We start from the raw sequence: 121896 nt of genomic DNA, 5'->3' as shown, positions 1-121896 counted from the left end.
TCAGGGCAATAAATAAAAAAAAGATTGTTTCATAAATGATGTTAAGATTGGCGTCCCCTCCTATGAACCCTGTACCATCTGTTGTATCACAAGCTTTATATTCAATGCCATACCCATTACACTGTGTCTGTATCTCAAGTACAAATCCCAAAATCGTTGACTCATTGGTCACTTTTGATATATGAGAGCATCATTTGCTAGTCAAAGAACGTTTGCATATCCAATCGGCGCAGATGTTTCTTCTTCTCAGTATTCAGTAAAGCGTATAAGAGTGCCTTGCGAACTTCGTACCGCTGATTTGATTACATGATGAGCGCAATAAGCTGTGGCAGTTAACGCGGGCGGCTTCACGCGCCACAGAGACGGTGGACTGAGGCCTACGAGGAAGACAGGCCGTGGCACTTACGTCACATCACGTGACATCGGAGGTCTTACGAGTGACAGCAGCCGTCTGCGGTAGGAAGCGAGTAACTGTTTCAGATAAGCTCTATAATTCTTGATTGCTCGTTCAAATGCATGCAAGCTGTCTATAGCGCACGACAAAGTTAAGACCTTTATTAGGCACCACTTCAGTTACATATTGGTTTCCCTTGGGCCATACCAGAGCCCAGTGTTCTCGTGGGCCTCGGTGAAGTGTGTGACTTAATACAGTATTTTTACGAGCGAACTTGGCAGCTACAATGACGGGTTACAGTTTGTGGTGAAGGAATCACGAATGCTGCTGGAAGCTGGGTGTGGTGCTTAAGAATGAGCGAAAAATTACGTTGAAATATAATAAATTATTCTCCAAAATTTCTAGTACATGCGGAGTTACACCTCCGTCGGAAGACTTGTATGCTTTCCGGGTGATGAGAATCTGCAGAATGGTGTCGTCGACGGATTGAGCAAAGAGGTAGCCGTTGGTTGCGAAGAGGGATTACCCATATTGGTGTGAGTAAACGATAAATGCATCAGCGTGCAGAGCGGATGTGCGGAAACGAGACTTTGTGGTAAGTGACGTGTGTTATGTTTCGAAAGCAAGGCAAACTGTCATCAGCCCGAAGGTTATTATGGGATCCACAGTTCTTGTTATGCACGGTTCTGTAGGAGGTCGTATGCCTCTATCTTTCTCTCGCCTTGCAGCTGAGTAATCCAACCAGTCGTCCATTAAAATTGAATCCGAAACACTGTGCCTCTAGCGTTTTTCGCATACACGAGTCAAAGCAACAGGGGTAAGAAGCGGTAAGCCACAAAGAAAAAACATACGATTCACTGAATACCGAACTTCTGAATTTCTAGTCATACCAACTGAGCAGGCGAGCCACACGTTTCTGTAGTATTGACAACAAGTACTTTTCTGTCGCAAACGATCCTCGTATTATCCCCTAGTGAGAGCCGACAGTAGTACTTTACAGCTATGCCTGTCCTCTTGACAGTAACTGAAAAGTGAATTAGCTTCTTTTGCTAAAGTTTTGCGGGTATAGGCTCGAAATTGAGTTAGGGATACAGCCCGACAAAGAAAAGAAAGGTTATGTTGCAGCTGCTATAATATGATCCCTGAATATTAGTAGTTGATATCGAAACGTTTTGCACGGAGCAAATTACGGATTTCTGTCGACATTATTGAAAGTAAAGCAATGAACCTATACTGTCTACTAAAGACTCATAAGTAGAAATGGGATAAATACATAGAGAAGAGCTCTTAGAAAGCAGCAAAGTGCTACTCCGAGTTTAGAAATTGAAATTTGTGGTAAGGTCTTACGGGACCAAACTGCTGAGGTCATCGGTCCCTAAGCTCACATACTATTTAATCTAAGTCCGCAGCTCGTGGTCTCGCGGTAGCGTTCTCGCTTCCCGAGCACGGGGTCCCGGGTTCGATTCCCGGCGGGGTCAGGGATTTTCTCTGCCTCGTGATGACTGGGTGTTGTGTGATGTCCTTCGGTTAGTTAGGTTTAAGTAGTTCTAAGTTCTAGGGGACTGATGACCATAGATGTTAAGTCCCATAGTGCTCAGAGCCATTTGAACCATATGTAATCTAATTTAAACTAACTTACGCTAAGGACGACACACACGCCCATGCTCGAGGGAGAACTCGAACCTCCCTCGAGGGAAGCCACGCGGACCGTTACAAGACGCCATAGATCGCGCGGCTAGAAGCGATAAAAATGCAAAGAAATGTAAATATTGTATGGAATTGTTTGCTGCGATATTCTACGCAGTGGATCCACCCACCTGTCGGAAAATCGGGAAAGGTGTTCTTCCTGCGTGCACAGTGGCCCCTCTCCTTGCGTAACTGTATGAATTGCCGTGTATGGGTATTTGTAGGAGTAGGTTTAATGACATCGGCGCATGTACGTATAGCGTAGTGTTATGTCCGTGTTGTTTGATGATGATGCGAGAAGGGAGAGAACCAAACCCGATGCCGGAACGTAGCCTACTCGCCTCAAATAGCTCCAAGGGTGCCGCCGAGCCTAATGTCCCCATCCAATGTAGGATCACCATCAACAGTGTAATCTACTCTCACTCCGTAAGACACTGCCGAGAAGTTTGGAATTTAATCCAGTACAATGGCGCAACTGAACGGAATGGACAGTGTCCTGAAAGGAGGATATAAGATGAACATCAACAAAAGCAAAACGAGGATAATGGAATGTAGTCGAATTAAATCGGGTGATGCTGAGGGAATTAGATTAGGAAATGAGACGCTTAAAGTAGCAAATGAGTTTTGCTATTTGGGGAGCGAAACAACTCATGATGGTCGAAGTAGAGACGACATAAAATGTAGACTGGCAATGGCAAAGAAAGCATTTCTGAAGAAGAGAAATTCGTTAACATCGAGTATAGATTTAAGTGTCAGGAAGTCGTTTCTGAAAGTATTTGTGTGGAGTGTAGCCATGTACGGAAGTGAAGCGTGTACGATAAATAGTTTAGACAAGAAGAGAATAGAAGCTTTCGAAATGTGGTGTTACAGAAGAATGCTGAAGATTAAATGTGTAGATCACATGACTAATGAGGAGGTATTGAACAGAATTGGGGAGAAGAGAAATTTGTGGCACACCTTGACTAGAAGAAGCGATCGCTTGGTAGGACATATTCTGAGGCATCAAGGGATCACCAATTTAGTACTGGAGGGCAGCGTGGAGGGTAAAAATCGTAGAGGGAGAAAAAAAAGTGGCTCTGAGCACTACGGGACTTAATTTCTGAGGCCATCAGTCCCCCAGAACTTAGAACTACTTAAACCTAATTAAGCTAAGGACATCACACACATCCATGCCCGAGGCAGGATTCGAACCTGCGACCGTAGCGGTCGCGTGGTTCCAAACTGTAGCGCCTAGAACCGCTCGGCCACCCCGGCCGGCGTAGAGGGAGACCAAGAGATGAATACACTAATCAGATTCAGAAGGATGTAGGTTGCAGCAGTTACTGGGAGATGAAGAAGCTTTTACAGGATAGAGTAGCATGGAGAGCTGCATCAAACCAGTCTCGGGGCTGAAGACTACAACGACAACAACAATGGCGCAAAGATTGATGATTAGGAGCCTTATCTCACCAACTGTACTTCTTATCTCGGCCGAAAAGTAGCAGTTAAAATTTCATTTACCACCAGAATTCGAACCGGCTTACCTCCGAGACGAGCGCAACAACATGGGCGTGCGTTAACGACTTTTTTCCGAATGCGGTATTTTTTTTAATTCCCCAAAAACATTATAAATTAAGAACTAGTTTACAATGAAATGACAAAAATAAGGCGACAGCTGATTGTAGTCATCAATTATAGCATTCACAGAATGAGGAATGATATTAAGTCTTTAAAAGTAGCACAGATTTAGCAACGTCCCCCATTCGAGAGACATATTCACTGTCACCTTTGCTAAGGTAGCTTCGTTCGACATAAAACTCCCAAATGTGTTTTAATTTACAACTTATTTTTTGTATGGTGATTATTGGGTGTACACTTTCCGGCCTGACAAGCTCGTATAGTTTTGCTGTAACGTATTCTTAATTGTTAAATATCATGCTCAAAAATCGTTTGACATACGACGCCATCGCTTTAGACTTGATGTCGGTTAGCACCATCCCTCCAATGCTTGCATGAAATACTGCTGTCTTCACAGGCACTCGACACAATTCCCCTTTGCTTAGGTGGACATGATTGTCTTCGCCACCAATGATGGGACGGGGCGAACCGGTGCTGTTTAGTAGGCCTTGGATAAAATATACGTGTTGATAAACTGCATTCTCTGGAACTGATCAATGCTACGTTGACAATTTTCAGCCAAATCTCCCTTAATTTTCCTCGCCACTTCTCGCCAATTTACTGCTATCATTTTTGAAAGGGAAGTTGTCAATGCTATTCCAAGAGCCTTGTATTTACTAACATGACTGGCCCATTCATTGCGAAAATTAGCAAGTCATTTTACATTCAGAAATTTACTTTTGTTTTCATTGACGCTCGCACCTGATGATGCGAAACAATATTTTGCAAATGCCACCTCCAGCTGTATCACATCTGCTTCGTCTCTGATGATTACGCGTACATCGGCTGCGTAGGCACCTACCACGGTCTTTGTTCCTTTAACGGTAATGCCTGTTAGTCTATGTTGTAGCTGTCTCAAGAAAAGTTCCAGTGATGTAACGAACAGAAGCATTGATAAGGGGCTTCCTTGAGTAACGCTACTTTTTATTTCAATTTGTTTTGTCAGTTGACAATTAACGGAGATTCGTGCAGTAATACCCATTGCATTGTTCTTGATGATGTCGATGGTTTTTGGCAGGAAGCTCATTCGGCGCATTGTCTCTATCAGGTATTTGTGATCGATTTGATCAAATGCCTTGTGGAAGTCTATGAAAAGCAGATTGTTTTTAAAAATGTAGGTTCGTAGGCTTTAGCGACTGGAGTCAATTTCCATAAAATAGATTCGAATATTTTAGGCCAGGCGTTAGCGTGACTGGCACTAATAACCCCGATGGAACAACAATTTTACTGCTACCTGCCACACTTTGCTTTCTTTCCACTACGTATTTCAGAGGTTTAAATCTCCGTCACAGATGGATTTGTGAATTTAGTACATCATGTACACTCCTGGAAATTGAAATAAGAACACCGTGAATTCATTGTCCCAGGAAGGGGAAACTTTATTGACACATTCCTGGGGTCAGATACATCACATGATCACACTGACAGAACCACAGGCACATAGACACAGGCAACAGAGCATGCACAATGTCGGCACTAGTACAGTGTATATCCACCTTTCGCAGCAATGCAGGCTGCTATTCTCCCATGGAGACGATCGTAGAGATGCTGGATGTAGTCCTGTGGAACGGCTTGCCATGCCATTTCCACCTGGCGCCTCAGTTGGACCAGCGTTCGTGCTGGACGTGCAGACCGCATGAGACGACGCTTCATCCAGTCCCAAACATGCTCAATGGGGGACAGATCCGGAGACCTTGCTGGCCAGGGTAGTTGACTTACACCTTCTAGAGCACGTTGGGTGGCACGGGATACATGCGGACGTGCATTGTCCTGTTGGAACAGCAAGTTCCCTTGCCGGTCTAGGAATGGTAGAACGATGGGTTCGATGACGGTTTGGATGTACCGTGCACTATTCAGTGTCCCCTCGACGATCACCAGTGGTGTACGGCCAGTGTAGGAGATCGCTCCCCACACCATGATGCCGGGTGTTGGCCCTGTGTGCCTCGGTCGTATGCAGTCCTGATTGTGGCGCTCACCTGCACGGCGCCAAACACGCATACGACCATCATTGGCACCAAGACAGAAGCGACTCTTATCGCTGAAGACGACACGTCTCCATTCGTCCCTCCATTCACGCCTGTCGCGACACCACTGGAGGCGGGCTGCACGATGTTGGGGCGTGAGTGGAAGACGGCCTAACGGTGTGCGGGACCGTAGCCCAGCTTCATGGAGACGGTTGCGAATGGTCCTCGCCGATACCCCAGGAGCAACAGTGTCCCTAATTTGCTGGGAAGCGGCGGTGCGGTCCCCTACGGTACTGCGTAGGATCCTACGGTCTTGGCGTGCATCCGTGCGTCGCTGCGGTCCGGTCCCAGGTCGACGGGCACGTGCACCTTCCGCCGACCACTGGCGACAACATCGATGTACTGTGGAGACCTCACGCCCCACGTGTTGAGCAATTCGGCGGTACGCCCACCCGGCCTCCCGCATGCCCACTATACGCCCTCGCTCAAAGTCCGTCAACTGCACATACGGTTCACGTCCACGCTGTCGCGGCATGCTACCAGTGTTAAAGACTGCGATGGAGCTCCGTATGCCACGGCAAACTGGCTGGCACCGACGGCGGCGGTGCACAAATGCTGCGCAGCTAGCGCCATTCGACGGCCAACACCGCGGTTCCTGGTGTGTCCGCTGTGCCGTGCGTGTGATCATTGCTTGTACAGCCCTCTCGCAGTGTCCGGAGCATGTATGGTGGGTCTGACACACCGGTGTCAATGTGTTCTTTTTTCCATTTCCCGGAGTGTACATGTTGCATTAACTCGCCAGGTTAACCGAGAGCGCTAATTCGATGCCTCCTGGACTCGGGAGGCGCGTCGACCCGGATCGAATCCACCCGGCGGATTACCGACGAGGGCCGGTATGCCGGCCAGCCTGGATGTGGTTTTCAGGCGGTTTTCCACATCCCACTAGGTGAATACCGGGCTGGTCTACACGTCCCGCCTCAGTTATACGACTCGATGACATTTGAAGAACTTCGCACTATTTGATGGCTTACACTAGAAGCAGACAGTTGGGGTACACTGATTCCATCACGGGGGGGGGGGGGGGGGGGGGGGTACGGGGTGGCGACAGGAAGGGCATCCGGCCACCCTCCAACACTAACGTCACCAAATTCCATTGTAACAAGGCCGACACCGCGTTGCAGTGGGACAAAGGCTCCAGAAAACGATGACGATGTACATGTCGTATTAATTCACATAAATCCACCTCATGCCGGAGGTTTATACCTCAGACGGTAAGTGGAAATAAAGTAAATTGTGACTGTAAGCAGTAAAGTTTTTCCAATTCACTAGGTGAAATTCTTATGGGTTGTAGGCAGTGTCGTGTTATAAAACGTGCCAACGTTTCGGCCCCTATTGGAAGTGATCTTCATCGGTATATATATTACACATTTCACAATGTCATAAAATTCTTCCGACTTCTAGGGCTTGCGTTCTTGTGAAACTTGTATTACACATCGTGATGAAAGTCATTTGCAATAGTGGTCGAAACGTTTGGCACGTTTTACAACATGTCACGGTTTACAGAACTGTTGAAGCTTTCGTGGCCACTTGCTCATAAACTGCCAGTTGACTTCAGTCTAAGGTTCTTCGGCAGACGTTTGTTTGATGATTTTTCTGACGTTTCGCGAGCACGAGAGGGTGGCATTGTCAAAGCTTCACTCTCTATTGCTGGTGGTGGACTGGAGCCGAGCTCGCAGCTGCAGATTGACAAACATGAGAACAGCTTCAACAAGAAAGAAGAAAACCTCAAGGTGAACGGATCGTGTATTCTCGTGCTGCAGCGAACGACCGTCGCAGGTAGCAAGGAGAGAACCGCAGCGGAAATAACCATGGGAAGCCACAGGCGCCGAATTTTGAATATCTTGGGGTATACTCATCATGTTACACTGTAAAATTCATAATTACCCTCTATACATCTACAGAAAATGCAAATGATACTAGTAACTTAGAATACATGTGCGCTCACCTAAACAGGGAGAGTCTGGAACGTGCTCCTTCTAACAGTTGCTTTGCTGATAAATTCGTTGATTAGAGGTTCCAGGTTCAGTTCCCTTGCAAGATCGGAATGCATTTCCAACAATGCTACATGATTTAATCGGTCTTGCTTCATGTTGGCACTAGTGTAAGTTTTCAGTCTTCGAAATGCAGAAAACGAACGTCCTGCAGTACTCGTGGATACAGGTATCATTAAAAGAAGTCGCAATAATTTTGGTTCAAATGGCTCTGAGCACTATGGGGCTTAACTCCTGAGGTCATCAGTCCCCCAGAACTTAGAACTACTTAAACATAGCTAAGCTAAGGTAGCACGGTTCCAGACTGAAGCGCCCAGAACCGCTCGGCCACCCCGGCCGGCCGCAATAATTTTACGTACTCTGGTATCATGTTCTTCAGAACTACACATTAGTCATTCTCTGTCCTACCTAAGTATTGCACTACACTTTCAAAGCTATCTAGTGTAACACTATGCTGTTTTACCACATCCAACGAAAAATCTCTCTGGAGAGTGTCTTACACAGTCGAAATCGTCACCGTAAAAAGTAGTAACGTAACTACTATTTTCTTTGCCTAATAAAAGCTTTTCTGTTATGACAAGGTGTGACATTGTTTAGGGCGGAAATCTGCTTTTAAAACTGCTTGCTGTTTGATCCACTACCTCAAAAAATAAAATTTGCAACTTTTCTTGAATATCTGATGAATTATGCTTGTCATCACCTCCTAGCTTTAATGGTAATTTTCTAGGGCGTGAAGCGGCGGCGGGGACACTTAAATTCAATGTATCACACTTTCATTTAGCATGTTCCCAAAGTGATAGCCGGCCGGGGTGGCCGAGCGGTTCTAGATGCTACAGTCTGGAACCGCGCGACCGCTGCGGTCGCAGGTTCGAATCCTGCCTCGGGCATGGATGTGTGTGTTGTCCCTAGGTTAGTTAGGTTTAAGTAGTTCTAAGTTCTAGGGGACTGATGACCTCAGGAGCTAAGTCCCATAGTGCTCAGAGCCATTTGAATTTGAACCCAAAGTGATAAAAATATACTTCTATTTCTGGCTCCTCCTACTGAAGACAAAACAGCATCTATCGAATTTTTTTTACAAGCAAGGCGGAAATTCAATTAAATTTTTTGAAGTACAGCATTAAGGTTTTTCTATTCTTTGGAATACAATAATTAGCATCTTAATATGAAACAGAGTTTCAAATCTTTCCAGACAATTTAGAATCCTTTATATTTTGCACCAGCATCATTTCGTTCATCTTGCGTATCATTAAGAAACTTCAAAAGAACTTCATAATTATTACCTGTGCACAACAGAGACACAACACACATGCACCATCGCGTTGGATAGAACGGTCTTAAACCTTGACCTGCTTCAGTGTCGTGTGACTCTGGAAGCAACTGCTTAAGATTTCCGAATTTTCCTAGCCTCTTGGAAGAGCCACGAATAAATAAATCAAATCTTTGAGAATTAACAGAATATCTGTTAATACTGGAATGCTATTAAATGAGCCAAGCAGTGAATGTAAACAGCTCTGGATTCAATTTCTTTTCTCCCAGACTGTAATCCTTGCAGACAACGCTAATATTTTATTGCGCCGTCATAGCATTGTCCACAAAAATTGACAACTGCTCACAGAAATAGAATATCTCAATAAAATATCATTCACAGACTTAAACAGTGTGTCTGAATCAGTTAATGGGAGTTCATAAAGACTATAAAACAATACATGAACAGCAAAATTTTGGTCAGCAGTATGAAAACAGACGTCTGCTCTCTAATTGATATATCGAATGTCTCGTCCAACATTAATGCATATAAATCATATTCTTTTATTTATTGAATCAAAATTCTCTGAAGAGACATGCTTATCAATGTTACAATTTCATTAATTATGTCATGAGACATCCATCTGTAACTAGTCTGATTAAGCCAAAGTTTCAGTCCGGGTACATCCTCGGGACGAAATTTCAGAAGATTGACAAAAGTAGAAGGTACATCAACATGACCACGCAAGGCCAATCCCTGGCAAAGCAAGAACAATATTCCAGTAAAAATTTAACTTAAACGAACAGTAGAGGCCTGCATTTCTTTTGATTTAGAATGACTAACTGATGATAGAATATCTACTCCTTTTTTCCGTAGAATTATTTGTACGAACTGAACACATGTGCAAATTACTATTTTACCGAGATTTGAATCGTTTTAGAGCAGCGGGCCAGTTCTTGAAGCCGTATTTAACGAAGGCATTATAGGAATCCTTCTTCGCAGTAACAGTTTTTGGAGGTAATCTTTTGTTCACACACACAGACCTACAAAAAACAATAAACTCTGTCATCCTTTTCGTCAAACTGAATCCATATGCATCTTTTTAACCAACGTTTTTGGAAAGTCCTGCCCGTGCGGCTGCCTCTTTCAGCACTGGTATCATTTTCGTGGGATTACCAGAAATAGCAACAGGGATTTCATTGTCACAAGCTACCGAAGATAGATCACTTTTACTGCTACACGCTGTCAATTGGATAACATCATCACTATCACGATTATCAGACGAAGCCCTTTTGTATGTAACCGTATACTTATCCACTTTAACGATTTTGACACACAAGACATGAAGATATAATTCCAAGTGCAGGTGACATAAGTCAAGCAGAATACAAACTAGAGGTTTATACATTTGACTTCTGACTACTTCGTCCAGTTCAGTGGTAACGTATTTGGTTGTGTCAAAAGGTTATCTTAAAAGAAACCACTAATTAAATTCATATTTCCTAGTATAAACTTTTTCACTGTATCGTACCCAGCCGGCTTCACTTCTAGTTATTTAATACAATAATAATAATTAAAGGTTACCGCCTTCGGTTTACGTTATTGACTTAACAAATGGCACTCCCTTAATATTCAGAGATTTTAGAAAACGGTACCTTTCCTTACACGCCAACGCGGATTTTAAATCCCCGAATTCAATTAGTCGTTTGTTTTAAGATAATCTTTTTACGGTGGTGTATTACAAAAGCAGCTGTCCATAAATGTAATGAGTGAGTCGATTTTAATTACGGTTAAGACGCAAACCTTTGCAGCGCCGGTTGGGTACGATGAAAACGTGTGTAACGTACTGTTGTTGTTGTTGTTGTTGTGGTCTTCAGTCCTGAGACTGATTTGATGTCGCTCTCCATGCTACTTTATCCTGTGCAAGCTTCTTCATCTCCCAGTACTTACTGCATCCTACATCCTTCTGAATCTGCTTAGTGTATTCATCTCTTGGTCTCCCTCCACGATTTTTACCCTCCACGCTGCCCTCCAATGCTACATTTGTGATCCCTTGATGCCTAAGAACATGTCCTACCAACCGGTCCCTTCTTCTTGTCAAGTTGTGCCACAAACTCCTCTTCTCCTCAATTCTGTTCAATACCTCCTCATTAGTTATGTGATCTACACATCTAATCTTCAGCATTCTTCTGTAGCACCACATTTCGTAAGCTTCTATTCTCTTCTTGCCCAAACTATTTATCGTCCATGATTCACTTCCATACATGGCTACACTCCATACAAATATTTTCAGAAACGACTTCCTGACACTTAAATCTATACTCGATGTTAACAAATTTCTCTTCTTCAGAAACGCTTTCCTTGCCATTGCCAGTCTACGTTTTATATCCTCTCTACTTAGACCATCATCAGGTATTTTGCTCCCCAAATAGCAAAAGTCCTTTACTACTTTAAGAGTCTCATTTCCTAATCTAATTTCCTCAGCATCACCCGACTTGATTCGACTACATTCCATTATCCTCGTTTTACTTTTGTTGATGTTCATCTTATATCCTCCTTTCAAGACACTGTTCATTCCGTTCAACTGCTCTTCCAAGTCCTTTGCTGTCTCTGACAGAATTACAATGTCATCGGGTAACCTCAAAATTTTTATTTCTTCTCCATGGATTTTAATACCTACTCCGCATTTTTCTTTTGTTTCCTTTACTGCTTGCTCAATATACAGGTTGAATAACTTCGGGGAGAGGCTACAACCTTGTCTCACTCTCTTCCCAACCACTGCTTCCCTTTCATATCCCTCGACTCTTATAACTGCCATCTGCTTTCTGTACGAATTGTAAATAGCCTTTCGCTCCCTGTATTTTACCCGTGCCACCTTTAGATTTTGAAAGACAGTATTCCAGTCAACATTGTCAAAAGCTTTCTCTAAGTCTACAAATGCTAGAAACGTAGGATTGCCTTTCCTTAATCTTTCTTCTAAGATAAGTCGTAAGTTCAATATTGCCTCACGTGTTCCAATATTTTTACGGAATCCAAACTGGTCTTCCCCGAGGTCGGTTTCTACCAGTTTTTCCATTCGTCTGTAAATAATTCGCGTTAGTATTTTGCAGCTGTGAGTTATTAAACTGATAGTTCGGTAATTTTCACATCTGTCAACACCTGCTTTGGGATTGGAATTATTATATTCTTCTTGAAGTCTGAGCGTATTTCGCCTGTCTCATACGTCTTGCTCACCAGATGGTAGAGTTTGTCAGGACTGGCTCTCCCAAGGCCGTCAGTAGTTCTAATGGAATGTTGTCTACTCCCGGGGCCTTGTTTCGACTCCGGTCTTTCAGTGCTCTGTCAAAGACGAAAACCTTTGCAGTGCCGGTTGGGTACTATGAAAACGTATGTAACGTACAGAAAAAAATAATACTATAATTTTTAATGAGGTATGCTGTGCATACCCACTGAAATTCTGGGGTCTGCTTGAGCGACCGAGCATAACCGTAGTCGGCGCCTATGTGGAAGGTCCTTGGATGTTGGCACGCCAGGCACATGTAACCTGGGATCGCGAGCTTGACTCCAGTCCACCGACAGCAAGGGGGGGGGGGGGGGGGACGAAACTTTGATAGTCTGAAAAATCATCAGGCAAAAGTCGGACGAAGTATCCGAGACAGAAGACGACTGGCAATTTGATAACGCGGCCTAAAATCCAGAAGTATTTTATAGATATTTATAATGGAAATCTATTTTGTTACGAACTGTTTTTAAACTTAATTAAAAAGAGCACATGAAAAACTATTTCACTTTAAAACAAGTCAGTCGGCTTACTGAAATGTAACCAGATAATGAGTAAACTGGTGGTTGCAGTAGTGCTGATAAATTGCTCGATAACCATAGTTGGAGTCACGAACGATGGCGGTCGACTTCAGGCTTGTTCTGTGCACCTACGCCACGTATTCTCCGACAGCCAATGAGCGTTCAGTAGAGAGCTCTCTGCTGTAAATGCTGTAGCTAATGCGAGCATTAAACGTGACCGTTGCGAGTTCTTTAGGGAATTTCGATTCAGTTTGTTTCGAGTTCCGATCGCTGATTGTGGTAGTAATTGATAAATTCTGCATAAGCAGGCGAGAGACAATTTTAAGGATATAAGCGTTCTTGGGGCAAAAAGCACGCGCATGCGCGTTCCGCAACTGCCGCTTGAAATCGTCGACAATGCAGTCCGTGCCTCGACGTGCGAGTACCGCCACCGTTTGTGATAATTTACTACACCAAATTACAACTGATCGTTGAGAACTTTTATTCCTGCTTGTAATTTGAGGTAATCGCCTCTCAATTGTCGTATATTTATGTTTCCCATTCAATGCAGAACATTTACACAGCAATCATCAACTTATGACTTCATAGAGTAAAACACAGCTCCAGAAATCAACTGTGCAATTTCTCTGCTCGTCCCATGCACAAGTTCTGCATCTACATCCACATTTATACTGCGCAAGCCACCCAACGGTCTGTGGCGGAGGGCACTTTACGTGCCACTGTCATTACCTCCCTTTCCTGTTCCAGCCGCGTATGGTTCGCGGGAAGAACGACTGCCGGTAAGCCTGCGTGCGCGCTCGAATCTCTCTAATTTTATATTCGTGATCTCCTCGGGAGGTATAAGTAGGGGGAAGCAATATATTCGATACCTCATCCAGAGACGCACCCCCTCGAAACCTGGACAGCAAGCTACACCGCGATGCAGAGCGCCTCTCTTGCAGAGTCTGCCACATGAGTTTGCTAAACATCTCCGTAACGCTATCACGCTTACCAAATAACCCTGTGACGAAACGTGCCGCTCTTCCTCGGATCTTCTCTATCTCCTCTGTCAACCAGACCTGGTACGGATCCCACACTGATGAGAAATACTCAAGTATAGGTCGAAAGAGTGTTTTGTAAGCCACATCCTTTGTTGATGGACTACATTTTCTAAGGACTCTCCCAATGAATCTCAACCTGGCACCCGCCTTACCAACAATTAATTTTATACGATCATTCCACTTCAAATCGTTCCGTACGCATACTCCCAGATATTTTACAGAAGTAACTGCTACTAGCGTTTGTTCCGCTATCATATAATCATACAATAAAGGATCCTTCTTTCTATGTATTCGCAATACACTACATTTGTCTATGTTAAGAGTCAGTTGCCACTCCCTGCACCAACTGCCTATCCGCTGCAGATCTTCCTGCATTTCGCTGCAATTTTCTAATGCTGCAACTTCACTGTATACTACAGCATCATCCGCGAAAAGCCGCATGGATATCCCGACACTATCTACTAGATCATTTATATATATTGTGAAAAGCAATGGTCCCATAACACTCCCCTGTGGCACGTCAGAGGTTACTTTAACGTCTGAATACGTCTCTCCATTGAGAACAACATGCTGTGTTCTGTTTACTAAAAACTCTTCAATCCAGCCACACAGCCGTCCATGAACCTGTGGCCAAAAGGAGCAAAAAGCATGATATGGGCGTGTAGCCGGAAATATCTACCAAAGGAGGTACACCCACTTGAAGACAGAGATAGGAGATCTTTGACGATCACCCCGGTAACAGCACAAGACATGTGGGCCGCCAGCATGGGGTCAACCAGACGACCGTATGGAACATTCTCTACGACAGCTGCAGCTAGCTATTGGTATCACTTACAACGCGTGAAGGCCTTATTACCTACGGACTTGCCTCTGCGGCGAAGGTTTTGTTACTGGTTCGTTGCACAAGCCACCACAGTGCTAGGACATCTGTTATCCATTCTATTTACAGATGAAGCTACCTTTACGAATTGCGTAATCGTCAACATTCACAATAATCAACTGCGAGCTGTAGTATGACGGCAGCGAACCTTCAAGATCAGTTCAGCCCCAATTATTGGCGACACCTGGAAGATGCGTCTTTCGTGGTGCGAGGGTACATGATGGTACTCCACCTCACTGCTGTCTTGAGTATGGAGTTAAAACACTAGCACAAACTGAACATTCCCACTTGCTAGTGTGTTCTGATATGAGTTTTCAATTCAGAAATATCGTTTATATCAACCTGCATGTTGATGTACCTCCCTTGGACACGTTTCCGGCAGTATGTCCATATGACAATTTTCGATCTCATTTAGTAAAACCACCATTTATATTTGTGGACATGTTAGACATGATGCGACTTCTGTCACTTATGATGTGTTGTTCATAGAGTGTACAAAAAGTTTCAGATGTATTTTCATTCATGCCAACTTGTCGTTTGGACACGGAAATAGTAGACACGGAACAGTGTCTTGTGTTTTATTACCTGTTAACGTTTCCAATCATAGAGATAATTGAGATGTACTTTGAAAGAACGTTACGTGTTTATGATTTTTAATTTGTTGTAGAGTATTTGAAGAATTGACATCAAAAAATTTTCTGAGCTCCTCAACAGTGTCATGGCTGCTTCAAAATCGAAGCGCAATTGGCGTGATGAAAGACAGGATATTCCACAAGAGTGGCCGAACGGTTCTAGGCTCTTCAGTACGGAACCGCGCTGCTGCTACGGTCGCAGGTTCGAATCCTGCCTCGGGCGTGGATGTGTGTGATGTCCTTAGGTTAGTTAGGTTTAAGTAGTTCTAAGTCTAGGGGACTGATGACCTCAGATTTTAAGTCCCATAGTGCTCAGAGCCATTTGAATATTCCACAAGATATGAAAAATCAAGACAGCTTCTGAGTGTGTTGAAGATAACACTGCAAATCAACAACACATAAAGGAAGAGGAGGCACATCGACTGAGGGAAGTACCGCCGACAGTGTCATCGCGATTTTCAGCACCAAAATATAAGCGGCGCATTTTTCAGTGCACTGCGAGATTCAGTTCGTCAGTGCTCGGAATAGTTTAACAAAAATGGCTCAGAATTAAAACTGTTGCAAGACTCTCATTTCACTAAGTCTCTATTTAGCGATGCTTCCTTATTTCGGTCTGCTTGTTTTACTTAATTTATTTGACGATAAAACCGACACAGGGATCCCACATACGTTAACTGACGCAAATAGAGTAGACGTAACTATCAGCAGATGGCAATATTACTACAACGGAAAAAAAAACGTCGTTGATGAGGAAGGTAATGACTGCATGCATTGTATTTTAATAACAAGTTTTGTATGAGAGAATATGAGGCTGTTAGTCTGCAGATAAGTGTATCAGCATCTGAAAAAGTATATAGAAGATAAGAGATGGTTATTTACGGACGGTTACCGAAATAACGGGAGCTTCTGAAAGAATGTGACTGATGCCACGTTGAAGCACCTCTAAACCTTCATACAACTGCGATTCATGGAGGATTATACAAACTCGTTAATTGCATCCGGGAGCACGCTGCAGCATTCGCTGTGCTAGTGCAGCACTTTCTAGCATGTGCATTGTTGCGACAGGAAACCGGCGGCAAAAAGGCGCTGGAAAGTCGCTCACATACACCCAAAGTCGTATAATTAAGCAAGACCGGAGAGACGTTTTAATTCATCTACATGTTTATTAACCTAAGTCTCAAGGTTTTACATGCAGTGTCTTTTTTGTGTAATGATACCTGTAACACACAGAAGTTTAAAGCATACACATAATCCGATATCACAATTCACCCTAGGAGATTAACAGCAGAAGTGACCCAGTACCATGAAACTGAATGAGTTCAACTTGTTGAAAGCAAATACGGTTTTCAAAAATCGCAACAAACGATCTGCCACTAGAATATAAAGGACACCAACATTAAGCTGTGATCAGTATATACCAACGAGAAAGACTGGACAAATCAAAAGAATACTGAGGAAGATAGAGCACATGTCAAAGTAAATGCTGGCAAATTACGAAATATTTGAATATTTAGAGATCGTAAGAAGCTTCTGGACTAAAATACTATAGATTGTCGATCAGAAGTAGATGAAAAATGGGAAATAAGATTATAAATCTCTAAAGGTTCATGGAACATGCAGTTAAAAGTGTCGAAGCAATAAAAATGATTATGGATAATGGAAGGAAACACAAGAATGGAACAAATCACCACCACCTAGGGAGAAGGACGCGGCGCGGTGTGTGTGACGTCACCCGCAGTGGGTCAGGCTTGCCGAGGCGCTGCGCTGACAGAATCGAGGAGCACGCCCTGCGGTATTTCTCAAAACCTTTTACCGAATGTATTATGTAAAAAAAAATTGATTTCTACGTTGCCTGTAGCTTTACACGTCGGCATCATGTTGAAATGCCCATCATTTCGTTACTGGTCATAATTGTAGTGGTATTTCTCATATAAATAACAAGTTGGAAAACACTGCAGTGATAAATAGGGGTCGCTATGATTTTGGGTTTGGTGTGTATTACATCATACGTTGCTGCAAATGAAATTTAGCTAAGATATTGAATTTCTCTTTAGACTTGGGTAAAGGTCTGTCTCCCATCTCCAGAAAATTGATCTTAGTTTGCATGTTCTTTTGCAATCGCATGATCGCGAGAACGATGTATTCATAACATCCCTCATATCTCGTAAACCGTTCGATATATCGAAACGAGATTTTGGCCAATGATAGCAAGCAAAGAGCAGAGTGTTTTGCCTTATGGTTACCATACGGTACTTACGTCGAAATGGCAAAAGCTGCAGTTTTTATTTTATTTTGTTCAAACCAGTACTTCAGTTTTTTAAGAGTCGTGGACAGCTAGTGGAAAGAGAATTTACTAGTATGAAAAACATTAAATTTCTTCTCTTACGCTACTGCAAACGGACACAAAGAGATTTTCTATAAGCTATTGACCACTCTGGTCACTAATTGTTTGTTTAATGAGACATCGTGTTTCAGGATTATGTCGCAACTGCTACTGCAGGGTTGTTTTGAGCAAATTATACTGGGTTTTGGAGAAAGAAGCAAAATTAAACATTTCAACAAAAGAAATGTAGCTGTTACTCGTAACACATGATGTTTTTTCAAATAAGAAAGATTAACATTTCAGACAAAAATAAAACGCCAATTCTGTTGCAGTTTTGTCAGAATCGTGTAACCCGTAGTATTCTGATTAGTGAACAGCTGTGACTAAAACTTTCGAAAATATTTTCTTCCTGTTCATCATCTGACAACTATGAACATAATTCACAGCAAATAGTGTACCATCTTTACGTTACTATACCCATTCAAAGTGAAGTTGCGAACATATTCACCTTAATTATCTCTTGATGTGTTAAAGATAAATTATATATATTTATAATCCATTTTGCCGGCCGGTGTGGCCGAGAGGTTCTACGCGCTTCAGTCTGGAACCGCGCGACTGCTACGGTCGCAGGTTCGAATCCTGCCTCGGGCATGGATGTGTGTGATGTCCTTAGGTTAGTTAGGTTTAAGTAGTTCTAAGTTCTAGGGGACTGATGACCTCAGATACCTCAGATGTTAAGTCCCATAGTGCTCAGAGCCATTTGAACCATTTATAATCCATTTTAATGTTACGAATTGTCCCAAGCGCTTCATAAAATAATGAACATTTTGTCTTTGTAACCTTATTAATCAAAAATAAACAGGTATCAAATATGTTAAAAAGATACTTTCGCTGATGGATTAGGAGATATTTGTAATAAGAAGATTCAGTCCCTCACTCTGTACAGAGATAGGAATGGAAAATGGTACACAATTTGCGGTAATTGTTCATATGTCAAAGATAACTGAAGTGTAGAAAGAAAGTCCCTTGGCAAGTTTCATTGTGTCTATTTAGAACAAAATAAGAGAAGAAATTTCACGTTTTTCATACGAGCAAATTCTCTTTTTAGTAGCTGTTCATGACTTAAAAATTACAGTACTGGTTTGAAAAAAACATGAAATAAAAACTGTAGCTTCTGTCACATCGCAGTAAATAAAGTTCTGCATGTTAACCATACGCCTACGGTGTTGCCGCAGTGGTAACACCGGTTCCCGTCAGATCACCGATGATATGCGCTGTTAGGCTGGGCTAGCACTTGGATGAGTGGCCATCCGGTCGGCCGAGCGCTGTTGGCAAGCCGGGTGGACTCGGCCCTTGTGAGGCAAACTGAGGAGCTACTTGATTAAGAAGTAGCGGCTCCGGTCTCGGGAACTGACATTCGGTCGGGAGAGCGGTGTTGCTGACCACATGCCCCTCCATACCCGCATCCAGTAATGATGCCTGTGATCTGAGAAGGACACGGTGGCCGGTCAGTACCCTTGGGCCTTCATGGCCTATTCAGAGTGGAGTTTAGTTTTAGAGCATGTTAACCATATGGAAAAACACTCTCCTCTTTGCGTGCTATCATTGGCCAAAATCTCGTTTCCATATACACTACTGGCCATTAAAATTGCTACACCACGAAGGTGACGTGCTACAGACGCGAAATTTAACCGAGAGGAAGACGATGCTGTGATATGCAAATGATTAGCTTTTCAGTGGATTCACACAAGGTTGGCGCCGATGGCGACACCTACAACGTGCTGGCATGAGGAAAGTATCTAACCGAATTCTCATACACAAACAGCAGTTGACCGGCATTGCTTGGTGAAACGTTGTTGTGATGCCTCGTGTAAAGAGGAAAAATGCGTACCATCACGTTTCCGACTTTGTTAAAGGTCGGATTGTAGCCTATCACGATTGCGGTTTACCGTATCGCGACATTGCTGTTGGCGTTGGTAGAGACCCATTGACTGTTAGCAGAATATGGAATCGGTGGGTTCAGGAGGGTAATACGGAACGCCGTGCTGGATCCCAATGACCTCGTATCACTAGCAGTCGAGATGACAGGCATCTTATCCGCATGGCTGTAACGGATCGTGCAGCCACGTCTCGATCCCTGAGTCAACAGGTGGGGACGTTTGCAAAACAACAACCATCTGCACGAACAAAAAAAAAAAAAAAATGGCTCTGAGCACTATGGGACTTAACATCTGTGGACATCAGTCCCCTAGAACTTAGAACTACTTAAACCTAACTAACCTAAGGACATCACACACGTCCATGCCCGAGGCAGGATTCGAACCTGCGACCGTAGCAGTCGCGCGGTTCCGGACTGCGCGCCTAGAACCGCTAGACCACCGCGGCCGGCTCTGCACGAACAGTTGGACGACGTTTGCAGCAGAATGGACTACCAGCTCGGAGACCGTAGCTGCGGTTACCCTTGATGCTGCATCACAGACAGGAGCGCCTGCGATGCTGTACTCAACGACGAACCTGGGTGCACGAATGGCAAAACGTCATTTTTTCGGATGAATTCAGGTTCTGTTTACAGCCTCATGATGGCCGCATCTGTGTTTGGCGACATTGCGGTGAACGCACATTGGAAGCGTGTATTCGTCATCGCCTGGCGTGATGGTATGGGATGCCATTGGTTACACGTCTCGCTCGCCTCTTGTTCGCATTGACGGTACTTTGAACAGTGGATGTTACATTTCAGATGTGTTACGACCCGTGGTTCTAACCTTCATTCGATCCCAGCGAAACCCTACATTTCAGCAGGATAATACACGACCGCATGTTGCAGGTCCTGTACGGGCCTTTCTGGATACAGAAAATGTTCGACTACCGCCCTGGCCAGCACGTTCTCCAGATGTCTCACCAATTGAAAACGTCTGGTCAATGGTGGCCGAGCAACTGGCTCGTCACAATACACCAGTCACTACTCTTGATGAACTGTGGTATCGTGTTGAAGCTGCATGGGCAGCTGTACCTGTACACGGCATCCAAGCTCTGTTTGACTCAATGCCCAGGCGTATGAAGGCCGTTATTACGGCCAGAGGTGGTTGTTCTGGGTACTGATTTCTCAGGATCTATGCACCCAATTAGCGTGAAAATGTAATCACATATCTGTTCTAGTATAAGATCTTTGTCCTATGAATGCCCGTTTATCATCTGCATATCTTCTTGGTGTAGCAATGTTAATGGCCAGTAGTGTATCTAACGGTCTGCGAGATGTGACGGATGTTATGAATATTTCATTCCCGTGCTCGTGCGATCGGCAGTGAAAATACTACTTAAAATCCATTTTTTCGGGGCTGGAGACAGATAGAGAGACCATCTCCCAAGTCTAAAGAAAAAAATCAATATCTTAGCTAAATTTCATTTGCACTAACGCAAATGATGTAACGTGCACCAAATGCAAAATTACAGCGAGCTCTATTTTTTCGCTGCAGAGTTTTCCAACTTGTTATTTATACAGCACATATCACAAAAAAATATGACAATTAACGAAATGATGGGCATTTTACCATGAAGCTGACTTGTAAAACTACAAGTCACGTAGAAATACAGTTTTTTTTTAACGAATAAATTCTGTGAAATGTTTTGAGAAATACAGCAGGGCGTGCTCCTCGATTCTGTCAGTGCAGCGCCTCGACAAGTATGGCCCGTTCTGGGTGACGTCACATCGACCGCACCGCAGCCTTCTCTCTTGGGGGTGGTGAAAAAATGTGAGGGGAGATCCATTCTACGTGTCCCATAGGAAGACGAACTAATGCTCAAAGTGCTGCATGGAAGGATAGCTGTTTATAAATGTTACTGTTATACTTTAAAGGATGTCGAAAACGCAATGAGGAAAAGTTGTCACAGAGATATGTACGCCATAAATGACTGAGCACCAGTCAGTCATTTACGCCATGCAATTGCGACTGTGAAAATAAACTTTTCTTAAAATACATAGTTTCGACACCTGTCGCACGAAACGCCATCCATTCGCACTCAAGCCAAACAGAGGGGCATGAGATGTGAATAACACGGTTTCTGCAAAGGGTACCAAATACAGAAAACCTAAAAAATGCATTCGGAATTAAGCTCGGTATAGATTTCGTAGTTAATGTCAGGCGCTGTTTATTGATTAGAAATATATGTTGTATCATGATCTGTATTTCAAATCAATAGATTTTTATCGTATTAACGACAACTTTTATTACGATTTGTAGTTCGTCGTCGAAATATACTTACTATAAATATGGCCATCTGACGAATTGCTTGCATAAGTTTGAATGGAATGTCATGGGCAAATAAAAATTTCAGAATAATGCATCACGACTGGAAGCCGTTTTTGCTCATATCTTTGTGCACCGGTAAGAAATCCAAGATTATGCAGTATGGTAGAGGAACGAACACGTAATTAGAAAAGGAAGGAAGAATAAGCTATAGGGTCCCACCGAGAAGCCAGGTCATTATAGGCGGAGCACAAGCTCGCATTGTTTAAGGAAAGCGACCGCGTCCTTTCCAAAGGAACAATGATTGTTGTGTTAAGTGACTACGGGAAACTTAAATCTTGTTGGGCAGACCGTTATTTGAACCCAGCTCCTTCCGAAGGCGTGTCCACCACAAGCAGTTTCTCCATTAGTAGAAACAGAGCAACGCAGCTGCGAATGTGGACGGTTTGGGAGTTTTATCCTTCGATGTATTGCAACATAAAGCAGCTATATATGCTTAGACAACGTTTATGTTAAGAATATCAAATAAATCTCAATTTCTAACATCGTAAATGGGTTGGAATGGGCGAAGGAAGAATTTTGAATAAAAATAACCACTGGCGTTGAACATTGTCCTAGATATGGGTAACATTTTGCTTAAACTAAAGCATGTCACAGTATTCTAATGAGAACTGAAAAGATGTGAACAATGAAACTGAGAAACCTTTTTAAAGATTGTATAGGAAGATTAAAACTGAACAGTAAGATATTATGCGGACGACCCGACGAAAAAAGTCTGTGTAGAACTGTTACCAAATACTCTTCTGAGAGTCACCATTCTAACAAATCTCGTAATGCGTGTAATGGATACGAAACATCCGATTTCTATGGTTCTGTAACTTGATTTTTGCCCTGCTCTTGTCAGGACTAAAACATCGAATTTCTGTTTCAGAGAAGAGATCTGAAGTGTTAACTCACTTAGCGTCTACCCGGAGATGAGCCAGGATAATCCAGCCTTTTCGGATCAGTCACCGCACGAGAATGGCGGCGGCGGCAGTGTGCCGGTGAGTATAAGAGTTGATGTGGACTGTACGGCTAATTTAAAGAGTGCAAATTGCATCCATATACACGAGTACTGTATGTTAAATGCTTTTTAAAATGACTCCAGGGCTGGATATCAGACGTTAAGGAAAAGTGAGGAGGCGGCTCACAGGTTAGGTAAACTAAAGGATTTTTTGTTTTCCTCTTTGGATTGAAGGAGTGGTCTTTTTCTGCTTCTGTACATTTCTTTTTCTTTACTCTCTCTGTCTTTTCGTCTTCCTCCTACGAGTCTTCTTCAGAGCTACTTCTTCAGCGCTCTCCACACTCCCCGGACTTAAGCCGTCTTCTCTACAACTTGACTCCTAAATAGAAGGAATCACTTCATGGTATTCGCCTCAGTATTGTTACAGATATCCACAAGGACTGTCAACCCAACTGCCAGTGCTAAGGATATCCCACGACTCGCACATCGCTGGCAACAATTATACACAATCCTGTTGACTACTTTGAAGGACAGTAAAGCTTTGAAACATGTATGTGTTTTTTGTAAGTTGTAAATAAATAGTTGCCACTGTTCAAGTTTCAACACTCGTACTTTGTTACTTTTTTTCATTTCTCAAATAGTCGTCGTTCTGCCATGTAAATAAAAAAATAAATGAATCAAACCGACTCTTTTCACTTTTCTGCCACTATCCAGTCATCAAAAAACCAAATACAGGTAACCGATTATCTGGTTGCATGTTGCATAGAACATTTAAAAGTCTTTTTTTTTCAAATTTTTTTTGGATAAAGTTGGTTTTCGAATATATTTGCATGATCAGTTTTAACATTAATGAACATATTGTTGGTCATTGCTACTCAAGAAACTACGCATAAAAATTAGCTTTTTTCCAGGCCACAAGCTTTTAATTAGAAAATTCTCTGGGATAAAAGATTTGTCCAGAACTAATGATTGTACAGGTAGGATAGAATATGTACGGGGTGATTCCGTAATAATGCTACAAACTTTCAGGGAAGATGGAGAAAGGTAAATGTATCAGTTTGAGGTAAGTTACCCTGGTCCGGAAACGGTCGAGTCGAAAGTTATAAGCGAAAGTCGTTCTGATACCCCTGATTGTGGGATACACGTACCGATAGTGTTGTTGCTGAGATTACAGGGTAGGAAATCCGACGAGCACTTAGGTATAGAGATTGGGACAATAAATCAAATAATTCAATGCAGATGGCGTACTGTGTACTGACATGAGCAGTCCTGGTGTACAGTATCTGTACTGTAGTAGACTGCGGTCTGTATTTACAAGCTTAAGTCTAAAATCGATCAGCCCGAACCAAATGAAGCGACACCCGGTGACGGAACTTGCAGGCATGATTTTCGTGTGTGAGCAAGGAAGCAAAAGGAAGCAGCACAGGGTGCGGGGAACTGTAGAGAACCTAACATTCGCAGAAGATATCCGGCTCACGTCATGGTTCGAAGATTAAGTGACGACGAACTACACCGACCGCAGACGTACAAAATGCAGTGCTTGCTCAAGTGGCAGAGGCGCCTGCAACCAGCTCTCGCTCAGATGCACGTGAAATGAATGTTTTTCAGAGTACTGTGTGGCAAGTATTACAGGAAATGCAGCTACACCCCTACCAACCAAAGTAAGTGCGTGCTTTGACTTCTGCTGACTTCGGATCACGTTTCGTGTTCAGCCAGTAGTTCTTGCAGCGCCTTAAAGTCGATCCTCACTTTCCTGCATATGTACTTTTCACAGGTGAAGCCTGTTTCACGAAAGAGGGAGCGCAAAATAGCCACAATAGTCATATTTGGGTCGATGAGAATCTCCACGCCACAGTTGTGAAAAGTCATCAATACAGATTATCTGCCAACGTGTGGGCAGGCATAGTCAACGATTATGTACTAGGCCCGTATGTTCTTCCTCCGGGTTTAAGTGTACCAGTGTGCACACGTTTATCAGAGCCATACTACCCAGGTTCCTGGAACATATCACACTTGTAAATCGTCAACGTATGTGGTTCCAACATGATGGAGCCCCACCTCACTTTGGACTGAGGTCTCGTGAACCCTTGGATCAAACATTCCTTGAAAACTGGATAAGCGGAAAAGGTTCTGTTTCGTGGAAAGCACTTTCACCTGACCTCACACGACTCAACTTCTTCTTGTGCGGTCATGTGAGAATTCTTGTGTAAGAGACGTCTGTCGATACTGAAAAGAATCTCATGGCGAGATTTATCATTGCCTGCGACACTGTTTAAACGACAGAGGGGATTTTAGAGCGGGTCTGACAGAACTTTGTGCGACGATGCCATGCCTACACTGACGACATTTTGAACAACTGTTGCAAATGCAGCAACTTACGAAACTTGTGCAGGTAAATTGAATTCATCATTATTGTACCGTGGACTTAAGATTTTCTGTCTCTCTGATATCAAGTTACTTGCGCCATTGCTAGTCCATCAACACGGGAAATTATCTGAGGGTATTAGAAGTTCTAATCTAATGGCTCTGAGCACTATGCGACTTAACTTCTGAGGTCATCAGTCGCCTAGAACTTAGAACTAATTAAACCTACCTAACCTAAGGACATCACACACATCCATGCCCGAGGCAGGATTCGAACCTGCGACCGAGGTATTAGAAGTGTTCAGCGGGAATTCTGTACGCCGTTATCAGCATACGAAAGTTGTGGCCTTAGTTCCAGCGCTGCGCTAGTCTAAGGTGGAGCCCTATATTCAGGGTGGTTCAAAAACAAATGTACACATTTCGCGAGTAAAATTTATGGATAAACAGAAGAGTAAATGTTAAACAAAGTTTTGTCTGAAACTGTTTGATTTCCAAGTTATGGTGCATAATGTCATTTGTGATATGCATTACATCAGGGGCCAGTACAACCTTTTCGCGCGTCGTGTTCGGCTGCATATCGACTGATGTTGCTTTGCCGACGGTGCCCCTGCACATTCAAGTCGGAAGGAAAAATAGTATCTCAAAGCTCCTTAACACGAAAAGTGGCCAGATAGTGCAGGACCAGTCGCTTGGCCCGCCAGATCTCAACCGCTCGACTTTGTCTTTGGGGCTGTCTCATGAAACACGCATGTGCGCAATTGAGAATGTAGCGCAACTACAGCAGGGGACTGAAAATAGCTGTGCAACTCTGCAGAGTGAGATGAACGGAGCCTGAAAATTTCCGAGAGCGGTAAGAAGTCGAGAACGTTATTGTCTTCGTCTACATGGACATCATTTTGAAAATGACCTGGAGTAAACGGACAGTACAAAGATGAGTTGAATTTCGTGTCGTTGCTTTCTGAGAAGAATTAATTTTATGTTATTGTGTTGGACTTGTGATGCATACTTTGCTGTATAACTCCGAAATAAAGCAATTTCAGACAAAACCTTAACTTTTTACTCTCACGTTGGTATATACATTACACTCACGAAGTGTGTACAGTTAATTTCGAATTAGCCTGGCTGGCTCTGAGCACTATGCGACTTAACTTCTGAGGTCATCAGTCGCCTAGAACTTAGAACTAATTAAACCTAACTAACATAAGGACATCACACACATCCATGCCCGAGGCAGGATTCGAACCTGCGACCGTAGCGGTCGCTCGGCTCCAGACTGTAGCGCCTAGAACCGCACGGCCACTCCGGCTGGCTCTAATCAGCCTGTATAATACTGTAGAGGTGCAGTTTAAAGGCTACGATGTCTCTGGGTAACCACCACATACGGTATAATTCTTACTGCTCGCTGTTATGCAATCAGTATATTGTGTCTGAGTGAAGAGCTACCCCAGAAAATTATTAAGCAATTATTATATGCAAAACATTTTACGAGGGCGTTCTACTTGTTTCCAAGAATAGCAGTTATTCTACGAGTAAAACTCAACTAAAATTAATTGATTGACCAGCCGAGTGGTATATATGTTCTAATTCAAGTTCTCATCAGTATGAACACCGAAAGATTTTTATAGTTGTGCCCTGTTCATGTGGTACATCAGTTGTTGGTATGCATCTATCGCTAAATTTTCTCAAAATTTAGGTAGAGTTCGTCTTCAAAGAATCACTTAATAATTTCTTCTGTTGCTCTTTCCGTAACGAGACTCATTGCAACACTAATATCGTTTGCAAAAAGTTGTGATTGTGCGGCAAATTCACGATATATGTTTGAGCTCCAGAATCCGCCATTAACTGTTATACTTATGTGTATATGGTGTCTGTTGTTTCAGACATGTGCAAGTAAGTATATACACTACTGGCCGTTAAAACTGCTACACCAAGAAGAACTGCATATGATAAACGGGTATTCATTGGACAAATAAATTATACTAGAACTGACATGTGATTACATTTTCACGCAATTTGGGTGCATAGATCATGAGAAATCAGTACGAGAACAACCACCTCTGGCCGTAATAACGGCCTTAATACGCCTGGGCATTGAGTCAAACAGAGCTTGGATGGCGTGTACAGGTACAGCTGCCCATGCAGCTTCAACACGATACCACAGTTCATCATGAGTAGTGACTGGCTTATTGTGACGAGCCAGTTGCTCGGTCACCATTGACCAGACGTTTTCAGTTGGTGAGAGATCTGGAGAATGTGCTGGCCAGGGCAGCAGTCGAACATTTTCTGTATCCAGAAAGGCCCGTACAGGACCTGCAACATGCGGTCGTGCATTATCCTGCTGAAATGTAGGGTTTCACAGGGATCGAATGAAGAGTAGTCACGGGTCGTAACACATCTGAAATATAACGTCCACTGTTCAAAGTACCGTCAGTGCTAACAAGAGGCGACCGAGAGGTGTAACCAATGGCACTCCAGACCATCACGCCAGGTGATACGCCAGTATGGCTATGACGAAGACGAATACACGCTTCCAATGTGCATACACCGCGATATCGCTAAACACATATGCGACCATCATGATGCTGTAAACAGAACCTGGATTTATCCGAAAAAATGAAGTTATGCCATTCGTGCACCCAGGTTCGTCGTTGAGTTCACCATCGCAGGCGCTCCTGTCTGTGATGCAGCGTCATAGGTAACCGCAGCCATGGTCTCCGAGCTGTTAGTCCATGCTGCTGCAAACGTCGTCGAACTGTTCGTGCAGATGGTTGTTGTCTTGCAAACGTCCCCATCTGTTGACTCGGGGATCGAGATGTGGCTGCACGATCCATTACAGCCATGCGGATAAGATTTCTGTCATCTCGACTGCTAGTGATACGAGGCCGTTGGGATCCTGCACGGCGTTCCGTATTACCCTCCTGAACCCACCGATTTCATTTTCTGCTAACAGTCATTGGATCTTGACCAACGCGATCAGCAATGTCGCGATGCGATAAACCGCAATCGCGATAGGCTACAATCCGACCTTCATCAAAGTCAGAAACGTGATGGTACACATTTCTCCTCCTTACATGACGCATCACAACAACGTTTCGCCAGTCAACGCCGGTCAACTGCTGTTTGTGTATGAGAAATTGGTTGGAAACTATCCTCATGTCAGCACGTTGTAGGTGTCGCCACCGGCGCCAACCTTGTGTGAATGCTCTGAAAAGCTAATCATTTGCATATCACAGCATCTTCTTCCTGTCGGTTAAATTTCGCGTCTGTAGCACGTCATCTTCGCGGTGTAGCAATTTTAATGGCCAGTAGTGTAGCTCTGGCAACACCGGCCACGACCTTCTTCTTCTGTGCGGATGCACATATATTCCCCGAACTCTTACGGGACTTGGTAAGAATGTCTTCCACGAGTAATGAGTGTGTTGGGGTGGGACACTACGAACGTAGTGTGTGGACATACAAGGTGAGAATGTGGATCTCGTGGGAGGCGTGCGCGAGATAGTCCCTGCAGTCGCGATATTCTCCGTGCCCTCGGTGGCTCAGCTGGATAGAGCGCTGCCATATAAGCAGGAGATACCGGTTTCGAGTCCCAGTCGTTGGCACACATTTTCACCTGTCCCCGTTGATATACATCAACGCCCGTTAGCAGCTGAAGGTATTAATATAATTCTAATCATTAACTCTTATGTTTCTTACACAATTACAGAAAGGAAAAAAATCTTCGGTGTGGCCCAGACGTCACATATTTATTTTCAGACCCCAAGGAAAACCTACATCAAGATGGTCGGGTACAGATTTGAGCCCAGCTCGTCTCCAAAACCAGTCCAGGTTTGCACCAGGTTACTAGTCTTGGTGTTGTGTATGCTGCCAGAGAGGAGACGGGCACGGGACGCTCTGTTACCCAGGACTGGTGCGACACAACGCGTATGCTTTTGGCCCAGGCTGCTACTGATTTCTGATGGTCTCCGTTGGCAGGGGTCCGCGACTTCCTACGACAGGGGGAAGCGCTCTGTCGTCAGTCTCACTGGTGGCGACCGGGATAATCTCAGTGACAGCGGTGCGAAGGCGACGTCGGAGTCTGATCAACCTCCACCGTACAGCAGGTAAGCCAATGAACGCAACAAACCTTAACGGTTTAGCAATAATAATAATTTGTTATCACATTTTATCATCAAGCATGTATTAGAAAAAGCATCTGAATCTAGTCAACGTCTTTACAAACCGTTTTGGTCTAGAAGATGCTCTAGAAAATTTAGTCAGATTAAGTTTCACCTGACAACCTCTTGTGGAACAAGTAAAATTATTAAATCTTTGAAAAATAAATGTTCTGTTGGAGTAGATGACATCTCTAATAATATATTAAAACAATGTGGAGCAATTACAGCTGAGGTTTTGAGTCGCAAGTGTAATGCATCAGTAACTCAAGGTATTTTCTCAGACGGGTTAAAATATGCCATTGACAGGTCTCTCTACAAAAAGGGGGACACCATAGATGTGAATAATTATCGTCCAGTATCCTTGCTTACAGCATTTTCTAAAATCTTCGCGAAAGGAATGTACTCAAGAGTGGTTAGCCCTCTCAACAGTAATGGGATACTTAGTAAACCACAGTTCGGATTTCAAAAATGCTATTCCACTGAGATAGCAATATACAATTTCACTGTCCACATAATAGAGTCTTTAAATACTAATATGTCACCAATAGGAATTTTCTGTGACTTGTCCAAAGCATTTGATTGTGCGAACCATGATATTATGTTACAGTTCTATGGTATAAATGGAACAGCATATGAGTGGTTTAAGTCGTACCTACAGAATAGGAAGCAAAAAGTTTCCTTATATGGGTCAAGTGATTTAAATAAGTTTGCCACTTCATCTAACTGGGGTGAAATTACACTAGGTGTTCCACAGGGTTCAACCATAGGTCCCCTTCTGTTCTTAATATAAGTGAACGACCTCCCTTCCTATCTGAAATAGCCGGCCAGAGTGGCCCAGCGGTTCTAGGCGCTACAGTCTGGAACCGCGCGACCGCTACGGTCGCAGGTTCGAGTCCTGCCTCGGGCATGGATGTTTGTGATGTCCTTACGTTCGTTAGCTTTAAGTAGTTCTAAGTTCTAGGGGACTGATAACCACAGAAGTTAAGTCCCATAGTGCTCAGAGCCATTTGAACCTATCTGAAATAGGAAGCTGAACTGACACTGTTTGATGATGATACAAGCATAATTATTAATCCAGTAAAAGAAACTACGATTGCAAATGATACAAATAAGGTCTTTGGAAAAGTCATTAATTGGTTATTTGCAAATGGGCTTGCTCTAAACTTTGAAAGAACACAGTACATCCAATTTTCTACTGCAAAATGTACAGTTCCTTCAATAAATATAGCACGTCAATAGAAGTCAGTAGACAGCATAGAGCATACTACGTGTTTGGGTATACGCATAGATTAGAGTCTCAATTGCAAAATTCATATTTTGGATCTTCTAAAGCGTCTAGGTTCAGCAACTTTTGCAGTCAGAATAATTTCCAATTTTGAGGATATATAAATTAGTAAGCTAACATACTTTGCATACTTTCACTCTCTGATGTCATACGGAATAATATTTTGTGGTAACTCAACATTTAGACAAAAAGCGTTCACTGCTCATAAGAAAGTGGTTATAATAATGTGTGGGGTTCATAGTCGTACATTTTGTAAGCATCTTTTTAAAAGATTGGGAATTCTTACAACAGCCTCACAGTACATTTACTCACTAATGAAATTTGTTCTCAACAACACGGACCAGTTTAAAAACAACAGTGACATTCATGATTATAATACCAGAAAAAAGTAACACTAACACTATCCTTCACTTAACCTATTCTTGGCACAGAAAGGGGTAAAATATTCTGCTATAAAAATTTTTGACAAATTACCAGATGAAATAAAATGTCTGACAGACAGCAGTAATAGCTTCAAAAATAAATTGAAGTCATATCTCCTTGACAACTCCTTCTATACCATAGATGAATTCTTGAATAGGAATAAATAAATCTATAAACATAGTATATGCATTTTGTGCTATTTAAGGGAATGGAGTAATATATATATATTAAAAATCTTGTTTCGTATGTGCGTTTCTTGTGCACTTGACACGTTCCACATCATAACGGCTATTGTACCGTGCGATTGATCAACGGAACACGCAACCAACCAACTAACTGATAACAAAATTTTAATTTTCGTGGCTCGTGATTTGTCCAAAATTTTTCATCAGGTTTGTTTATTTTAAATCCAACGCCGTTAATTAAACTGGTTTGTGACTGGAATCCCAATTAAACCGTCCTTGGATTACGATTTTCGAACACATCAAAATTATTTTCAAGTGTGATTGTTACCAAGTGGGGTCACGTTGCCCGTTGGGATAACTGATGCCCACTTGTTACGAAGAAGCTTCTACTGCTAACAGCAGCAGCTTACAAGACCTCTAAAGCCGCTGCAGAGACTGCATGTAAATCTTTCACTTTTGATACTGGCATTCCTGAGTCATTGCGGGGCTTGTAATCGTTCACTGTGTCAATATACTTGTAATCACATGTTGCATGCACAGAAGATTTTGTGGCAGAACACCTCGTCACTTGACGAGTTATATTAATGGTTCTGTGTTATTAGGCATATAATCAGGACTGGAATTTGAGTTGTTGATTTTTCATCAGCCCGTAAGTAAGAGAGTTCAAGCGTCCAAGAACAAGGAAGATCACTGCCGACAGCCGGTTCCAGGGCTTACCAAGTCATGTTGACAGACATGCAAGGGTGATATTGAAGTCTGTCGTAGCCAACACCCTTGGAAGCTGTAACTCTGGTGACTATGTGAAAAGTGTGTTGTAGTGCATTACCGCGCGCAAACAGCTGGCTTGCAACATCTCTGAACAATAATTTCGCCGATTCTAATCATGCATTCTTATCCGAGAGCGTAGGTTTAGTTAGTGTCGGTAAACATGCACATTTTCGACGCGGCTGATAGGTGATGAGGTCATGCTATCAGGGTCGATTAAGTACACTGTTGATGAATGACGTTCTTGACGCTTCAGCCCAGTGTGTCACATGTTTAGCACGAACGCAAGTCTACAGCAGAGCAATTCAAATCTAAAACACCTTAAATTAAGGACGTGCTTGTCAAACTTCGTATCTCCCTTAATAAATCGTTTTCTACGTCTCGTCCCTTCTCTTCCAATTCTACCGTACACACATCCTGTTCTATCCATCCCTCAGTCTCAGGTTCATCCCAAAATAATTCATTAAATATTTCCTTACCCCAGATTCATTCCTTCCCCTCTAAACCTCTAGCAGTTTAAAACTTCACTCTTTTCCACAAATACGGCAGTAACGTCCGTAACGTTCTACTGCATCAACGCCAGTCACTCACACTCCTCCTTCTTATAACAATCTGTACGAACTTCATTACTCAAACTATCGCCATCCACACTATTTACTTCAGCCCTCTCTAAATTTTCTGTTAATTTTTCCACACCTTTCACCGATTCACTACCCACAGCATGCACACCTTTACTGTTTCTCTCCTCCAAAATATCGACACTTGCACCTTCAACAAAATTACACATCAATTCACTGTTAAACACTTCATCTTCCTGAAATAATACATCGATGCCTAAGCCATCATTACCATAAATATTCATCTCAGCAACCTTATCTGCTGATACACCATTTAAATCATTACATAAATTCACCTCAGAAACCTTACTTTGCTCCGTCGGGAAAGTAACTTTACATGAATCGTACACAACTTTATCCTCCGCCACTACATCGCACAAATTGCTGCTACCTTGTCGTGTAACTGTGGAGTTATTACAGCCTGACGCGATCGATAGTAATCGGCCACTTTGACTTCCAATAACTCATGCACTAATTAAGTTGCATGCCAGTAATTCATACCAATTTAGGTTTACACTAATAGCTTTCTAAAGACACGTAGATCGACGAAATCGGATGAATCGTTTAGATTTTGGAAATTCGTTGCTGGGTGTTTCTTGTATAATTTATCGTCAGATACTAAACTTTAAACTAATAAATATATTGAAAATCTGATTACACCATCAGAATCGTCGTGCAAATAACAGTAATATACATGTTTCTATTTGAGGTATCATGATTCATCTGGCTACTGTTAATTTCTATACGAACTGTGAAATGTCTGCCATTAAGGTTTCACAAAGTCCGCCATCTTTAGGACTCTCGGCGTGTCTCTTTCATTGGCACAACGTCACCATGGAATTCCCAGCCACGCGGCCGATGGACCACGTGGTCCAGCCGTTGTGCGGCATCACGCGCTTGCTAACGAACCGCGCCTTGCCGAGCGGCCCGAGCGGTGGCCGCCAACTCTGAACTTGGAATGTTTCCAGGGCGCGATGACTCGCCCGTTACCTCACAAGCTCCATATGAGCATGTCTGTATAAGGGCCGATAAAAAAGTTGCTGCCTGATGGCGTTGCTGCAACGTATTTGTTAAAGCTCTGTATAAAGGAAAGTACTGCCATCCTTTTCCTCTATGTTTGCCGCCGTCCGTAGTTCAGGACTGGCTAAAGCCGCGTCACTTGACATTAGCAGCCAGTGTGGGCTCAAGTGTTAAGTGTGAATCATGGGAAGTGTTGCGTGTCTTCGAAGTTTTCAGTAGAATAATACCTCAGTGCTGTGGTTTTGGCTGTTCGTTTTGAGAATTCCTTCCGAAGGGACAGATGCAACAAGAAGGAGTATATTGGTCGCAATGGGAAAGGTTGCAGGAACTCGACTTACCCATTCAGTTAATTTTATTCGTTTCTGGCCTTTTGTCTTTGTCCCCTTTTTTACATTTCTGTTGCTCAGTTTCCAATCCATTCTAACAGCAAAAAAAGTCACAATAGCTAAATGGATGGTTTAATGGTAATTTAATTACAAAACAGAGATCTTCAAGATAAAACTGCCACTGTTGGCACATAAAACGAAAAATAGTGAGTGGTACTGTACAAACTTATCATGACTCATAAAAAAATTTGACTGACTGTACATTATGGTTTAAACTTATATTTACGATGCTCACAATAATAAATTGTGCTTTGATCCACACAATATAACGTACATTTTTTTTTCTCCGTCCAAGTACTGACGAACGGCCTTTAACTCAGTAGCCATTAATGTTACCAAGAGACTATTGTTACTGTTGCAACCTGGCACTTATTCTACACTCTATTAATACGAATACAGTTGTTACTGTTTCTTACGGTCCACTTTTGATCGTAGGCCTAGTTTCATTCGAACACATTTTAAAAACATTTTATTCTCTTGTACTTCCGTAATCATTCTCCTGTCATAGAACAATTTGCAGACAAAAGTTTATGGGATAGATCTGACAAAAATATAAAGCATGTGTAATCAAATGGTTCAAATGGCTCTGAGCACTATGGGACTTAACATCTGAGGTCATCAGTCACCTAGACTTAGAACTACTTAAACCTAACTAACCTAAGGACATCACACACATCCATGCCCGAGGCAGGATTCGAACCTGCGACCGTAGCGGTCGCTCAGTTCCAGACTGAAGCTCCTAGAACCTCTCGGCCACAGCAGCCGGCCATGATGTGTCACCGCCAAGTAACATAGCTCGATGAAACTTGGACCATACATAGAAGGAAATGCTACTGTATACTACAGAAGGTAACTAGAAGAAATATACAGTTTAACGGACAGAAATGACACTTCTATTCAAAGACAATAATTACTCTGTAGTCACCGCAATTTATGATGGTCCTCTGGGCAATAATATAAAAGGCTTGACTGGTTATTAATAGCGTGTATGATGACCACGGTCGGCAATGTTGACTCTGTAACGACTCCTTGTGATAGGCCTTTCCATTTCTTCACCAGCACTGGTGGATGTGGACGTGGTGCAAAATGTTTCCCCAACGGATTCCGCACTTTTCCGGTGGGATTCAAGTAGGGGTAGTGGACAGTCCAGTCCATTCGCCGAATATCCTTCCGTTTCAGAAGCTTCTCCACCTGAGAGACGAAGTGGTCCGTATTGTCATCCACAAAAATGAAGTCAGGGCCGAATGCATCCCTGAAAAGATGCATCGGTAAGGAGTACACTTCCACAATAACATTTACGGGTGAGTGTACCGTGTTCAATCATCTGAAGGTCAGTACGCCTATGCAACATTATACTTGTCTTCGGAGTCTTTCTCGACGGCAGACATGAATAACACGTTCTCGGTTTTCAAGCCGCGTCAAATCGAATAAAATCACCGAGCTTTCGACGTCCATCTCCGCCATCGTCGTCAGGAGTTCACTGACTGCCGGGGCTGCTACGGTTTCTCGCTTATATAGGCATGATGACATCTTCAGCAGCCAATCAGATAGACCCAATGTGGCGCGCGCGCGTAAGTCGACCCGGGCAGCTAGCGGAGCTGTTGCGCGTGGCAGCACCTGTGACGTCAGGTGGCGCCAGGGGCAGGCGCCACGTTTGAAACGGCCGCTCCCGCGTCGCACATATGTCTTTGCTTTCATTCGGCGTTCGACGCCCGCCCCCAAGCCCTGATGAGTGTGTACCCCTGGTCTCTGTTGAAATTGTTATTTAAAAGAATCTCGGCCGCTTCCTTTATAACGGAGTCCCAATATGTAGATGCATGAGGCAACACTTTTGTATATTCGAACGGTATTTTATGTTCGTTTTCTAAACAATGCTCCGCTATGGCTGATTTTTCTTGGTCCCTTTGTTTTATATGGCGCTTGTGCTCAGCACAACGCTCCGCAATCGTGCGAATTGTTTGTCCGATATACATGCTGCCACAATCACAGGGTACACCATACACCCCGGGCATTCGAAGAGCAATGTGATCTTTAACAGAGCGCAACATATCTCGTATCTTGGGGGCGGGTCGGAACACTGGTCTTAGCCCATGTTTCTACAGCAGACGTCCTAACTTGCTGCTAGTTGCTCCACGGTATGGCAGGAATGCATTCCGTTTGGCCTATTCTACTGATTTACCAGGTGTCTTTCGTCGGCGGCCCTTGAAAGCGTTTGCGATGATTCTTTTGCTGTATCCATTTCCTCCGAAAACACGTTTTAAGTTCTGCAATTCAGACTGTATGTGGTCGTCGTCAGAGATAATCTTGGCTCTGTGAACCAGCGTGTTCAGGAGCGCTTCCTTGTGAACAGGGTGGTGGAAACTATTGGCGTTCAAGTATCGATCAGTGTGTGTTGGTTTCCGGTACACTGAATGACCAAGCTGGCCTCCTACGTTCCGCTGAACCAAAACATCCAAGAATGGTAGCTTGCCGTGCTTCTCCATCTCGACAGTAAATTTAATGTTGGGATGGACACCATTCATGTGCCCAGGTCGACTTACACGCGCGCGTCATATTGGGTCTATCTGATTTGCTGCTGCTGATGTCATCATTCCTATACAAGCGAGAAACCGTAGCAGCCCCGGCAGTCAGTGAACTCCGATGGCGGAGATGGTCATCGAAAGCTCGAGGATTTTATTCGAATTGATGCGACTTGACAACCGAGAACGTTTTATAACATTATACTTGTCCACACTCTAACATCTGGACCGCCAAAACAATAATGTTCGTCAATGTTACCGGATGCATTACGTGTTCCATTCCTTGATATATGGGGTACGTCCAGCATCATGTCGAACATGCTGGTCTAAATGTTATGGTGTGAAGAGGTGTAACGTTGGGTGGGCGTACTGACCCCCAAATCTTTGAACACGGTACACTCACGGGCCCACGTTGTCATGATACTGTATTCCTTCCCCATCTGTGTCTTTTCGACGGTGCATTCGGCCCAGACTTCCCTTTTATGGATAGTAATGAGTTACCACATCGAATAGTGCTGGAAGAGGAGCTCTTAGAACGAAAGAATGTCAGCGATTGGACTAGTCATCCCATTCCCCTATAGCACGTGTGGGATGCGTTGGGGACACATATTGCAGCCCGTCCACATGCACCATCCAGATGTTGACAGTCGTCCTGGTGGGAGAATGGAACGTCCTACCATTAGAACTTCTTACTAACCTTGTGGTTGGCGTGGAAGCACGCTGCAGAGCATGCAATGCCGTCCCTGATGGTCACACATCCTATTAAGAACCATACCCCTTTTTAATGTCCAGGGAACCATCATAAATCGCGGTAACTTCAGTGTAATTATAGATTCTTAATAAAAGTGTCGTTTCTGTTTGTTCCACTGCATATTTCTTTCGGTTCCCTTCTGTTGTATACTGTACCAGTTCCTTGTATTTATGATCCAACTTTCATTGAACTTGGCAGTGGCATATCAGGCGAAAGTTACTTTCGTACTTAAATTTTGCACACGAATATACAGGGTGGTCCATTGATAGCGACCGGGCCAAATATATCACGAAATAAGCATCAAACGAAAGAACTACAAAGAACGAAACTCGTCTAGCTTAAAGGGGAAAACCAGATGGCGCTATCGTTGGCCCGCTAGATGGCGTTGCCATAGGTCAAACGAATGTCAACTGCGTTTTTTAAAAAAATAGGAACCCCCACTTTTATTACATGTTCGTGTAGTACATAAAGAAATATGAATGATTTAGTTGGACCACTTTACTCGCTTTGTGATAGATGGCGCCGTAAGTCACAAACGTATACGTACGTGGTATCACGTAACATTCCGCCAGTGCGGACGGTATTTGCTTCGTGATACATTACCCGTATTAAAATGGATCTTTCGCCAATTGCGGAAAAGGTCGATATCGTGTTAATGCATGGCTATTGTGATCAAAATGCCCAACGGACGTGTGCTACGTATGCTGCTCGGTATCCTAGACGACATATCCAAGTGTCCGGAGCGTTCGCCGAATAGTTACGTTATTTAAGGAAACAGGAAGCGTTCAGCCACATGTGAAACGTCAACCACGCTCTGCAACAAGTGATATTGCCCAAGTAGGTGTTTTAGCTGCTGTCGCGGCTAATCCGCACATCAGCAGCAGACAAATTGCACGAGAATTAAGAATCTCAAAACGTCGGTGTTGAGAATGCTTCATCAACATCGATTGCACCCGTACCATATTTCTATGCACCAGGAATTGCATGGCGACGACTTTGAACGTCGTGTACAGTTCTGCCACTGGGCACAAGAGAAATTACGGCACAATGACAGATTTTTTGCACGCTTTCTATTTAGCGACGAAGCGTCATTCACCATGATATGCGATAGTGGCCAACGGAAAATCCGCGATGGCTGCGACAAGTGGAACATCAGAGATGATGGGGGGGTTAATGTATGGTGCGGAATTGTGGGAGGAAGGATAATTGGCCTCCATTTTATCGGTGGCAATCTAAATGGTGCAATGTATGCTGATTTCCTACGTAATGTTCTACCGATGTTACTACAAGATGTTTCACTGCATGACAGAATGGCGATGTACTTCCAACATGATGAATGCCCAGCACATAGCTCGCGTGCGGCTGAAGCGGTATTGAATAGTGTATTTCATGACAGGTGGATTGGTCGTGGAAGCACCATACCATGCATGGCCCGCACATTCACCGGATCTGACGTCCTCGAATTTCTTTCTGTGGGGAAAGTTGAAGGATATTTGCTATCGGATCCACCGACAACCCCTGACAACATGCGTCAGCGCATTGTCAATGTATGTGCGAACATTACGGAAGGCAAACTACTCGCTGTTAAGAGGAATGTCGTTACACGTATTGCCAAATGCATTTAGGTTGACGGACATCATTTTGAGCATTTATTGCATTAATGTGGTATTTACAGGTAATCACGCTGTAACAGCACGCGTTCTCAGAAATGATAAGTTCACAAAGGTACATGTATCACATTGGAACAACGGAAATAAAATGTTCAAACGTACCTACGTTCTGTGTTTTAATTTAAAAACCTACCTGTTACCAACTGTTCGTCTAAAATTGTGAGCCATATGGTTCAAATGGCTCTGAGCACTATGGGACTTAACATCTAAGGTCATCAGTCCCCTAGAACTTAGAACTACTTAAACCTAACTAACCTAAGGACATCACACAACACCCAGCCATCACGTGTGAGCCATATGTTTGTGACTATTATAGCGCGATCTATCACAAAGCGGATAAAGTGGTCCAACTAAAACATTCACCTTTCTTTACGTACTACACGAATTTTTAATAAAAAAATGGGGGTTCCTCTTTTTTTAAAAAATGCAGTTGATATCCGTTTGACCTATGGCAGCACCTTCTAGCGGCCAACCATAGCGCCATCTGGTTTCCCCCTTCAAGCTAGAGAAGTTTCGTTCTTTGTAGTTTTTTCATTCGACGCTTTATTTCGTGAGACGTTTGGCCCAGTCACGATCAATGGACCTCCCTGTATACAGGGTGTTACTAAAAGGTACGGCCAAACTTTCAGGAAACATTCCTCACACGCAACTAAAGAAAAGATGTTATGTGGAGTTGTGTCCGGAAACGCTTAATTTCCATGTTAGAACTCATTTTAGTTTCGTCATTCCAACGTGATCAAATTGTAAATTTTCAAAATCAACATGTGTGGGCTGACGAGAATCCGCACGCAATTGTGCAATAACGTCATCAACACAGATTTTCTGTGAACGTTTCGGCAGGCATTGTTGGTGATGTCTTGATTGGGCCCCATGTTCTTCCACCTACGCTCAATGGAGCACGTTATCATGATTTCATACGGGATACTCTACCTTTGCCTTTACAAGTACGACACAACATGTGGTTCATGCACGATGGAGCTCCTGCACATTTCAGTCGAAGTGTTCGTACGCTTCTCAACAACAGATTCGGTGACCGATGGATTGGTAGAGGCGGACCAATTCCATGGCCTCCACGCTCTCCTGACCTCAACCCTCTTGACTTTCATTTATGGGGGCATTTGAAAGCTCTTGTCTACGCAACCCCGGTACCAAATGTAGAGACTCTTCGTGCTCGTATTGTGGACGGCTCTGTTACAGTACGCCATTCTCCAGGGCTGCATCAGTGCATCAGGGATTCCATGCGTCGGAGGGTGGATGCATGTATCCTCGCTAACGGAGGACATTTTGAACATTTCCTGTAACAAAGTGTTCGAAGTCACGATGGTACGATGTGTTGCTGTGTGTTTCCATTCCATGATTAATGTGATTTGAAGAGAAGTAATAAAATGAGCTCTAACATGGAAAGTAAGCGTTTCCGGACACATGTCCACATAACATATTTTCTTTCTTTGTGTGTGAGGAATGTTTCCTGAAAGTTTGGCCGTACTTTTTTTATAACACCCTGTATATGGTGCACTACACTGGAAGAGTTTTCACCTGTGTTAATAGTGACACATTACTGAAATTTACAAAAACAGACGCGGTTGAATGCTCATAGCATCTCTTAGATTATCGTAAACAGTTGAGGCATCCAATAACGACTTAGTACGTTATATACTCACAACCATCGTTTGCTTAAGAGATCGTTTGCAATATATCTGGATGAGTAGGAATTTACAGAAAGCTTTTAAAAATAAGCGAGGGACAACACTATCGAAACTCTGACGTCTTGTCAAAAGCTTCTTACCACCTTACGAAGATGGTATATTTCAAGGATCTCATCGGTTTTTCACTCTCCGAAACTTATATCTTTCGATAATAATTAACTAAATACGACAGGGCCTACACAGTCTCCTGTACGAGAACTGTGTTGGCGAGGCCGTGCTCTGAGCATATATTCATTGTCATGCCAATACGTTATTGAAGGAACTGACCGAAGGCAACAGTACACCTTGAACGAGTCGCACTGACAAACGAGACTTTCTTAACATTAGTGGCAGAGAGAAGATTCTTTAGAAAACATTATCTTCGATACTTTAATCCTGGCGGTAAAAAAGTCCGGAATTTGGCACATAAAAAAGAATCATCATATTGCCAGTGTAAAGTGCTTCCATCTGGATCAACCAATGACTACCTAACTTCTTTAGAATGCACATTTATACGATTAATACTTGGTAACCATTTGGCAATGCGCTATATCTGATTTTTTCACCCTGCCTCGATAGCCTCTTTCTTGCTACCTGCCCCCCCCCTCCCCCTCCAAATTATAATGTACAGGATACGCTAATTTATCGTGCAGCGATTCATACTCCCCTCCCCACTTTCCCTCCGCGGATATTACATCTTTCTCTCTCACGCTCATTCTCTCGTATTTTTCACATGCAACTTTCTCTGCGTCTGGCGTGCCAGTCATCATTTCTTCGTCTTTCCTCGTATTTCCAGTGCGTCCAACAGCTGTCACATTTTTCACATTATCATTTCCTGTAAAGTTCCCTCCTTGTCCCTCCCATTACAGAACTCTTCAGATGTTCACATATTTCCATATTTCACATTGTTCTCTACCTTTTTCATATCTTCAACCCATTAACCTCCAACCCTCATGGCCTAACCCCCCCCCCCCCCCCCCCGCCTCTCTCTCTCTCTCTCTCTCTCTGACTATCACTTTCTACATCACCGGCGGTTTCTGTCACCATTAGCACAGGTCGAACTTAATCCCTTTCTCTAATAACCCCATCATTTATGGAACAGTAATCTCTATAAATGTTCTTATTTTCTCTCTTTATATTATCATCGGCCTACGATGTTTTATTTTTGGTGTTTGAGAGCTACAATATTGACCACATTATTTGACGCGTTTCTAAGTCAGCTATTTATTTTGCAGCATCAGGCACAAGGTCAGTGCCTATTCCATCGAGTACGACCCCTACTTACGGCGTAACGTCGAACAGCCTATCTCGTAAGTACCTCTGACGCTTATGGTTTTTCTTTTTTTCTACTTTTCAGCTGTGAAACAATTTTTTAATTTTATTTTAACATGATTTCATGCAAAACTGCATATATATTAAAAAAAGACATAAATTTGAATTTCATTTGTTGTGATCTCACTGTGGGTAACTAATTGGATAGTACGTTCAACGTGTATCATATTATCTTTTACAATTAAGTAAGCTGTGCGCTAAGTTTAGCCACCACATCGAATACCTAGTGCTGGTTGTGACGATACGCGTTTGGGCCGCTTAAACATAGCAAAAATTTTGAGTCATGATGCTTGCAGTGCATAAAGAATGGTTCTCGTCTAGTCTCTTCCTTTAACAAAATAGCACATGCACTGGCGTGGAAAACTTAAGAACTGAAGTACCTTTCGTGTGATGTGTCATTGCCGTATAACACAGCTCGATAAAATTGGACCGTACACAGAAAGAACTCATTCAGTATTTTATAGAAGGTATCGGAAAAACCCGCAATGAAGCGAACAGAAAAGACACTTTCATTCAAAGACAACAATTAAACTGGAGTCCCTCGATTTATGGTAGTCCCCTGGACTTTACAAAGGTGGCACATGGTTCTTAATAGAGTATGTGATCATCACGGATCAGCACATGTTCTGCAATGTGCTCTCATGGTGATCACAAGGTTGATAAGGAGTTCTTGTGGTACGGCGTTCTGTTCCTCCACCAGAGGGTCTGATAGCTGCTGGATGCTCGTTGGAGCATGTGAACGCCCTGCAATATGTTTCCCCAAAGCATCCCACACGTTTTAATGAAATCAGGACTGAATGCACCCCTGAAAAGACGCACGTGGTAAAGGAGTGAAGTTTCTCAAAGACGTTGAAAGATTTGGAGGTCTGTAAACGTGTGCAACATCATGCCTCCTCACACAATTACACCTGGACCACCAAAACGATCATGTTCGTCAGTGCTCATACTCGCATGGAGAAGTTGGGAACATGTAATGCGGAGGTTCTAGTCCTCACTCGGGCATGGGTGTGTGTGTTTGTCCTTAGGATAATTTAGGTTAAGTAGTGTGTAAGGTTAGGGACTAATGACCTTAGCAGTTAAGTCCATAAGATTTCACACACACACAATATGTACTACATCCAGGGAAATTGTCGAAGATAATCGGTTTGGTAGTCCAAGTGCTATGGAGTGGTAAGGCGTAATGTCGCATGGGCAGAGTGCCCAGCACCTTCACCGGTCAACGTTGTTGTGACACTATACTCCTTCCACATGTACGTTCGTGACCCTCAATGAACAGCGCAGGCGGAGGAGGTCTTGGAATGAGAGGATACTCGGCGAATGGACTGACTTGTCCGTTCCTCTGACTTACACCCCATGGAGGGCGTGTGGGACTATACTTAGCATTTCTTTATATGTACGGTTCAGGGACCGATGACCTTTGAGTCTGTTCCCTTCAACCCCCACAAACCAACCAACCATCTATGTACGGTTCAGTTTTCGTAGAGCTAGGTTCTTTGTCAGTGACACATCATGCGAAAGCTATGTTCGTCCTTAGGTTTTGTACGCCATATGTCAAAAAATATGCAGCCATTACTTTAGAAATTTTTTATATTTGTTTCATTCTGTGTGTTCTTTGCATTGTACTGAGTATCGTCTGATACTTATTTAATGTATTGTGTATGTCATTTTGAAGTCGGCAGCTTACATGACAAACTGAGAAGTTGAAATTGGGAATTTGTTCTAAAACGTGACCATTTAGCAGTGTTTTGGAAAGTGAATAGTCTTTTCGTTTAAAAACCATAACTCTCTTTCTGTTAGAAATATCAGAATTGTAGCCACTGTATATCTGAAGGAGAAAATGTACTGCGCTTTGCAGGTCGTCATCCCTCTTTTGTAAAATTTTTGTGTGCTAAAAGTCATCAGGCGTATTTTCCCTTGTGTTTTGTCACGTATTTGCAGTCCCGTTTTTGTACTGTGTAACTCGAGTCAGCTCAGACAAATACTGCTCGTCAAGTCTGTCATGCAAGACCCAGTCTCAACGGAAATCGCCGTTTTTTCCCCTTTACAAACGAAATGAGATTTAAAGCGAATTTTTACACTGAAAAGCCAAATAACTGGTACACCTGCCTAATATCTTGTAGGGCCCCCGCGAGCATGCAGAAGTGCCGCAACACGATGTGGCATGGACTCGACTAATGTCTGAAGTAGTGCTGGAGGGAACTGACACCATGAATCGTGTAGGGTTGTCCATATATCCGTAAGATTACGAGTAGGTGGAGATCGCTCCTGAACAGCACGTTGTAAGGCATCCCAGATATGCTCAATAATGTTCATGTCTGGGGAGTTTGGTGGCCAGCGGAAGTGTTTAAACTCAGGAGAGTGTTCCTGGAGCCACTCTGTAGCAATTCGGGATGTTTCGGGTGTCGCATTGTCCTGCTGGAATTGCCCAATTCACAATACATATGAATGGATGCAGGTGATCAAACAGGATGCTTACGTACGTCTCTTCTGTCAGAGTCGTACCTAGGCGAATCAGGGGTCCCATATCACTCCAACTGCACACGCTCCACACCTTTATACAGCCTCCACCAGCTTGAACTGTCCCCTGCTGACATGCAGGGTCTATGGATTCATGAGGTTGTCTCCCTATCCGTACAACCCCATCCGCTAAATCAATTTGACTCGTCCGACCAGGCAACGTGTTTCCAGCCATTACAAACAAGATCTGGAGACAATATTTGGATGACTTCATACCGGGGAGATTCGTCGGGAAACTGGAAGAAGGACGAAGTTAGACGTGTGTAGCCCAGGAGTTTGGTATTGCTCCAAGCATAGTTTCACGCGCATGCAGGAACGGCTTAAGGCCCAAGCGACACAACCCGCCGCTTAGGGCACGAAACTGAGAGAGACACCAGAGGCGCCATACCTGAAAGGTATGAATGTACACTCAAGAGCCAAAGAAAATGGTACACCTGCCTAATATCGTGAAGTGGCCCCGTGAGCCGCAACACCACATGGCATGGACTCTGGTGTAGTGCTGGAGGGAACTGACATCATGTGGGTCTGTCCGTAAATCAGTAAGAGTACGAGGGAGTGGAGATCTCTTCCGAATAGCACGTTGCAAGGCATCCGCGATATGCTCAATAATCTTCATGTCTGGGAAGTCTGGTGGCCGGCGGAAGTGTTTAAACTTAGAATAGTGTTCCTGGAGCTACTATGTAGCAATTCTGAACGTGTGGAGTGTCGCATTGTCCTGCTGGAACTGCCCAAGTCCGTCGGAATGTATAATGGCCTTGAATGGATGTAGGTGATCAGGCCGCATGTTTACATACGTGCCAGCTGCCAGATTCGTATCTAGACGTATCAGGGGATCCGTATCACTCCAAATGCACACGCCCCACACCATTATAGAGCCTCCACCAGCTTTAATTGTCCCCTGGTGACATGCAGAGTCTATGGATTCATGAGGATGTCTCCGAATCCGTACAAGTCTATCCGCTAGATCAATTTGAAATGAGACTCGTACGACCAGGCAACGTGTTTCCAGCAATCAACAGTCCAAGGTCAGTGTTGACGAGCCCAGACGTGGCGTAAAGCTTTGTGTCGTGCAGTCATGAAGGGTGGACTTCGGCTCCGAAAGCCCATATCGATTATGTTTCGTTGAATGGTTCGCGCGCTAACACTTGTTGATGTCCCAGCATTGAAATCTGCACCTATTTGCGGATGGGTTAATGTCTGTCACGTTGAAAGATTCTCTGCAGTCGTCGTTGGTCCCGTTCTTGCAGGAGCTTTTCCCGGCCGCAGCGATGTCGGAGATTTGATGTTTTACCGAATTCCTGATTCAGAGTACACTCGTGAAATGGTCGTACGGGAAAATACCCACTTCATCGCTACCTTGGAGATGCTGTGTCCCATGGCTCGTGTGCCGACTATAACACCTCGTACAAACTTACTTAAATCTTGATAAGCTGCCACTGTAGAAGCAGTAACCGATCTAACAACTGCGCTAGACACTTGTTGTCTTATATAGGCGTTGCCGACCGCAGCACCGTATTCTGCCTAGTTACATATCTCTGTATTTGAATAGGCATGTCTATATCAGTTTCCTTGGCTCTTCAGTGTATGTACCCATTCGACAGAGCGGTCCCAAATTAATCTAGTAGAGTATTTACTTTAACGTCATATAGTGAGACAAAAACAGCCAAGACCAGTACTCCATCAGCGACGGAGTAGCGCTGCGGTATAGTGGTAGCAGACGGCATGGGGCAGGGCGGCCATGAGACGGGGCAAGTTCTTCACATTTTACAGTACCTGCTAAGACATACCTCTAAAAAGAATATAGCGCTAGTATAATTTAGGACCACTGCATGGAACGGGTACGCAAAATACCTGTTTAAAATCATTTTGTTTGCGACGGGACACAAATGGACGCACTCCGGCGACATCGCAAAAACGAATTTGCTAATATCTGCTGAAACAACAGAAAAAATGTACGTGACTACTATTAGATGGGCCGCCCACAACACTGTAACCACATGTATGGGAACCATCTCTGTCAGCAGCTAGGAATTGTAATGCACAGTTGCTGTAGTGGATATAGTTTTAAGTTGGCATGAAGGAGGTCAATGGTTCTATCCTGTGTTAAGCCTTACGTTTTTTTTATTTGGTAAAATTTCCAGATGGTACAGTATCTGGCATCTTAATCGTCAACAGCGACTGCAGTGAGTTCTCTAGAAAACATCTGCACGTACATGCTACAATAGTGAATTTATTCGCACCCATTCATCTACTAGATGCGAAACCTGTTTTCTTTGTGCCCTCCTCTAACGGTCCCATAGATTAGTACCAACTATTTCTTTTTCCTCATTCAGGCCCATTACTTTTCCTTAGGGCCTTACGTTACCAGTAGGACTAGCAACGCGCTTTGCGAATAATATCGAAACTCGGTTACTGTTGATATGTGTTATCACCATGGTCCCGCTAATTATGCCTTTCGACATTGAGTCTGGTAACTGCATGCTGTTTAGTACGTATCTTAATGCATTATTATTATTATTATTATTATTATTATTATTATTATTATTGTGGACACAGTTTTGCTGTGAAAGGTCCAGAGCTGTATGATAGGTTGCGCCATGTAGAGCATCTGTTATTCTGAGGACAACATAATCTGTTATGGAGGTCATGCGGTCATTAATATGGACATTATTATTGTCGCTGGTTGCTAATGCGCGACATCTGAGCGCTCATATTAGTTGTAATATAAATGACAAGTAGATGTTGTGTTATTGTACTGTGCTACCATCTTTAGCATCTCGAAATTGGGATTGTATTGATAGTTATTCTGTCCCATGACAGGTCGTTTGTTTCAACTGTCTATTTATTATTGGTCTAACCACGCATTTGTTATGTTCAGCGTTACAAAATGTTGCAAATTTAGGATACATGTGACCTAAAAAATGGTGTATATTACATTATGAAATGTCAGAATGAAATTAGCAAATAAAAAATGTGCGCCACTCCCCAGGATTGAACCCTCGACCACCTGCATTCTAACCCAAAACTCTATCCACTGCACCACCTATAAAAAAAAAGCAAAAAAGCAAATAACATGTGCGGATAGAGGTAGTTATCATACATGTGATTACATTTTTTTTATCGCTAGTATGTGAGGAGTAGCGCTGCGAAGCCCGGGTACGCGAATTTCGCTTCACCCTATATATATATATATATATATATATATATATATATATATATATATATATATATATATCTAGATGGCGCTGCCACAGGTCAAACGTGTATCAACTACATTTTTTAAAATAGTAACCCCTATTATTTATTAAATATTCGTGTAGTACGTAAAGAGATATGAATGTTTTAGTTGGACCACTTTTTTCGCTTTGTGATAGATGGAGCTGTAATAGTCACAAACGTATAAGTACGTGCTATCACGTATCATTCTGCCAGTGCGGACAGTATTTGCTTCCTAATACCTTACCCGTGTTAAAATGGACCGTTTACCAATTGAGGAAAAGGTCGATATCGTGTTGATGTATTGCTATTGTGATCAAAATGCCCAACGGGAATGTGCTATGTATGCTGCTCGGTATCCTGGACGACATCATCCAAGTGTCCGGACCGTTCGCCGAATAGTTACGTTATTTAAGGTAACAGAAAGTGTTCAGCCACATGTGAAACGTCAACCACGACCTGCAACAAATGATGATGCCCAAGGAGGTGTTTTAACTGCAGTCACAGCTAATATGCACATCAGTAGCAGACAAACTGCGCGAGAATCGGGAATCTCAAAAACGTTGATGTTGAGAATGCTACGTCAACATCGATTGCACTCGTACCATATTTCTATGCACCAGGAATTGGATGGCGACGAGTTTGAACGTCGTGTACAGTTCTGCTACTGGGCACAAGAGAAATTACGGGGCGATGACAGATTTTTTGCACGCGTTCTATTTAGCGACGAAGCGTCATTCACCAATAGCGGTAACTTAAACCGGCATAATATGCACTATTGGGCAACGTAAATTCCACAATGGCTGCGACAAGTGGAACATCAGCGACCTTGGCGGATTAATGTATAGTGCGGCGTATCGGATGAAGCATAATTGAACACCACTGGCAATCTAAATAGCGCAATGTATGCTGATTTCCTACGTAATATTCTACCGATGTTACTACAAGATGTTTCACTGCATGACAGAATGGCGATGTACTTCCAACATGATGGATGTCGGGCACATAGCTCGCGTGCGGTTGAAGCGGTATTGAATAGCATATTTCATGACAGGTGGATTGGTCGTCGAAGCACCATGGCCCCCACGTTCCCCGGATTTGACGTCCCCGGATTTCTTTCTGTGGGGAAAGTTGAAGGATATTTGCTATCGTGATCCACCAATTGCGCCTAACAAAATGCGTGAGCGCATTGTCAATGCATGTGCGAACATTGCGGAAGGCAAACTACTCGCTGTTCAGAGGAATGTCGTAACACGTATTGCCAAATGCATTGAGGTTGACGGACATCATTTTGAGCATTTATTACATTAATGTGGTGTTTACAGGTAATCACGCTGTAACAGCATGGGTTCTCAGAAATGGCAAGTTCACAAAGGTACATGTATCACATTGGAACAACCGAAATAAAATGTTGAAACGTACCTACGTTCTGTATTTTAATTTAAAAACCTACCTGTTACCAACTGTTCGTCTAAAATTGTGAGCCATCTATCTACATCTACATCGATACTCCGCAAGCCACCTGACGGTGTATGGCGGAGGATATTTGTTTGTGACTATTACAGCGCCATCTATCAGAAAGCGACAAAAGTGGTCCAAATAAAACATTCATATTTCTTTACGTACTACACGAATATGTAATAAAAATGGGGATTCCTATTTAAAAAAACGCATTTGATATTCGTGATGGCAGCGCCATCTAGCGGGCCAACCATAGCGCCATCTGGTTTCCCCTTTCAAGCTAGACACGTTTCATTCTTTGTAGTTTTTTCGTTTGACGCTTATTTCGTGAGATATTTGGCCCAGTTACGATCAATGGACCACCCTATATATATTAGACAAAAATAAAATGGAGAAAACGACAGACTGGACACAACTTTCAGGAAGAATCCGAGAGATCATGAAAGTAGCAGAAGCACCACGCACGAAGAAACACCGTTGGTGGAACCACACATGTGACCAAGCTGTTGACCAACGAATCAGTGCATGGAAAAAATTTATTAGCCATAAATCCCAAGAGAACTGGATGAAATTCCTGAAAACACAGAAACAATCAAGTAAAATCATTCGCAGTGAAAAACGACAGTATGATAAAAGGCAACTGACGGAGATCGAATCGGATTTCACGAAGAACAATACAAGAAACTTCTACAGAACGTTCAGAGAAAATATGACTGGATGTCAACCATCCAACTTATGCTTCAGATGACCGGATGGAACCCTAGAAACCAATACCAAAAACAATTATGACATACTTGCAAAGTACTTTGAAAAACCCCTCAACACGGACCCCCCTATGGAAGTCATTATGACAGAAACGAGCACGTACAATCCAGATAGTGAACCTCGAACTCTAGAAGAAGTTAAAGAAATAATCAAGTCACTCAAGAATCGTAGAGCACCAGGAGAAGACGATATCATTGCGGAAATCAGGAAGTTACAAGACCCAGAACTCACCAAAGACATCCACGGGATCTTGGAAGATATCTGGAAGACCATGAAAATTCCGAACGACTGGAAACTGCCCTGATACAGCCACTACACAAAAAAGGTGACAAGACTGACCCGAACAACTACAGAGGAATATCCCTGCTACCGGTCACACGCAAGATCCTCTCTAAAGCTTTACTAAACAGACTAGAATGCTAGACCGACCACTTGATTGGGGAATACCAAGCAGGCTTCCGTAAAGGGCGGTCTTGTGCGGAACAAATTTGGAACCTGAAAATGATTTTACAACACAAACAGAACCTGATCATTAACTTTGTCGACTTCAAAAAGGCGTACGACTCTATCAGCCGGAAAACTCTCTTCAAAATTCTTGCAGAATACAAAGTAGATAACAAAACACGGACTATCATAGAGCGAACCATGACCAACACGACATCCAAAGTAAAGTTCTGTGGGGAACTATCAGACCCCTTTGAAATTCGCACAGGTGTCTGACAAGGCGATGGCCGCTCACCTCTCCTTTTCAATCTAGTGTTACATAAGGTAATAAAAGAATGGGAAACATCGCAACAGGGGATAACCCTAGGAAACCTACAGATTAAATTCCTGGCTTTTGCAGACGATTTGGCGATTGTCACGAAAGGTATAAACGAAACAAAAGACGCTATTGAAAAACTACACGAAATCGCTTCCAAAACTGGACTAGAGATCTCTTACGAAAAGATACAGTTTATGAGCACAAAGAAACTCTCATCTCTGAACAGAAAGTACGGCACGATTTACAAAACGGCAAACTTCAAATACCTTGGTGAAACACTACAAATGAGTGGACATAACAGAGACTAAAACGGAGAAAGAAAAACTAAACTGAACACGGCATACAAAGTAGTGTGGAATCATTACAACAAGAAGTCTATCTCACAAAAAGCCAAATTACGCCACTACGGTACGGAGGTGCTTGCCGAGGCACTATATGCACCAGAGACCACACTTATCCTAGGGCATGCACGTATCAGACAACTAGAAAAAGTAGAACAGAAAATACTTAGGAAAATATTTGGCGCAACTAACAACAATGGAATATGGATCAAGAAACCTACAGAGGAACTACACAAATATACGGAGACAATCACACAAAAGATTACAAAACGCAGACTGCAATTCTATGGACACCTATACAGAATGCCATTACACAGACTGACCAAACAGATCTTTGACTAGGTAACCACTAGAAACAACAAATGGATGGCAGAGGTAAAAAACGACCTGAGCCAACCGAACATAACAGCAGACACAATAAACGATAGAATAAAATTCAGAATCATCATTAAGAAAAGCAAACTACATGAGATAAACTGTGACACACTAACAGTCGTGAAATGGACCGAGGAAGGCAAGCAAGATCACAGCCGGAAGATGAAAGAAATATGGGTAACCAAAAAGGCAATCAAGATGAGGCCGAAGACACGAAGCCGACAAGTAGCATGGACAGACGACCGGAAACAGAAACACAGAGAGCGAATGAGGGAAGTTTGGGCAGCAAGGAAGGCAGCAAAAGGAATTGCCCACGTAGTTTAGTCCAACTGCGCTCTTTAAAGGCAAAACACCGATGTGTATAAGTGCAGCTAGTTTTCCATGTGGTACATTAATATGGACACACATCAGTGTGTAGGTTCTTTTTTCTCTATATCTACACTACTGGCCATTAAAATTGCTACACCACGAAATTGACGTGCTACAGGCGCGAAATTTAACCGACAGGAAGACGATGATGTGATATGCGAATCATTAGCTTTCAAGAGCATTCACAAAAGGTTGGCACCGGTGGTGACACCTCCAACGTTCTGACGTGAGGGAAGTTTCCAATCGATTTCTCATACACAAACAGCAGTTGACCGGCGTTGCCTGGAGAAACGTTGTCGTAATGCCTCGTGTAAGGAGGAGAAATGCGTACCATCACGTTCCCGACTTTGATAAACGTCGGATTGTGGCCTATCGCGATTGCGGTTAATCGTATCGCGACATTGCTGCTCTCGTTGGTCGAGGTTCAATGACTGAGTATGGAATCGGTGGGTTCAGGAGGGTAATACGGAACGCCGTGCTGGATCCCAACGGCCTCGTATCACTAGCAGTCGGGATGACAGGCATCTTATACGCATGGCTGTAACGGTTCCTGCAGCCACGTCAGATGGGGACGTTTGCAAGACAACAACCATCTGCATGAACAGTTCGACGACGTTTGCAGCAGCATGGACTATCAGCTTGGAGACCATGGCTGCGGTTACCCTTGACGCTGCATCACAGACAGGAGCGCCTGCGATGTTGTACTCAACGACGAACCTGGGTGCACGAATGGCAAAACGTCATTTTTTCGGATGAGTCCAGGCTCTGTTTACAGCATCATGATGGTCGCATCCCTGTTTGGCGATATCGCGGTGAACGCACATTGGAAGCGTGTATTCGTCATCGTCATACTGGCGTATCACCCGGCGTGATGGTATGGGGTGCCATTGGTTACACGTCTCGGTCACCTCTTGTTCGCATTGACGGCACTTTGAACAGTGGACGTTACATTTCAGATGTGTTACGACCCGTGGCTCTACCCTTCATTCGATCCCTGCGAAACCTTAGATTTGAGCAGGGTAATGCACGACCGCATGTTGCAGGTCCTGTACGGGCCTCTTTGGATACATAAAATGTTCGACTGCTGCCTTGGCCAGCACATTCTCCAGATATCTCACCAACTGAAAACGTCTGGTCAATGGTGGCCGAGCAACTGGCTCGTCACAATACGCCAGTCACTACTCTTGATGAACTGTGGTATCGTGTTGAAGCTGCATGGGCAGCTGTACCTGTACACGCCATCCAAGCTCTGTTTGACTCAATGCCCAGGCGTATCAAGGCCGTTATTACGGGCAGAGATGGTTGTTCTGGGTACTGATTTCTCAGGATCTATGCACTCAAATTGCGTGAAAATGTAATCACATGTCAGTTCTAGTATAATATATTTGTCCAATGAATACCGTTTATCATCTGCATTTCTTCTTGGTGCAGCAATTTTAATGGCCAGTAGTGTAACAGCCTTCCCGCAAACACGTCACATAATTTGATGTTTTCTGCTTGGTCGTAACTGCACCACTAAATGAACTACCCTTCTCAATACAGAATAAGCATTTTGCGTCCAAGTGTCCACACATCAACATCTGACTTGTTGCTCAGGTGAAAATAAACATTAATGGCTTGGTTTCGGGAAATATACTTGGAGGAACTATCCAATCTAAAAAACATAGCAGCTCAAATTATTATTAGTCTGCTAATGACATAAATACTGACGTAATGTTGTTCAGTACTGCGTCCTCAGTCGCCAATAGAAACATCTGTACTTATACCCGTCACATACAACCATTTTTGAATCCTGATATCTTTGCAGGTACCTGGCGGCACTGGTGCACATGTTTAAAGGCAGCTTAGGGACGGGCATCATGGCGGTGCCGAACGCCTTCATGCACTCTGGGTACATCATGGGCGTGATCGGCACGCTTTTTGTCGGCGTGATGTGCACCTACTCGATGCACATGCTGGTGCGGGCGCGTTACGAGCTGAGCAAGCGGCGTCGCGAGCCCAGCCTCACCTACCAGGAGACGGCAGTGGCGGCGCTGGAGGCCGGGCCGCGCTGTCTGCGGCCCATGGCGTCCTACGCCGGGTAAGCCGTCCCATTTCACTGTATGGCCGTTCGTCGAGTACGTGAGATACTTTGCGTCAGCTTGCTGTAACATAAATGGCGCCCAAAAATCACCATACTCGCTTCACCTTTCAAATTTACAAAATGTATGCCGAAGGATGTAGGTTGCAGTAAGTACTGGGAGATGAAGAAGCTTGCACAGGATAGAGTAGCATGGAGAGCTGCATCAAACCAGTCTCAGGACTGAAGACCACAACAACAACAACAACAACATGCCACTCTCGGAAGCAGGGACAGGAATAAATCACTATATTTTAGCCCAAATTTTGTGTTATTTTTTTCCAAAATTCGTTGTTATTTTTGCCAAATTACTTGTTATTTTTGGTATATTACTTATAATTTTTTCCATTTAGTAGTGTTTTACCACACGAGGGATCACTTTTTTGCCAAAGTGGACCCTGTTGCTTTTCCAATCCTGACACATTTTGGCAAAGTCGATGTTGTATTTTTGCCGAATTCCTGACATATAATGCCATATTCACTTTATATGTTTAACAAATTCGTTGTTATTTTTTGCCAGTTTCGTTGTTATTTTTGTCGAGTGCAGTGTTATTCGTTGCCAAACTAGGTGTTATTTTCCTGCCAAATTCTACATAATTTTTGTGCCAATTTGTGTGTTATATTTTACCAAATTCTGTGTTATTTTTTGACAAATTCGATGTTAATTTGTATCAGTTTTGGTGGTTTTTTTTCAGTCTCGAATCTCGGTGTTTTTTTTTTTTGGGGCCAAATTCGGTGGATTTTGTGTCGAATTTGTATTATTTATGAAAATTTTTTTGCTATTTTTGAGAAATTCCCTGTTTTTTACCAAAATCGTTGTTATTTTTTGCCATTTCCGGTGTTGTTTTCGTCATATCATCAAAATTAGTTACGTGGGAAATGAACTGTCATTTTAAAATTTTATATGAACCTCAGCGATAAGGAAATCAGGAGTCAAAATGCAGTTTTAACATTTGATAACTATCGGTTACGAATATTAGTAATCTGCTGTCTTGAGATTTATAATATTTTTGTACGACAAAATTACAACTTCGCGGTATCTCATAAAAATTGCCGATTTTCCGTTGTTTCGCTAAAAACCTCTAATTTCGTGTTATTTTTCGCGTTATCGTTATCGCAAAATTTTCCTGTCCATAGCAATAGGACATCTTCTGCAGCGTATGCAGGGTAATTTTTTTGACAGGGGTGATTAGAGTATACTCTTTGAAATTTTGAAATTAGTAGAGATAAAGTACAGAGCGTGAAGGGTTATCTACAACTTAAGCAGATATTGCATGCAGTTAAAAGCGTCGAAGAATATGAGAGGGAAGCAGTGGTTGATAAGGGAGTGAGACAGGCTTGTATGACATTTGTTATTCAGTACAGAAATTAGGAAAAGTAACTGGAGTTCAGAGAGAAAGAATTAACAATTTGTGTTTTTACGAAGACGTTATATTTCTGTTGTAGATGAAAAAGGATTTTGTAGAGCAGTTGAACGGAAAGAAAAGCGTTTTAAAGTTACAAGATGGGCAACCTCGAAATTTAAACAAGACTGCATAATAAAAGCGGATGACGCATGGGGAACTAGATAAGGAAATGAGACACTAAAAAGTAATAGTTGTGTTTTGCTATTTTGGCAGCATAATAGACTGCCTGACAAACGAAGTGAAGCACCTAGACGACATGGTCGCATGTGCATGTAACTTTATACGCGTACACTCCATCGGTGGATATTTGAATCATTAGAGTTACAGTGCTCTGTGACAGGTAGAACAACCACCAGAGTGCATTATTGTTGTTCCTGTTTAGTGCTGGTACTATGGAAGGTAGTGTACGTAAAGCACGCGAACAGCGCCATTTATTGATGACTATGAAGAACATGGAGATGCGCCTTATTCCTCTCTTACGGGATACTTGTCACAAAGTATTATCAGCGCCACACACAGTTTGAAATTGACGTGGGTCACCATTTGACTGGTTGGTCGAATCGTGCAATATCTAGATTTGTGGGGCATATTTTACTTTACAAATAAAAACTCTTTCACATAATCACGAGACATGACAGGGAACGAAATCATGAGAGCTGCACGTCTGACCATGGCAAGAGAGGATAGCCGCATTTTTTTCTTTATTGTTATTTTAACACCTTACAAAAAGTAGGCTGGCAGCAGCCTATCTACACCGCTCTTCGGCCACAGAAAAACAGACATACATGGATGGTAAAAACAGGAGACATACCGTACATAAGAAATGACGTGAAGGCACCGTGGAAGGCGCTGGAGATACAAATAAGTTCAGCAATGCACGCAAACGTAGACAAACAGTTTCACACGCGAACGACGGAGCACACTGAGGAGGAACACTGACGCACTGGCGAAGAGAACACTGGTGATGATCTTCGGCGCACTGAACACACTGAGGAGATGGGGGGCTTGCCATTGGGTGCAGGAGATGGGAAGGGGGGAAGGAGAGGGGGAAGAACCACATGGGAGAAAAGAAAGGTGAGGGGAAAGGAGAGGGCAGGGTCAGGTGTGGAAGCCTGGGGAGGGGGGGAAGAAGGGGGAGAACTGGGAGAGAGGAGGGGGAGGGAGAAAGGAAGGTAGGAAGGTGGGAGGAAGCCCTGGAGGAAAAGGGGAAGGAAAAGAAGGGGAGGATTAGATCTGATAGGAGGGGTATATGGAGGGAACGAGGAGATCATCAAGAAGGGAGAGTTGGTAGAAGCCTCCTCGGGCAAAGGTTTGGAGAGTGTGAAGATGGAGAGCAGGTGCGAAGCAAGAGTACAGGCATGGCAGTGGTTTGTGGTGGGAGAGGATGGGAGAGACAAGCGGTTGGGGAAGATGAACTTGTGAGAGGTGTAAAGGATCCGTATCCGTTCGAGGAAAAGGAGGAGGTGCAGGAAAGGAATCGGGTTTTAAAGGACCGCATGGGGGACAGGAGATGGATGCTATAGGTGAGGCAGAGTGCATGGCATTCAAGGATTTGAAGGGACTTATAGTAGGTGGGAGGGGCGGATATCCAGGTGGGGTGGGTACAGTATTGTATAAAAAACACATTTTAACCCTTCACATTTGTACCTGTCATCCGAGAACAAATAATGGACAGCATGCAACATTCTGTGTCATCTCGCAGCATTGGTCAGAGACTAGCAGCAGCCGGACGAGAGAACTAGCGACCCATGGGTAAGCTGCCATCAACACCACAATGTTTGGAGTAGTGCTATGACTGGGAAGCATGAATCGGTGATCAGTGGCGCTGCAGTGTGTACAGCGATGAATCGCACTACTGCGTTACCCTGAATGACCATCGTCGGCACCGGACAAGGTGGCACAGTGGTTAACACACTGGGCTCGCATTCGGGAGGAGACGGTTCAATAGAGATTTAGGTTTTCCGTGATTTTCCTAAATCGCTTTAGATAAGTACCGAGATGGTTCTTTTGAAAGGGCACGGCCTACTTCCTTCCCCATCCTTCCCTAATCCCATGGGACCGATGATCTTGATTTTTGGTTCTTTCCCCCAAACCGACCAACGAATCATCGTCGGTGAGTATGGCGGCGACCTGGTGACAGGTCCCACTGTTGTAGGGGCACAATGGTGCTAGGCCTGGCGTCAGGGTGTAGGGAGCCATCGGTTGTGACATCAGATCACGGTCGATAGTGACTGAGACAACTCTGACGGTGCACATGTACATCACAGAAATCGTGCGTCCCCATCTCTTACCTCTAGTGCGACAGTATCATCGTGCCGATTTTCAACAGGACAGTGCTCATCCACATAAGACATGTTGAGACGCCTTGCTAAACCCGCAGGATAGGAAAGGTAGCTTATATTGTGGAAAGGGGTCAAAATAAGCAGCTGTCAGTTACACTCGAACATACAACCTTTTATTAGATCAAACATTACAAGGGCCAAGAAGAATTTAAAAAAACAGAGGTTTAGTTTAGGAACTCAATTAGCGGCTGAATCCGCTGTACAATCTCATGCCTTAAGGGCAAGACCACTTTCATTTAAAAACGGCTGAAAACCAACAACTTAAAACTCAGCCAAAATCAGAAATTTAAAAGGCACAGCCTTACCTTAAAAGAGTTCCTCAATTAGGCTGAAGGCCCAAAGAATCTGACACTTGAATTCAAAATCGGCTGAAAGCCCAACACTTAGGAGTCAATGACGTTAATTTTGAAAATGCCAAATGCTTTATGTAAAACAGTTCTTAAATTAGGCTAAAGTCCCAAGCCATCTGACGTCTTAATGGCAAAACAACCTTAATCTAAAAATCGGCTAGAAGTCATACAAGTACAAACAACAAGAACAAACAAGAAAGGCCAGTACACCCAAGGGTGCTCAGAAGTTGTGAAGGTCGGCCTGTAATTCAAACACTACTGCTCGCTTAGGTGAGACAGGCAGCCGGCCCAGCCACTGTCGATCCGACGACAACCCAACCGACAGACAGACAACAGACCAAGCGACAGGATAACTTCTGCTCCACCCGACCAGCGCATGACAGGGATTTCAATGGAACAACGCTGAAGGTATCAGCACCCACAACGAATTACACATTCAACTGTCAAACTACACGCCGTGCTGGACAGCCACAACACGACGAGGAAAATACACTGCCTGAACTTACGTCAACGGCCAGGGCAGGTAACCGGAACGTTAACGGCCACAGGGCAGAAGATTACGCTGGAGCACTTGAATTCAAAGTAATCAAGAGTTAAGTTAAACTCCACAGGAGGGTGGCTAGAATTTCGCCAACTTGAAAACACACGTTGTTGCTCGTGGGAATGTCCCACCAGCCCACAACGAAATTCAAACGACACAATGTGAACAGTTGGGGCTGGCTCAACTTTCGTGTCCGGGATAGATTAAGTAAAAACTCAACTTTCGTGTCCGGGATCGGTGAGCAGCAGACCTCATAGCAATGGGAACAGCACCAAACACCAACTGCGCGTGGAGGCCGCCAACGACCCCACCCAGACATGTGTCCGGAGACTTCCTCTTCTCCACGCCAACCGACGAACTCCCCAGACCCGGAAACGGTGAAAAGACCAAATATCGTCGGCCGATGAGACGACCAAGCGAACAACCAACCAATGGTCGTCCCGCTCCAATCTCCCTCCGTCGTACAGTTCATGTGTGTCGCCAGCGGTCGGTGAGCGCTCCGTCCCCGACTTAACTGCTGCCGCATCCCGACTGCACTGCTGGTCCGTCTCCATCTGACTGCCAGACACACGACAATCCGGACATACTATCGGTGGCTCCAGAGATGGTACGACAGTGCACTTATCGATACGCGCTGCTGCTGCCGCTCACGGGCAAGTAAGGCAGGAAGCTAGTGACACCAGTAAATGGAATAAGAAAACGAGGCGGCGGTACCGTAATAGAAGGTGACAAACAATAAATGGAATAAATGCGAGCCGTGCACGGCTCATATGTGTCCCAATGAATTTTCTGTGAGATTCTGAGGTACTTCGTGACCACCAAGACCTAGCTCTGTCCCCGACAGAACATGTGTGGTAGCAGCTCAGACGTCAACTACGTCATGGTGCCAGTGTCCAGTGTATCGAGGACCAGTTGCAACAGTCGTAGGACAACTTGACTCGGGAAAGGTTACAAAGGCGTTACAGCACCGCTCCTAACCGAATAAGAGCTTGCATCCAGGCCAAGTGGATGTAATGTAATAGTGATAAGCAGGCTCATACCGCCAGTTTCTTTGTAAATTTGGCTAGATTTTGTTATCACTGAAATAACACCACATAGCCTCTCAACCTGTAAAGTTTTATTTCGTTGCCTCCTTCCCTTCTGGTTGCTTTGCTTTCTTCGTCAGGCGCTGTAACTGACTATGGCCGCAGTAGATGGGGAATAAAACGCAGATTGGAAAGAAAAGCATGTCTGAAAAATAGTAATTTGTTAACAGTTACCATAAATTTAGACATTACACAATGTTTCTCGATATACAGGGGGTGTTCAATAGGTAATGAAACACATTTTTTTCATTTTTTTTTTAAATGCGGGTTTTGTTGTGGGATATCGTGGAATATTCCCGCTTCAGCCAGTACAGTTTCATGAACTTCCGATAGGTGGTGGCGTCTGTAACGGAGGGAGGTTCCAACCAGAGAACTGTCATTGAGTTTCTTTTGACGGAAAAACAGAGTATCGAAGAAAATAATAGGCGCTTGCAAAACGTCTACGGAGATCTGACAGTCAATAAAAGCAGGGTCAGACGTTGGGCGGGGCATCTCTCATCATCGCAACAAGGTCGTGCGAACCTGTCAGATCGCCGCCTAACAAAACCACAAATAGCAACGATAGAGCATCTGTTTGGCCCAATGAAGGCTGCACCCCGCGGGGAGCAGTACTTGCATGATGGGAAGGTTATTGATGCAGCAAAATGTTGGCTCCGACGTCGACCAGTAGAGTGCTACCACCCGGACATACACGCCCTCCCGGTAAGATGGTGTAAGGCCGTTGCACTGAACAGAGATTGCGTTGACAAGTAGGGTTTTGTAGCCAAAAGGGTGGTGAAAAATGTGGTGTTTTGTAATCCTGAATAAAACACACCTGGTTTCAGAAAAAATGTGTTTCATTACTTACTGAACGCCTCTCGTGTTTGTCTGGAATGTAGTCTTGTACATAAATGAGAAGTGGACGATAAACAATGCAGACAAGAAGAGAATGGAAGCTTTTGATATGTAGTGCTGCAGCAGAATGCCGAAGATTAGACGGATAGATGAGATGAACTGAGGAGAAAAGCAATTATGATACAACTTGAGTACAATAAGTGATCGGTTGATACGACGCTTTCCTGAGGCATGTAAAGCTTTCCAGAGGCATGTAGCAATACATCAATTTGGTGCTACAGCAAAGTTTGGGGAGTGAAAAATGTGGAGATAGACCAAGGGCTGACTACATATGCAAGTTCAAATGGATGCAGGATGTAATATTTATGTAGAGATGTAGAGGCTTCTTTAGTGTAGACTAGCGTGGAGAACTGTAGCAAACCAGTATTTGGACTGCAGACCACAACAAGCCAATGGACTCGCATTCTGGAGTAGATAGATTCACCATCTACATTTAGTTTCTCCATTCTATTCTTAAATCACTCACGGCAGATGCCAAGATGGTTCCTCCAAAAAACGCAGTTGTCCACTCTTGTCCGCTAAGTGTTTGTAAAGTATTTGTTCCTAATTATTTTGTGGCAATGCGGCTAAAATGTTTTTTTTTTCTTCATCTACAAATACAAGCCAGTCTGTTGCATTACACATATTTTGTTCTTGCTAACTTTATTGGTCGCACTGGATATTCTTTTAATTTTTCGTCACAATTTGTTATAATTTTCTCAAGTGCATTTGAAGAGGGCCAGAGATAAACTGTCACCTTATTTGACATTCTTATTTATTTTGAAAGCTCTGTATAAATCTTTATGTACTTTGGCTCCTTTTCACCCCTCTTCCGGCTCATTCCGTTTCCCCGCGACATAGTCTTCCCTCCTATCTTTTTACGACCCTTTCCCCTTCCTCATCAGCATTCTCTTCCTCCTCCGCCTCCACAGCGGCCTGTGGTAATAGTCTTCCTTTTCTCTTGTCTTGGATATGAAAGAGACTGTGGTTTTAAAAAAAAAGGAGTTATGCTACTACACTCTTTTCAGCGTAACAGAAAAGTAACAGTTCACACTCTCTTGTCGTCTGGAAGCAAACATAAAAATAAAAACAAAAAATATAAAAAAAATTGGGTAATAACATACAGTGGAATCAAATGTCCATTCAGTTCTTGACAGCGAGAGTCTACAAGGGAGGCAGATGCGTGTGTGTGTGTGTGTGTGTGTGTGTGTGTGTGTGTGTGTGTGTGTATGTGTGTGATGTGGGTTCAGTGCGTCAAGCGGCGGAGTTACTAGGGTCTCATGTAATTCCTGATCTTCCACCCTTCTTAAATAATCGGTGACACTAAAGAAAGAAGTGCGATGGCACCAACCGCGGAGATAGTCGACTCATATCCCGGCGGTGGGGGAATATCGCGCCTCCAGTAATTGGTTATTAACAGACGGTTAAGAAGTGGCGTCCTGATTAATAGCAAACAGTATCTCACAGTAGTGTGTTAAATCGCAAACCTCTTTAGAGTGTCTAATGGAGTGAGAGCATGTGACTGCTGAAGGTGCTCCGTCCACCGGATGAACTTAGTTCGGGGACTGGTACTACTCGCGAGCATTAGCCTACGTGTAGAGGGATTGTGTCACAGTCTCCGTTCTTGTCATTCGTACAATCGTCCTTAACAACACAAACAGAAATCCATACAGGAAAACAATTTGAACCAGTTATCCGTATGACACAGATAACACTGCTGACGTAGCATACTGAGAAAACGATATCAGTAGTCGGCAGCTGTGGCCGAGAGGTTCTAGGCGCTTCAGTCCGGAACCGCGCTGCTGCTACGGTCGCAGGTTGTAATCCTGCCTCGGGCATGAATGTGTGTGATGTCCTTAGGTTGGTTAGGTATAAGTAGTTCTAAGTCTAGGGGACTGATGACCACAGATGTTAAGTCCCATAGTGCTTAGAGCCATTCGAAGCATTCGATATCAGTACGTCAGTACCAACTATCAACACCCATGGAAACTGGTCACAACACTCACGTTTTAAGCAACGTATCCCCTCCCAGTTACTATACAGTGCGGTGATCTTCCATCTACCTTGGGAAAAAGGAAGAAGAAAAACTCCTATTTTGTACTGATCCATGTTTTTATCCGAAGCTGCAATATACCGTGATGTGTGTCTGTTGTACTCTTTCTAGGATAAATTTACTTTCTGTATTTTCTCAAGTTCACAAAAACTTTGCTGCATGCTTGAAAACACAAAATAACCTACAAGAAGCACGTTTCACGTCTGATGCTCGGCACGTAACTTGTATTGCTCCTTTGCAACCCCAAAACGAAAACTGCAGTGAATCATTGAACGTAAATTGTTGTCAACGCCGATTTAAATTAGTAATCAACTAAATTGAAATAAAAAAGAGCTACCATTAAGGTGTTTCTAAATGCATTGCTTACTACGGTGCAAGTGTTTCGATTGGACGCCTCAATTGGACCCCACGTTGGCGGCTTGTCTATTCATAACATATCCCAGTTATCCATTCGGAGAAAGGGCATCTGCATTCAACGTGGAATCTGAACCGCTTGTCGTTTCTGGTGAGTCACCATATTATTGAGAGGCGAATGCTAGGGATAAAAGACAGACTGAAATATTTGTTGTCGGACCGGGATTCGATCACGCTACGCTTTTGTGTCCAGGCGAGCACTTTACTGCTGTATCACCTGTTAAGTGCTTCCCTCCACCCGCTGACTGACACGGAACACTAATAGCACCCATTTGTTGTAAAATTTCTCAAGGTGTAGTCTTCTTGTTGTTCGAGTCATTTCATGGACTCAGTGAGTTTTTGGACTGATAACAAACAAAAACTCCTACAAAGCCAAATGTCACATAACGGCCCTTACACATTTATCTGTTACACAACCGAGGGACGAATGGAATGGCTTTAGTCCATACATATTACAAAAATAGATCTCCTCCTAAACCACTGTGCCGATTTCAACCAAACTTGGTACACATATCCCTTACGGTCAGGCAACAATCACCATGTGAGTAAGAACCACCTACCTATCATTGTTTAGGAGGTATGATGTCATAAACAACGAAATGCGTGACAAACAATTCCGTTATGTATGACGTTTAATTGCACTGTTTCTGTGCTATGACCCTATTCGTATCACGTTTTACACACAGTATCCACATATGTAGCTGAACGTACCTACAAAATGATATCATTGTACGGTACATAGATAAGGAGATATGACGTCATAAATACTGAGATGTATGGAAAACTGACGCATCACGCATAGCGTTTAAATTTATTACTTCTTCGTTACTAAATCTATTCGCAACATATTTCGCTGGCAGTATCCACATGTGCCACTGAACGTGCCTACGAAAATATATCACTCTATGACATATAAATCAGGAGATATGACGTCATAAACACTAGGCAGTGAAAATTATCCGCGTCATGAATGAAGTTTTAGTATATTTAATCTTTACTACTGAGACACACCTGGAGTAGAGTCAACTTAAGGAAATCACTGACATCTGGTAGATCTTTTGACAGCTTTCAGTTACGAATTGAAAACTGTTGTAGGCGGAAACAATAGCCGTCTGTAGAACTATGAAGAGAAGTTGCAACCGAGACAGTCTATAAGATCGCGTTGCAGACACGCGAAGCAGCTGCGCCCAGAACACATCATGTTTCTTAATGTGGACTGCATTATACATCTGTGTATTATGCCTATTTCTTTGTACAAGTGCTTCATAATTTCATGTGCGTTTTTACTAATACATTGGAAATGAAATTTCTTCAATGCTTCGCTGCAAACAAAGTTAATTTTTTGTTTTCGTTCCTAATAGGAAAATTGTAAAACGAATACCAGGGCAAGGCTGGATTTGTCAACTCGTAAACACACAAACAAATAAATATATGGAAATAAAAAATTCTATAACGCTAATTATCGAATCACAGACAAAACATTTAAGATTGCGGTATGGTAGGGCTGAGGAGGCGCGGGGGAGGGGGGGGGGGAGAAATGATTTTTCAGGGAGATGCCGTGCGTGTCAAATTAATTCACAAGCAACGAGAATGATTGCAGTATAATTTATCCCTTGTAATTTGGACGTCATTGCTTAGGAGCTGGAGAGGGCCGTGTCCTGTAATTTTGCTGGTTACTCAACACAATAAAAAGCTTTATTTATAAGAGAGGCAAAAAATAAAAGATGTTTACTGACGCCTTCAGCAATGCGAACATAGTTGTATTTGGCCTATCGGAACTGTATTCAGTTGCGTGCAAAGTGCGCTTTGAAATTAAATTGAGCAGTACAGTCGAACACATTGTGGCGAAATAAATAAAAAATTAAATTTATTGATTTTTTTGAAAAGAGAAAAAATTATGGATACGGAACTGTAACTTTAGATTTTTTGAAAGGCTTTTTTTCGGACTGTATTGACAGGCTTGAATGCGGACAAATTCAGTGCTGCGTGAAATTTGCCTGTAATATAATTTACAATTCCGATTAATTACATTTTTGAATTATACGTCATTGTTGATCTAATCAGAGTTCTCACCTTAGACGTAGAATTAGTCCTTCCGCCACAATATTAATTCATTAATCGCCATCGATGTTCTTCTCTTTGTTGACCGTGTGTATGTTCCTAAGTCGGCATCGGTTTACTTCACGAAGACGGTGGAAACCAAGGAATACAATGCTACGTCGCTTTAAATAATTCTCGTAAAACTTAGATATTTCTCACTATTTTTTATTCACAAGACAATAAGACTTGCTCTGCTCGTCGCACAAACCATAAATACTAACAAGATGGCTGCCTTTTCGCACACACCAAAAATTACGTCCATCCCCTACAAGATAACAATAGAAAGTGTATCTTAACTCCTTCTTGGAGTGTGAAACAAAAGAGGATCCAATATGAACATTACAGAGATTATATTCTACATCCCTCTCGATTTAATCTTTGGTGCAGATTTTAAGGTATTGTATGCCTCTGCGTCGGAATGTGTCATTACAAGACACACACACACACACACACACACACACACACACACACACACACACACACAGGAATACGTTGGTGACTTTGTAGCTGCGTCGTACAAATTCATCCGTTGAGCGGCTTTCCCACCACCTGGCTCAGGATACCAACAGAAATGATAGCAACATGAAAGAACCAGCCACGAGTATTACCGTACCCTCGCCAAGGGCAAGCACCTCACACAGTTGGCAGGACGTGGCCACAAAGTGCTGAAAGCAGCGGTCGCTCACTGTGTGTCGTAGCCTTGGCGCCAGGCTTTCTGGTGCCATCCCGCTGACGGCCAGAATTACCGCACTTTTTGCCGCACCAAGGCTATGGAAGCAGCTTTCCCGCCCATAACCATCTACAGGGTGTTACAAAACGGTACGGCCAAACTTTCAGGAAACATTCCTCACACAAAAAGAAAGAAAATATGTTATGTGGACATGTGTCCAGGAACGTTTACTTTCCATGTTAGATCTCATTTTATTACTTCTCTTCAAATCACATTAATCATGGAATGGAAACACACAGCAACAGAACGTACCAGCGTGACTTCAAACACTTTGTTAGAGGAAATGTTCAAAATGTCCTCCTTTAGCGAGGATACATGCATCCACCCTCCGTCGCATGGAATCCCTGATGCGCTGATGCAGCCCTGGAGAATGGCGTATTGTATCACAGCCGTCCACAATACGAGCACGAAGAGTCTCTACATTTGGTACCGGGGTTGCGTAGACAAGAGCTTTCAAATGCCCCCATAAATGAAAGTCAAGAGGGTTGAGGTCAGGAGAGCGTGGAGGCCATGGAATTGGTCCGCCTCTACCAATCCATCAGTCACCGAATCTGTTGTTGAGAAGCGTACGAACACTTCGACTGAAATGTGCAGGAGCTCCATCGTGCATGAATCACATGTTGTGTCGTACTTGTAAAGGCACATGTTCTAGCAGCACAGGTAGAGTATCCCGTATGAAATCATGATAACGTGCTCCATTGAGCGTAGGTGGAAGAACATGGGGCCCAATCAAGACATCACCAACAATGCCTGCCCAAACGTTCACAGGAAATCTGTGTTGATGACGTGATTGCACAATTGCGTGCGGATTCTCGTCAGCCCACACATGTTGATCGCGAAAATTTACAGTTTGATCACGTTGGAATGAAGCCTCATCCGTAAAGAGAACATCTGCACTGAAATGAGGATTGACACATTGTTGGATGAACCATTCGCAGAAGTGTACCCGTGGAGGCCAATCAGCTGCTGATAGTGCCTGCACACGCTGTACATGGTACGGAAACAACTGGTTCTCCTGTAGCACTCTCCATACAGTGACGTGGTCAACGTTACCTTGTACAGCAGCAACTTCTCTGACGCTGACATTAGGGTTATCGTCAACTGCACGAAGAATTGCCTCGTCCACTGCAGGTGTCCTCGTCGTTCTAGGTCTTCCCCAGTCGCGAGTCATAGGCTGGAATGTTCCGTGCTCCCTAAGACGCCGATCAATTGCTTCGAACGTCTTCCTGTCGGGACACCTTCGTTCTGGAAATCTGTCTCGGTACAAACGTACCGCGCCACGGCTATTGCCCCGTGCTAATCCATACATCAAATGGGCATCTGCCAACTCCGCATTTGTAAACGTTGCACTGATTGCAAAACCACGTTCGTGATGAACACTAACCTGTTGATGCTACGTACTGATGAGCTTGATGCTAGTACTGTAGAACAATGAGTCGCATGTCAACACAAGCACCGAAGTCAACATTACCTTCCTTCAATTGGGCCAACCGGCGGTGAATCGAGGAAGTACAGTACATACTGACGAAACTAAAATGAGCTCTAACATGGAAATTAAGAGTTTCCGGACACATGTCCACATAACATCTTTTCTTTATTTGTGTGTGAGGAATGTTTCCTGAAAGTTTGGCCATACCTTTTTGTAACACCCTGTATATCGCACTTCAAGGGTCAAAATCAGAAGTGAGGGACAGTTTGGTTAGGTGACTAGCTGTTCCGGCAAGTTATAACTCTTACATTTAATTGGCCGATTAAAGTCTGACACTCCAAAGATTAGCCACTTTTAATTAGTTATTTCACATAGATGGATTTGTTATACACCTCCGATTTATTCTTTCAGTTGGCAATAACTTACTACTTTGTACGAGGGAGAGTCAAATGAAAACCTTAAATTTGTAATAACGAATCGAAATTTCGCGCCGTTATCCTGTAAGTTGGTAAGCTTGCTACAAACAGCGTGCAGAATGGCCTGTAGGTGAAAGCATAGTGCAGATGCACACATACCGTCGCAGTATCAGTATAAAGATGGCCGCCCCACTTGCGACTTGCACCAGGGAAGAACAGAGTTCTGTTATCCGTGTTTTGCGTAGTGAAGGTGTGAAACCTATTGAAATTCATCGACGAATGAAGGTTCAGTACGGTGATGCATGTTTGTCACAGCAGCAAGTCTACGGAGGAGGAGGAGATTTGTGTTTAACGTCCCGTCGACAACGAGGTCATTAGGGACGGAGCACAAGCTCGGATGAGGGAAGGATTGGGTAGGAAGTCGGCCGTGCCCTTTCAAAGGAACCATCCCGGCATTTACCTGAAACGATTTAGGGAAAGGCAAGTCTACGAATGGAGTAGGAAGTTCGCAAATGGTGTGACTTCAATGGAAGGTGCTCCTCGTCCCAGTCAGGCACAACGAGCTGTGACTCTACAAAACATTGCAGCAGTTGAAGCCATAGTGAAGGAAAACCGCCGAGTGACTCTCAGAGACGCAATGGGAGGAAAGAAGTTCCGTTCTGATGAAGAGGTACGCCACACGGTGCATGAGTGGTTGCGCGGACTACCAAAAGAATTGTTTCTGTAGGAATTTATGCACTTTGAGAGCGCTGGAGGACTTGTATTGAGCGTGGGGGAGATTATGTTGAAAAGTGATACAGCTGTGTACCACTTCTGCACAATAAATAATATTTAAAAAAATATTTAAGGTTTTCATTTGACTCACCCTCGTGTATATGCGTTATGTCTTCTTAAAGAGAGGGGAGGGTCCCTGCAGTCCGCCACACCCGTTTCGGAAACGTAGCACTGCAAGGTCTCGTCCAATAACTATTGGCGTTGTTGACTAACTCATTTCACATTCAGCATTTACTTGCTCTGCTCGTCGCACAAACCCTAAATACTAACAAGATGGCTGCATTTTCGCACACACCAAAAATTACGTCCATCCCCTACAAGATAACAATAGAATGTGTATCTTAACTCCTTCTTGGAGTGTGAAACAAAAGAGGATCCAATATGAACATTACAGAGATTATATCCTACATCCCTCTCGATTTAATCTTTGGTGCAGGTTTTACGATATTGTATGCCTCTGCGTCGGAATGTGTCATTACAACACACACACACACACACACACACACACACACACACACACAGAGGAGGACGTTGGTGACTTTGTAGCTGACAGTAATGTAATGGGAACATGTGGAATTTAAAGAATTCAAAACATACACGGGAGTAAACGGAAATCTTTCGTCTCCCTGTCGTCCACATTATTGAAAGCAATTTATGTTTCCATGGAAATTTTCAAAACGATATTCCAGATGTAGGTCAAATCCTGGTTGGGTAGATATAAATGTACAGGAAAATAAATAAATAATTTTCTGCCAAACATTGTAGAAGTGATGACATCGTTTCTAATGCTCCCAACATATTTCAGGCATATTGTGAACGTCTTCATGTTAGTCTTTCAACTGGGAAGCTGCTGCGTGTACGTGGTATTCATCAGCAGCAATATAAAGGCAGTAAGTACATGGAGATGTCTTTCTTAATATTTTATGCCGTAAAATAAGAAGATAATAATAGCTGATTAAGTAAGCGAGTCCACTGACCATTCTGCCTACAATACGTGGGGCAGGAAGAAGAGCTCTTTCATTGCTGTGTGATCGAAGTGTAATGACTGAGACAAATGGAGAACCGTGAGCAGGAATAAACTGTGAATAACATGTTGGAATAACTTACGGCACGGACGGTCGCGGAGTCGCCGTATGTGGACCGACGATCGCCCTGTCTCGCCTTAGCTCCGTCCTTCTTGTTAGTATTCGGTACCGCACGACGCTTCAATTAGCATTGCTTTGCGGAATTCTTCTGTCGGTACGACTTTCTTCAGTTCACCAGAATCGTAGTGCTAGCGCAGTTTACTCTTTGCTATTTGTTTGTGGTATAAAGCAAGTTCACAAGTCCAGCGGCAGTTTTGTACAAAAAGAGACAGTCTAACGATATATCGTCACAAGATTTTGAAAATGGAAGATACTGAGAGTAGAGATGGATAACACTTCTCAACATCGCATAAAAGATATACAGTCACATAGTCGACGGGTATATAAATTTGCTATGGAGCGACATTACAATACCATGCAGAAAGAATTTAAATATATGGTTGACGAGGAAAGAGCAAAAAAAATTGCAACGACTGAAAAAAATACTTTTTGCTAAATTTGCAAGAATAGAGCACGTTATGAAATTGCTGTTACTAGTAATAAATTTTCTGAGGTCGCGCGCATTAGTCCACTGTCAATTGCAACACTTTCTGATGGCACTGAACGCAGAGCATGGAGAGTTTATATATTATAGCTAAGTGCGTTGGTTAATTCATGGGGAACGCCTAGAACGACTTATCAATACAAATCCTATTATTGCTGAATTTAAAAAGGAGAAAGGAGAGCACGAACGAAAATTAGAACATCCAGAGTGGATTGCAGACCTTGCCTTTTAAGTGTATTTAGCTATACGCAGAAAGAGATTGCAAGGTGAGAAACAACTTCGTTCTGGTTTGATGGGGATGCATTTAAAAAGAAAATCGCATTGTGGAATGGACAAATTCTGTCAAAAAACACCGTTAATTTCCCTAAGCTCACTGGCGTTAAAGCAAGCGCGAATTTTGAATGATTCATTGTGATCTTGAAAGGGTTAAAAGGGCAGTTTTCTAAAATTTTTGAGGACACCGTCAATCTAACATCTGGTTTCGAGCTGTTTTACTGTTTCAGATGAAAGTGCCCCTTTGCACATACAGATTGAACTGACTGATGCAATGTAGTTCCAGTTTAAAAGATAATTTTTTTTACGTTAAAGCTATCCAGGTCTACTTCGTTTTGCTTTGGAAGAGTTCCCACATCTCTAATGAATCTGAAAAGTTAGATGGCAGCCTGAGTGCGAAAATCTGCGAGATCGTCTGCACCAGTCCGTATGCCGACATTATGTATCAGATGAATTTTATATTACCTGTTCAGCATGCCAAAAATATTTAAACATTACTGTAAATTTCTTTAATTTGTGACCCATGTTGTTGAGAAATATGAAATCAATTCGTGTACACTGTGCCTGACTGCATTGCCATTTAAATAATCACTTTCGCCATTTCCCCTGTCTGCCCCCCTCATCACCCTCAAACAGCATTGCGTGGTAGTGGGGGAAGTGTGCAGCCAGGCGAGAGAGCTGTGGACTTGTAATATCACATTTTATTGCAGAAATAACTACGTCAGATACTGTGCTGTGTGTAGGAACCAAAGGTGTTACTCCTTGCACAAGAAAAGCAAACATTATTAATTCATTATCTCTGATTTTTCTTATCTCTGTCATTTTTGTTCTTGCTCTGATAAAGACGAAGGGAACTTATAATTGTGAATATTATGTATTCGAACTCGATAGTAAAAGTTGTATTCCAAGAAGGAATAAACGAGTGCTCATCTCTGATAAAAAAATTAGAGGCACATCGATCGTAAATATTCATTTTCATTACTATGTAAAGTTTTCCGTGATACTGATCACAGAGGATCGTAATATACTATTAGACTCCGAGCCACGGAAACGTTCACACTTCACCGAATGCCAAGCAGTTACAAAATGAAACTGCTTCAAAATTTTGGCATTGAATGGGTTTGGCTGGACGGTGATTCATGATCGCAGACTTACTGGGCATCATTTCCCGTAGGACTGACTCCGACCGGTGTGGCCGTGCGGTTCTAGGCGCTTCAGTCTGGAACCGCGTTCCCGCTACGGTCGCAGGTTCGAATCCGGCCTCGGGCATGGATGTGTGTGATGTCCTTAGGTTAGTTAGGTTTAAGTAGTTCTAAGTTCTAGGGGACTGATGACCACAGATGTTAAGTCCCATAGTGCTCAGAGCCGTAGGACTGATTGTATTTTGCGAAAATGTGATGTGAAATGTGTTTCTCGACGACCAACTGAGATAAGGATCCTTTTAGGAATCGTAAAGTATGATTTTGGTTCGCATAAGGCATGTCTATCGTATTCTTTGCAGTCGTGGCGTGTCAAATTTTGGTCAGACCATCAGGACTGTGGATGACCGGTGAACTGAGCATAAGCGTCACACACGCTAACAACAGCAGAGCAAATCTCCTAATGCAAAACATTGCCTGTCTGGTCATCCAGCCGAATGTAACAACACGGAGATTCTGATATGTATTTCCAAGTATTGGGTTAGTGTTATTAAGACAGCAGTTGAAATCAGATTTGCAAGTGACCTTATAAATAGAGATGGAGGTTTATGCTTAAATTCTGGGTGGAATAGTACTCTCTCCTTTGTCAAAATACAAAGGGGCAGAGTTAATGCTGCCTCGTATCTGTAATTCTTCTTCGCCAACATTGAATTTTAATCCCACTCTTGAAACTTCTTTTTATTCCCGTCACTGCTTCTTCGACACAAATACTGAACAGCATGGACGAAAGACTGCTTCTCTGTCTTGGATTCATTCTAATCCGTGCACTCCTTTCTTTGTCTTCCAGTGTTATTGTTCCCTCTGAGTTCTTGTACATATTGTATATTATCCGTCTCTCGTTATGCTTACTCCTATTTTTCTCAGAATTTCGAACATCTTGCACCATTTTACACTGTCGAACCCTTTTTCTAGTTCGACAAATCCTATGAATGTGTCTTGATTTTTCTTTAATTTTGCTTCCATTATCAAGCGCAACGTCAGGACTGCCTCCCTAACACCTTTACGTTTCCTAAAACCAAAATGATCTATCATCTAACAGATCCTCACTTTTCGTTTCCACTCTTCTGTATATTATACTTATCAGAAACTTGGATGCATGAGCTGTTAATCTGATTGTGCGATAGTTCTCCCATTGATCAACTCTTGCTATCTTCGGAATTGGGTGGATGATGTTTTCCCGAATGTCTGATGGTGTGTCGCCAATTTCGTAGGTTCTACACACCAACATGAATTGTCGGTTGGTTACCACCTTGCCCAATGATTTTACAAATTTCGATAAAATGTTATTTATCCTTCTAGCTTATGTGATCTTATGTTATTTATCCTTCTAGCTTATGTGATCTTAAGCCTTCCAAAGCCCTTCTAGTTTCTAACATCAATACTGGTTCTCCTGTCTCTTCCCCATCGACTTCGGTTTCTTCTTCTATCACGCCATCAGCCAATTCCTCCCTCTTACAGAGGCCTACAATGTGCTCTTTCCACCCATCTGCCCTCTCCACTGCGTTAACCAGTGGAATTCATATTGCACTCTTCCGTCCTCGCTTTTAATTTCACCGACAGTTGTTTTGACTGTTCTTTACGGTGAGTCAGTCGTTCAGGCAATCATTTCTTTTCTTATTTCTTATTTTTTCTGCAGCTATTTCGTCTTGCCTTCCATGCACTTCCTATTTATTTCGTTGCTAAGTGGTTCATATTGCTGTGTTCCTGTCTTTCCCTGAGCACTTTTTACTTCCTTGTTTCGTCTATCAATTGAAGTAATTCTTCTTTTACCCATGGTTTCTTCGCAGTTACCCTTTCACTACCTACGTTTGCCATTTCAACATATGTTAACGCTATTTTGAGAGATACTACTCCTGTTCACCTGTACTGCCTACTGTGAGAGTCCTTAACGCACTGGCCACATCTTTAGCAAGCTTCGGACGAGTCTCATCTTCTTCAGTACTTGAGTATCCCACTTTCTCCCGCATTGATTCTTCTGCACTGTTCTCTTAAACTCTAGTCTACTCTTAATTATTACTAAATAGTGATCTGAGACTATATTTTCTCCTGTGTACGTTTTAAAATCCAATTTCGAAATATCTGTCTGACCATGGTGTAATCCAACGGGACTCTTGCGATGCCTCCGGGCGTTTTCCTCGTATACGTCCTCTTCTTGCGATTCTTGAAGAGAGTATTACTAGCTGAAATTTATTACAGAAATCAGTTAGTCTTTCATCTCTCTCATTCCTACTATCAGGCCAATATTTTCCCATAACCCTTTCTTCTATTCCTTCCCCTACAACCGCATTTCAAGCCCCCACGATTATCGCGAGTTGTTTTCCATCTCCCTTTAGGTACTGTATCACCCGTTCGATAACCTTATATACTTCTTCTGTCTCTTAATTTCCTACTTGCGATGTCGGCATACAAGGGCGCCCATACGACAGTTTGTAGGGGCCTTGACCTGGCGGTACGAGGTATTCTTAATATTTTGGAAGACGGTAGGCGACTTGTAAGTAGCAATAAAAAGTTCTGGTTCCAATCATTTAAAACCCTACGTAAAAACCGACTTTTAAATTATTTTATTGAAAGAAAAACACCTGACTACGCTATATCTCTTCGTTGACCTGAGAGCTAGGGGAGGGGGAGCGTGGCCGGCCTTGCCCTATCTTTTTTTTTTCCTTTACAAAACGAAAAAATATAGCATTCTATGACTATGCTATCAACGAGCCACAGTTGGAATAACTCAAACAAATACCTGGGTGTAGTACTTTGTAGGGATATGAAATGGAATGATCGTATTGTCTTAGTAGTGAGTAAAGCAGGCGGTAGACTTCGGTTTATTGGTACAATACTGGGGAAATGCAGTCAGTGTTCAAAGGAGACTGCTTACTCGTGTGGTCCATTCTAGAATACTGCTCAGTTGCGTGCGACTCGTACCAAATAGCACAAACAGGAGATTTTGAACCTGTACGGAACAGGGCGGCATGGATGTTCACAGATTTGTCTGACCCACTGGAGAATATTACAGTTACTCTGAAGAAACTGAATTGGCAGAATCTTGAAGATAGATGCAAATTAACTGCCGTCTGCTTCACGTCTGCTGTGCAGCGAGCTACGTTAATTTAAGTATTAACTGTATTTTTCTTACTTGTCGCTTCTTATTCCGTGTGTTTTTGCTTTTAGGAAGCTTTAATTGTCCAGTGCTACTAATAGTGTTCCATAGATTTCGTGTTTGTTTTGAATACAGTCAGAGAGAGTCCCTTTAGTCAACCATAGTGTCAGTAGTGCTAGTGTTTGTTTTCAATACAGTCCAGAGACATGTAGTGCTATTTTCATTGTTTTCTACAAGAAGTGTCTAGCAACCACAGTTTAGTCAACTATCAGCCGCCTTTAGTGAATTAGCAGTCTAGTTTAAAGTTGATTGACTCTACAGTAAATTGATTTCTTAGGATGGATAGGATGTGTGACTGCTGTGTACGGACGCAGGAGGGGCGAACAGCTGAACGTGTTGATAGCCGCGGTCAGCCGTCTTCAGGCTGCTGCCTCGGAGTGTAGCGGCAGTGGGGAATCTGGTGCGTCGCATGGTACACCACAGGTGTTACATGCTTCACCCACTGTCCCTGCTGTCGAGACATCTTCGTGGGTACCGTGGCGGTTGGGTAACCATCTCCCCAAGGGGAGTGGCGGGTTCAGCGGCGTTCGCATCGCGCGAGGCGGAGGGTCAATGTGGAAGCTGGCCGTGTGGCATCGCCCGCTCTGCCTGTGAGGGGACATGAGGCTGCTCCTTCAGCAAGGTCAGAGCAGGCACGCGGGGGGAGGGGTTTATTAGTTATTGGGAACTCCAACGTTAGGCGGGTGATAGAGCCCCTTAGGGAAATAGCGGAAAGGTCGGGGGAGAAGGCCAGTGTTCACTCTGTCTGCTTGCCGGGGGATCTCATCCGAGATGTGGAGGAGGCCCTGCCGGCGGCGATAGAGAGCACTGGTTGCATCCGACTGCAAATTGTTGCTCATGTCGGCACCAGTGACTCCTGCCGTATGGGTTCAGAGGTCATCCTCATATCGTACAGGCGGTTGGCGGAATTGGTGAAGACGGAAAGCCTCGCTCGCGGGGTGGAATCTGAGCTAACTATTTGTAGTATCGTTCCCAGAACCGATCGCGGTCAGCTGGTTTGGAGCCGAGTAGAAGGCTTAAACCAGAGGCTCAGACGATTCTGCGGAGATCTGGCGTGCAAATTTCTCGACCTCCGCTATCGGGTGGAGAAATGTAGGGTCCCCCTGAATAGGTCAGGCGTGCACTACACGCCGGAAGCGGCTACAAGGGTAGCGGAGTACGTGTGGAGTGCACATGTGGGTTTTTCAGGTTAGAGAATTCCCTCCCTAGGTTCGACAAGACGCCTCCTGAGACGCGGCAAGGTAGGAGTTGGCAAAATGCAACAGGGAATAACAATATTAATGTGCTAATAGTAAACTGCATGAGCGTCTATAGAAAGGTCCCAGAACTGCTCTCATTAATAAACGGTCACAATGCCCATATAGTACTAGGGACAGAAAGTTGGCTGAAACCAGATGTAACCAGTAATGAAATCCTAAACCCCGATTGGAATGTATGCCGCAGAGACAGTCTGGACAGTGAAGGGGGAGGCGTGTTTATAGCGATAAGAAGTGCAATAGTATCGAAGGAAATTGACGGAGATCCGAAATGTGAAATAATTTGGGTGAAGGTCAAGGTTAAAGCAGGCTCAGACATGGCAATTGGATGACTCTATAGGCCCCCTGGCTCAGCAGCTGTTGTGGCTGAGCACCTGAAGGATAATTTGGAAAATATTTCGAGTAGATTTCCCCACCATGTTATAGTTTTGGGTGGAGATTTTAATTTGCCGGATATAGACTGGAAGACTCAAACGTCCATAACGGGTAGCAGGGACAAAGAATCCAGTGAAATTTTTTAAAGTACTTTATCTGAAAACTACCTTGAGCAGTTAAACAGAGAACCGACTCGTGGCGATAACATATTAGACCTTCTGGTGACAAACAGACCTGAACTATTTGAAACGGTTGACGCAGAACAGGGAATCAGCGATCATAAAGCGGTTACTGCATCGATGATTTCAGTCATAAATAGAAATATTAAAAAAAGGTAGGAAGATTTTTCTGTTTAGCAAAAGTGACAAAAAGCAGATTACAGAGTACCTGACGGCTCAACACAAAAGTTTTGTCTCAAGTACAGATAGTGTTGAGGATCAGTGGACAAAGTTCAAAACCATCGTACAATATGCGTTAGATGAGTATGTGCCAAGCAAGATAGTAAGACATGGAAAAGAGCCACCGTGGTACAACAACCAAGTTAGAAAACTGCTGCGGAAGCAAAGGGAACTTCACAGCAAACATAAACATAGACAAAGCCTTGCAGACAAACAAAAATTACGCGAAGCGAAATGTAGTGTGTGGAGGGCTATGCGAGAGGCACTCAATGAATTCGAAAGTAAAGTTCTATGTACTGACTTGGCAGAAAATCCTAAGAAATTTTGGTCTTATGTCAAAGCGGTAGGTGGATCAAAACAAAATGTCCAGACACTCTGTGACCAAAATGGTACTGAAACAGACGATGACAGACTAAAGGCCGAAATACTAAATGTCTTTTTTCAAAGTTGTTTCACAGAGGAAGACTGCACTGTAGTTCCTTCTCTAGATTGTCGCACAGATGACAAAATGGTAGATATCTAAATAGAGCGACAGAGGGATAGAGAAACAATTAAAATCGCTCAAAAGAGGAAAGGCCGCTGGACCTGATGGGATACCAGTTCGATTTTACACAGAGTACGCGAAGGAACTTGCCCCCCTTCTTGCAGCGGTGTACCGTAGGTCTCTAGAAGAGCGTAGCGTTCCAAAGGATTGGAAAAGGGCACAGGTCATCCCCGTTTTCAAGAAGGGACGTCGAACAGATGCGTAGAACTAAAGACCTATATATCTAACGTCGATCAGTAGTAGAATTTTGGAACATGTATTATGTTCGAGTATAATGACTTTTCTGGAGACTAGACATCTACTCTGTAGGAATCAGCATGGGTTTCGAAAAAGACGGTCGTGTGAAACCCAGCTCGCGCTATTCGTCCACGAGACTCAGAGGGCCATAGATACGGGTTCACAGGTAGATGCCGTGTTTCTTGACTTCCTCAAGGCGTTCGATACAGTTCCCCACAGTCCTTTAATGGACAAAGTAAGAGCATATGGACTATAAGACCAATTGTGTGATTGGATTGAAGAGTTCCTAGATAACAGAACGCAGCATGTCATTCTCAGTGGAGAGAAGTTTTCCGAAGTAAGAGTGATTTCAGGTGTGCCGCAGGGAGTGTCGTAGGACCGTTGCTATTCACAATATACATAAATGATCTTGTGGATGACATCGGAAGTTCACTGAGGCTTTCTGCGGATGATGCTGTGGTATATCGAAAGGCTGTAACAATGGAAAATTGTACAGAAATGCAGGAGGCTCTGCAGCGAATTGACGCATGGTGCAGGGAACGGCAGTTGAATCTCAATGTAGACAAGTGCAATGTGCTGCGAATAGACACAAATATAGGTCCCTTATCATTTAGCTACAATATAGGAGGTCAGCAACTGGAAGCAGTTAATTCCATAAATTATCTGGGAGTACGCAATAGGAGTGATTTAAAATGGAATGATCATATAAAGTTGATCGTTGGTAAAGCAGATGCCAGACTGAGATTCATTGGAAGAATCCTAAGGCAATGCATTCCGAAAACAAAGGAAGTAGGTTACAGTACGCTTGTTCGCCCACTGCTTGAAGTGTGGGATCCGTACCAGATAGGGTTGATAGAAGAGATAGAGAAGATCCAACTGAGAGCAGCGCGCTTCGTTACAGGATCATTTAGTAATCGCGAAAGCGTTACGGAGATGATGGATAAACTCCAGTGGAAGATTCTGCAGGAGAGACGCTCAGTAGCTCGGTACAGGCTTTTGTTGAAGTTTCGAGAACATGCCTTCACCGAAGAGTCAAGCAGGATATTGCTCCCTATTACGTAAATCTCGCGAAGAGAACATGAGGATAAACTCAGAGAGATTAGAGCCTACACAGAAGCATACCGACAATCCTTCTTTCCACGAAGAATACGAAACTGGAATAGAAGGGAGAACCGATAGAGGTACTCAAGGTACCCTCCGCCACACACCGTCAGGTGACTTGCGGAGTATGGATGTAGATGTAGATGTAGATGTAGGTGGTGTTGGCGCCGTCGTCGGCATGTTTACCTCAGCTGTTATTGTTGGCGTTGGTTTGCGTTGATCCTGACGTGAATAACCCACTCTTCACATTAACTGACTCTCTGTCCTACCTTCCGTTTCATAACGTGCCCAAAGTCGGACGTCTGTAGCCGCTGTTCGCGGCCAGTGCTAACCTAAGGAGTTAGATAACGTCGTAGTTTCGCACATCGTCGAAACGTAAGCATATACGAATGAGCAATGGAGAGAAGGCTGTTCTAAATGAAGTGAACAGTAAGTATACTGAATAATTAAAGTAAAAATTTGGTGCTTGGAATATCATAATATTGGAATCTGGGATTGTGGTTTGACCCTAAGGAGAGACGGAATATGGAATAACAACATTTCCTACTTGAACCCTCGTGATTGACTACAGTAATACACTACTGGCCATTAAAATTGCTACACCAAGAAGAAATGCGGTTGATAAACGGGTATTCATTGGACAAATATATTATACTACAACTGACATGTGATTACATTTTCACGCAATTTGGGTGCGTAGATCCTCAGAAATCAGTACCCAGAACAACCACCTCTGGCCGTAATAACGGCCTTGATACGCCTGGGCATTGAGTCAAACAGAGCTTGGATGGCGTGTGCAGGTACAGCTGCCCATGCAGCTTCAACACGATACCACAGTTCATCAAGAGTAGTGACTGGCGTATTGTGACGAGCCAGTTGCTCGGCCACCATTGACCAGACGTTTTCAATTGGTGAGAGATGTGGAGAATGTGCTGGCCAGGGCAGCAGTCGAACATTTTCTGTGTCCAGAAAGGCCCGTACAGGACCTGCAACTTGCAGTCGTGCAATATCCTGCTGAAATGTAGGGTTTCGCAGGGATCGAATGAAGGGTCAAGCCACGGCTGCAGGATATGTTACAGCCTTGCGGATAAGACGCCTGTCATCTCGACTGCTAGTGATACGAGGCCGTTGGGATCCAGCACAGCGTTCCGTCTTACCCTCCCGAACCCACCGATTCCATATTCTGCTAACAGTCCTTGGATCTCGACCAACGCGAGCAGCAATGTCGCGATACGATAAATCGCAGTCGCGATAGGTTACAATCCGACCTTTATCGAAGTCGGAAACGTGATGGTACGCATTTCTCCTCCTTACACGAGGCATCACAACGTTTCACCAGGCAACGCCGGTCAACTGCTGTTTGTATATGAGAAATCGGTTGGAAACTTTCCTCATATCAGCACGTTGTAGGTGTCGCCACCGGCGCCAACCTTGTGTGAATGCTCTGAAAAGCTAATCATTTGCATATCACAGGATCTTCTTCCTGTCGCGTCTGTAGCACGTCATCTTCGTGGTGTAGCAATTTTAATGGCCAATAGTGTATCTCTCAAGAATGGTAGTAATGAGGAAGGGAGCCAATGGAAGCGGCACAGATCCCAAGAGCGGCGTCATCTTATGTACATCATTGTTGATGGGACGGCCCATGATGTGTTGCATGGGCCACAAAACTAGCAACCTCTTCTCCATAAAGGGTGCAGCACACATCAGACACAGTTTTGTTATGGTTTCGCCCATGTTTACTCACTGCACTGTCAGTTGTTACTTCACTTGACACTTAACACTCTTCATGCTCATTAAATACGGACACTGTTCATAATAGCCTTGCCGTAGACTTGACCATTGGATTGGCACGCGGTAACGCTGCAGGCACTGACCATACCTCTCTACAATCACTGCCGTGACTCGACTACTATCTGAATTCATTTAGTGTGGCCTGAACAACTGTTTCTGCATGTTCAGTAAACACCTGTTGACACACATGTAAGTGTTTCGGTGTTTTTGATACGTAAACTGATCAAATGAGGTATCTATCAGGACATGCTCGAAAGCAAAAATCTGAAGATTTAAACATGTGGTATTAGGATACGAGAGTGCTAACCGAAAACCGATAGTTTCAGTGATAATCACCGCCGTTACCCTGCAGCCTAGATCCGCGGCCGGACCACGCGGCGTTTATAGACGCCAGCACGCGTTGGACTCTTCCGTTGTTCTCTTTCGACACCCATTGACTCTACATCGGAAGTTTCGAACTACAATTTGTTATATCTGGACTTACATATTTTTCGGTCTTGATTCGCTTTATTTGTGTTTTGACCAACAGTGCGGGTCCGTCTTTTTAAGAATCTGTGTCAATCAAAATAATGGGTATCACAATATGAATTAAGTAACGACTTGTTACTTTGCGTTAATTAATGGATTTATAGCTACGTAAGAGACGATTGTTCGTGCTGTGACACTACGTTACGATATAAATAATCTCACATTCTCACAGGTTGTGGACGAGTACTACAGTGGGCTGGACCTGAGGATCTACATGTTGATTTTGTTGCTGCCACTCATACTGATAAATATGGTGCGCAACCTGAAGCTCCTGGCTCCATTCACAACGCTCGCCAGCCTCCTGACCATAGCAGGATTCGGCATCACCTTCTACTACCTGGTGATCGACTCGCCTACACTCGACGACAAAGTGCCTTTTGGAACGCTAGAAGAATTTCCTCTCTTCCTCGGAACGGTGCTTTTCTCACTAGAGGCGATTGGTGTTGTAAGTATTTTACGAAGGAAATTCATCGCTTAATAAAGACGAACGTAATGAACACATGTATCCTTAGCATTATTATAGGTAAATGTGACTTTAAAGAATATCTAGTATGTGCAAGATGATTCAAGTTTACACCCATGCAGGCCGAGCAGTTCTAGGCGCTACCTCTACGGTCGCAGGTTCGAATCCTGCCTCGGGCATGGATGTGTGTGATGTCCTTAGGTTAGTTAGGTTTAAGTAGTTCTAAGTTCTAGGGGACTGATGACCTCAGAAGTTAAGTCCCATAGTGCTCAGATCCATTTGAACCATTTTACAGCTTTAAAGTAGAAACTTCCTATACTTTCTTGACATTACTGCTTGCGAGTAGTTAATTCGACAATGGAGGAAAGTGATAGGCGGGGAGTGGTGGTGTTGCGAGGGGGGGGGGGGGGCAGAAAGTGTAGTGGGAGACCAAGGCTCATATACAGTAAGTGAATTAAAATGGACGTAATTAGCAGTAGCTATGTTGAGATGAAGAGTCTTGACCAGGAGAGATGAGCATGGAGAGCTGCATCAAATCAGTTTTTGGACTAATGACCACAACAAAAATCCTGTTGGTCAGATTAAGCATAAATACGACAGTTAGGATACTGGATAAATTACAAAAAAAACCTAATTCATACATGTAGGTCCAATAGCTCAACATGCAGACGCTGATCAACATAATGGCTTGTCAACAGACGTCTTGTCAGGCGTGGTTAGTATGCTAGAAGTAATTTTACTGCCATCATACAATTACCTTACACTACGTTCTAGCTGAAGACACCAAGCTATACAACATTCAACTACGGGCTGCATAGGTCCTTATATTATTTTGACTAGGAATCATGAGTACCGGTTCAGCGTCAGAGCGTGCATGCGGTTTTTTTGTCATCCGTCTTGTCGGACCTTCGACTTTTAACGAAGCCTAGCAGCCAATGTATTTCTGCAGTTCTTGCGAGAAACACTGCTTGTGATGCTGGAAGAAATGCCTTTGCATCTGCGAAGGGGCTTCAACACGATGATGCACCAGCCAACTCGTAGGACCTCAGTCCTTCGCACTTCTACTTGTTTAGGCACGTGAAGTTAATTTCAGTTTGACAGAATGCAACACAGATGTAAGAGGTCCATGACTAAGGAATTTATTGCTGGCGCACTCGAGCAGATGTAATTTCGATGGATTGCTCACGCACTGCCCGCGATATATAAGCTATAAGAGAATCTCAGACCAGAGAGCAGTGTTGTCAGCAGTAGGAACTAAGTGGCAGTAGGAGTAAGTAGTAGCTAGGAGTTTGGTGTATCGAGTTGGATGGGCCGGTCGTGGGGAGCGATGGCGGTGCCTGAGCGATGTAGTATAGGGTAAAAGCAGCCTCGCGCGTATGTATTATTTTTATATCCAGTCCCATGTACGCGTTTTTAAAAAAAATCTCTTAATAATAATCTTTCGTAAAAAAATACCTTTTGGCAATCATTCATCTCAATTTAAAGAATTTTTTAATTTCTCTAATCCATAATCATTCCGATTATTGTGAAGAAAAATCAGTTGTTTCTTTTTATACATGACAAATCTATCGGCCAGAATTGCACTGGGCTGTGCCAGAAAGATTTCTTATTGGGGCAGATATATATGCGTTATCCGGCGACTTTATTGAGGTAAGAATTTTCAATTTATTCAGAATGAATTTTCAGGGCCATGACGCAGCACTGCTGACGTCCAAAATTTACTAGTTTAAATTCGCAGTCAGTTATTGAAAGGTTATAAGTGAGCCACAATTTTATTAGGAGGTTAGTCACATTTTATTATTGGTAGGTTACGAAATTTATCTGTTGCTAGGTTACGTTGAATGCGAATGTTATATTTTTTCTGTTTGGATGTTATTATAATTTATCTGTTGGGAGGTTACACAGATGTTGAGCAATTCATCGACTTTGCCTCTTACATACAGACATACTTGAACTAGGACGTTATATCTTTGTCTGAGGAAAAAAGTCTCAGAAATAAAAAATAAAAAAAATAACACAGATCTTCCAGTTCCGTCCGAGATTTCCTAGGGTCTTCCCTTCGATTTAGGGCAAATAACGGAACCAATATTCTCCTCCCAAATCTAAACAATTTTAGTGATCTGCTAAAAAAAGGGACGCTTCGTGCATGGAATGTAATGAGCAGGGTGTTCGTGATACGAATAAACAGCGCTTAACACTGCCACCAAACATTTCCAGGCACATATTCATCTGACCTCGTTTATTTACTATCCTCTCAAGGATAGTCTCCCGCTCGTAAGTAGTATTTCTATAGCGACTACAGCGCACTTTACCTTAAATTACGTACTGAAGTATGCGATACCACTGACTATCTTTGACGAAGGCCATTTGACTCTCAAAAGTGCAAGTGTTAGCGTGGGTTGCCCACAAGCAAGGGCAGTCTTATCAATGATGTCCTCTTCCTTATCAATGACGACGTCAAGCAACGCCCTCTCTCCTCCCCCTACGTGTGTGTGTGTGAGAGAGCGACCGCGCGAGGACGTACATGTAATCACATAATTCAGAGGCAAATATATTATGTAGATACAATTGACATAGAATCAATATTTCCAATCAAATATTATGGATTTAAAAACAGATATCTTACACAATATTGTCCTATCTTTTCAGAAAATTTATAACCAGTCGTCAGAGTGTAATATGCTTAGCTAATGCACTACCACTCAGTGACTGACCTTAGAGAGAAACCTCTAAAAGCTCTTTGTTCCCCAAGAAAAAAGTTGCACATTAATACATATTGCAAATCTTGATAACAGGAGCGATAATACAAGATAAGGAGGGTGGCAAGGAGCGTAGAGACATTACACTGTAAAAGAATCACTAGTTACCATGTGTAGCATGTTAACGGTTTATAGGGACTTACAATGTTATATATACAGGGTAGTCCACTGATACTGACAGGGCCAACTATCTCACGAAATAAGTATCAAACGAAAAAACTACAAAGAACGAAACTCGTCTAGCTTGAAAGGGGAAACCAGATGGCGCTTTGGTTGGCACGCTAGATGGCGCTGCCATAGGTCAAACGGATTTCAACTGCGTTTTTTTAAAAAAGGAACCCCCATTTTTTATTACATATTCGTGTATTACATAAAGAAATATGAATGTTTTAGTTGGACCACATTTTTCGCTTTGTGATATATGGCGCTGTAATAGTCACAAACGTGTAAGTACGTGGTATCACGTAACATTCCGCCAGTGCGGACGGTATTTGTTTCGTGATACATTACCCGTGTTAAAATGGACCGTTTACCAATTGCGGAAAAGGTCGATATTGTTGGTGATCAAAATGACCAAAGGGCGTGATCTATATCTGCTGCTCGGTATCCTGGACGACATCATCCAAGTGTCCGGACCGTTCGCAGGATAGTTACGTTATTTAAGGAAACAGGAAGTGTTCAGCCACATGTGAAATGTCAACCACGACCTGCAACAAATGATGACTCCCAAGTAGGTGTTTTAGCTCTGTCGCCGCTAATCCGCACATCAGTAGCAGACAATTGCGCGAGAATCGGGAATGTCAAAAACATCGGTGTTGAGAATGCTACATCAACATCGACTGCACCCGTACCATATTTCTATGCACCAGGAATTCCATGGCGACGACTTTGAACGTCGTGTACAGTCCTGCCACTGGGCACAAGAGAAATTACGGGACGATGACAGCTTTTTTGCACGCGTTCTATTTAGCGACGAATCGTCATTCACCAACAGCGGTATCGTAAACCGGCATAATATGCACCATTCGGCAACAGAAAATTCACCATGGCTGCGACAAGTGGAACATCAGTGACATTGGCGGGTTAATGTATGGTGCGGCATTATGGGAGGAAGGATAATTGGCCCCCATTTTATCGATGGCAATCTAAATGGTGCAATGTATGCTGATATCCTACGTAATGTTCTACCGATGTTACTACAAGATGGCTCTGAGCACTATGGGACTTAACGTCTAAGGTCATCAGTCCCCTAGAACTTAGAACTACTTAAACCTAACTAACCTAAGGACATCACACACATCCATGCCCGAGGCAGGATTCGAACCTGCGACCGTGGCAGCAGCGCGGTTCCGGGCTGAAGCGCCTAGAACCTCTCGGCCACAGCGGCCGGCTGTTACTACAAGATGTTTCACCGCATGACAGAATGGCGATGTACTTCCAACATGATGGATGTCCGGCACATAGCTCGCATGCGGTTGAAGCGGTATTGAATAGCATATTTCATGACAGGTGGATTGGTCGTCGAAGCACCATACCATGGCCCGCACGTTCACCGGATCTGACGTCCCCGAATTTTTTTCTGTGGGGAAAGTTGAAGGATATTTGCTATCGTGATCCACCGACAACGCCTGAGAACATGCGTCAGCGCATTGTGAATGTATGTGCGAACATTACGGAAGGTGAACTACTCGCTGTTGAGAGGAATGTCGTTACACGTATTGCCAAGTGCATTGAGGTTGACGGACATCATTTTGAGCATTTATTGCATTAATGTGGTATTTACAGGTAATCACGCTGTAACAGCATGCGTTCTTAGAAATGATAAGTTCACAAAGGTACACGTATCACATTGGAACAACCGAAATGAAATGTTCAAACGTACCTACGTTCTGTATTTTGATTTAAAAAACCTACCTGTTACCAACTGTTCGTCTAAAATTGTGAGCCATGTGTTTGTGACTATTACAGTGCCATCTATCACAAAGAGAAAAAAGTGGTCCAACTAAAACATTCATATTTCTTTACGTACTACATGAATATGTAATAAAAATGGGGGTCCCTATTTTAAAAAAAAACGCAGTTGAGATCCGTTTAACCTATGGCAGCGCCATTTAGCGGGCCAACCGTAGCGCCATCTGGTTTCGCCCTTCAAGCTTGTCAAGTTTCGTTCTTTGTAGTTTTTTTTTACGCTTATTTCGTGAGATATTTGGCCCGGTCACGATCAATGGACCAACCTGTATATTTCATCACAGGATATTCGAGCGTATTTGAAATGCTTGGATATTATTCTTGAACGATAGAATTATTTTCCCTATTTATCAAAATGACCTTTAGTGAAGGAATGTGTTAATATAATTATAAATCTTCCGACATCATGGTCGTTGGAGCGAACCTTTAGCTGATCTGAAGTAGGACGGTGCAAATGTTGTGTCACCTTTTTGTTATTAATTATCTAGACATAAGTCTACTGCCGTTCATGGACATTATAGAATATTAAAGCAAAGTATACGAACAGAAGATGATAAATGGACCGCTTTGCCGAGTCTTAATCACTGATTTCCTCTCAGAGTGCACAAAAACATAAAGTCCGTTATCTTGCACGCAAAATCTATCAGACCAGGAATAAAACTTGAACGCAAAATTTGATCCTAAATGTGATTTTGTGAACGTGATGACACGAGAACGCACTCATAGCCTGTAATTTAGAAACATTTGCGTCTTCTGTAATGCGTTCGTACCTTAAATTTATTACTTCAGTCCGGAACCGCGCGACTGCTACGGTCGCGGGTTCGAATCCTGCCTCGGGCATGGATGTTAGTGATATCCTTAGATTAGTTAGGTTTAAGAAGTTCTAAGTTCTAGGGGACTGATGGCCTCAGATGTTACGTCCCATAGTTCTCAGAGCCATTTTTAAATTTATTACAGATTCTACCACTGGAGGACAGCATGAAAACTCCGAAGAGATTCCGTGAGCCGCTTGGAGTACTTAACATAGCCATGGTTCTCGTCGTCTCTCTGTTCACGGTAACCGGATTCCTTGGGTACATGAAGTATGGGGAGAAGACGGAAGGAAGTATCACGCTCAGCCTGCCCAACAAAGAAAAGTAAGTAATGTGAAAAAATGTCTGTCTATAAAAAGCCATTCGCCATTCCAGCAAATTAATTTGAAAATTTACTTGATTATTCTAGTACATCAATACCTCATAACATTTACGAATAGCAAATTCCAAATATAAAACAAACATTTTGTTGCGGTCTAATATTAAACTACATTTTGAGTTCATAGTTTGTGATTGAGCACAGTAGCAGAACTATTTTCCACGTAAGTGGGTGGGATTTCAGAATAATTCAGTTGCTGTACGAGAAGATTAAAAGTTGGAGAAATCCAGGGTAATAAAACCGAAAATGTCTTGATCTTTGCCGTTGTTGTTCCATAGAATTCAATGCCGAGAATCTATTTCTTAATGTAATGACAAAAAAGATGTATGTGCTCCGGCAGCGAACAAAGACTGTAAGAGCCATGTAGTCTTGCACATGGCAACGCTTGACAACACTCTGAAGCATTCCGACTATGAAGCTGTTTTTACGGATGGTTCGAAACAGGAGCATTCTGTTGGTTGCTCTGCTGTCTTTCCAGATCGTGTCCTCAAGGTCCGACAGCCTAAAGCATTTACTGTCTTTGATGCAGAAATGACTGCTGTCTTGCGGTCACTGGAGCGGATGAGATGCTCTTCCCGTCCTAAATTTTTTGTCTGTCTTGATTCACTAAGTGCCCTTCACTCATTGCAACGTTTGTATCCAGCAGATAAAATAGTCCAGACCATCCAGGATGCCCTCCTCCAACTACAACGACTCGGAAGGAGGTGGTTTTCTGCTGGGTTCCGGGGCACGTCGGCATTGCTAGGAACTAAAGGGCAGATCTCGCAGCCAAGGAGACGTGTCTCGATCAGTGTGCCATCCCCCTGCACGCACTCACCTCGCTATTGAGCTCACGAATCATGCGTCGGTGTGAGGATGAGTGGCTGGAAATGACTGACAATAAGCTCCGTTTAGTCAAGCCCACAACGCGTGTGTAGTGTACTTCTTTCCAGACGGGACGAGGTTCTCCTCACTCGTCTTCGTATAGGCCACGGTCCTATGACGCATGGCTTCCTGCTCCGGCGAGAGGACACTCCAATGTGTGGTACTTGTGGCGTCCAGGTCACTGTGCGCCACGTTTCATTGGACTGCGTTTTATTCTCTGACCATCGGCCTGCGGCTTACTTGCTGGCGGATCTGCCATGTCGTTTAGGAAATACTCTAACGATTGTGGTTAAAGTGTTGGAGTTCTGTGACTTGTCCAATGTTTTTACCAAGATTTTAGGGAGAGAGTCTTAATTTGTGCACAGGATGACTGGCTCGCTCATATTTTACGTAAATGGCCAGACAGTGACAATTTCCTGTGGCTTCCTTGACGCTCCTTTCTCGTTTTACTTACGTTTTATTTTCTTATACAGCATTTTGCATCTTTTCCGGCTTTCTTTATTGTGTATGCTTCGATTTTACTTAATTCGTCCACTTTCGTTTCTTTTAATGTGTGTCAGGGCGCTGATAACCTCGACGTTCAGCGCCCGTAAGCCCGAACACACACACACACAGAAGAAGAGGGGGAAACGAAATGAAACTTAACGAACGGAGAGTGTGATGTTACACTACTGGCCGTTGAAATTGCTACAACAAGAAGAAATGCAGACGATAAACGGGTATTGCTTGGACAAATATATATAACAAGAACTGACATGTGGTTACATTTTCACGCAATCTGGGTGCATAGATCCTGAGAAATCAGTACCCAGAACAACCACCTCTGGCCGTAATAACGGCCTCGATGCGCCTGGGCATTGAGTCAAACAGAGCTTGCAAAGGGTGTACAGGTACAGCTGCCCATGCAGCTTCAACACGATACCACAGTTCATCAAGAGTAGTGACTGGCGTATTGTGACGAGCCAGTTGCTCGGCCGCCATTGACCAGACATTTTCAATTGGTGAGACATCTGGAGAATGTGCTGGCCAGGGCAGCAGTCGAACATTTTCTGTGTCCAGAAAGGCCCGTACAGGACCTGCAACATGCGGTCGTGCATTACGCTGCTGAAATGTAGGGTTTCGCAGGGATCGAATGAAGGGTAGAGCCACGGGTCGTAACACATCTGAAATGTAATGTCCACTGTTCAAAGTACCGTCAATGCGAACAAGAGGTGACCGAGACGTGTAACCAATGGCAACCCATAGCATCACGCCGGGTGATGCGACAGTACGGCGATGACGAATACACGCTTCCAATTGCGTTCACCGCGATATTACCAAACACGGATGCGACCATCATGATACTGTAAACAGAACCTTGATTCATCCGAAAAAATGACGTTTTGCCATTCGTGCATCCAGGTTCGTCGTTGAGTACACCATCGCAGGCGCTCCTGTCTGTGATGCAGCATCAAGGGTAACCGCAGCCATGGTCTCCGAGCTGATAGTCCATGCTGCTGCAAACGTCGTCGAACTGTTCGTGCAGATGGTTGTTGTCTTGCAGGGATAGAGACGTGGCTGCAGGATCCGTTACAGCCATGCGGATAAGATGCCTATCATCTCGACTGCTAGTGATACGAGGCCGTTGGGATCCAGTACGGCGTTCCGTATTACCATCCTGAACCCACCGATTCCATATTCTGCTAACAGTCATTGGATCTCGACCAACGCGAGCAGCCATGCCGCGATACGATAAACCGCAATCGCGATAGACTACAATCCGACCTTTATCAAAGTCGGAAACGTGATGGTACGCATTTCTCCTCCTTACACGAGGTTTCACAACAACGTCTCACCAGGCAACGCCGGTCAACTGCTGTTTGTGTATGAGAAATCGGTTGGAAACTTTCCTCATGTCAGCACGTTGTAGGTGTCGCCATCGGCGCCAGCCTTGTGTGAATGCTCTGAAAAGATAATCATTTGCGTATCAAAGCATCTTCTTCCGGTCGGTTAAATTTCGCGTCTGTAGCACGTCATCTTCGTGGTGTAGCAATTTTAATGGCGAGTAGTGTAATTGGCAGCATCAGTATTACATAGTATTCCCTTTGGCCTGGATGTACGCAATGAGTCAGTTGGAAAGGGCGTCATAAAGCCGTTGTATCGTCTCATGAGCCAAGCTGGGCCACAACTGGTGTAACTCGTCCTTGGTATCCTGAATACAGGGGCTGAGACGGCGTTGACGTCCGAGCTGGTACCACACATATTACGTCGGGGACAGATCTGGGGACCTTGTTGGCCACGGGAGTACATTAACATCGCGCAGGCAGTTCACAGACACTAATGACATGTGTGGACGACCTTTGTACTACTGAAAAATGGTACGAACAGACTGCCACATGGGCGGTAACATACTCTGAGGTGAAAGAAGTCATGGGTTGATTCCTGTTATCATGTCGAACCTCATTCTGTCCGGCGTAGCACTGCAACTCGACGTGATATGGAATCAAAAAGTTGTTGGAAGTCCATTACGGAAATGTTAAGCTGTGCTGTTCGTGCACGACCTAACCTTTCCGTTATGCCACAGAAACATTTTATGGGTTCCATAATGGGCGAACTAGGTGGCCAAATCATTTCTTTGAATGGTCCAGAATGTTGTTCAGACCAGTTGCAATCAACTGTAGCCAAATGACATGGCCCTTGTCTTCCATGAAATACGTGAATGGCTGTAAATGGCATCCAAGTAGCCGAATATAACACTACCAATCAGTGATCGGTTCATTTGGACCAGAGGAACCAGTCCACTCAATGTAAACACAGCCCACACCTTTACGCAGCCACTACCAGCTTGCAGAGTGCCTTGTTGACAACCTGGGTCCATGGCTTCAGGGGGTCTGCGCCATACTTGTATCCTACAATCAAATCTTACCAAGTGAAGTTGGGACTCATCTGACCAGACCACGGTTTTCCATTCGTCTAGGGTCCGATCGATATGGTCACGAGCCCAGGAGAGGCGCTGCAGGCGACGCTGTGCTTTTAGCAAAGGCACTCACATCGGTTATCTGCAACCATAGCCCGTTAACGCCAATTTTCGTAGCACATTCCTAACGGATATGCTCGTCGTACGTCCCACATTGATTTCTTCCGTTATTTCATGGAGTGTTGCTTGTCTGTTGTTACTGACAACTCTACGTACACGCCGCTGCTCTCTGTCGGTAAGTGAAGACGGTCGGCCACTGCGTTGACCGTGATATATGGTATTCTCGGCCCACTCTTGACACTGTGGATCTTGAATTGCCTAACGGTTTCCGATATGGAAAGTCCCACGCGTCTAGCTCTAACTGGAATTCCGCGTTCAAGGTTTGTTAATTACCATTGTGCGGTCATAATCATGTCGGAAACCTTTTCATATGATCCTCCTGATTGTAAATACCAGCTCCTGTCGCTGTCGCTTCTTTGGTGAACTTTCGTTGCTCAACAGCTTGAGCATTGAAGGCATGAAAATGCTGTTCTTGCTGTTCCTGTTGGGAAGAAAAGAAAAACCTTACCTATACGAATTGGCCTTGGGTGACATGCTGATAATTTCCTGTGACATTGGCGAGAAAATTACTATGGCACCAGGTCAGACCAAAGTGTGTTCGGCCTGTGATGTGGTTGATGGCCCAATACACGAACGAGCCCGTTGCAGGATTCCCCTGCTTTCTCCTAGGACGACCTCGCAATGATCCTGAATCTGTCCTGCAGGAGCAGGATGCCTTTGTCTTAGTGTAGTAGACGAGTGGAGTATTCCCTCGGGAGAGCTCGGTTCTGGATCCTTTGCAGCGTTGTGATGACCGAATTTGGGGCCTTTCCCCACACCACAGCTTCGTACTCTTAACACTGGTCGCACCAGAGCTGGGTACAGCTTGACAACGTGTAATGACGGCAGAGCAGACTGTGGTTTGAGCAGCGGGTACAGAGCGCGAGAGTGCCCTGTTCCTCAATTCGTCTCGGATATGACTCGCCCAGGAGAGTCTTTGGTCTAAAGTGGCTCCTAGGTACTTAGCCGTCTTGCTCCATAGGATTGGTTCTCCGAGGATTTCGACTGGCAGGAGATCTGGAGAAGCACTCTTCGGGTAAAGATCACCGCGTCCTATACTCATCCTTCGCGACGCTCTGAGTCACAGCACAAAGTGTGTCCTAGTGTTCGTTGCATTTATATATATATATATATATATATATATATATATATATATATATATATATATATATATATATATATACAGGCAGTCGTCCGTAGTTTTATCTGGTGTCTCGTTGGCACTGACTGAGGTTTTACCTCACGTAACACGGATGCTGTTTTGTAAAAGGTTATATGGAACTTTTTTTCTCACTGCATGTAAAAATTAACAACTGCTTCGGTCCTTGTTCTCTTTTAGTGTCAGACCTGACGATGGGCATGCAAGAGCCCGAAACCGGTCGTGGTTTATGTACTGAATAATACAAAGAACCTTACAACTGAAGCGGTATTTCGTACCTCTACTATAATGCTCAGTTGCGGACGTTCCTCCAGCAGAATTGTTTGTATAGCGAATGTGTTATGAGCGCTGCCTATTATCAGAAGTTGTCGTCTCGTGTATGGCGCTTGACAACGGTGCATCACATTTTAGTAGACTGTATTTTTCATTCAGGCAATAGGGCAGCAGCTCTTTTGCCACCCATTTTGCCCCCTATTTTAACTGACAGTGAAGCGAATGTGGTACATCTTCCAAAGTTTTGTGCAATGTCTGTTATGTTCCCTAAAATATTAGGACAACGTCTTTAATGTGTTGTCAGGATGGCTGACTCATCCGTGTTTTCTGTAAGTGATCAGCCAACTACAGATTCCTGTGAATCTATTTTAGTTTTCCTCTTGTGTTACTTGTGTTTTACTTGAAAGTTTTAGAACTTCCGACCAACTCTAACGCTTTCTTATATGATGTGAGCTACTGCGATTGCGACGGTGATTGTGGGTAAGATTGGAGACAATGAACACGATTTTATCGTTAACTGCTTTTTTGTTTCTTTTATCGCATTTTCTACTTTTTACCACAGTCGTTTCTACTAATTACGGATGGACGCAGATTACCTCGTCGTTGAGCGCCACTGACCTACAAACACACAGACACAAACACTAAGAAAAATGTTGGGGAACTGAAAAGTAGACTCACGTGACACTAAGAGTTCGAGGTAGCTCCTTATCATTACTGAAGGAAGATGTGAACCTTTTAAATTTAGATCAATATGAAAACTGATGCCCTCCCATACGATGTCATGCATGAAGAGCTTCAAGGAATAAATTTCTGATTTTTTAAGCAATCAATATCAAAATTTCGTTTCTTGAAGACCTGCATGCGGATGGAAGCCTCTGCAAGAATTCCCTGCAGACTCACCCCTCCCTTAACCATCTATGGTCTGGTGCGTCTCTCCACGGAGGCCGTATTGGGTCACACAGACCTGTTCTTACAGAATTGTTCGGGTAACTATCTGATTGCTACAGAATGAGAATTTTCGATTAAACTTACTCAGTATACACCGCTGAGCTAAAACATTATCGTCGCCTGCTTACTAATGTGTTGCCCTACTTACGGAACGCAATACATCGTCGATTCTGTATGGTACGGAGACAACAAGTTGAGTTTTTGGAGGTATCTGGGAGCAGATGTCTACGCACAGGTCAATTACTTTCCCTACGTTACGGGCCAGCTGTTTGTGATCCGAAGCTGGCACCCGATAGCGTCCCATAGGTGTTCATCGGACTGAGATAAAGCAAATTCTTTGACCAAGACAGCAACTTGAGTCCACTATTCTCCTCAAAACACTGCAGTGAGGTTCTGGTCTTACAACAGGGGACTTACTCTGCTGGAAGTTGCCACTGTGAATCGGGAAGATATAAAGCGTGAAGGGATGCAGGTGATCCGCAATAATGTGCACGATGTCCCGAGGTCATACTGTTCGGGAAGGACAAGCAACCATAACTGAAGAAGTAATGAGTGCAATAGCTGTAAAGAGGAGTACGTACAGCTGCGATAGCAGGAGAAGTACTGAAATGTTTGAACCAAGAAGGCGAAAGAGAAATAGTGATGCTATGTAATAAAATATATGGCACATGGCCGGAGGTCATTCTGACAATAGCTATGATTTCAGTTCCAACGAAACAATGAACCAAGAAAAGCACTGAGCATAGTAGAATCAGCTTCATTTCGCATGCAGCCACAGCTTTGTTAAGAATCATTAATAAAAGACTGTAGAAGGTAATGGAGAAGAATCTGGCTGAGGAGAAATTTGTTTCATGACTGAATATAGGCGTAAGAGATGCAATACGACTCTTGCGAATTTTGGGGGAGAGGTTTGTTGGAAAGGGATTAGATTTGGGATAATTTCGCTCTTATAGTGAGGGAAAGAGAATGGACGGGAAAAGCTAACAACTTAGAAACTCTTTGTATTTAAGTCATAAAGCTTCAGTGAAAGTGAGAGGAGAAAGGACCAACTGCATAAGACTAGGAAAAGAAGTAAGACAAGGCTGCTGTAAGTCTTTTGAACTTTCAATATGTACCTAGCAAATACGATTGACCATTGTCCGCTAGAGGACAAGGAGGTAACAGTTGCAGAAACAAGACTACATTGTTTGAGGTTTCCAGACGACATGGTCATTTTAGCAACGGACGAAAAAGAATTACAGCGTATACTACATACAACCGAAGCTAAAGGGAAGATTTCTGGAACGAAAATCAGTACAAAGAAAACAAAAGTTATGATACTAAGAGGAAATAAAAGGGAAAGATAATGAGAAGTCTTAGAACGTGTGCAAAAGTTCAAGTTCCTTGGAAGAAGGATAGAAACCGACTGGAAGAGGAACACAGAAATTTAAACCAGATACCAACGGCGAAAGAGGCATTTTGTAAGAGAAGGAGAATTTTCTGCAGCAATGTGGAAAAAGATATGTGAAAAAGACTAATAAAAAGTTTTGTATGTAGTGTCCTCCTGTATGTGGCTGAAATGTGGACACTGAGGAAGAAATCTGGAGAAAGGCTGGAGGCTTTAGGAATGTGGCCATGGCGGAGGATGGAAAGAATAACTAGGACTGACAGAGTGAAAAATGAGGAGGTACTGAGAAGAGTAGGACAGCTAAGAAGACTACCGAATATAATAGAAAGAAGGAAAAGAAACTGGAGTGGACATACACTGATCAGTCAGAACATTATAACGTCGACCTACTATCGACACAAAACTATCCAGGCGACAGCAGCATCACCTAACGAGGAACGAGTACTAGTGAGACACACATGTAGTATCGGTGAGCTTGCTGTCCGTGTGTAGAATGGGGAAGGCGTGTGATCCAACTGAGTTTGGCCGAGGGCAGACTGTGCTGGCCCAGAGGCTCGGCACCAGCATTTCGGAAACTGCACAACTTGTCGGGTGCTCGGGGAGTTTTGTAGTGTCTTCTGGCGAAACCAAGGTAAAACTACGTCCAGACGTCGTGGGATCGAGCGGCCACCCCTCATTACGAATGTCGGACCTCATAGGCTGTGAGGCTGGTAAAACAGGGCAGACGGCAAACTGTGCCGGAAATAACATCAGACTTTAATGCTGGGCGGAGTACAAGTGTGCCTGAACACACTATGCACTGAACACTCCTAACGATGGGCCTCCGCAGCCTACGACCCATGCATAAACACCATGACATCGGCAACTGCGATTGAATTGGACACTTAACCATCGACACTGGACGTTGGCGCAGTGGCAGAGCGTTGCATGGTATGCTGAATCCCGATACCTTCCTCGTCGTGCCGATGGGAGGGTACGAATCCTTCGTCTTCGAGGAGAACAGCTTCTTGACACTCGTACTGCGGGACGGAGACAAGCTGGCGGCGGCTCCATTATGCTCTGGGAAACTTCCACGTGGGCATCCATGAGTCCAGTGGAGCTCGTGCAAGGCACCATGACGGCCAAGGAGTATGGTACAATAGTTGCAGACCACGTACACCCCTTCAAGATAGCCATGTTTTCCGACAGCACTGGCATTTTTCAACAAGATAATGCGCCATGTGAAAAGGTAAGTATGTGATGGAGTGGCTAGAGGAACACAGTGGGGAGTTCCAGTTGTGTGCTGACCCTTCAGTTCATCATATCTGAACCCGATCGAACACATCAGGGATGTGACTGGATGTGGCGTCAGAGCTCATCGTCCCCCTCCCCGGAATTTTGTGTTCAGATGTGGTTCAAATCCGTCCAGCGACCTACTAAGGCTTCTTGCTTCCATGCCACAACGCGTCGCCGCTGTTATCCGTGCCAAAGGTGGACACACCGGCTGTTAGGTAGATGGTCAGTGTATGTTAAGAAGGGCTTTCAAAAACAGCCTTAGTGGGTATGTGGAAGGTAAGAGGAGGCGTGGTAGGAAGAGAACGCAGATCCTGGATAATGTGCTCGACCGCAGCATCATTATGAAGGAAACAATGAGTCGCAGGAAATGGGGACACAAAGGACCTGCTAATATAACAGAAAACTGATGGTGATGAGTCCACATCAGTCATGGTGTCTTCGATTACTACCATAGGTCGCATGGAAGCCCAGGTGAATGTGCCCCATAGCATACTACTGCTCTCACTGGCCGAGGTCGGTGACGTGACGCCGTGTATATTTCTAGCAACCGTTCGCCTCGCTGCTGGTATATCCAGACACGAACATCGATCTGGCGTAACAAGATTCATCCGATCAAACGACACCGTCAAGCTCGAGGATCCCGCGCCCACTACAGTCGTAATTGTCAATGTCGGTGAGTCAACATGGGAACAGCCTGCGCTGAAAATAGTTCTCTGAAAAGTTTGAGTATGGTCCAGCAATGTATAAGTACGCTGTCGGTCAGATCTGCCGCAGATGGTGCCTATCCTGCTTCACAGAGCGGGCAGGTCCTAGACCTCCACGTTCTTTGGACGTCCACTCGTAGTTTCAACCATTCACCACAAATGCTCACAAGAGAAGCGCGCGAACAGCCGTTTTACTTCGCAGTTTGCGTTACCTTGGCGCCGGGTCTTTACAATCTGCCGTTTGTCAAAGTTGACGTCAGTGTACGACTCTTTACTCCTTACCGCGTCAGGTGGCCCAGCCATCAAGTATCTGGGTGTGACTATTCGAAATGATCTCAAATGGAATGATCAGATTACCCAAGTAAGGGGTAAGGCGAACTCTAGATTGTTGTTTATTGGTAGAATCCTAAAGCGATGCAGTCCTTCAACAAAGGAAATAGCTTACAGTGCGTTAGTTCGTCCAGTCTTGGAGTATTTTTCGTCTGTATGGGACCCATACCAGTTGGGTCTGATTCAAAAGATTGAGAAGTTCCAAAGAAGAGCGGCAAGATTCATGACTGGTACATTTAGCCATCGCGAGAGCGTTATAAATCTCATAGAAAGTTTGAAGTGGGACACACTTGCAGATAGACGGTGCGATAAACAGAAGGGGCTGCTCACTAAATTCCGAAATCCGATCTTCACCGAGGATGTAGAGCATATATTATTACCACCAACTTTCAAATCGCGCAATGATCACCATTCAAAGATAAGGGAAATAAGAGCTCGTACTGAGGCGTTCAGACAGTCGTTCTTCCCTCGCGCGATCCGCGAGTGGGACAGAGGGGGGGGGGGGGGGAGGAATATGATTTTGGCGCGATTTGTACCCTGAGCCACATACCGCTTGTTGGCTAGCGGTGTATATATGTAGATGAAGATGCAGGCGGCACTTTTCTCATGGTGGGCAGTGGTCGTAATGGTATGGCTAATCAATGTAACTCTAACGAAGAAAACATCCGACTGGGAGTACAAATTGCACCAAGCTACTTTTTGGGGAAAAAATTCATATATTCATTATTTTCCCGCGACGTAACCTTGTCGAGTAAACACCAAGCGACATGCCGTCCAAATCCAGGGTGCCTGATCTCCTCAGAGGGATCTTTGGCTTCCATTGATCTGTGAAGACTGTGCCCTATGGGCTGTTGGTTAAAACTTTTGGATAACTCTCTGTTATTTGTCTTCTCTGGTAACAATCTCAAAAGCACGCAAGGAAACTATTATTAGTATGCTGGAAGGAAAAAACTTAATCCCTCAGGAGTTCTGGTGTCATGGTGCTGCACGACTGTACGCAGGTTGTGGATCTGACGGTTCTGCGACATCATACTCGTAGATTTGTCGTACAAACCACCGGTCAAACATCTGAACCTTTCCCTGAAGTGACGTATTCCAGCTACCTGGTTGAGTTCCGTTGTTGGAAAATGCTGAGATAGATCCAACGCGAACTCAAGAGATCGACCACGCTGCCCCATACTACTGTTCCATACGCGGGAATGGGTCCCAGTAGTGCCTTACCATGGACATCTTCCAAGTTCTATGGCACAGCTGACGTCGAGTTTGGCAGTTGGTACAGTTGGAGCAACCGGACCATTGCCTTGACTGTCATATATGTGACATGATGATGCCAAGCTAGACTCTTGTCGACTACGACACTCAGGCACTTGGCCATGTTGCTTGCTGCAAAGTGCCACCCACATGCCTATCTGTGCACGATGGCAACGTAGACTTTTTATCGGGACTGGCGCTTCAATAGTTTCACTGAAGTACTTCCTTATTGCATCATACAGTCATAGGCAAGAATATTTTAGCTGGAGAAACCTGAGATATCAGCAAACGTAATTAAGATTACAATAATTCTTTCAGATTGTTTTGAGGGTACTTAGCTGAGAAGTTTTCAGGCCTTTGTTGCCTGAATAGATTAAAGACTGGGGTTGGTTTTTGCGATGTATTTTCGGTCTGTTAAACGAAACGAGAAATCATGACTATGACTGTATTTAGTTTGCACGTATTCCTTCACGCTGAGCCCTTTGATGATACCTACTAGCCTGAAAACACAAATCGGTGTGGGGTGGCCCATGCTTCAGCGCACCATCAGGCATTCATCAAACACACACACACACACACACACACACACACGCACGCACGCACACACACACACACACACACACACACACACACACACACAAACACACACACACACACACACACACACATTGCATAATGTTTTATTTCAAACACTGTACTGACTTGTCAGTAAATTTGGTCTCTCTCTCTCTTTTTCTCTCTCTCTCTCTCTCTCTCTCTCTCTCTCTCTGTGTGTGTGTGTGTGTGTGTGTGTGTGTGTAGGTGTATGTGATTATAGTCCACTTTTGATTATGTCAAATACTGTACAGCCCGATCATCACTAAATTTCCTCTCTCTCTGTTTATGTCAAATTCTGTACTGCCTCATCAGTAAATTTCATCTCTGTCTTCGTAATATATTACAGGGGGAATGGCAAGGAAAATATGCAGATAAAAAAACTCAAGATATAACATTTATTTATGAAAGATATTACGTTCCAAAGGAAGTTAGTTACACACTTAATTGAATGTGTACGGTACATACACTCTAGCAATGACAAGGAATGTCATTTAATGTATTTTCACACATTTTCACACATATAATGTTCTTAATTTTTTTCACACGTACAAATACAAAAAATTATCTAGATATAAAAAATACTACATTCGAATAAACCACATTTTCGCCAATACACTAAAACTGCAGTTAAGTTTGAATTATAGCACAAATCGTTTTTATATGTTTTTCTGTCTGGCCGAGCGGTTCTAGGCGCTTCAGTCTGGAGCCGTGTGACTGCTACGGTCGCAGGTTCGAATCCTGCCTCGGGCATGGATGTGTGTGTTGTCCTTAGGTTAGTTAGGTTTAAGTAGTTCTAAGTTCTAGGGGATTGATGACCACAGATGTTAAGTCCCATAGTGCTCAGAGCCATTTGAACCATTTTTTTTCTGTCACACAATGGAAACCTGTAAATTTAACACATATTCCTATTCAACATCATTATTTTTAACAGTTTTTAGAATACACGGTATTGTAAACAGTGGCTATTACAATTATATGTGAGAAATCTTCTTTAGCTACCAAAATTTTGTCAGATGCATCTGCCTTAATAAAATGAAAATGACACTGAACTGAATTTTGTGCGGAAACTGCATACGCGGTGAGTCAATACTTTCACAAGCCCCAAACATGCCATATATCGCCAATATGACAAAAATGCATGAAAGGCGAACCAGGAAAAGTGGCTTGTTCCAACATACAAAATATTTTATTAGTGAGTTAGTACTTGCCGATATCTGTTGAGGGCTATCATGTTTCACCAAGCCAAGTTAAATGCGTTGTCGAAAGGTATGAGCTGAGTAAACGAAATTTCCAATACTTTCCAAAATGATTTATATAAACAACAAGCATTTTAGTCCAGCATCAATTGCATCATTAAGCTACAGACATAACATTTGTAGTAAGATCGTTAGTTATGGTAAATAATGTGAACCTTATTTACTGATTGCCGCCATGTCTGCGGCAACAGTCACTAAGGACCACTGCGCCTGTCTGCAGGCTTCTGTTTGAAGCTATCAGCTCATGCCCTGTACAGTCTTTCATGTACGATACGAATGGTGTCGATGTCTTTAGCTGAAAAAAAGAAGTATCGAGAGTACCTAATAAAACAATTCACTTCTGACATATCAGTCAGGCTGGCCATTAAAATTGCTACACCAAGAAGAAATGCAGATGATAAACGGGTATTCATTGGACAAATATATTATACTAGAACTGAAATGTGATTACATTTTCATGCAATTTGTATGCATTGATCCTGAGACATCAGTGCCCAGACCAACCACCTCTGGCCGTAATAACGGCCTTGATACGCCTGGTCATTGAGTCAAACAGAGCTTGGATGGCGTTTACGGGTACAGCTGCCCATGCAGCTTCAACACAATACCACAGTTCATCAAGATTAGTGACTGGCATATTGTGAAGAGCCAGTTGCTCGGCCACCATTGACCAGACGTTTTCAATTGGTGAGAGATCTGGAGAATGTGCTGGCCAGGGCAGCAGTTGAACATTTTCTGTATCCAGAAAGGCCCGTACAGGCCCTGCAACATGCGGTCGGGTATTATCCTGCTGAAATGTAGGGTTTCGCAGGGATCGAATGAAGGGTAGAGCCACGGGTCGTAACACATCTGAAATTTAACGTCCACTGTTCAAAGTGCCGTCAATGCGAACAAGAGGTGACCGAGACGTGTAACCAATGGCACCCCATAGCATCACGCCGGGTGATACGACAGTACGGCGATGACGAATACACGCTCCCAATGTGCGATCACCGCGATGTTACCAAACACGGATGCGTCCATCATGATACTGTAAACAGAACCTGGATTCATCCGAAAAAATGACGTTTTGCCATTCGTGCACCCAGGTTCGTCGTTGAGTACACCATCGCAGGCGCTCCTGTCTGTGATGCAGCATCAAGGGTAACCGCAGCCATGGTCTCCGAGCTGATAGTCCATGCTGCTGCAAACGTCGTCGAACTGTTCGTGCAGATGGTTGTTGTCTTGCTAACGTTCCCATCTGTTGACTCGGGGATCGAGACGTGGCTGCAGGATCCGTTACAGCCATGCGGATAAGATGCCTATCATCTCGACTGCTAGTGATACGAGGCCGTTGGGATCCAGTACGGCGTTCCATATTACCCTCCTGAACCCACCGATTCCATATCCTGCTAACAGTCACTGGATCTCGACCAACGCGAGCAGCAATGTCGCGATACGATAAACTGCAATCCATATAGGCTACAATCCGACCTTTATCAAAGTCGGAATCGTGATGGTACGCATTTCTCCTTCTTACACGAGGCATCACAACAACGTTTCACCAGGCAACGCCGGTCAACTGCTGTTTGTGTATGAGAAATCGGTTGGAAACTATCCTCATGTCAGCACGTTGTAGATGTCGCCACCGGCGCCAACGTTGTGTGAATGCTCTGATAAGCTAATCATTTGCATATCACAGCATCTTCTTCCTGTCGGTTAAATTAGGCGTCTGTAGCACGTCATCTTCGTGGTGTAGCAATTTTAATGGCCAGGAGTGTATGAAACCGGAGTTTGTTTGCAATAATTACACGTCTGTTGTTTGAAACAGACTGAACGCCTCGATCGTTTCCCTGACCCGTTTTGCTGTGTGTGATGGGGCGTAATCATGGAGCAATATAACTTTGTGTTGCCCTTGCCAATATTCTGGTCGTTATTTACGTAATGCTCGATTTAAATCCATCATTTGCTAATGGTAGCGATCAGTGTTAACGGTTTCACCAGTGTTTAGAAGCTCATGGTAGATGCTGATCCTACCGAACACAGACCATTGTTTTCTTTCGAAAGCGATTTGGTCTTGCAGTGGATGTCGATGGTTTGCCTGGATTCACCCAAGATTTACGACGCTTAGGATTCTCAAAATATGTCAATTATTCATCGTCTGTCACCATTCGTTGAAGAAACGACTTTCTTTTATACCTGGAGAGCAGCATTTCACAAGCGGTCTCTCGATTTGCTTGCTGTCTTTCATTCAGTTCATGCGGAACCCATTTTCCCTTTTTCTGCACCTTTACCATAGCTTTCAACCGAAGAGAGACGGCTTTCTGTGTCACAGTCAACTGTTCCGCGATTTCCTGTTGATTTGAGTACTAGCTTCATCCAATAAGGCCTGCAATTCGTTGTCTTCGAACTTTTTCTGTGGTTCCCCGCACTTGTCGTTTCTCACGTCAAAATCACCACTTTTGAATTTTTTTACCCTCCCGAAACACTGTTTTCCCAAGAGCATGTTCGCCGAAAGCTGCGACAAGCATTCGATGCGATCCTGCAGCAGTTTTCTTCGAATGACAACAAAAAAATCATTGTTGTTCGCAAATCGTAGTTCTTAGGCACAAAACCCGACATGTTTACGGGCTTGATACAGATACCGATGAACGGAACTTGGGTTTGTATGTGTAGACATTCGTCGTCAGCCACTACAGAAAGCAGACGACGCTGCAGAGGCGGTCTCACGGGCGCTACACTGACGGCTGTAGCGAAATTCCGGTTTCATACTTCTACGCCTAGTTGTTGTTGTTGTTGTTGTTGTTGTGGTCTTCAGTCCTGAGACTGGTTTGCTGCACCTCTCCATGCTACTCTATCCTGTGCAAGCTTCTTCATCTCCCAGTACCTACTGCAACCTACATCCTTCAGAATCTGCTTGGTATATTCATCTCTTCGTCTCCCTCAACGATTTTTACCCTCCACGCTGCCCTCCAATACTAAATTGGTGATCCTTTGATGCCTCAGAACATGTCCTACCAACCGAGCCCTTCTTCTAGTCAAGTTGTACCACAAACTTCTCTTCTCCCCAATCCTATTCAATACTTCCTCATTAGTTATGTGATCTACCCATCTAATCTTCAGCATTATTCTGTAGCACCACATTTCGAAAGCTTCTATTCTCTTCTTGTCCAAACTATTTATCGTCCACGTTTCACTTCCATACATAGCTACATTCCATACAAATACTTTCAGAAATGACTTCCTGACACTTAAATCTATACTCGATGTTAAAAAATTTCTCTTCTTCAGAAATGCTTTCCTTGCCATTGCCAGTCTACATTTTATATCCTCTCTACTTCGACCATCATCAGTTATTTTGCCCCCCAAATAGCAAAACTCCTTTACTACTTTAAGTGTGTCATTTCCTAATCTAATTCCCTCAGCATCACCCGACTTAATTCGACTACATTCCATTATCTTCGTTTTGCTTTTGTTGATGTTCATCTTATATCCTCCTTTCAAGACACTATCCATTCCGTTCAACTGCTCTTCCAAGTCCTTTGCTGTCTCTGATAGAATTACAATGTCATCGGCGAACCTCAAAGTTTTTATTTCTTCTCCATGGAATTTAATACCTACTCCGAATTTTTTTTTGTTTCCGTCACTGCTTGCTCAATATAGAGATACAATAACATCGGGGAGAGGCTAAAACCGTGTCTCACGATCTTCCCAACCACTGCTTCCCTCTGATGTCCCTCGACTCTTATAACTGCCATCTGGTTTCTGTACAAATTGTAAATAGCTTTTCCCTCTCTGTATTTTACCCCTGCCACCTTCAGAATTTGAAAGAGAGTATTCCAGTCAACATTGTCAAAAGCTTTCTCTAAGTCTACAAATGCTAGAAACGTAGGTTTGCCTTTCCTTAATCTAGCTTCTAAGATAAGACGTAGGGTCAGTATTGCCTCACCTATTCCGATATTTCTACGGAATCCAAACTGATCTTCCCCGAGGTTGGCTTCTACTAGTTTTTCCATTCGTCTGTAAAGAATTCGCGTTAGTATTTTGCAGCCGTGACTTATTAAACTGATAGTTCGGTAATTTTCACATCTGTCAACACCTGCTTTCTTTGGGATTGGAATTATTATATTCTTCTTGAAGTCTGAGGGTATTTCGCCTGTCTCATACATCTTGCTCACCAGATGGTAGAGTTTTGTCAGGACTGGCTCTCTCAAGGCCGTCAGTAGTTCTAATGGAATGTTGTCTACTCCCGGGCCCTTGTTTCGACTCAGGTCTTTCAGTGCTCTGTCAAACTCTTCACGCAGTATCGGATCTCCCATTTCATCTTCATCTACATCCTCTTCCATTTCCATAATATTGTCCTCAAGTACATCGCCCTTGTATAGACCCTCTATATACTCCTTCCATCTTTCTGCTTTCCCTTCTTTGCTTAGAACTGGGTTTCCAACTGAGCTCTTGATATTCATACAAGTGGCTCTCTTTGCTCCAAAGGTTTCTTTAATTTTCCTGTAGGCAGTATCTATCTTACCCCTAGTGAGATAAGGCTCTATATTCACACATTTCTCCTCTAGCCATCCCTGCTTAGCCATTTTGCACTCCTGTCGATCTCATTTTTGAGACGTTTGTATTCCTTTTTGACTGCTTCATTCACTGCATTTTTGTATTTTCTCCTTTTATCAATTAAATTCAATATTTCTTCTGTTACACAAGGATTTCTACTCGCCCTCGTCTTTATACCCACATGATCCTCTGCTGCCTTCACTGCTTCATCCCTCAAAGTTACCCATTCTTCTTCTACTGTATTTCTTTCCCCCATTCTTGTCAATTGTTCCCTTATGCTCTCCCTGAAACTCTGTACGACCTCTGGTTTAGTCAGTTTATCAAGGTCCCATCTCCTTAAACTACCACCTTTTTGCAATTTCTTCAGTTTTAATCTACAGTTCACAACCAACAGATTGTGGTCAGAGTCCACATCTGCCCCTGGAATTGTCTTACAGTTTAAAACCTGCTTCCTAAATCTCTGTCTTACCATTATATAATCTACACTCCTGGAAATTGAAATAAGAACACCGTGAATTCATTGTCCCAGGCAGGGGAAACTTTATTGACACATTCCTGGGGTCAGATACATCACATGATCACACTGACAGAACCACAGGCACATAGACACAGGCAACAGAGCATGCACAATGTCGGCACTAGTACAGTGTATATCCACCTTTCGCAGCAATGCAGGCTGCTATTCTCCCATGGAGACGATCGTAGAGATGCTGGATGTAGTCCTGTGGAACGGCTTGCCGTGCCATTTCCACCTGGAGCCTCAGTTGGACCAGCGTTCGTGCTGGACGTGCAGACCGCGTGAGACGACGCTTCATCCAGTCCCAAACATGCTCAATGGGGGACAGATCCGGAGATCTTGCTGGCCAGGGTAGTTGACTTACACCTTCTAGAGCACGTTGGGTGGCACGGGATACATGCGGACGTGCATTGTCCTGTTGGAACAGCAAGTTCCCTTGCCGGTCTAGGAATGGTAGAACGATGGGTTCGATGACGGTTTGGATGTACCGTGCACTATTCAGTGTCCCCTCGACGATCACCAGTGGTGTACGGCCAGTGTAGGAGATCGCTCCCCACACCATGATGCCGGGTGTTGGCCCTGTGTGCCTCGGTCGTATGCAGTCCTGATTGTGGCGCTCACCTGCACGGCGCCAAACACGCATACGACCATCATTGGCACCATGGCAGAAGCGACTCTCATCGCTGAAGACGACATGTCTCCATTCGTCCCTCCATTCACGCCTGTCGCGACACCACTGGAGGCGGGCTGCACGATGTTGGGGCGTGAGCGGAAGACGGCCTAACGGTGTGCGGGACCGTAGCCCAGCTTCATGGAGACGGTTGCGAATGGTCCTCGCCGATACCCCAGGAGCAACAGTGTCCCTAATTTGCTGGGAAGTGGCGGTGCGGTCCCCTACGGCACTGCGTAGGATCCTACGGTCTTGGCGTGCATCCGTGCGTCGCTGCGGTCCGGTCACTGGTCGACGGGCACGTGTACCTTCCGCCGACCACTGGCGACAACATCGATGTACTGTGGAGACCTCACGCCCCACGTGTTGAGCAATTCGGCGGTACGTCCACCCGGCCTCCCGCATGCCCACTATACGCCCTCGCTCAAAGTCCGTCAACTGCACATACGGTTCACGTCCACGCTGTCGCGGCATGCTACCAGTGTTAAAGACTGCGATGGAGCTCCGTATGCCACGGCAAACTGGCTGACACTGACGGCGGCGGTGCACAAATGCTGCGCAGCTAGCGCCATTCGACGGCCAACACCGCGGTTCCTGGTGTGTCCGCTGTGCCGTGCGTGTGATCATTGCTTGTACAGCCCTCTCGCAGTGCCCGGAGCAAGTATGGTGGGTCTGACACACCGGTGTCAATGTGTTCTTTTTTCCATTTCCAGGAGTGTATATGAAACCTTCTAGTATCTCCAGGATTCTTCCATGTATACAACCTTCTTTTATGATCTTGAACCAAGTGTTAGCTATGAATAAGTTGTGCTGTGTGCAAAATTCTACCAGGCGGCTTCCACTTTCATTTCTTAGTCCCAATCCATATTCACCTACTACGTTTCCTTCTCTCCCTTTTCCTACTGACGAATTCCAGTCACCCATGACTATTAAATTTTCGTCTCCCTTCACTATCTGAATAATTTCTTTTATTTCGTCATACATTTCTTCAATTTCTTCGTCATCTGCAGAGCTAGTTGGCATATAGACTTGTACTATTGTGGTAGGGGTGGGCTTCGTATCTATCTTGGCCACAATAATGCGTTCACTATGCTGTTTGGAGTAGCTTACCCGCACTCCTATTTTTTTTATTCATTATTAAACCTACTCCTGCATTACCCCTATTTGATTTTGTATTTATAACCCTGTATTCACCTGACCAAAAGTCTTGTTCCTCCTGCCACCGAAATTCACTAATTCCCACTATATCTAACTTTAACCTATCCATTTCCCTTTTTAAATTTTCTAACCTACCTGCCCGATTAAGGGATCTGACATTCCACGCTCCGATCCGTAGAACGCCAGTTTTTTTTCTTCTGATAACGACATCCTCTTGAGTAGTCCTCGCCCGGAGATCCGAATGGGGGACTGTTTTACCTCTGGAATATTTTACCCAAGAGGACGCCATCATCATTTAACCATACAGTAAAGCTGCATGCCCTCGGGAAAAATTACGGCTGTAGCTTTCCCTTGCTTTCAGCCGTTCGCAGTACCAGCACAGCAAGGCCGTATAAGTCTTTATTCAATAAGAAGCATTGTTTTTCTAGATAACGAGAGCTAGAACGAAAATTTTTCATCGGTTTTTCGGATTTTTATCCGGTTACAAAATTTGGAATTATCTCTTTTAAAATGATATATAAATCACTTAAAAACTCGAATAGAAAGTATTTTATTTAAAAAAAAAATAATCATCTGCTCCTGTTTAAAAAGTTGAAAAATTTTACACGCATCACTTCAAGATCAAATAAAGCTGGTAACTTTTTATATAAAAGACGAAATTATGTTGATGCTATTGGTAGCACTGTCGAAAACTATACAGAAGCTTTTCAGACCATAAGCCCATACAGCACGTAGAATTTCTAATAATTGTGCTGTTATGGGGACCAGTGTGAAAAGGTAATCGACTTGCAGATTGTGAGAAAGCACTGTTATAAACGTAAGTCAGTGAACCAAGCAAAACTTACCTGTAATAGAAACTATGAACGAACGGGTAATGGAATGGAAGCCTCTACAGCCATTGAAATTTTCAGTTGATCGGTGGATGAGACAGGTGTTTGTTATTCTAAATTTTTAGGTGATGGGAACTCAAAAGCATATAAAAGTATAGTAGCATCTAGGCCTTATGGTGATAAGAGTACCACAGAACAGGAATGAAACTAAGTCTGAGAAGCAAGAAAGCTTCTGGTTGTAAAAGCATAAGAGGAAGGCTGTCAGAGAAAATTGTTGATGAATTACTACAATACTATGGGTGTCCATTATGAATAAAATTGATGATTTGTTCAGCAGTGGGTTGTGTGGGTTGCATTCTACCACAAACTTTCAACAAACAACAAACCAATACATCAACTTCTGCCTCCTGGACAAATTCATGGAGCAGGTAACACAGCACCCAATACTCAAATACATTATGCATGCAGAAACATTCCAGCTGTACTCAAATAAGTCAAAAAAATCATTTACAGGGACTTGGTGAAGCGTAGACATGGACAGACCCATTATTCAAATGGGTCTTTCAACAATCTCATTTGGACTGTCATACCAAAAACTGTTTTTGTTAGGAGAGAGACATTAAAATGGTGGGGTTTTTTTCATTTGGAATACTTTCGAACATGGTGCAAAAGAATCAGATACTCTTGAATATCGAGGACTATATATACTGACTGGCTGTTTAGTTGTAGTTGAAATATACCACACTATAACTGGCTGTTCCATTTTTAAAGATGGAATTAATTTTCAATTTCCCATGAGTGACATGTTGGGCTTTTTTATTTCGAACCCACCTTTATCATGATGATGATGTCTGTTCAAAAATATTGATGACATCATACATGCATGTGAGGGACATCTGATAACCTCCAGTAGATGCTTGAAGATGGTGTAATGTAAGGTTATGAATACTTTCAATTATATTCCAACTAAAAGTGTGGTGACATTTTTCCTTTTGTTACAGACTTGCACAATCTGCCAAATTAATGTTGGCAATTGCAATTTTTGTAAGCCACAGTCTCCAGAACTATGTGAATATTGAGATTGTATGGAATGGTTACCTAATGGAAAAGTTACAGAAACATCCTTATAAGATGTTGTTTGAATACCTTGTTCGTATCTTTCTTGTCACTATTTCATGTGAGTATTACAAATATCATAAACAATAAAGTTATAGTAGTAGATTAAGTCATAATGGTTCAGAAATGTAAGGAAAAGTGTACTAATGACTATGAACTTGCAAATTCACATTCAGCATAGGATGTTGACAGATTTCAGAGAGATGAAAGAAGTTAGTCTTTTTAATAGCTAAGAATTGTAGGTCAAAGTCATCATCTTTTTAATCTGCGTTCACTTAAATATCTATATCTACGTTTTTTATCATGATCATATAATGGAATTCACAGTATTTCCTTTTTTATGTTCACAGTCGTTCTGGCAGTAGCAGTTCCAAATTTGGAGCTGTTTATATCTCTGTTTGGTGCTCTCTGCCTGTCAGCTATTGGAATTGCTTTCCCAGCCATAATATATTGCCTCTGCGTCTGGCACAATGAAACCACTCAATTCAAATTTGTACTGTTGATTTTGCGAACTGGTTTTATAGTCTTGTTTGCTGTGGTGGGATTTGCTGTAGGAACTTACACCTCACTTTCAAACATTGTCATTGAATTCAGCTGATGTCATTGAAGAATTCACTGAAAAAGATATATTGGCAGTGGTATTGTCGTGGCCATGATTGACAGCCAAACGTTTTAAGAGGACTAGTCACTGACACTTCTCCTAAAACAACACAATGTTGAAGAAGTGCTCAGTTACAGACATCATATGTCTCATTCTTCTAACTGAGTAGTGGAAGTGTGAATTCATGCAGTTCACACATGCAGTTGGTTCTCAACTCGGACAACATACAAAAGCTGGGCGTAGAAAGCTGTTGCTGTGCACATAAACCATCTGAAAGTCCTTCTGCAAATGTCTTTCAGATGTTATAAAACTTAATTCAACAAAATGTATAGTATCATACAGTACTGAACTTGTTTGAAATATCTTAGCACAACTACATAATTTGGAGAACTGAATTATATATGATCCACCGTAAGAATGTATGCTATGATAAATGAACACAGTACTAACTGAAAAGGTCAACACAAAGTATAGTTAGTCACCAGGACATTAAAATATTTATTGTTTTCTTGTTTGCGTATTTTCCGTAGAATTTGTTGCAAGGAATAATTTCATTCCACCTGATCCCATACTGAAGTCTCTGCATAAATGAATAATGTTATTTGTACATATAATACAAGAGATTGTCAGCCATTACCCTCCAAACTCTCAAGCAAACAAACAATACATGTTTTTGTTCCAGTTAATTGAGCAAGAGCAATATGTTAATTGAACTTTAGACAATATGATCTACCATTAGTACTTAGGTGTAAATGCATATTACCTCAACATCTAAAATATACTTGTATTATCAAGTGCTCATAAAATATGCAAATAATGATTGTGACTAATTTGACACTGTAAATTGCCTGATGTACAAAGAGAGATCTATTTTAACTGCATGTAAATAGAAATTTAAAATCTATCTTGTCATTTCAGTGTAACTAAAATTAGTTGTCAAAAATGTAATCAGCAGAATTACGCAACTCAAGAAGCATTTTCAGGCTAAAAATTAATGAGAAATTGCCTTCAGTTATTAAAGATGATTGTAGATACAGAAAGTCACAAAACTTTAACTGTTAATAGAATATTTTCAAATAAACTCGGTCATCTTATTGTTACTCTGATGCATGTGTTAGATTTTAAACATATTAGTATTAAGTATTTATTTGAATAGTCTCCTTCATACTGCTGTCTTAACATATGAATATAAGTAGTTATTATGAAAGTCATATTGTAGAGTTTGTTGATAGTATTGAATCCAATCTTGCACATTGTTATTATTAGCTTGTATGTATGAATATGCAGGAACTGTGAGTGTCTATATGTTGTCTTATTGCTGTATGAGTATTGTGAATGATAAATTATTAAAATCCATTTTGAATAATATCACACTATTAATAGGCTTTTCTCTTAATGTTCATACAAACCCAACATATTATTGTTATTATGTGTGAAAATATGTACAAAAATACGAAAGAAGTAATAGCTCAGAAGTCTGAAGGAAGGTACCAAGCAGAAAGAAATGTAAAATAATGATACCTCTGGCATTGTGGTAGAAGATGGTACACTGAAAGCTGAGATGATTGTGTGTTTTAGTATACGGCTTCCCGTACAGAGCACCATACATTCACTAAAAGTTTGTTGAGATATTATTTGGTATTTGTGTATGTGTTGAATAATAGCTGACTGCCAATAAGTTTAATTTCTTTAAGACCTCACTAAATTACTCTTCTGTAAAGTTATATTGATATTTTTTTGCACTCTGCACTAATCTGCTTCTGACAGCTATGCAAGAAGTTGCTATTAATATATTAATCCAGGTCAGCACCAACTGACTTTCTCAGACAAATGTGATAAGCATTTTCTTTCAATCTACAACATCCTGCAAGAATTTTACTTACTTTCAGCGAAGTTCGAGTTTTTGTACAAATAGGGGAAAGGAGACCATATACTAAATATGCACTGCAGATGATTATATTTATACTGAACATTTCTGATACTGAATTAAGTGCTCAATCTTGTATTCAGCAACTGCTGGACGACCAAATAGCCAAAGAGATGCTAGCACCTACACAAAATTGATAAACAGGCCCAAATATTAAGCTTGGCATACTGAGAAATGAAATTACCTAAAATCTGAAAGGAGCGCTAATCCAACCTGTTCACAAGAATGAAGGAAATCAGATTCCATAGGAACAAGTAAGCCTAAGCTGAATATTTATAGAAAAAGTTACAATACATTTCACAAAAAAATTATCAGGAAATTTTAGAGAGTATAAAAATATTTCCAGTATTACATACTGTGAGAAATGCTTGTACAGAACAGTGTGTCACAACGGAACCTTTCATCTTAGATTTGAAAATCGGTGCTTTATAGCTGTGGACAGGAAGCAAAAACCGAGCGATTTGCCAGAATCTAGGTTCTGAGAAAAACATAAGAACTATTGCCGTTGTCGACATTTTTTATTTTTTCTTCGAAATATATGTAAAAAGCAGAAGCCCTTACATATATACACTCTTGAAAGTTTAAGGTTATCTATGGAATGTTGTTTTTGTAAGTATCCCTTTCGTCAGAACATTTTATGAAATGAGGTATGTGACGGTTCCTGTGCCCTTAAAATTGGTCTAAGTGCCCTGAGGCATCACATAATGAAGGGCAAAACATATAATTGGAGAGTACGCAAACAACAAGTTACAGATAACTTCTTGATAAAGAAAGGAGAAAATAGATTTTTGGACAATTTTTTTCGTAAAACATAAGAGATAAGTACTCAAATCTCAAATAGTAGGCCCTAAATAAAAAGTAGAGCGTTCTTGAAAACTTTGTTACTGAAACAATTAATCTGAAAAAAATAGTGTACAGCACTTATCCTTAGGATATATAAAAATATCAAAACGTTGTTAAATGTGGGAGCGCTGGACGCGCAGAGTTTTTTTAATTTTATCTTGCATTTGAAATATAAGAGGACTCTCGTCTCATCCTTCGCAATGGCTACATGCATCAACAAGCAGTATTCACACACTTGTCTTGTGTTAGATATTGGCGCATTCGACCTGCAGCCCCCGATGAAATAGTACATTCATATGATCAGGATTCATGATAATATTCAAATGAGGTAAACTTGTGTCTTTTACGGATAGCTTTTTGAGTTCATATGGCATTCGGAATGGCGTGTCTTTTTTCTCATCTTCAGTTGCTTTAGAATACACGGTGATCAGAATCTGTCTCTCTGCTAAGCATCTGTAAATTCAAGTGACTTAAAGAAAGCCCCACCTACTCGCGACGACGATTATGAACCATTTGAAATTTTCTTTTTTGAACTCTTTTATATGATGTTCGGGAGGAACGTTAGATAGTTAATTCACAACCAACGTGGGTAACCTGTACATATAATCTGCTAGTGTATTACATTTGGTTTCTTTCACAGTAATATTTTTGGATATATATTGTGTTCGAATATTGTTAATTACCTCAGAGAAAACGACATAATGACCAATTGTCAGCACGGATTCAGAAAATAGGGTTCTTGTGAAACACAACTATCTCACGAAGTAATGAGCGCTGTCGAAAGATGACGTCAAATTAATACCATATTTTTAGATTTACAGAAGGCTTTTGACACCGCTCCTCACAAGCGACTTCTAGCGTTCGTATGGAGTATCGCCTCAGTTGTGAGACTAGATTAGTGATTTCCTGTTAGAAAGTCACAGTTCGTAGTAACTGCCGAAAAGTCATCGAGTAAAACAGAAGTTATATAGCGCGTTTCCCAAGGAAGTGATGTGGGCCCTCTGCTGTTCCTGATCCATATAAACGACATAGGAGACAGTCTCAGCAGTCCTCTTAGCCCTCTTTGCAGATGATGTCATGTACGTCTTACTAAGTCACCAAATGATTAAAACCAATTACAAAATGATTTAGACAAGATACTTGTATGATGCGAAAAGTGGCAATTAACTCCAAATAATGAAAAGTATGAAGACATCAACATCAGTACTAAAGGAAATCCGCTAAATTTCAGTCACACGATAAATCACACAAATCTAAAGTCTGTAAAGTCAACTAAATACTCAGGAATTACAGTTATGAGTAACTTAAATTGGAACGATCACATAGATAATGTTGTGGGAAAAGCGAACCAAAGACTGATTTATTGCAGAACACTTAGAAAATGTCACAGGTCTACTAATGAGACTGCTTACACAACGCTTGTCCGCCCTCTGTTGGAGTACTGCTGTGCGTTGTGGAATGCCGGCCGTGGTGGCCGTGCTGTCCTAGGCGGTGCAGTCCGGAACCGTGGGTTCGAATCCTGCCTCGGGCATGGATGTGTGCGATGTCCTTAGGTTAGTTAGGTTTAAGTAGTGCTAAGTTCTAGGGGACTGATGACCTAAGATGTTAAGTCCCACAGTGCTCAGAGCCATTTGAATTTTGCGTTGTGGAATCCACATCAGATGGGACTAATGGAGGACATAGAAAAAGTTCAAAGGTGAGCAGCTGATTTCCTATTATCGCGAAACAGTGGAGAGTGTGCCACGGATATGATAAGCGGATTGGCGTGAAAATCGTTAAAATAAAGGCGTTTTTCGTTGCGTCAGGATCCTCTCGTGAAGTTTCAGTCACCAACTTTCTCCTCTGATTTGGAAAATATTTTATTGACGCCCACCAACATAGGGAGAAATGATCGTTATAAAAAAAAAAGAAAAATCAGAGTTCGCAGGAAAGGTTTAAGAGCTCGTTTTGCCTGTGCACCGTTAGAGAGTGGAACGGTAGACGAATAGGTTCCAGCTGGTTCGATGAAACCTCTGCCATGCACTTAATTGTAACTGCAGAATAATCATGCAGATGTAGATGTAGACGTGCACTGCGACTCTGCAAATTCGTTATTTTACCCCCTTTTCCTTGATATACCGATTCTAGATCGTGTATTTAGCCTCCATGTTGACCCTTTAAGCTTAGTTTCACGAGAAAGGTATTCCATACACTCACGTTGCGTTTTTCTCAGGGGTTACATTGCACGTGTATGCCCCTTTAGCATTTATAAGACATTTTCAGCAATCCAGGTATGTTGACGCAGATGGATGTAGTTTCTCGAGACATCCTGCGGCTGAGGTAGCGTAATTGCAAATCGTCGCATTCATCTCTCAGTGTCTGTGTTTTCAGTTTACTACGCAATATCGGTAACATGCGCCAATAACATTTTTCCTTGCACAAATCGACTCTATAAATTGTGATTTCGTATATAGGGTGGTCCATTGATAGTGACCAGGACAAATATCTCACGAAATAATCATCAAACAAAAAAACTATAAAGAACGAATCTTGTCTAGCTTGAAGGGGGAAACCAGATGGCGCTATGGTCGGCCCGCTAGATGGCGCTGCCATAGGCCAAACAGATATCAACTGCGTTTTTTTAAAATAGGAACCCCCATTTTTTATTACATATTCGTGTAGTACGTAAAGAAATATGAATGTTTTAGTTGGACCACTTTTTTCGCTTTGTGATAGATGGCGCAGTAATAGTACAAACGTATAAGTACGTGGTATCACGTAACATTCCGCTAGTGCGGACGGTATTTGCTTGTGATACATTACCCGTGTTAAAATGGACCACTTACCAATTGCGGAAAAGGTCGATATCGTGTTGATGTATGACTATTGTGATCAAAATGCCGACCGGGCGTATGCTATGTATGCTGCTCGGTATCCTGGACGACATCATCCAAGAGTCCGGACCGTTCGCCGGATAGTTACGCTATTTAAGGAAACAGGAATCAGCGACCTTAGCTGGTTAATGCATTATGGGAGGAAGGATAATTGGCCTCCATTTTATAGATGGCAATCTAAATGGTGCAATGTATGCTGATTTGCTACGTAATGTTCTACCGATGTTACTAGAAGATGTTTCACTGCATGACAGAATGGCGATGTACTTCCAACATAATGGATGTCCAGTACGTAGCTCGCGTGCGGTTGAAACGATATTGAATAGCATGTTTCATGACAGGTGGATTGGTCGTCGAAGCACCATACCACGGCCCACACGTTCGCCGGAACTGACGTCCCCGGATTTCTTTCTGTGGGGAAAGTTGAATGATATTTGCTATCGTAATCCACCGACAACGCCTGACAACACGCGTCAGCGCTTTGGCAATGCCTGTGCGAACATTGCGGAAGGCGAACTACTCGCTGTTGAGAGGAATGTCGTTACACGTATTGCCAAGTGTATTGAGGTTGACGGACATCGTTTTGAGCATTTATTGCATTAATGTGGTATTTACAGGTAATCACGCTGTAACAGCTTGCGTTCTCAGAAATGATAAGTTCACAAAGGTTCATGTATCACATTGGAACAACCGAAATAAAATGTTCAAACGTAGCTACGTTCTGTATTTTAATTTTAAAAAAAAAATGTGAGCCATATGTTTGTGACTATTACAGCGCCATCTGTCACAAAGTGCAAAAAGTGGTCCAACTAAAACATTCATATTTCTTTACGTACTACACGAAAATGTAATAAAAATGGGGGTCCCTATTTAAAAAAAAACACAGTTGATATCCGTTTGACCTATGGCAGCGTAATCTAGCGGGTCAACCATCGCGCCATCTGGTTTCCCCCTTGAAGCTAGACGAGTTTCGTTCTTTGTAGTTTTTTCGTTTGACGCTTATTTCGTGAGATATTTTGCTCGGTCACGATCAATGGACCATCCTGTATAAGAGACGATCGAAGAGTTTTCGTTCGAGAACAGAACAGTCGAGAATCGGTATGCCAGTCAGGTAACATCGCCGTGAGCATTGAGGCAATCTTCCTGCCGACGCACCAGGATGAAGATACCCGTTTGGTAAAACACCGTGTCTTGCTGTGTGAAGAAATCTGTAACTGCTTGCCGCACATCCTCGTCCGACAAGAATCGTCTACCTATCACGGCCTATCTCAAGGCCGTACCGAAAGTGTGATAACCGCACGGGGAGTAGGACGGGAGCTCGAGTGACTCCCACTTGAGTTGGCGTAACTTCTGCATTACGGAATTTGTCGTATGGGGACGTCCGGTATCGTGAAGCACCGTCAGATTTTCACAATGATAGTTTTCTACAAACATGCTGCCCCATACTCATTCTTCATCCTTCGATGGGCGTCTACCAGTGTTTGTCCTTCGATAGCCAAAGAAAGAGTAACACCACATTGGTCCTGCTTGGATGCACCTGGTAAGAACATCGTCATAAATCACGTTTTCGCATTTACACCCGCACGTCGGAAAGACGCGATTGCCGCACTAAACCCTAATTCACATGTCGGTACTTACTTATATGCGAGCATCGTATGCGCCATATGTAGGATAAACTCTGAAGCAACGCACTAACATAGAATCCCTTACACTTTGAGTCGGTGCAGTTACGTGGTGCTTGGCAGTTCGTACTCAGATTTAGTATTCGATTGTGTTTCGGCGTAAACTCAAGCGGCAGCACGCCAGTCGGAAACGACAGGGCTATGAAGAAGACGTCAGCCAGTTGCGTGCTGACCGACCGCTCTCCAGGACGACAACACCACGGCAGTGGCGTCTATGCGAAGTCATAAGCGTGCGCCGACTGGTCGCGACGCACTTCTGCAACAGCAACAAGGTAAGGCGCATCAAGTCCAGCGACTTAGGAATTGTATATACTGAAGAACATTGTATACTTCGTCTGTTGCCCTTTGCTTGCGACACATCTGTTTAACACAAAGTGCATGGGGGCTTAATTAATATAATGAAAATGATTTTGATAGCTGTATGTCCGATTACGCAGTGTCTCGTAATCGGCTGGCCCTGACTAGTATTATTACGCTATCTGACTGCAACAAACAATGTAAGAAAATTTTCGTAAACACAGTTAATTAATTAAGTCCCCAGCAACTATAAAACCTACAAAATCCAAGCACAAATGTAACTGTTCTGTATGTGGGAGTGTGACTCAACGTCCACATCTGGCACGGTTCTTTTCCAACAAGACAAGAATTTTTAAATATCAACTATGCTGACGTGACAAAAGAAATTTAGAAAAACTATAATTACGCAAGAAAACCAGAATTCACTCTAATACAAGAACACAAGCCAGATGCTTTGTTGACTGAACCTGTAGTGACGCATTATTTCAGACACACAATTAATAAAAGAACATTGTAATTTTTACCTTCATATATATTGACGAAATGCACTCATTACAATAACATCTGCTATCTCTCCCATCAAATAACTGCATAAAACATGGAACAACACTCTTTACTACCACATCTCACTCCGACTTCACGACAAGCAGTGCCCACTAGCACATCTCGGTACGACTGACTACAACGAGCTCTCAACAAGCACTGACTGCTACGAACTCTCGACAACCACCGACTGCCACGAACTCTTAACACGCACTGTGGAGGCGGCTTAATAGTACTCTTTGGCGCACTCTCTGGCGCAATGGCACAGTGTAGCCACCTTTCATATGCCCCTCCTCCACAGGCCAGAATTTGATGGTATTTTTGCCAGCATTGGTGGTGAAAATACCACCAAATTCGTCCAGAAAAATACAGACAAAAATAAAAGATAATATTAATACCTAAATATCACATAATTAGTTAAAAATTTTGGCTTTGCACTGACCTTTTACTAACCTAATATATGAAATACAGTAAGCAATACAACTTCTTTTCATACATGTGACTTTACATAATAGTTTACACAATATACAAAAAATCAGTTTATACAAATGTTCACATATAATGCTTTCAATGATTAGTTTATACAAAAAAAAGACACTAACAGGTGACATCTTTTCAGCAGAAGCAGTCCATCAGTTGCACCCAGTAATGTTTAGCAGGTACACCCAGCAACAAGTCACATTAGTTCAGTAGAAGCAATCCATCAGATGCACCCAGCAATGTTAAGCAGGTGCAGACACCAACAAGTGACATCATTTCAGTAGAAGCAGTCCATCAGTTGCACCCAGCAATGTTGAGCAGGTGCAGACACCAACAAGTGACATTATTTCAGTAGAAGCAGTTCCATCTGTGGCACCCAGTAAAGTTCAAGAGGTACACACAGCAACAAGTCACATTAGTTCAGTAGAAGCAGTTCATCAGTGGCACCCAGCAATGTTGAGTTGGTGCAGACAGCAACCAGTGACTTCATTTCAGTAAAAACAGTTCATCAGTTGCACCCAGCAATGTTGAGCAGGTGCAGACAGCAAGAAGTGACACCATTTCAGTAGAAGCAGTCCATCAGTTGCACCCAGTAATGTTGAGAGCAGGTGCAGACACCAACAAGTGATACCATTTCAGTAAAAACAGTCCCTCTGTGGCACCCAGCAATGTTGAGTAGGTGCAGACAGCAAAAAGTAACATCATTTCAGTAGAAACAGTTCTAACAGTGGCACTCAGTAAAGTTCAAGAGGTACACACAGCAACAAGTCACATTAGTTCAGTAGAAGCAGTCCATCAGAGGCACCCAGCAATGTTGAATAGGTGCAGACACCAACAAGTGACATCATTTCAGTAGAAGCAGTCCATAAGTAACATCATTTCAGTAGAAGCAGTCCATCAGTTGCACCCAGCAATGTTGAGAGCAGGTGCAGACACCAACAAGTGACACCATTTCAGTAGAAGCAGTTCCATCTGTGGCACCCAGTAATGTTGAGCAGGTGCAGACAGCAACAGGGGACATCTTTTCAGTAGAAGCAGTCCATCAGTGGCACCCAGCAATATTGAGTAGGTGCAGACAGCAAAAAATCACATCTCTCAGCAGAAGCAGTTCCAAAAAATTCACTAGCACTGATCACACTGTTCATCAGAGTTTATGAGCAGAATTAAACATGTCCTAGTGGCACCAATCATGTAGAAAAGGTACAGGTAACAGTCCATAATTTTTTTTTACAATCACTGATCACACAGTTCATCAGCAGAAATTAAACACGACTAAATGTCACACATCATGTTGAAAAGTGCAGGTAACAGTTCAGAATATTTATCTTCACTAATCAGACAGTTTAGGCATGAACAATAGTTTGAATGCACATACAAATGCTTTTACAGTAACATACAAATCATAACAAACACACAAATGATATCAGATAATTGTCCTATTAACTATTACAATACACAAATACCAGTAAACCTATAATATTCATGGGTGTCAGTGCAAGCCACTACCAACAAATAAAATAATATTTTGAGATAGGTGGTTAGGATTAGTAAAGGAAAACACACAGAACACACTCACTCATCTTTCATTCACATTAAGTACTACTGTGTAATTGAATAGTGTTAACTGTGTAAATGTAATTCTGTCAAAATCTGATGTTCATCATGTGTATCAAGTAGTACTGGCAGCAATGTATAACAGTCAATAATAGTTAAGTCAACGTCATAGTCATCATGTCAAGACCAATGTTTGCCCAGCCAGATCAAAATGTACTGTTGTTGAACAACTGTCAGTGAGCCAAGATATGCAATTACTTCCTCTCTCCAAAAACAAGTATATACTGCTTAGTTATTTAACAAAGTGTGTGTATAGACTATCTTCCTTCTATTTTAGTGTTCTAGTCTGCTCTCTTCATCCTCCTTGTTCCATAAGACCAACAAAAAAAAAAATGCTCCTCACTTGCTTTACCTCTTATACACCAAAACTCCAATAATCATCAACTTAATCTCAATACGTCACTAATACTTCTTCAATACGTCGATACATATAACTCTTATCATCAATATCATTTACCTTACCTCTTGTCCACAAAAACTCCAATAATCATCAACTTCATATACTCTCAATACCTATAATAATACGTCGATAAATATAAACCTCAGCACCAATATCATTTCACTTCCATAACAACTCTTTCCTCTAGTCAGTCTCCTCGAACAAGTACAGATAAAATCCTAATGCAACTTCAATTCAGCATCCCATACAATCCGAAGACACAGTGTCCACACACAACCTCTGTGTAATCCATCTGACCCAAATTTTCTACTCATTATAAATTATAAGATACATTTTGGTTCCTTGTCCATCATTAAATAAAAGAAATGCATACCTCACCTCTAACAGACTTAATTCGAATAACTCTCAGTAATTAAGTACGATTACGGAGTGTGAATAATCATAATGTTTCACAGTGTGTACACCACTTCAAGAATTATGGCAAACAGAAGCAAACATGTGGAGTATTTCTTGTATCAAGTGTCACTTCCTATTTCAATTGCTCACAAAAAATGCAGTGTAATAATTGTTAATGGTCTAAACCTAGTTTTGGTCTGTCATGTCGTTAGCTTCCTTCCTATTAGCATAAATTTATACAGCTTCCATAAAACTTTAGCTCATGTGACTTCAATGACTTTCTTGTACTAATGTCGTTCGTCGAATTATAGCAGTTAATTTTCTTATCTTAAAAATATAAGGCACTGAGCGTAAGCAAAACAAGCAATAGCGAGTAAATATACCAGTAGAGAACCGAATGTCAACAAGTGGATGCAGCACAATTCCTACTACGAGGCTCTGCCAAGCGAACAATCTATAATTAATACCATAGTGTGACCTAAACTCTATGTTTATACACTGTACATCAGCATTTCTATACACCAAATTAAAGAGCAGTTATGGCAACAAAACAGAAATGTGTAAATATGTAATCCATACGCATAGCAGTAAACATATATCTTACGTAATAAACAAGTCATTAGCATCATATCAGCATAAGCAAATAAATGTTCATATGTCATCTTAGTAAGTAAACATGGAGGCGCAAGCAGATAAATCACAAGGTATAACTTACATACCTAAACACATCAGCACAATAAATCAGGTTGCAATTATAATTCAAATAAATAAGCACAGCAGGCACATAATAAAAAAAAATATGACATCAGTGAAAAAAAAGCAGCGCAGCCAAGCGATGCACAATATACACAAGTCACAACCCAGTTCATTAATAATCATTGTCAAATTCAGCCAACGCACGCAAGCACGTCGCTTCACACGTAAATTCAT

The 121896-nt window shown here is 43.0% G+C and overlaps 1 protein-coding gene across 1 annotated transcript; it reads left to right on the top strand.

The window, feature by feature from the left end:
* Nucleotides 1–22891: 22891 nt before the first annotated feature.
* On the top strand, nt 22892–109908 carry LOC126481996 (proton-coupled amino acid transporter-like protein CG1139). Its single transcript, XM_050105961.1, has 8 exons — nt 22892–22960; nt 29257–29384; nt 53691–53963; nt 69321–69405; nt 81173–81445; nt 87148–87326; nt 109196–109371; nt 109661–109908. Exons 1-8 carry the CDS (start codon nt 22892–22894, stop codon nt 109906–109908), a joined length of 1431 nt encoding a protein of 476 aa, XP_049961918.1.
* Nucleotides 109909–121896: the final 11988 nt, after the last annotated feature.

Source organism: Schistocerca serialis, chromosome 5, assembly GCF_023864345.2.
Source record: "Schistocerca serialis cubense isolate TAMUIC-IGC-003099 chromosome 5, iqSchSeri2.2, whole genome shotgun sequence".
Lineage (NCBI taxonomy): Eukaryota > Metazoa > Arthropoda > Insecta > Orthoptera > Acrididae > Schistocerca > Schistocerca serialis.
The sequence above is the reverse complement of the archived record's forward strand: the minus strand, read 5'-3'. Positions and strand labels throughout refer to the sequence as shown.

What these genes read in the sequence shown, in the direction of transcription:
- LOC126481996 (XM_050105961.1), top strand. Translation starts at nt 22,892, where the DNA reads ATGAGCCAGGATAATCCAGCCTTTTCGGATCAGTCACCGCACGAGAAT. An exon ending in TCAGCAGCAATATAAAGGCA is followed by an intron (nt 69,406 to 81,172) that starts GTAAGTACATGG and finishes ACATTCTCACAG; the next exon opens with GTTGTGGACGAGTACTACAG. An exon ending in CTTTCTTGTCACTATTTCAT is followed by an intron (nt 109,372 to 109,660) that starts GTGAGTATTACA and finishes TTATGTTCACAG; the next exon opens with TCGTTCTGGCAGTAGCAGTT.